This window comes from Manis javanica, chromosome X (assembly GCF_040802235.1).
Source record: "Manis javanica isolate MJ-LG chromosome X, MJ_LKY, whole genome shotgun sequence".
In the NCBI taxonomy this organism is placed as follows: domain Eukaryota; kingdom Metazoa; phylum Chordata; class Mammalia; order Pholidota; family Manidae; genus Manis; species Manis javanica.
In genome coordinates, this window is record NC_133174.1 from 44,644,891 (window position 1) to 44,789,069 (window position 144,179).

The window sequence follows — 144,179 nt, forward strand, 5'->3', positions numbered from 1 at the left end:
TCAACTGGAGAAACAGAACCACTCGTATAGATTGAGATTAACTGCAAGCAATCAGTTATTAAGCTGACTAGACAAGTCTGAACTCTGTAGGGCAGGTTGTCAGGAAAGGTGGAACTCCCAGGCATGAGCTAACACTGCTGTCCAGAGGTGGAATTTCTTTTTTTTTTTTTTTTTTTGGAAAGGGCACCTCTCATATTTATTGATCAAATGGTTGTTAACAACAATAAAATTCTGTATAGGGGACTCAATGCTCAATGTACAATCATTAATCCACCCCAAGCTTAATTCTCATCATTCTCCAAACATCTGAAGCATAACGAACAAGTTCTTACATGGTAAACAAGTTCTTACATAGTGAATAAGTTCTTACATGGTGAACAGTACAAGGGCAGTCATCACAGAAACTTTCAGTTTTGATTACACATTATGAACTATAAACAGTCAGGTCAAATATTAATATTCATTTGATTTTTATACTTGATTTATATATGATTCCCACATTTCTCCCTTATTATTATTATTATTATTATTTTTAATAAAATGCTGAAGTGATAGGTAGATGCAAGATAAAGGTAGAAAACATAGTTTAGTGCTGTAAGAGAGCAAATTTAGATGATCAGGTGTGTGCTTGTAGGCTAAGTGTTAATCCAAGCCAGACAAGGGCAATAAAACATCCACGGATGTAGAAGATTTCTCTCAAAACAGGGGGGGGGTGAGGTTCTAAGATTCACCTCTGTTGATCCCCAATTTCTTACCTGATGGCTCCCCTGCAACTATGCCTGTCTTAGGTTGTTCCTCCCTTGAGGAATCTTACTCGTCTCTGGCAAACCAGTCATCTTCTGGGGCCATACAGGGAAATGTAAAGTTGGTAAGTGAGAGAGAGGCAATATTGTTTGAAAAGGTTAGCTTTTTTCTTCTTTGAAGATGGATCTTGCTTTTTTATCCCTTGTGTAACTCTATGTCTTTTGATTGGTGCATTCAGTCTATTTACATATAGGGTGATTATCGATAGGTATGTACTTATTACATTGCGGGCTTTGGATTCGTGGATACCAAATGTTCAAGGTCAGCTTCTTCACTATCTAGCAGGCTACCTCAACTCACTTATTATGCGACTATAAATACAGTCTGATGATTCTTTTTTGTCTCCCTTCTTTATCTTCCTCCTCCCCTCCTTATATGTTAGGTGTCATATTCTGTATTCTTTGTGTATCCCTTGACTGACTTTGTGGGTAGCTGATGTAATTTTGCATTTGTTTAGTATTTAGTTGGTCTACTTCCTTAGCTGTGGTTTTGTTTTCTCTAGTGACTGCTGTTTAGCCTTAGGCATACTTCCATCTAGAGCAGTCCCTTTAAAATACAGTAGAGATTGTTTGTGGGAAGTAAATTTCCTCAAATTTTGCTTATCTGGAAATTGTTTAGGCCATCCTTCAAATTTAAATGATAATATTTCTGGATGGAGTATTCTTTGTTCTAGACCCTTCTGTTTCATTGCATTGACTCTATCATGCCATGCCCTTCTGGCCTGTAAGGTTTCTGCTGAGAAGTTTGATGATAACCTGATGGGTTTTCCTTTGTAGGTGATCTTTTCCTCTCTCTGGCTGCTTTTATTACTCTGTCCTTGTCCTTGATCTTTGCCATTTTTATTATTATATGTCTTGGTGCTGTCTTCCTTGGGTCCCTTGCTTTGGGAGATCTGTGGACTTCCATGGCCTGAGATATTATTTCTTTCCCAAGATGGGGAAGTTTTCAGCAATTATTTCTTCAAAGATACTCTCTCTTTTTCTCTCTTCTTCTTCTTCTGGTTCCACTGTAAGGTGAATATTGTTCCATTTGGATTGGTCTCACAGTTCTCTTAATATTCTTTCATTCTTAGGGATCCTTTTATCTCTCTCTGCCTCATCTCCTCTGTATTTCTGTTCTCTGATTTCTATTCCATTAACACTCAGGTCCACCTCATCTAGTCTGCTTTTGAATCGCTCCATTGTTTGTTTCATTTTTGTTATCTCCCTCTTGAATTCATCCCTTACCTCTTGAATATTTTTCTGTAACTCCATCAGCATGCTTATGACTTTTATTTTGAATTGTTTTTCAGGAAGATTGGTGATTTCAGTCTCACCGAGCCCACTTTCTGTTGTTTGAGGGATTTTGGATTGAACAAGGTTCTTCTGCATTTTCATAGTCCTGGAGTGATGGGCGTGGTTGCCAGTGAGTGCTGTGGGTGTCAGCTGGGTGGACAAATTCCCTTCCTGTTTGCTGGTTGCCATGCCTGTCTCTGCTGCCTGTGCCAGTTAACTGCACATAGGTATCACTCTCTGGGTTAATCCTGTAAACTGCTGTGGGTGGGGTGGTTCTCGGGATGGCTTTAGGGCACTGGCGGGGGACAAAGGTGAGCGGCGTGGGTTCTGCCATGAGAAGAAAGCACCTTCATGGCTTCCAGTCTCATCGCCCATCTCTGCTGTCCGTGCTAGTCAACCACGTGCCGGGTGCAGCCTCTGGGTCTGGGCCAGTTAGCCACGTGCAGGGAGAAGCCTCTGTGTTAAGCTGTGTAGTTGCTGTAGGGGGTGCTGCCCTCCGGCTGGTCTGCAGCAATGGCGGGGACAGCCACTTTGTGTACAGGTGCCAGTGTGGAGGAAGGAATGGCAGGCTGCTTATTGCAGTGAGGGCCCTCAGTGCTGCATTGCCAACCAGGGGGATAAGGTGTCTAAAGCTCCTGAAAGTTTCCAGCCTGCTGGGCTGAGTGTGCCAGGACGATTTTGTCCACCTTTTAAACCCTTGCCCCTTTAAGACTTTAAAATTTTGAAGCACCTGTTTTTCTTTTGTCCCAGGGGAGCTGGCTGTGGGAACTGGTTCACAGACTTAGTCTCAGACTTTGCTTTTCATCTCCTCTGATCTCCAGAGCACCATGCAATGTGGGTCTGTGCTCCTGGGGCAGATTACTAGGGATGAGTATTTAGCAGTCCTGTGCTTCCACTCCCTCCCTCTTCTGCTTCTTTCTTTTCATCCCGCTGGTGAGCTGGGGTAGGGGGAGTGCTCAGATCCTGCTGGGTCATGGCTTTGGACTTTACCCTTTTCCATGAGATATTGACTTCTCCCAGATGTAGAGTGGCTGGTGTACTCTTACTTCTGGTCACTCTTTTAGAAGTAGTTGTATTTGCTGTATTTTCATAATATATGTGGTTTTGGGAGGAGATTTCTGCCACACTACTCACACTGCCATCTTTCCCTCTTATCAAATCCACTTTTGAAGAAATTGTTACCTAAAGCCTTTCCAAATTTCTTTGAGTTCATTGTGTTAGATGTAAATGGGGAAAAAGGCAGGTTGGGTAGGAAAGGAAAGTGTGATCCTGGGAGATTCTGGTTTGATCAGAGGCTCGAAAGATATATAACCCCCAAATATTCATTCACTTCTCATTTAACAGATGCCCCCACCAATGTCTTCCTAGAAAAGAGAGCCTGGGAAAAAATATCCATTCCACTCAATCCTTCAACATCTCCACTGAGGCTCAAAAAAGCTAAGTAACTTGTTCAAGCTCACTTCGCCAGTAAATGGTCATTTTCATTGGCCAGAGAAATCTGAAGTGTCTTTCATCACACCATCGTCATCTCAATCACAAATCCTTTTCACAATGATCCTTTTTGGAAATGTTAATTTTTAAGAATTTTTTGAGGCATTCAACTGGAAATATAAGATAAGCAGTGGGAGGAATAAATCTGGAGTTCATAGAAGAGTTCTGGGGTGCAGATAAACTTTGGAAGCCATCAATATAAAAACGTTTCAATTCTATTCTTGAATTTGGTCATGTTTCATTGAGGATGCAAAGCAGAGAAGCAATGAAGAGAAACAGGCAGCTGACAAAGGAGGTTGCTATGCAACAGATAAAAAAACTGAACAAAGTTCCTTTGGTTCCATGGATCAAATGCTCTGATTTCAGCAAAGAGGTTCCCTAAGCAGAAAAAACGAGAAAGAGAAAGAGTGGAAAAAATTCGCAAAAGATCTACTGTTGATTTGAAAAAGTACAAGCTCATTGTTAAGTAGGAACACATCACAGTCATATATAATTCTGTGATTTAAGCACTTTTTTTAACAAACACATTTCTGTGTCATCCTGGACTACCTTACATAGTGCTGTGCAGTACCTTATATGGCCTTGGATAAGACTTCAGCGAATACGAAAAATAAATTATTCTTCCTATTTTATGGAAGTAACCTTGAGTGTAAAAGTAATAGGAATAATTTTAAGTTATGATACATGCTGCAAAATTGCCCTCTTAAAATATTTTATTGGCTTACGTTTGTAATAGTTGTGATAAAAACACTCATTTACCACCTCTTCACTAAACTGGATAATTATTCCTCTTTAAATGTTTCAATTTGATTCAATCCACTTTTATGGGAAGATGAATTAATAACCTTTTCCACTTTCCCAGCCACTCACCACCATGCACAGGAAAATGGTAGAATCTAAAAAATTAAGTGGGATTGGTGGACTACTTCAGTAATAAAAAAGCCACCATTAAACATTAATTCACCCTCTAGGTGGAGCTAGAAAGAAGCCAAACAATAATGGAGAACACTGAATTGCAACAAGCGAGATGTCAACACATCTTAATAACCAAGGATGAAATTTTTTTATGTTTCTTAATAGAGTGAATCATCTCAGAAGCAGCTTCTGTAGTTGTGCTTTCTAATTTTAACCAGTCCATATTTCACTTTTCAAAATGTCTGTCAACACAGAAAAATAAGTCATTTTCCTGACATTTCCATATGTACCGTATCTATGAGTTCTGAGTAGCAGTACCTCCTTTAGACTCAGGCAAGCAGATGTCTTATCCTGGCTTTCCTCTTGTTTTGCCCCTCACCATGGGATGGGGAATGTGAGGTAAAAGGGGAGTGCCTACCTAGAGCCCACACTCCCCTTCTAAACACATTTGAGGTGCTTGAAAGCCTGGAACTCCCTGCCAAAATTCCCCAAGCCAGCCTTCAGGGCCTTTATCCAAGCCTGTCCTCCTGAGGATAAATCAAGATGTAACTATGTATACCCCCCAGGCCTGAGGGATGGTCCAGAGTCAGGTTTTTATGTTAGCAGTAGTGAATGTGGATATATCTTGGACTTGGAGTACTAGGGTATCTATGGTGTAATATGCATGCACATGAGAACACTGGTGTTGAACAGAGCTTGAAATGGGAAGATAACCAGTGCAAGGCATGAGGCAAGGACCTCCAGTTTTCCTCTGGTCCTATACCGTACAAATATTAAAAGCAGACCTGTTGGCTTACATCAAAGTTCTCTTTAAACCTACACATAAGTAAAGCTAATTTCTACCTACACTCTAAGCAACTGCAATAAAAACACAAAATATGTATGTTTTCCACATTGTTCATCCTATAAGCTCAATATTTACAGCATTGGTTTTTACCAGTTATATTTACATTTGTAAATACTTCTTTCTATTCACAGCACAATTTCTGTTAGACATATTTGTCATTTCTAAAGGGCTTTCCTTTTTTTCATTTAATATATGAAGTAGATAAGGTAATTTGGCTTTCAACCTCCATTCCATCATGTTTCTAAAGATACTTTGGCATCTAGATTTCCCATTAAATGTAGTCACACAATATTTAAAAGGCAGAATTGGTTGAAGGCCATCGTATTGTAGCTGTTTGTTGTCATCTGCTCACAAGTAAGGTTGTGAACACGTTGATATCCAATCTCTGTCTTTGTCAGTGTCAAGAAATTAGTTTCAGTGCCAGAGGACAGATTCTGGGAGTAATTTCTGGAGTTTCATCGTAGAGTACACTCCTCCTGCTTTTCCAATCATTTCGGTAACTTCTAATTCTCGGTATCAAATTGCATTTTGCATAACTGGTTGGAAAAAATTGATGTCAGCTGGCTGCTTCTCGCTGTTTTTGGCAAAGTCCCATAGGAAAATGAATTCATAAGAAGTGGCTATGTTTATAAAGTGGCAGCCTTAGCAAAAGATAAGTCTGTGGTCACAAAGTTTTCTTGAGTAACACAGAGAAAGTCTTTCCTGTAAGACAATGGGCATCTACCCAGAGGAAATAACAGACAGGCTTCCCATCCAAGTCTATCATTTTCAGATAGCCTCACATTATCCTAAATATTAGAATATTTCAGCACTAAAAGCATGACTAGGAGAAGCATTCACAGAAGGGTAGAGTAAGGATCTCCAAAAACCTGCTCTTTCATCATCTGGGCCACGTCAGGGATAATTTCAATTGGTTACTTCTTTTTTAGTGTGCGGGCCATACTTTCCTGTTCTTTGCATGTCTCATAATGTGTTGTTGAAAACTGGACATTGTAGATAGTATGCTGTTGTATCTCTGCAATTTTGTTGTTGCTGCTACTGTTGTTACTGCTTATTTGTTTAGCAAATTTCCTTGGCTCATTATGTGGATTCTGAATCCCCTGAAGTGTGTGGTCATCAAAGTTTCTGCTCACATTTTGGGAAAAAATATTTTATTTTTAAGCTTGGCTTCCTGAGGTCACCTTTACTCAGTGTAGTTAAGTGTTCAGCCAATGATCAGTCACAATATTTTCTAAAATACCTTGAGGTAGCAGGTCTCTTATCCATTTGTCAAAGGGATCTGTGTGTGAAAGTACACCTTTAAACCTCAGGCAGTTTAGAAGCCAGTATTAGCTTTCAATTACTGCTTGTGCAGGGCCTCAAGGTCAGCCAGATGTGAGTTGCTGAGGCTTTCTCAGCCCTTACTTGGGCCTGCACACAGCTCTACACATATGTGCAGCCTCCTAGATTCTGGAAATATGTTGGAGCTTACCATGAACCCTATGGTTGTCTAGTTCTCCAGGTCTAACTTTTAAATTTTGGCTAGCCTCTTGTGTACCCTAACTGAAATCACACGTTTAGGCCCCCGTGGCTTACACAGTTCCAGATGATTGCTGTTTGTTTTCAATCACACCATGGGAATGGGAATTTTCCTGTAAAGCTGAACTCTGAGTAAGGCCAAATAGAAACACCACCATGGGGATGGAACTTTTCCAGAGAACTGAGAATCTCGTCAAAGTATTGACTGAGCTCTGAGGAAGGGACTTTTCACAGAACTCCAAAAGAAGTCACTCTATTTTATTGACTGCAAGGTTACCAGCTTTTCATGGCTACCACACCACTAAGTTGGGGATGGGGTGTGAGAAGCCCCAAGTTAAAACACCACAGATACTAATCTTCTTAGGCTGTTCAGTTTTTCTTGATTAAATGCTTTTCAGGTTAATCTGTGTCCTTCATTAATTTCCAGAGTCCTGAAATGCTTGGTTTTGATAGTTTTCCCAGACATTTACATTATTTTTGTGGAGGAGTAGGTTCACTGAGCTCTTCACTTCTCCATTCTAGAACCTGACTCTCAGCAACCTAAAGATGGAAAAGCCAATCAGACTGTAGCACCTTAGGTGCCCAACACTGTCAAGCTACTATACCAACCTTGATTTAATCTAAAGATCATTTGAAAGAGAAACTTCTTGTCTTACCAAATATATTTTTGCTTCTTCAATTAGACTAGCCCGCATCCCAACAAACAATATATAAGTAGTGCATGTGCTGCAGCATCGCTAAAAAGCAAACTATAGAAATTTGAGCCCTTTTTTTCAGTATAATGAATTTTTCATCATATATTTTTTCCAAAAAGTACATCACAGTTTTTCCTATGTTTGTTTCCCAACAGCATATTAGGTTGCATTATTTTGGCACACACACGTTTGTGTGCATTGTAAGGATGCAGGGAAATTCTTTACCTCCCCAAAATTACGATTCCAGAGCTGGGCTCTCATCTTTTACAAAGACATCGTGTGGCTGAGAGTTATGGAGCAGTACTACTATGTGCCAGGCTCTGTGCTGAGTCCTTTGTATGCACTGCAGCCTCATTCATGACAGAAATCTTATCGGGTAGGTTAGTATAATTATCCCCACTTAACAGCTCATGAAGCAAATGGGTACTTAGATCACTGCTAAAAATCTCTGTATAATATGAACCCTACGATGACTAAGGCACAGATTTCCCTTGAATTTCATTACCAGGAACACTTGGGCTTGCCCTGAGAAAATGGTTTGTTTTGACCTCATGGTGACTGTAGTTCATGCATGTGACCCCATAGAACTCTTTGCTTCGGCTGTTAGAAAATTGGTGTCAAATAAGTGGTAGAATTGTCAAGAAAAAAATATAGTGAAAGCAATTTAAATAGAGGTTACAGTCTTTATCTAGCTGATATGCATCACCTTAAGACAAGGACCGTCTCTAAAAGTAGAACTAGACTTTTTACAAGCAAAAGGAGAAGAGAAGTGATGACTGTGCACTCTGTTTTTTTTAACTGCTACAAACATGTGGTTGGGATGGTGGGAAATTGTTCCACTTTTTCATGTCTCTTGCTTATGTCCTTGGTGCAATCTCATTTCAGCAAGTATCAGAAGAGTTCTTTGAGCGCTGCTTTTGTATTTGTTGTCGAGTTTTGGAAGTCAGGAGAGGTAATACAAAAGATGGGATAGGTAAAAGGAGAGGAAAAAAAGGTAGAGGAAGCAAGAGTTGAAGCAATGAAAACTGGGGCGTATTGTAATTATTTTTCAGTTCTTCCTCTTATGCAAAAGAAACTGCTTCCATTACCCGCCAAATCTTTTCAGAGGAAAAAAACTAAATGACAGGGATATGTAAGAGTCAGGAATTGAATCTAGAAGGTCCCCATAGTGGGTTGGAAGAGCAGTTTGTTCTCAGTGTGCTAGGATCATCTGTTTTGACCAGAAAGTGATGCTGGATCTGATTAGATGTGTGCTGAATGTCTGTGAACTCCCCACCAAACCCATATGTTGAATCCTAATCCCCAGTGTGATAGTATTTGAAGGTGGGGCTTTTGGGAAGTAAGTAGGTCATTAGGATGGAGCCCTTGTGAATGGAATTAGTGCCTTTATAAAAGACCCCAAGAGCTCCCTAACCCCTTCCATCATGTGAGGACATATCAAGAAGATCGTATAAGAACCAGGAAGCCATCATCAACAGATGCTGAATCTGCTGGCACTTTGAACTTCCCAGCCTCTGAATATGTGAAAACTAATTGTTTGTTGTTTAAGACACCCAGTCTACGGTACTCTGTTATAGCAGCCCAAAGAAACTAAGACAACATGATTGGATACACTTTTGTTAAAGATTTTTGTGTCTATATTCATAACTGCTATTTGTATTTGCTTTTCTTTTCCTGTAATGTCTCTGTCTGGTTTGGGTAACAGGGTAATACTTGGTTGGCATCATAGAAAAAGTTTGGAAGTGTTCCCTCTTCTACTTTTGGAACAGTTTGTGAAGTTTTGTTACTATTCTTCCTTCAGTATTTGGTAGGTTTCACCAGTAAAATCATCATTTTATCAGATGCTGATGTGCTCAGCATCTCAGCACATAATATTCATCATGGGGAGTTTTAAAATTACTAATTCATTCTCTTATTATAGGTATATTCATATTTTCTATTTCTTCTTGAGTTAGTTTTCATATTTTGATTTTTTTCTAAAATCGGACAATTTGATCTAAGTTAGCTAACTTGATGCCATACATTGTTCATTATATTCATACAATTCTTTTTAATTTCTGCAAAGTCAGTAGTAATGACTCCTCTTTCATTCTGACTTCATGAGTTGTCTCACTTTTTGGTTGGTCAGTCTATCTTACAGCTTGTCAATTTGGTTGATTTTTTTCAAAGAAGAAACTTTTGGTTTCACTGATTCCCTCTATTCTTTGTTCTGTTCTCTGTTCCATTTATTTCCATTGGTTTCTTTATTATTTCATTCCATCTGTTTGCTTTAAATTTACTTTGCTCTTTTTTTCTAGTTCCTTAGGCAAAAATTTGTTTAATTATTTAATATCTTTTTCTTTTTTAATATAGGCATTTACAGCTATAAATTTCTTTCTGAAGACTGCTTTACCTGTATCCCTTAACTCTTGGAATGTTTGTTTTCATTTTCATTCATGTCAAGGTATTTTCTATTTTTCTTGTTATTTCTTCTTTGACCTCTTGGTTTTTTTCAGAGTATGCTGTTAGTTGCCACATATTTGTGAATTTCCCTATTTTCTTTCTGTTATTAATTTAGAATCTCATCCCATTGTGGTTGGAGGAAATATTTTTTATTTCAATCCTTTTAAATTTATTGAGGATGATTTGGGCCTAAAATATGGTCTATGTTGGAGAATGTCCGATGTGGACTTGAGAGAACTACTGCTACTGTTTGGTAGTGTTTTATACATGCCTGTTAGATTTAACTGGTTTATGGTGTTGCTCAAATGTTCTATGTTCTTGTTAATATTTTGCTTAGTTGTTCTATCTGTTATTTTAACTGAGGTATTGGAATCTCTTTCTATTGTTGGACTATCTATTTCTCCCTTCAATTCTGACAGTTTTTGCTCCAGGTATTTCGGGCTCTATTCTTAAATGCACATATATTTTACAATTCTTACGCCATTCCAATAGATTGTATATTTTATCATTACGACATATCTCTCTTTAACAACATTTTAAAAGTTAATTTTGCCTAATATTAGTATTGCCATTCCACTTGTTTTTGCTTGCTGTTTGCATTGCATGGGTCATTTTTTTACTGTTGTTGAAACTGGAAATTTTACATTAAGTCATATATTTATCTAAAATGTTTATCTAAATATTTAGATATTGTATTACTTCGACATATGGATCTCCTCCCACCCTGGGATTATTGCTGTTGATTTGTCATTTATTTATTTATTTTTAATGACTTTACTGAACGAATGCTGTGAAATCTATTTCCCTACAGTATTTGGCCTCCGATGTCCCTGCGTGTATTTTTTTTCTTGTTTTTCATCTTTTAACCTGACTATGTAGGGTTCATCCCTGGGCCAGCATAAGCCACTTACTGATTAAAGATGGTGTTTAAGTCCTCTTTCCCAGTTGGATTTTTACACTTTGCCATTAGACGTATGTTTGGCCTGGTGGCTGCTATCATTGTTCACAGAGCTTACATTTTTGCTTCACATTCAATTATTAGCACTATTAGCTTGGATTTAGTCTTTGCAGTCACTCCTAAGAGAACACAGTCTTGACCATGCAGTCTTTTAGCTGATAGAAATACTTGTAATTTTACTCTTAAGCCTTGCTCCCTTGTTGTTGCTCCTATATCAGAATAGATTATTCAGCCAGTGTTTGGTCAGTGAGATTTGCACTATTGGTTCATGGATCTGTGTGAGGTCTTGGAAATGCTTCCAAAGCTTCCTATATCTATTCTAATTGCTTCTAAGTGGGTAGAGCATAGTGCTTATGTACAGCCTTCCTGACTCCAGGCTTGGCTATGATCCCAGACAGGTCCTCTTGGCTTTCCTTTCTCTAATTCTCTCTGTTAAACTTATTGCTCTGCCGTTTCATTTGCTGCTACTAGTATGATGGAGCTATAAGCGCTCTCTTAGTTGCTCTACAACATGATCTCCACTGTTTTTAGCAACATCCTTAGCTACAGAATTCTCCATACTCTGTTCCAAATTAAGTTAGTCCCCTTAGGCATATCTACAGAGTTCTTCATACTTATGGCCTGCCTCTTTCCTGGCACAGAACTTCTTCTGCACAGGAGGTGGAGTGACAATGTCCAAGATTGACAGTTCTGTTCTACGAGTGGGCACTGAGGCAGTAGTAGCCTCCATTTTCTTGGCTTGCCCCTCTTGGCATGAAACCTCCACCCTACCTAAACTTTTGAGTGGAACTGACTGAACTGTACTCTCAGTCTGCTCCACCTGGAGTAGATATTCTACCGTACGAGTAGGTGGAGGAAGAGCACTCAGTCCTCTTGGCAAAGCCTATCAGGAACAGAGCTTCTGCAACACAGAGTTGGGAAAGATGATAAATGCCAATGGCTTGTCCATCCTGGGGTGAAAGCACAGGTCTAGTCTGGGAGCTTGGGTGAGAGGGAGCCCTCATCTTCTTGGCCACATCTACCAGGAATAGTATGCCTAGATTAGTTCCCACAATACATAGCTAGGAGGGAAGGAGGGAGCAGCCTGTGGCTCAAGTGTAGCCACAGACCGTCACTGTTCTTACTTAAATTTAGTGTATTTTCTTGAATGAATGTTTCTCCATTTGTTGTATCCTTAGGATAACTGCCAGAGATTTCTAATGATTGGAGATTTTTTTGTTTGTAATTTTCTCCAGTTAAGGTTGTTTTGGGGGGAGAGTCTACCATGTTCCTTGCTTTACCATTCTGGCAGCCAATTTCTAAATTGTTTTTTGGTGATAAGATAAGAGAAATATAAAGTGGCTGTAACTATGTCTGGTGATAGAAGAAATTATAATTCTTTGACATAGTAAGAAGAATTTACCTTCCTGTGGTAGATAACGAATTTGGACCTTAAAAAATAGTAATTTGTTTTCCGAATCTTTATGTCCTTTTATAGCCAAATTTTCCAAGAGGTAAAGAGAGTCCTCCTGATAAGAAGTTGAACCAGGTGAACATAAGAGCAAGTCATACACATATTGGATCAAGGTAAAAGAATGAGGAAATTGTGAAGCTTGGATATTATAGTGGAGAACTTTGGGTTAACATGAGAGGGTTTCGGTGAAGCCTTGAGGCATCACAGTTTAAGTGTATCGTTGTTTATTCTGCGTGAAAGCAAAAAGACAGTGTGACTCAGGATAAGAGAAAACTATAGAAGGTTGAACAGAGATCTACTGCTGTGTTGAATTTGGAGGTAGACAAGCCAGGATAACATTTGGGTTGGGAACCACAGGGGAACATACACATATTATATCATTTATATCCTTTATGTCTCGTAATAGTTACCCACATCCATTTGGACCTTTTACCTATAGGATAGGATAGGGGTGCTGCAGGGATGGTACAATGAATAAGCAAGCCTGCAGCTATAGAATGTACAACAATGGTCGCAGTCCCTTTAATGTTGGGGTTTTAGGGGGTACTGGGGCAATCTAGGCAGAGGAATAATTGTGACAATATTGACTTGCAAGGCTTCTACATTACTTATTTACCCTATGTCTGTAGATGATGTAGATCAAAGAATATGGGATACTAAAAATAATAAATCAGAACATTATGGTAATTCTGAGAGTAAGAGACTTGGAGACACAAGAGTGCAGGATAGTCAGCTTCTTCAAGAGACGCCAACATAGGATGGTGCACTGGGTCATCTGACTGTGAAATAAGAAAAAAATCTTTCAGGTGTGCACCTATTAGTGGCTCCTCATTGAGACAAGGGGCCCATCCCAGTAGATTAATACAGGTGGAAGGACTGGGGAGAAAGACATGTTGAGAAGTTAAGGGACTTAGATGGGTAGAGAGAGAATGCATTCAACTGGTAAATCCCACCACTATAATCTTTATTACTGCACGGGAAGTTGGAAAGAAACTGGTGAATTATTGGTGCAGACTGTGGCTCCAATGTCTACAAAAACTTACGTTGATGGCTCTGATGGTTAATTTTATGTGTCAACTTGTTTATGCCATGTAAACACTATTTTAGATGTTGTGAACGAATATTTTTAGATGACATTAACATTTAAATCATAATCTTTAAATAAAGCAGACTAGCCTCCATAATGTGGGTGGGCCCCACCCAATCACATGAAGTCCTTAAAAGAAAAAAGACAGGCATCTCCTGAAGAAAAGGAAACTGCCAACAGACTACCTTCAGACTCAACTTACAAGATCAACTCTTCTTTGGGTCTCTATCCTGCCAGACTAGTCACCAGGCTCCACAATCACGTTAGCCAATTTCTTGGGAGAAAAAAAGCACATATGCACACAACACATAATTTCTGTTTCTCCGGAGACCTCTACTACAATGATCATTTACTAATAGGATTATTTATCTTTGCTGAATGAAAGACACATGGGGACATTGAAAGGGGCCTTCCTTGGAAGGGAATCATTTGTTTCTGGTTGAGCAGCTTATTTGGCTGCCTGGCTCCTGCCCAAGCAGTACAATTCAGGCCCAGTGATTTTCCCCCCAATATATGCAAGTGTCATTGTCTTTGTGTTTGTCGAGGGGCTTTTGCTGTCCTCCATTTGTTTAAGTTGTAGTACCATCAATTTATCTGTGAAGTTTTCTCTTTGTTTATCAGACTATCTCCAAAATACCTCAGGGATGCCAAGGTCTTCCAGCCTATTTTCTGCTCCTGAACAACAGCTGATATTTCAGTCTTAAGGTCATTAACAAAAAAGGTGGAGATGGTGTTAGCATCATCTCTTCATGGTGTTTTAGCATTAATGCCCAAACCCAGCATTCCTAAAGGTGGTCTCTCATTAATCACTATAGCTAGAGACTTGTTCATCCTACACCTGTCAACAGGATTAAGCTGTCCCCCAAGAATTCTCAGGGGAGGGGTTGTAAACTTCAACAATACCATTTAAAGGAAATTCTCCTGGCTGGAGGGGGAAAAAGATGGTGGAGTAGGAAGGCAGGTAGAAACCTCCTCTCCCACACACACTAAGGAAGCAGCTACAGCAAATACAACTAACTCTGAAAATGACCTGAAGACTGCAGAACAGACCACTTAGACCTGGTGAAGAAGAGAAGGCCAAACAAAGAACAGCAGAGTGGCAAAGCCATGACTGAGTGGGACCCCAGCCCTCCTCCCATTCCAGCCCACAAAAGCGAGGAAGACAAATGGAGTGGAGAGGGAGTAAGTGCTCAGGAACTGTGCATACTGGGCCCTAGAGATCTGCTCTGGCAACACAAGTCCACATTGCATCAGGCTTTGGTGATTAACAGGGAAGCACACCGGGGAGAGCTGGAGCATTCTGGGAGCCTGAGACTCCAGCCTCTCCTCTTTTGGGGGGCAGGTATGCTCCCCTGGTCCTGCTGAGACCCAACACAGAGGGAGCAGTTTGAAATATTTACTAACAGTAGGAAGGGTAACAGAGGGGCAAGTGTTGGACGGAGCTCTCTTCACAGGAGAAAGAGCAGGTAGATGATGCTACCCCACCCCTCCCTCAGCCCAGCTGTCCAGGTACCCTTGGTAGCCCCAAACTCTCCATCCCCTTGCTATTAGCTCAGTCCTGAGCAACTTCCCTGCACACCCACCCAGCCTGTTCAGCACAGTAGCACCAGATTTTTCTCCCTTCTGTGACAGGGAGATGTTGCTGCCTGGCAAGCAGAAGAAGGCTTTCCCAGCTTTCTTGGCCCATTCTTAGTCACACTGGGAGGGCGCCTGCAGGAGCACCTCTGAACACTCCTTCCTCCACAAGCAGCCCAGCCCCCGTGCACCCCAGAACCAATGACCAGGTTAGCCCAGCATTGCAGCCATTGCTGCAGGGCAGGCAGGAGGCAGACCCACCACAATGATCACAGCAGAAGTGCCCCTCCTTGGTTCACAAAGGGCTGGCTGGAGCGAGCTGCCACCTGAGGCAGGCTGAGATAGGCCACTGCTGGCAGACAAACATAAAGGGCTCATTTCCCACCACCAACAACTAGAACTCCAGCAGAAAGGAGAATCAGACAGTGGTGAGTAAAGATTCTTGAGCTTCTGGGCACTCCAGGATGCCTTCTATATACAGCCATTACTCTCTAGACAAGGAAGTAAAGTGGATCTGTCTAACACCAACAAAGAAACACAGAAACCCTGATAAAATGAGAAGGTAGATGAATATGTTCCAAACAACATTAAAGGAGAAGATGTCAGAAAGAGGGCTAAATGAAATGGAGGTCACCAATATTCTTGATAAATATTTCAAAGTAACAGTTATAAATATGCTCACTGATCTGCAGAAAAGTGCTGGTGATCTCAGGGAGAATACAAGAGAAAGAGATACAAGAGCTGAAAAAGAGACACTCAGAACTGAAGAATACACTAGCTGAAATAAAATATACAGTGGAGGGAATGAATAATAGGCTGCTGCAAGTAGAGGAGACAATCAGTGAGATGGAAATTAGAGAAAAGGAAAACAATGATGCTTAGCAACAGAAAGAAAAAAATTTCTAGAAAAAGGAGGATGCTAAGAGGACTGTGTGAGAACTCCAAATGAAACCATATTTGTGTAATAGGGGTACCAGAAGGACAAGAGAGACACAAAGGGGTAGAAAGTCTCTGAAGAAATAATTCCTGAAAATTTCACTAATCTGGGGAAGGAAATAGGAAACAAGGTCCTGGAAGCAAGAAAGCCAGCAAAAAGAACCTCAGTAAGAAAACACCAATACTGAGTGGATTAAAGATGGCAGTGTGAGAGGAGAGACAGAGGCTTCCTCCTAAAACTGGATACAATTAGAAAATTTAATTGGCGCAACTAATCCTGAGAGAGCAACAGGAAAGAGGACGTGTCAGATTGCACACACCTGGAGAAAAGAGCAGACCTCAGCGAACGGGGTAACGTACCAGAGCTGTGGCTCCACGGGACACGAGCCTCTCTCCCACCCCACCTCACCGGCGGGAGGAAGAGAAACGGAGCAGGGAGGGAGTGGAAGGCTTGGAACTGCTGAATACCTAACTCCAGAGATCTGCTCTGGGAGCACAAACCTACATTTCATGGTGCTTCCATGAGACTCGCATGACTACCGGGTTGGAAAGTTAATACAGGCAGAGTTCCTGGGGAGACTGGGATGCGGGCTGCTTGTGGAAAGCAGGGATCCAAATCTCACTTCTCTGGGACAAAAACTTATACCTGTGTGCGTGGCCCACTGGCTCAGGCAGTGGAGACGGGCACAGCAGCCGGAAAGCGGGGAACAGTTCTTTCCTACCCCCGGTACCACTCCCCTGCAATGCCTGACATTGCTTCAGGGGCTCAGCAGCTCCAGAATAGAGCTTCTGGACACTAGAGGGCACCATATAGAAACATGAAATGCCAAAGGAACCTTGACCAGAGTAAAATTGTTAATACAACTCCCGAGAAAGATTAAAATGATATGGCCCTCGTGACTCTTCCTGAAAGGGAGTTCAAAATAAAAATCATCAACATTCTAATGGAGGTATGGAAAGACATCCAAGAACTCAGGAATGAATTCAGGTCAGAGATCCAATCATTAAAGAACACGATGGAGGGTATTAAAAGCAGGTTGGATACAGCAGAGGAGACAATTAATGAAATAGAAACTAGAGAAGAGGAATACAAAGAAGCTGAGGCACAGAGAGAAAAAAGGATCTCTAAAAATGAAAGAATATTGACAGAACTGTGTGACCAATCCAAACGGAACAATATGCGCATTATAGGGATACCAGAAGAAGAAGAGAGAGAAAAAGGGATAGAAAGTGTCTTTCAGGAGGTAGTTGCTGAAAACTTCCCCAATCTGGGAAAGGAGATAGTCTCTCAGGATATGGAGATCCACAGATCCCCCTACACAAGGGACCCAAGGAAGACAACACCAAGACACATAGTAATTAAAACCAGAAAGATCAAGGATAAGGACAGACTGTTAAAAGCAGCCAGAGGCAGAAATAAGATCACATACAAAGGAGAGCCCATCAGACCAACAACAGACTTCTCAGCAGAAACATTACAGGCCAGAAGGAAGTGGCGTGATATATTAAATGCCATGAAGCAGAAGGGCCTGGAACCAAGATTACTTTATCCGGCAGGATTATCATTTAAATTTGAAGGAGGGATTAAACAATTTCCAGATAATCAAAAGCTAAGAGAGTAGACCTCCTACAAACCATCTCTGCAGTCTATTTTGGAGGGACTCCTATAGATGGAAGTGTTCCTAGGGTTGGATAGCTGTCACCAGAGGTAGTAAAATCATGGTAGGGAGGGGGAGCAGATGATTGTGAGGCAAATGCAAAATTAAATTGACTATCCCCAAAGCCAATCAAGGGACAGAGAAAAAGTATAGAATCTGATGCCTAATATATAAAGAATGAAGAAGGAAGAAAAAGGAGGAGAAATATAAAAGAACCTTTGGATTGTGTTTGTAACAGCATAGTAAGTGAGTTAAGTTAGACACTTAGATAGTAAGGAAAGTAACCTGGAACCTTTGGTAACCACGAATCCAAAGCCTGAAATGGCAATAAGTGCATACCTATCGATAATCACCCTAAATGTAAATGGACAGAATGCACTAATCAAAAGACATAGAGTCACGGAATGGATAAAAAAACGCGACCCATCCATATTCTGCTTACAAGAGACTCACCTCAAACCCAAAGACATGTGCAGACTAAAAGTCAAGGGATGGAAAAAGATATTTCATGAAAACAATAGGGCAAAAAAAGCAGGAGTAGCAGTACTAGTATCAGACAAAATAGACTTCAAAACAAAGAAAATAACAAGAGATAAAGAAGGACATTACATAATGATAAAGGGCTCAGACCAACAAGAGGGTATCACCATTATAAATATATATGCACCCAACACACGAGCACCAGCATATGTGAAACCAATACTAACAGAACTAAAGGAGGAAATAGACTGCAATGCATTCATTTTAGGAGACTTCAACACACCATTCACTCCAAAGGACAGATCCACCAGACAAAAAATAAGTAAGGACACAGAGGCACTGAACAACACGCTAGAACTGATGGACCGAATAGACATCTATAGAACTCTACATCCAAAAGCAACAGGATACACATTCTTCTCAAGTGCACATGGAACATTCTCCAGAATAGACCATATACTAAGCCACAAAAAGAGCCTCAGTAAATTGAAAAAGATTGAAATCCTACCAACCAACTTTTCAGACCACAAAGGTGTAAAACTCGAAATAAATTGCACCAAAAAAGCAAAAAGGCTCACAAACACATGGAGGTTTAACAACACGCTTCTAAATAGTCAATCGATCAATGACCAAATTAAAATGGAGATCCAGCAATATATGGAAATAAATGACAACAACAACACAAAGCCCCAACTTCTGTGGGATGCAGCGAAAGCAGTCTTAAGAGGAAAGTATATAGCAGTCCAGGCATATTTAAAGAAGGAAGAACAAACCCAAATTAATAGTCTAATGTCACCGTTATCAAAATAAGAAAAAGAAGAACAAATGAGGCCTAAAGTCAGCAGAAGGAGGGACATAATAAAGATCAGAGAAGAAATAAACAAAATTGAGAAGAATAAAGCAACAGAAAAAAATCAATGAAACCAACAGCTGGTTCTTTGAGAAAATAAACAAAATAGATAAGCCTCTAGCCAGACTTATTAAGAGAAAAAGAGAATCAACACACATCAACAGAATCAGAAACAGGAAAGGAAAAATCATGACGGACCCAACAGAAATACAAAAAATTATTAGAGACTACTATGAAAATCTATATGCTAAGAAGCTGGAAAACTTAGAAGAAATGGACACTTTCCTAGAAAAATTAAACCTTCCAAGACTGACCAAGGAAGAAACACAAAATCTAAACAATCCAATTACCAGCAAAGAAATTGAAGCAGTAATCAAAAAACTACCCAAGAAAAAAACCCCTGGGCCAGATGGATTTAGCTCAGAATTTTATCAGACATACAGAGAAGATACAATACCCATTCTCCTTAAAGTTTTCCAAAAAGTAGAAGAGGAGGGAATACTCCCAAACTCATTCTATGAAGCCAACATCACCCTAATACCAACACCAGGCAAAGACCCCATGAAAAAAGAAAATTACAGACCAGTATACTTGATGAATGTAGATGCAAAAATATTCAATAAAATATTAGTAAACCGAATTCAAAAATATATCAAAAGGATCATACAACACGACCAAGTGGGATTCATCCCAGGGATGCAAGGATGGTACAACATTTGAAAAATCCATCAAGATCATCCACCACATCATCAAAAAGAAAGACAAAAGCCACATCATCATCTCCATAGACGCTGAAAAAGCATTCGACAAAATTCAACATTCATTCATGATAAAAACTCTCAGCAAAACGGTTATAGAGGGGAAGTACCTCAACATAATAAAGGCCATATACAAAAAACCCACAGCCAGCATCATACTGAAGAGCGAGAAGCTGAAAGCTTTTCCTCTGAAATCGGGAACCAGACAGGGATGCGCACTCTCCCCACTGTTATTTAACATAGTGCTGGAGGTCCTAGCCACGGCAATCAGACAAAACAAAGAAATACAAGGAATCAGATTGGTAAAGAAGAAGTTAAACTGTCACTATATGCAGGTGACATGATATTGTACATAAAAAACCCGAAAGACTCCACTCCAAAACTACTAGAACTGATATCGGAATACAGCAAAGTTGCAGGATACAAAATTAACACACAGAAATCTGTGGCTTTCTTATACACTAAAAATGAGCCAAAAGAAAGAGAAATCAGGAAGACAATTCCATTCACAATTGCATCAAAAAGAATAGAATAAACCTACCCAAAGAAGTGAAAGACCTATACCCTGAAAACTATAAGACACCCTTAAGAGTAGTTAAAGAGGACAGTAACAAATGGAAACTCATCCCATGCTCTTGACTACAAAGAATTCATATCTTCAAAACGGCCATGCTGCCCTAAGCAATATACAGATTTGATGCAATCCCTATCAAATTACCAGCAACATTCTTCATCAAACTGGAACAAATAGTTCAAAAATTCATATGGAATCACCAAAGATCCCAAATAGCCAAAGCAATCCTGAGAAAGAAGAATAAAGTAGGGGGGATCTCACTCCCCAACTTCAAGCTCTACTACAAAGCCATAGTAATCAAGACACTTTGGTAATGGCACAAGAACAGAGCCACAGAGCAGTGGAACAGATTAGAGGCTCCAGCCATTAACCCAAATATATATGGTTAATTAGTACTCAATAAAGGAGCCATGGACATATAATGGGGAAATGACAGTCTCTTCAACAGATGTTGCTGGCAAAACTGGAGAGCTACATGTAAGGAAATGAAACTGGATCACTGTCTAACCCCATTCCCAAAAGTATGTTCGAAATGGATCAAAGACCTGAGTGTAAGTCATGAAGCCATAAAACTCTTTGAAAAAAACATAGGCAAAAATCTCTTGGACAGTAAATATAGCGACTTCTTCATGAACTTATCTCCCCGGGCAGGGAAAACAAAAGCAAAAATGGACAAGTGGGATTATATCAAGCTGAAAAGCTTCTGTACAGCAAAGGACACCATCAATAGAACAAAAAGGTACCCTACAGTATGGGAGAATATTTTCGTAAACGACAGATCCGATAAAGGCTTGACATCCAAAATATATAAAGAGCTCATGCTCCTCAACAAATGAAAAGCTAATAATCCAGTTAAAAAATGCGCAGAGGAGCTGAACAGACAGTTCTCCAAAGAAGAAATTCAGATGGCCAACAGACACAAGAAAAGATGCTCCACATCGCTAGTTATAAGAGAAATGCAAATTAAAACCGCAATGAGATATCACCTCACACCAGTAAGGATGGCCACCATCCAAAAGACAAACAACAACAAATGTTGGCGAGGTTGTGGAGAAAGGGTAACCCTCCTACATTGCTGGTGGGAATGTAAATTAGTTCAACCATTGTGGAAAGCAACATGGAGGTTCCTCAAAATGTTCAAAATAGGCTTACCATTTGACCCAGGAATTCCACTTCAAAGAATTTACCCTAAGGATGCAGCACTCCAGTTTGAAAAAGACAGATGCACCCCTATGATTATCGCAGAACTATTTACAATAGCCAAGAAATGGAAGCAACCTAAGTGTCCATCCGTAGTTGAATGGATAAAGAAGAAGTGGTACATATACACAATGGAATATTATTCAGCCATAAGAAGAAAACAAATCCTACCATTTGCAACAACATGGATGGAGCTAGAGGTTATTATGCTCAGTGAAATAAGCCAAGCCAAGAAAAACAAATACCAAATGATTTCACTCATCTGTCGAGTATAAGAACAATACAAAAACTGAAGGAACAAAACAGCAGCAGAATCACAGAACCCAAGAATGGACTAACAGTTACCAAAGGGAAGGAGACTGGGGAGAATAGGAAGGTAGGGAAGTATAAGGGTGGGGAAGAAGAAAGGATGTATTATGATTAGCATGTATAATGTGAGGGGTGGGGGAAAGTTGAGGGCTTTGAAACACAGAGAAGACAAGTAGTGATTCTACAACATCTTACTATGCTGATGGACAGTGACTGTAGTGGGGTTTGTTGGGGGGATTTGTGGTAGGGGAGAGCCTAGTAAATATAATCTTCAAAAAAATAAAAATAAATTAATTAATTTAAAAAAAGGAAGATAGAAAACACCAGTACTTACAATAATAAAAATGACAAAGTTTAGGGATAGGTTGAAGATGAGAGGATGGGAAAAAGATGGTGGGGGTGAGAAGTGAGGGAGAAACCGCCTCCCAAAACCACATTTAAGACAAAAAATACAGCAAATACAGCTCATCTTGAAAAAGTGACTGGAAGACTGCAGAACACACTGCGTACATCTGGGGAAAAGATAGGACCTCACAGAAAAGGCTAAAGTAGCAAAGTTGTGATCTGGTGGAACCCAAGCCCTCCCCCCACTCAGTTCACAGGCAAGAGGAAGAGAAACAGACTGGGGGTGGAGTAGAAGCTCACGACTGCTAAATGCCCACCCCTGGAGACCTGCTCCAGGAGCACAAATCCACATTACATGGTAATCTGGAGATTAGTGGAGTTCAAAAGCAAAGACAGGCAGAATACTCAGAGAGACTGAGATTTCAGCCACTTGTGGAGAACAGGTACCCACAACCTGCTGCTGGGACAAAAGAAAGGTGAGCACATTGAAAGATGTCGCAACAGCGAGAGGGTTACTATAGGGGCAAGGATTACATAGAACTTGCTGCTCAGGTGAAAGGACAGGTGGGCAAAATAGTCTCGGCACACTAAACCCAGCAGGTTGGGAACATTCAGAAGCTTCTGACAATTCATTCCCCTGCTGGAAATGTAGCCCTGAGGCACCCCACTGTGATACACAGCCTGTCGCTCCTACCTCCTGGCAGCAAGCCAGAGGTTGGCCCCACCTATGGCAGCTAAAGGGGCATAACACAGAGGCTCCTCCCTGCATGCTTGGCCCACTGGACTGGGCAGTGGAGGCAGGCACTGCAGCCAGGAAGCAAGAAAGAGCTCTTTCCTCCCAGCAGGTTGCCAGCACCATGTGCCTCCAACCCCTACCATTGCTCCAGATGCTGGGCAGCTCCAGAGAATAGAGCTGCCAGGCACTAGAGGGCACCAGCTACAAAGTTATTATTCCACAGTAATCATTAGAATTATGAAACTGCAAAGGAATTTAATCCAAAAAAATTACAAAAGAAACCCCACCTGATCACTAGCAGGAGATTGGATTAAAGATGGTGGCATGAGGGGTGAGACAGAGACCTCCTCCCAAAAGCACATATAAAATGAAAATATACTTTAATACAACTAATCCTGAAAGAGCAACAGGAAAGAAGGCTGCACCAGACTGCATACACCTAGAGAAAAGAAAGAGCAGATGTCATGGAAGAGGGTAACATACCAAAGCTGTGACCTAGTGGAGCCCAAGCCCTTCTTCCACCCCAGCTCACTGGCAGGAGGAAGAGAAATAGAGCAGGGAGGGAGTGGAGACCTGGGACTGCTGAGCACCTAACCCTGGAGATCTGCTCTGGAAGCATGAACCTACATTGCATGGTGCTCTGGTGATTTAGTGTGGTTGGAAAGCTAAGAGAGGCAGAATACCTGGAGAGACGGAGATTCCAGCTGCTTGTGGAAACAGGGATTCATATCCGGCTGATCTGGGCAGGCAGTCTGAGACTTCCTAAAAGCGAGAGGGCTGCTAAAGGGGCAAGGACTGCACAGAGCTTATTGCTCAGGAGAAAGGACAGGTAGACAGAGGTGTCTAGGTGCACTCTGCCCAGCTGTTTGGGAGCTTAAATGACCTTCAGGTGCTCCATCCCCCTGACTGGCTACACAGCTTCAAGGTCCCCCACCGTGCTACGCTGCCTGCTGTGTCTTCCTCCCGGCTAGCCTACACCTGGTTCAGGCTCGCAAATCGGCAGCCCCTGCCATGGCATCAGGCCAGCCAGAGGGAAGCCTCACCTACAGCAGCCACAAACACAAAGCACAGAGGCTTACACCTGTGTGTTTGGTCCACTGGTTCTGGCAGTGGAGACAGGCATAGCAGCAGGGAAGCAGGAAACAGCTCTTTCCTCCCCCAAAGCACCAACACCACTCTCCTGCAACCCTCGACATTGCTCCAGGGGCTGTGCATCTCCAGAGTAGAGCATCTGGGCACTGGAGGGCACCACAGACAAATTATGAAGTGTCAAAGGAACCTGGTTCAAAGCAAAATTATGAATACACCTGAGAAAGTTTCAAATGAAATAAACCTCACGAATTTTCCTGAAAGAAATTTCAAAATAAAAAATATTAACATGCTCATGGAGGTACAGAAAAATATTCAGGAATTCAGGAATTAATTTAGGATGGAGATCCAACCATTGAAAAACAAAATGGAGGGTACTAAAAGCAGATTAGATATGGTGGAGGAGATGATAAATGAAATAGAAATTAGGAAAGAGGAATACAAAGAAGCTGAGGCACAGAGAAGAAAAAGGATCTCTAAGAATGAAAGAATACTGAGAGAACTGTGTGACCAACCCAAATGGAACAATATTCATATTATAGGGGTACCAGAAGAAGAATAGGGAAAAAAGAAAGTGTCTTTGAGGAAGTAATTGCTGAAAACTTCCCCAATCTGGGGAAGGAGATAGTCTCTGAGGCCATGGAGATGCACAGATCTCTCAACACAAGGGATCCAAGGAGGACAACACCAAGACATATAATAATTTAAATGGCAAGATCAAGGTCAAGGACAGACTATCACAAGCAGCCAGAGAGAGAAATAAGATCACATACAAAGGAAAACTCATCGGGATATCATCAGACTTCTCAGCAGAAACCTCACAGGCTAGAAGGGATTGGCATGATATATTTAATGCAATGAAGCAGAAGGGCCTCGAACCAAGAATACTTTATCTGGCAAGATTATCACTGAAATTTTGAAGGAGGGATTAAACAATTTCCAGATAAGCAAAAGCTGAGAGAATGGACCTCCCACAAACCATCTCTACAGTGTATTTTGGAGGGACTGATATAGATGGAAGTGTTCCTAAGGTTAAATAGCTGTCACCAGAGGTAATAAAAAGGCATACACAAAGAGTACAGAATATGATACCTAATATATAAAGAAGGGAGGAGGAAATAAAGGAGGGGGAAAAAAGAACCTTTACATTGTGTTTGTAATAGCATACAAAGTGGGTTAAGTTAGACAGATAGTAAGGAAGTTACCCTTGAGACTTTGGTAACCACGAATCTAAAGCCTGCAATGGCAATAAGTACATACTATCAATTATAACCCTAAATGTTAATGGTCTGAATGCACCAATCAAAAGACATAGAGTACCTGAATGGATAGAAAAACGAGACCCAACTATATGCTGCCTACAAGAGACTCACTTCAAATGCAAAGACACATACAGACTAAAAGTGAAGGGATTGAAAAAGATATTTGATGCAACTAATAGGGAGAAAAAAGCAAGTGTTGCAGTACTTGTATTGGACAAAATAGACTTCAAAAAACCAAGAAAGTCACAAGAGACAAAGAAGGACATTACATAATGATAAAGGGGTCAATCCAACAATAGGATATAACCATTATAAATATCTATGCACCCAACACAGGAGCACATACATATATGAAACAAATACTATCAGAATTAAAAAGGGGAAACAGAATGCAACGTATTCATTCTAGGAGACTTCAACACTCCACCCACTCCACAGGACAGATCAACCAGGCAGAAAATAAGTAAGGAGACAGAGGCACTGAACAACACATTAGAACACATGGACCTAACAGACATCTACAGAACTCTATACCCAAAAGCAGCAGAATACATATTCTTTTCAAGTACACAGGGAACATTTTCCAGAATAGACCACATAGTAGGCCACGAAAAGAGCCTCAGTTAATTCAAAAAGATTGAAATTGTACCAACCAACTTCTCAGATGATGAGGGTATAAAACTAGAAATAAATTGTACTAAGAAAACAAAACGGCTCACAAACACATGGAGGCTTAACAACATACTCCTAAATAATCAATGGATCAATGACCAAGTTAAAACAGAGATCAAGCAATATACGGAGACAAATGAAAACAATAGCACCATGCCCGAATTCTGTGGTATGCAGTGAAGGCAGATCAAAGAGGGAAGTATATAACAATCCAGGCCTATTTAAAGAAGGAAGAACAATCTCTAATGAATAGTCTAAATTCGCAATTATTGAAACTGGAAAAAGAAGAACAAATGAAGCCCAAAGTCAGCAGAAGGAGGGACATAATAAAGATTTGAGAAGAAATAAATGAAATTGAGAGGAATAAAATGATAGAAAAAATTAATGAAACCAAGATCTGGTTCCTTGAGAATATAAACAAAATAGATAAACCCCTAGCCATACTTATTAAGAAAGAAAGAGAATCTACACATATAAACAGAATCAGAAATGAGAAAGGAAAACTCAAGACCAATGCCACAGAAATACAATGAATTATTAGAAGATACTATGAAAATCTACAAGCTAACAAACTGAATAACCTAGAAGAAATGGACAACTTTCTAGAAAAATACAACCTTCCAAGACTGACCCAGGAAGAAAAAGAAAATCTAAACAGACCAATTACCAACAGTGAAATTGAATTGGTAATCAAAAAACTACGCAAAAACAAAACCCCCGACCAGATGGATTCACCACTGAGTTTTATCATTTAGAGAAGACATAATACCCATTCTCCCTACAGTTTTCCAAAAAATAGAAGAGGAGGGAATACTTCCAAACTCATTCTATGAAGCCAGCATCAGTCTAATACAAAAAGCAGGGATGACTGGACAAGATATGAAAATTACAGACCAATATCCCTGAAGAACATAGATGCAAAAATACTCAACAAAATATTAGCAAAACGAATTCAAAAATATATCAAGAGGATCATACACCATGACCAGGTGGGATTCATCCCAGGGATGCAAGGATGTTACAACATTCGAAAATCCATCAGCATCATCCACCACATCAACAAAAAGAAGGACAAAAACCACATGATCATCTCCATAGACACTGAAAAAGCATTCGACAAAATTCAGCATCTATTCACGATAAAAACTCTCAACAAAATGGGTAGAGAGGGCAAGTACCTCAACATAATAAAGGCCATATATGACAAACCCACAGCCAACATCATACTTAACAGTGAGAAGCTGAAAGCTTTTCACCTAAGATCGGGAACAAGACAGGGATGCCCACTCTCCCCGCTTTTATTCAATATAGTACTGGAAGTCTTAGTCATGGCAGTCAGACAAAACAAAGAAATACAAGGCATCTAGATTGGTAATGAAGAAGTAAAACTGTCACTGTTTGCAGATGACATGATATTGTACATAAAGACAGAAAAGAATCCACTCCCAAACTACTAGAACTAATATCTGAATTCAGCAAAGTTGCAGGAGCCAAAATTAATACACTGAAATCTGTTGCATTCCTATACACTAACAATGAACTAGCAGAAAGAGAAATCAGGAAAACAATTCCATTCACAACTGCATTGAAAAGAATAAAATACCTAGAACTAAACCTAATGAAGGAAGTGAAAGAGCTATATTCTGAAAACCAGAAGACACTCATGAGAGAAATTAAAGAAGATACAAATAAATGGAAATATATCCCACGCTCATGGATAGGAAGAATTAGTATCATCAGAATGGCCATCCTGACTAGAGCAATGTACAAATTCAATGCAACCCCTATCAAAATACAAACAGCATTCTTCAATGAACTAGAACAAATAGTTCTAAAATTCACATGGAACCACAAAAGACCCCAAGTAGCCAAAGCAATCCTGAGAAGGAAGGGTAAAGCTGGGGTGATTATGCTCCCCGACTTCAAGTTCTACTACAAAGCCACAGTAATCATGACAATTTGGTACTGGCAAAAGAACAGACCCATAGACCAGAGGAACAGAATAGAGAGCTCAGGTATAAACCCAAGCATATATGGTTAATTAATGTACGATAAAGGAGCCATGGACAAACAATGGAAATGACAGCCTCTTCAACAACTTGTGTTGGTAAAACTGTACAGCTACATGCAAGAGAAAGAAACTGGATTATTGTCTAACCCTATACACAAAAGTATAGATCAAAGACCTGAATGTAAGTCATGAAACCATAAAACTCTTAGAGTACAACACATGCAAAAATCTGAATATAAACATGAGCAACTCTTTCCTGAGCACATCTCGTTGGGCAAGGGAAACAAAAGCAAAAGTGAACACATGGGACTACATCAAACTTAAAATCTTCTGTATGGCAAAGGACACCATCAGCAGAACAAGAAGGCATCCTACAGTATGGGAGAATATATTTGTAAATGACATATCCGACAAGGGGTTAACATCCAAGAAATATAAAGAACTCACATGCCTCAACAACCAAAAAGAAAAACCCCTACTAAAACTGGGCAGAGGGTATGAACGGACACTTCTCCAAAGAAGAAATTCAGACGGCCAACAGGCACATGAAAAGATGCCCCACATCGCTAATTATCAGGGAAATGCAAATTAAAATCACAATGAGATATCACCTCACATCAGTTCAGATGTCCAGCATCGAAAAGACTAAGAACAACAAATGCTGGTGAGGATGTGGAGAAGGGGAACCCTCCTACACTGCTGGTGGGAATGTAATAAATTAGTTCGGTCATTGTGGAAAGTAGTATGGAGGTTCCTCAAAAAACTGAAAATAGAAATACCGTTTGACTCAGGAATTCCACTCCTAGAAATTAACCGTAAGAATGCAGGAGCCCAGTTTGAAAAAGACGTATGTGCCCATATGTTTATCACAGCATTATTTACAACAGCCAAGAAATGGAAGCAACCTAAGTGTCCTTCAGTAGATGAATGGATAAAGAAGATGTGGTACATACACACAATGGAATACTATTCAGCCGTAAGAAGAAAAGAAACACTACCATTTGGAACAACATGGATGGAGCTAGAGGGTGTTACGCTCAGTGAAGTAAGCCAGGTGGAGAAAGACAAGTACCAAATGATTTCACTCATCTGTGGAGTATAACAATAAAGCAAAAGCGGAAGGAACAAAACAGCAGGAGACTCACAGAATCCGAGAATGGACTACCAGTTACCAAAGGGAAAGGGACTGGTGCGGGTGGGTGGGAAGGGAGGCATAAGGGAATTAAGCGACATTATGATTAGCACACATAATGTAGGGGTGGGCTCGGGGAAGGCAGTATAGCACAGAGAAGACAAGTAGTGACTCTATAGCATCTTACTATGCTGCTGGACATTGACTGTAATGGGGTATGTGGCGGGGACTTGATAATGGGGGGAATGTAGTAATCACAATGTTGTTGCTCATGTGGTTGTATATTAGTGATGCCATAAAAAAAACCTTGAACAATTCATAGTCTCTACTCTGAATACATAGTCTCATTGTACTCTGAATAGCCAAAGACAATTTGACCTTCTTTATTTCAGCTTGAGATAATTATTTTTGTTTTAATTTTTCATTTTCTCTCACTGTGTATTTCAATTTTGCTAGCTTGAATAATAAAAAAGAAAGAGTTGGAAAAAAAATGGTGATTACATGAGACTCTATACCATGGGAGTGTTGTGAGAATTAAATAATACATAAGGTGCCTGTTACTGTGCCGGCACATGGTAATTAAGTTTCAATAAATGTTCATTATTATCAGTGTTATTATGAAAGGATCTCCAAGACATTGTGTTGGATGAAAAGGCCAAGTTGCAGGGAAAAAAATGTGGATCTGATAAGAGCCCCCCAAATATTTTTCATAGTTTGGTTTTTGAGGTAGTGCTGTTGCTGAAGGTGCTGTTCTTTCTCTCTCTGAGAAAAAAGTATAATTAGCCTTGAATGTAGCTGATCAAGTCCCTGAGTCCAGAGATTGAAACTTGGGAAGGAAGAGGCTTAACTGAGGCTTAAGCATTCTGGCAATCTCCAGAACTGAGTGATGGTAGAAGAGCTTACTGGGCTTCTAGGAGCACGGCTGATGGCTGAAGAATCATATGGCATATAAAATGGATGCCCAGGCTCTCTTATACCACAGGAATGCCCAATCTGGTTTTGCAATACAAGACCCAATGCTTAACATTATTCAAAAAAATAAAGAATACTGTAGATAGATATTAAAGAACTTTCACAAAGATGAACTAGAAATAGTCATTGCTCTGAGAAATTCAGTCTGGTGGGGTAAACAGGTCTCAGAGCAATAGCACAATACGTATGATAAAGGCATGGACAATATCTGATGAGAACATGGAGAAGGAAACAAACAACTTCCTGAGGGAGTCAGGAGAATTTGCTTTGTAAGCACCTACTTTGTAAGGATGAGTTGGAGTTTATCAGCTATCAAAGTTGTAGGAATGACATTCCAAGAAGAAGGAATAGAATTTGCAAAGACTCAGGAAAATTTATTTGACAAATATTTATTGAGAACTTTGTGTTCTCCAAGTAGTGTGCAAGGCTCTTTGGGCTATAGAGGAAAATAACATGACCCTGTCCAGGTTACTAGTGACCCTGGACTGGGAAGGAAAACTTTCATAACCACTTCTCACAATTTAAAAAGGCATGACTCTGAGAAGTGACTGGTGGTTACCATGGGAGAGGGGTTGGGGTGAATGGTTGAAGTAAGTGAAGGAGATAGAGGGGCACAAAATCTCAATCGTAATATAAATTAGTCACAGGGATGAAAGTAGTACACAGAGAGTATCATCAATAGTTCTGTAATATCTTTCTGTGTTGACAGATAGTAACTACATTTGTTGGGGTGAGCATTTAATAGTGTAGATAACTGTTGAATCACTACGTTACATGCTTGAAACCAATATAATATTGTATATCAACTATGCTTCAATAAAAAATTATAAATAAAAAGGTATGAGTCAAAGGCTGTATGAGGGAGGCCATCTTGTCACCCAGTTTGCTCCCCAGAAAGTCAATCCCTTGGTATAGACACCATTATTCCCAGCTCTGTAGGTCTAGAAATCAAACTCAGTCTGTAATTCCAGAAGGAATTGGGCTACAGAGGACTGCCTCAAATTAATAAAATTTACCAAAATTATACCCAACCCAGATGGGATATGAAATGAGAACAGTGGTACATTTGAATGAACTATTTAAAAATGTTAATATATACTTAATAAATTTTAAAATGATACATTTTGTATCATTTACATTTCTTTCTATGGTATCTTACCATTTATGATGAGTGATGAGTGATTTTCACTTACAGTAATGATATAAAGTTTCATTTAAAAATATATTGATGTACAATTATTTAATTCAAAGGAAAATATTGAGCCTTATATGTACAACAATGAGATTAATGAATTAAAATTCTTAGCAGAGACATAGTACATGGAAGTCAAATATTTATGTAGATTCATGTTATTTGGCATTATGATAGTATTTACTATAATAAAATGTGGCAAGAAGAGTAAAGGTGGTAAACAGATAATACCTGAAGTTTAGGAAATGCTGGCATAGCATTAGGAGTGAGGCAGACCTGTACCTAAATTCTAGGTGCCCTACTTTCTGGCCATGGGACCATAAGAGATTTGCTTTTTTAAAGCAAATTGTGAAAGTCTGCTAATAACCTAACTCACATGGTGGGCGGGAGAATTAAAGGAGAGAGTCCATGTAAATACCAAAATACCTGACCCATAGTAAGTGATGAATAAAGGTTAGCTGTTACCATTGTCATTGCTTATGGTACCAGTGACCCTCACTTCTCAGACCAGTGGTCCTTCCTTCATCATAGTAACTCAGGTCCCAGGAAGACCCTTACAGGAGGGGTTATTGTTCAGGTGAGGGCGCAGGAGTGTTACAGGGTGGTCAGGCTGGTCCAGTGATTTGCATGGTTCCCCTGCCATCTTTCCCTTCCATTTCTTGTAAGGACAGTTAGAGAGGGCATTAGCCTTACAAATTTCCTTTGCGGGATCATGGTTGCATATTGCATTCTTCACAGAGTTCCCCTGAATCAACATTAATTTTCAGGAGATGTTGCACTAGATATTTTGTAAAGATTCTTGTTTTTTTAAGCTTTATTTGTATGTCATTATAGGTACTGCCGAGTCACTGCCAGGTGTCAGGGAGAGCAGATTTTGCTGGGCATGAAAGCAATGTGTGCAAGATGAATGAGCTTGGTGTGGATCCTGTTCGTTTGTTTCTCACACTACAGCTGGCCAGCTTGTGTGGACCCATGTTGTCCCCTCTATATTTGGGTGCTGCTTCCACATAATGGAGACCTGTAAAACAGAGCACGTAAGTCCACACGTGGGGTGATGCATGGATCACAGCAACAACCTGTGCCAGGTCATGACAGCCATTTGTGGCCAGTATTGTTCATAGCAGAAAGCCTCAGCACCCCCTCACCAGGCAAGAATCTGAATTTGACATCTCCATTCCAGGCCCAATGGGACAAGAAGTAGAGGCAGAGGGACAAACAACACTGTGAGTGGGGAGGGGCCATAGAGCACATGTCCATTCTCTCTCTCTCTCTTTTCGAGGGAGTACATTAAAAATGAACTTCTAACACATTCGATGTAAAATACATTTCAGTCTATTATCATCTCATTTGATACCATGCAAAATGAGGTATGTGTTTTTAAAGCCCCTCAGAAGTTGTGTGCACATCAGAAGTGATCACTGATATCAGTTTAGTGGGAAGACTTGTGTGGGCTTGAGTCCTGGCTCTGCCACTGGCTGTGTGACCCTGAGCACATTTTAAAACAAAACCCAAATTCATGAGGTTCAGTGGGGTTAATTGTGGTGGTGAGGGCAGGAGAAGAGGAAAGATTTGGGCATGTTTTCCTTAAATGTTTCTGCTAGTTCCAACAGTTTACACATTTGAGGCCAGTTTTTATCCATTTTTGTTGTTGTTGTTGATTGTGCTTTACTCTTTCCTGCTTGTTGGTATATGTCTAGGAACTTGTGTGTGTGTGCAGAAAATGGCAAATGACACCCTGTTTGAAATTTGGAGACTGTGTCCTATTCCATAAAGGTTGTTACACTTTGTTCTAGCAGCTACTTAGGTTACTGTTGGGTCCCCTTGTGCCTGTAAGGCTTGCTTTTGTTCTCTGTGAGAGTGGGTATATACCTGTTTTGAACTTATTCTAGGGTAGATTATTTTAGTCCTAATGCCTGGCCTGTTATCTGAACTGAATGCCCACAATGTTAACCAGGGTCTCTGCACTCAGCCCCACAGCACCTGCTGTGTCATAAGCTTCTTGGCATCCTGCCTCCAGCCAAGGACAAGAACAGCTCCCTCCTCTCCAAATAAGACGTGCAAATTTCAAGTGCTCCAGCAGCTGCAAACCCCAGTCTCTTCAACTTGTCAGGGTGTCTGCTTTGTTTAGATTCTACTCCCTTGTGCCACCATTTGGAATGTGCCCTAGACAGCATGCTGTGGCACGCATAGATTTCATCTCATGCATTTCCTTCTCTGAAGGATCACAATCTTGCATTCCCTGTTTTTCAATGCCCTCAAACAATCTCCTAATGAATTTCATACAGTTTTATAGTTATTTATAAGGTAAGTGCAAGTCAGGGACTAGTTACTATGTCATAAATCAGCTAGTACCAATAGTTCCCCAAATCTCAGTCACCATTCTATTGAGAAGCAGGAATTGACAGTCGAACTTGACTTGAGATGTTTTTTGTTGCTTTTTTCAGAACATAGATTGATTTAGAAACAATATGAGATCTAAAATCTCTGTGTCATTCTCTCCCAGGAAAAGGGGCTATTTAATCTCTGGTATAGAGGAAGCAATATTCAAGCCCATAGAGTGGGACTGTATTAAGGGAGGGGCCATCCTGAGGCTTCATTGGCACATAGTCAACCTTGTAATGTGAGGGAGGGTGGGAATACCTAACTTTTCTGCTTTCCTCGAGGCAGTGAATGGCTGACTGAGAGATGGATTTTATAGTGCAAATGCAGAGGTATACAACAAAATATGGAATGAAAAGTCAGTTAATTTTGCACAATGCTGCCCTGATTAAGTTGTAAAGTTCCCTGTGGACCTTGCATAGTCCATAAACTGGCATGAAACACTCACCCCTCTGCCTGACCAGGGATGGCCTAGTAAGTGTTGACTACGGAAAAGTCAAACATTTCAAAGGGCCTATTGGATATTGATAAGAATCTGGTTGTACCAAAGGCCACTGATCTTGGCAACAACAAAGATGGGCTGCTCCTCCAGAGTGGGATGGGCTAGAGGCTATGTAGAAGTTTCAGCCATGACCTCATTACCAACTTGATTCAGGTTGTCCATATTCAGCCCACATGAACATTACAGAATTGTTATAGCCTCCCTTGGTTTATTTTGGGATTTGCGCTCATGTTACTTCAGAAACTAAATTAAATATGCCAAACATCTGTGCTCTGAAGACAGTGAAAGAGGAAAGAAAGAAAAGAAGGAAGGGAGGAAGGGAGGAAAATCAAGGCAGCAGCATTGCTTTGAGAGTGCTGTGAAAAATTTCTGGTCTAGCTCTCACTTGCTAAGTTAAAACCTCCTTGCTCCTGTTTAATGTTTACTGCCCCTGTACTGGGATTAGAAACCAAAGTGCTATATTTCCAGATGCAAAAGAATAGGCTACCCAAAACAAAGGTCTTTAGCAACTTTGAGCCAGCACTGGTTTCTCTGCTGTCATCACATTAGGAGATAAGAACATACCTTAGATTATCCAGGAGGCAGTGGGCATAGAGAAGGAAAGGGAGGGGGAAGTGTACTTACCCTCTAGCCATTGCACACATTATTCTGTAGGGAACTGCCATCAATGCCTGACATCTTGGTGTACTCTTTATGCACACCTTTAACAGAGGCTTGAGGCACCCCAATGTAAACGCAAAAGATTAGCAATGCAGCATCAGACCACGGGACCAGGGGAAATTCTCATTAGAGCAGGAGACTTTCAACTTGGGAAATTTCTGATAAACTCCTCCATTACTGGAGTGCATACAATTTTTGCAGGGTGGAATATTTAGAGGCTAGAAATATAATGTTTCTGTAAAGAGAGCCCAACAGGAAAGTAAAGTCTGTTGCTTAGTCCCCAACCCTGCCAAGAGCAGCAGCACTGAATTAAAGGGCTGTCTTTCCTTCCTGACCTAAGGACAGCATCATTTTTCCCAACAGGTTTCAGGGCAAACAACCAAGGAGCACTGACAAGTTAGGACAGGCAATTATCAAACTGTAATGGCTGCAAGGAAGATAGAGCAGAGTCACTAAAAATAAGACACAGCCCAGGACCTTTAGGGGAGACTGCATCAGTGACTTAGAAAAGGACTGAGTTCTCTGTTGCTGTGAGTGCCAGGAAAGGAGACCTGGGGAAGGACAGGGTGAAAGATGGGCCTGAAAACTTAGTTTGGTACAAACATAGGAAGTCTTTAAAAGCTACATGAGGCCAGCATGAGAAACCAGAAGGTTTCTAGTCCATCATGTAAGAACATTGGTACTCACCACTCGGTCCCAACAAGTAAAAAAACTATGTAAAATGAAAAATCAACAACTGTTCTTAGATTTGCTGGAGATGTAAGGTCACAGGCCAAACTGCTGCCCCCAAAATTGAAAAGACAGGTAGGAGAGTACAGAGAATCACAAATTCCCAGAACAGAAACCCATTAGTAATTGGCACTAACGCTGGGGCAGAGAAACCTGAACTCCAACTGACGAATTGCTGATGGCTCAGCGTAGAGAAGTCTGAGAAATAAAAACTCCTGGTTGACCCAGTTATTGGTGGGCCTCCCACTTTTGTGAGTGTTACCTCCTTATATTCTACCAGGTTCTTACAGAGAATATCAAAGAAAAATCCTCTCATATTTCCTCATGGCTGGTGTGAGGGCTTTTTGAAATACAACAGAGCATTTTGGTTCTTTTTAACAAGGTCTGCCCTCAGGAGAAATTGTTTTACTAGATCCTAACCTTCTGAGACTTTATCAGAGCCTCAGGGATTGGAAATAAGCCAACTCTGGTCAGCTCTAGTGCTCAATGTAGGGGAAGGGGAATATATAACTTCAGCCCCCCCTAGTCATCCTATTCTACATAAGGGAGGTAAAAACTGGGAAGCATTTGGTGAAGTTTACAGTGCAGAGGCACCAGCGTACTAATAGGCTAAGACTTAATCGTAAGATTATAGACTTCCTCCCTTCCCCACACCTTACCACCACGTTGCCAAAGGCTTTTACAGTAGTTTTTAACCTGGCACATTGTGGTTGGCTATGAAGAAAAAACTACAAGGCATGTAAAAGGCATGCTTTGAAAAGATAGAGCAAGCATCAAAAGCAGACCCAGATATGGTGGGGATGTTGGAATTATCAGACAGTGTTTAAAGAAACATGATTAATATGCTAAGGATGCTAATGGATAAAGCAGACATGAGGCAAGAATAGATGAGCAATGTAAGCAGAGAGATGGAACTTCTAAGAAAGAAACAGAAAAGTCACACTAGAGATCAAACAGACTGAAACAGAAATAAGAATGCCTTTAATGACTCATTAACAGTGTGGACATGGCTGAGCAAAGAATCTCTGAGCCTGAGCATATCTCAATAGAAACCTCGAAAACTGAAAAGCTGAAGAGGAAAAAAGATTGAAAGAAAAAAAATAGTACAGAGTGTATAAGAGCTCTAGGACAACTACAAAAGTTGCCACATACATTTAATAGGAATACCAGAAGGAGAAGACATAGAAAAGGGAAAATAATTATTTGAAACAATAAGACTGAGCATTTCTCCCAATTAGCGTTAGGCACCAAATCACAGATCTTGGAGACTCCGAGAACACCAAACAGGACAAATGCCCCAAGCAACCTACCCATAAGCATGCCAAATTATAGAAAATCAAAGATAAATAAAAAATCATGAAAGAAGCCAGAGGGGGAGAAAAACCACTTACACATAAAGATAAAGAATGCATTGTAACTTCTTACAATCAATGCAAACAGGAAGATAATGGAGTGAAGTATTTAAAGTGTTGTGAGAAAAACTATCCTAGAATTCTGTGCCATGCTAAATTCTCCTTCAAAACTAAAAGAGAAATAAATACTTTCTCAGACAAAATATTTGAGGGAATTCATTGCTAGTACACTTATCTTTCAAGAAATGTTAAAAGTGCTTTAGATAGAAGGGAGATTATATAGGCCAGAAACATGGGCCTACATATAGAAAGGAAGAGCATCAGAGAAGGAATAAGTAAAGGTAAAATAAAAAAATTTTCTTACTCTTAGTTGATATTATATAACAATTGATATTATAATATTTGAATTTGTTCAAAATAACAATAGCAGCAATATATTTGGTTATATAAGCTTATAATATATGTGGAATAAATGACAGCAAAATACAAGGGACTGGAAGGGGGAATTAGGATTATTTTGTTGTTATAAGTATTTGCAATTATATTTCCTGTAAAGCAGGATACACATTTTTCTCAGGTGTACATGGAGCATTTTCCAGAATAGATCACATACTAGGCCACAAAAAGAACCTCAATAAATACAAAAAGATTGAAATTGTATCAAGCAACTTCTCAGACCACAACGGTATGTATGAAACTAGAAAAAAAATTACACGAAAAAAACCAAAAAGCCCACAAACACGTGGATGCTAAATAACATACTTCTAAATAATCAGTGGATCAACAAACAAATCAAAATAGAAATCAAGCAGTACACAGAGAAAAATAAAAACAAAAATACAAGAGTCTAAAGTTTGTGGGATGTCCCAAAAGCTGTTCTAAGAGGGATGTACTTAGCAATACAGGGCTACCTCAAGAAATAAGAACAATCCTAAATAAACAGTCTAAACTCACAAAGAAACTAGAAAAAGAACAAATGAAATCCAAAGTTAGTAGAAGGAGGGCCATAAAAAGATCAGAGCAGAAGTGAATAACATAGATAATAAAATAATAGGAAAAACTGATGAAACCAAGAGCTGGTTCTTTGAGAAGATAAACAAAATAGACAAACCTCTAGCTTTATCAAGAAAAAAAGAGAGAGGAAACAAAATCAGAAATTAAAAAGGAATAGTCACAACTGACACCACAGAAATACAAAGAATTATTAGAGAATTCTATGAAAAATTATATGCCAATAAATTGGACAACCTAGAAGAAATGGACAAGTTCCTAGAAAAGTACAACCTTCCAAGATTAACCCAAGAAGAAACATAAACTCTAACAGATGAATTACCAGTAAAAAAAATTGAACTGGTAATCCAAAAACTCCCAACAAACAAAAGTCCTGGACCAGATGGCTTCACAGATTTCCACATTTAAAGAAGACCTAATACCCATCCTTAAATTACTCCAAGAAGTAGAAAAGGAGAGTCTGCTTTCCAACTCTTTTTATGAAGTCAGCATCACTCTAATACCAAACCAAAGATACTACAAAAATAGAAAATTATAGAACCAATATCCCTGATCAACACAGATGAAAATATCCTCAAAAACTATTAACAAACTGAATTTAAAAATACATCAAAAGGATCATCCATCATGACCAAGTGGGCTTTATTCCAGGGGTGCAAGGATGGTATGTTACAATATTCATAAATCAATCAATGTGATACAACCACACTTACAGAAAAAGGGATAAAAATCATGTGATCATCCCAGTAGATACTGAAAAAGCATTTGACAAAATTCAACATCCATTCATGATAAAAAGCACTCTCAACACATATAGAGGGTGTGTACATACCTCAACATAATAAAGGCCATGTATGACAAACCCACAGCTAACATTATACTCAACGGTGGAAAGCTGAAAGCTTTTCCTCTAAGATCAGGAACAAGACAAGGGATGCCCACTCTCATCACTTTTATTCAACATAGTACTGGAGGTTCTAGCCATGGAAATCAGACAAGATAAAGAGATAAAAGACATCCAAATTGGTAAGGAAGGTGTAAAACTGTCACTATTTGCAGAAGACATGATACTGTATACAGAAAACCCTAAAGACTCCAACAAAAAAAAAACTATTAGAATAAATGGATTCAGAAAAATTGCAGGATATGAAACTAATATGCAGAAATCTGTTGCATACCTACATAAATATAGTGAACCAGCAGAAAGAGAAATTAGTAAAACAATTCCATTTACAATTTCATCATAAAGAATAAAGTACCTAAGATTAAATCTAACCCATGAGATTAAAAACCTGTACTCTGAAAACTATGAGACACTCATGAGAGAAATTAAGGAAAACACAAATCAATGGAAATCTGTCCCGTTGCTAGTGGATAGAAAGAATTACAATTGTGAAAATGGCCATCCTGCCCAAAGCAATTTACAGATTCAATGCAATCCCTATCAAAACACCAATGGCATTTTTTTCAATGAACTAATGGAAATAATCCTAAAATTCATATGCAACCACAAAAAACCGTGAGTAGCTAGCGAAAGCAATCTTGAGAAAGAATACTTGGGGTATCAGGCTACCTGATTTCAAGGTACATGACAAAGGTACATTGATTAGAACAGTACAGTACTCGCATGAGAAGAGACCCATAGATCATTAGAACAGAATAGAGAGCTCAGAAATACACCACATATATATAGCCAATTAATATATGATAAAGGCATCATAAATATATAATATGGAAAAGATTGTCTCTTTAACAAATGGTGCTGGAAAACTGGACAACTACATGTAAGAGAGTGAAGCTGGATTGCTAACACCATACATAAAAGTAAAATCTAAACGGGATAAAGACCTAAATGTAAGACAGGAAACCATAAAACTCTTAGAAGAAAACAGGCAAGAATCTTATGAACATCAAAATGAGAAATTTCTTTCTTGGTATGTCTCCTTGGATAAGGTACACAAAAGGAAAAATGAACAAGTGGGACTACATTAAACAAAAAAGCTTCTGCACAGCAAAAGAAACAGTCCGCAAAACTAAAGGGTAACATACATGTGGGAGAATATATTTGCAAATGATATATCCAGTAAGGGGTTAATATCCAAAATATATAACTAACTCATACAAGTCAGCACTAAAAACCCCCACATAATCTGATTAACATATGGGCAGAGGACCTGAATAGACAATTTTCCAAAGAGGACATGCAAATGGCCAATGGACACATGAAAAGATGCTCTACATCACTAATCTTCAGTGAAATGCAAATCAGTATGACAATGAGGTATCACCTCGCACCAGTCAGAATAGGTTCTCTCCAAAAGGCAAGAAAAAAAGAGTGTGAGTGATGATGTGGAGAAAAAGAACCCTCCTACACTGTTGGTAGGGATGCACATTTGTCTAGCCATCATGGAAAACAATACAGAGGTCCCTCAAAAAACTAAAAATAGAAATACCATACAACCCAGCAATTCTACTTCTGGTAATTTACTTGAGGAAAACAAAATCATTAATTTGAAAAGATATATACATTCCTATGTTCATTGGAGTGTGACTTACAATATCAAAGATATGGTGTATCAATAGGTGAACGGATAAGGGTGATGTGGTACATGTATGTAATGGAACATTACAACGGTGCATAAAAATAAGGAAATCTTGCCGTTTGTGACAACATGGATGGATGTAGAGTTTATTAGGGTATATGAAATAATTCAGGTAGGGTAATACAAATACCATATGGTTTCACTTACATGTGGAGTCTAAAAGATGAAACAAATAAACAAAAAAGAATAGGCCCATAAATACTGACAACAGACTGTTGGTTACCATAGGGAGGGAGGTGGGGAGATGGGTGAAATAGGTGAAGGGGATAAAAAGGGTACAAACTGCACATTGTAAAATAAGCGAGTCATAGGAATGGAATTACAACATGGAGATTATAGGAAATAATATTGTAATATCTTGATATAGTAAAAGGGGGTAACTACACTTAGTGGCAATCATCTGGTAATGTACATGATTATTGAGTCACTATATTGGACATCCCAACCCAATGTAATATTGCATATCAACTTTATTCTGATTTTTAAGAAAAGCAAAAAGAGTCAAAAGAAGTATATCTGATATGCTAAGAAAGGAGACAAAATGGAGTTACATAAAATGCTCAATTAAAACCAGAAAATGCAGGAAAAGATAGGAAGACACAAAAAGCAACAAAGAACAAGAGCAACAAGTCAAAAACAGTAATAAAATGGTAGATATTAAATCAACTATATCAGTAATCACTTTGACCATCAATGGTCTAAATGAACCAACTAAAAGAGAAAGATTGTCAGAGTCTAAAAACAAAACCCAACTGATGTTGTCTACAAGAAACCTTGAAATATAAAGACACATATAGATTAAAAGTAAATGGATGGAGAACGATATACCATGCTAACAGTAATCAAAAGAATGTGAGACTAGCTGTGTTGATTTCAGGCAAAGCAGACTTCAGATAAGAAATATTACCAGAAATAAAGAGGGCCACTACATAATGATAAATGAGTCAATTCCCCAAGAAGGCATCAAAATCTTAAATGTGTATTTGCCCAACATAAGAATGTCTAAATATGTGAGGCGAAAACTGATAGAACACAAGAAGAAATACATGAATCGGCTCCTATAGTTAGAGACTTCAGTACCCCTTTATCAGAAATGGACAGATCCAATAGGCAGAAAATCAGTAAGAACATATTTGAACTCAACACTATCAATCACCTGGATGTAATCAACATCTACAGCTTATTTTACCCAACAACAGCAGAGTACACATCTTCTCAAATTAACCTGGAACATTCACAGCAATAAAGTAGTGTCTAGGTCAAAAAACACATCTTAACAAATTTAACAGAATCTAAATCACACAAGACAACAATGGAATTAAACCAGAAATCAGTAACAGATATCTGGAAAATCCCAAAATACTTGGAGATTAAACAGCATACTTCTAAGTAAAATATAAGTCAAATAAAAAATCTCAAGGGAAGCTAAACATTACCTTGAGCTAAATGAAAGTGAAAACACAATTTATCAAAATTCATGGGATGCAGCAAAAGCAGTATCTAGGAGGAAATTTATAGCATTGACTGCATTTATTAGAAAAGAAAAGAAATCTAAAATCAGTAATATCTGCTTTTACTCTAGGTACCTGGAAAAGAAGAGCAAATTAAATACAAAGTTAGCAGAAAAATAATAATAAAAATTAGAGTGAAGTCAATGAAATTGAATACAAGCAATCAGTAGTGAAAATCAATGAAACCAAAAGCTGGTTCTTTGTAAATATCATTTAAATCAATAAGCCTCCAGCCAAGCTAAGAAAAAAGAGTGAGAACACAAATCATTAATATTATAAATGAAAGTAAGGACATCACTACGGATCCCATAGAAATTAAAAGGATAATAAAAGGAATATTATGAACAACTCTATGCCTACAAATTTGGTAACCTAGACAAAATGGATCAATTCCTTGAAAGATACAATATGGTAAAACTCACACAAGAAATAGGTGATCTTAATAACCCTGTATCTGTTAAAGAAAGTGAATCAATATTAATAACCTTCCAAGACAGGAAGCACCAGACACAGATGGGTTCACTGGTGAATTCTACCAAGAATTTAAAGAAGAAATTATACCAATTCTCCATAATCTCTTTCAGAAGATAAAAGCAGAATGAATGCCTCTTAACTCACTTTTCTGCTTTTGAATGAGCAATGTTCCTTCTCACCTCTGCTTTGCAACATGGCATTGGAAGTCCTAGCTAATACAATAACACAAGAAAAGTAACTAAAAGTGTATAGATTAGGAAGGAAGAAATAAAACTGCCTTCGTTTGCAGATGACATGATTGATCATATGTCTAAAAAATCAGGAGGAATCAACAACAACAGCAAAAAACTCCTGGAACTAATACGCAATTATAAAAGGTTGTGGGCTACAGGTTAGTATATAAAAAGCCAATTGCTTTTCTATATACCAGCAATGAAGAAGTGCAATTTGAAATTAAAAACACAATACCATTTACAGTAACACACCCCAAAGTGGAATACTTAGATATAAATCTAACCAAAAATTTGCAAGATCTATATGACAAAAACCATAAGCTCTGATGAATGAAACTAAAGAAGAACTAAGTAAGTAGAGAAATATTCTGTGGATATTCATGGATAGGAATATTCAATATTGTCAAGATGTCAGTTCTTCCCAAATTGATCTGTAGATTCAATGCAATCCCAATAAAAATCCCGGCAAGTTGTTTTCTGGATATTGACAACTGATTCTAAAGTTTATATGGAGAGGCAAGAAATGCAGAACAGTCAACAGGATATTGAAGGAGAAGAACAAATCTGGAAGACTGATACTACCTGACTTCAAGACTTACTATAAAGGTACAGTAGTCAAGACAGTGTGGTATTAGTGAAATAATAGACAAATAGATCAGTGGAACAGAATAGAAAGCCCAGCAACTGACCTACATAAACACAGTCAACTGTTCTTTGACAAGAGTTTGCTCAATACAATGGAACAAATATAGTTTTTCAACAAATGGTGTTGGAATAACTGGACATCCACGTGCCTCCCCCGCCAAATCAAACATATACCTTATGCCCTTAACAAGAATTAACTCAAAGTTAATGACAGACCAATATTTAAAATGCAGAGATATAAAACTCCCAGAAGATAACATAGGAGAAAATCTAGATGGCCTTGGCCTTGGCTATGACTTTAGATATGATACCAAAGGCATGATCCATGAAAGACAGTGAGATGCTGTACTTCATCAAATAAAAATTTTCTGCTTTGTAAAAGACACTGTCAAGAGAATGAGAAGATAACCCACAGACTGGGAGAAAAAATTTGCAAATGACATATGTGATAAAGAACTGTTATCCAAAATATACGAAGAACTCTTAAAACTCATAAATAGGAAAATTACCCAATTAGAACGAGCTTAACAGACATTTCATCCAAGAAGATATACAGATGGCAAGTAAGCATGTGAAAAGATACTCATCATATATCATCAGGGAAATATAAATGAAACCATCAATTAGATAACCCTACACACTTTATTAGAATGGCCAACATGCAGACCATAAAATGTCACACCAAATGTTGATGAGGATGTGGAGCAACAAGAACTTTCATTCATCGCTGGCAGAATGCCCAATGGTGCAACCACTTTAGAAGATAGTTTGACAATTTCTTACAAAACTAAACCTACTCTGACCATATTACCCAGCAATCATGATGCTTGGTATTTACCCAAAGGAGTTGAAAACTTGTGTCCACACAAAAACCTGCACATGGATATTTACAGTAGCTTTATTCTTATTTACCCAAAATTGGGAATAATCAAATGTCCTTTGATGAATAGACTAAAAAGTACTTGGTACATCCAAACAATGGAATATTATTTTAGTGCGAAAAAGAAATGAGGTATTAAGCCATGGAAAGGCATGGATAAAACTTAAATGCATCTTTCTAAGTGAAAGAAGCCAATCTGAAAAGGCGATATACTGTATGATTCCAATTATATGACGTTGTGAAAAAGGCAATACTATGGAGAATTTATAATAAAAAGGTCAGTGGTTGACAGGAATTAGGCATGAGGGAGGGATGAACACATAGAGCACAGAGGATGTTTAAGGCAGTGAAACTACTCTGTATGGTACTATAATGATGGATATATGTCATTATACATTTTCTAAAACATATGGAATGTACAATGCCAAAAGTGAACCGTAGTTTGTCAGTGTACATACATTGAGTGTAACAAATGTATCACTGTGGTATGGGATGTTGATAATAGAGGAGGCTATGCAAGTTTGGGGGTAGGGGGTACATATGGAAATCTCTGTACTTTCCATTCACTATTGCTATGAAACCAAAACTCCTCTAAAATGTAAAGTCTCTTTTTTAAAAAAGTCAAGGACTTTTAACTTTATCATGTAGTTGATGGTTCAAAGAATTTTGACCAGAGTATGTTTATAGAAAATTCCTAATGGAAGGTCTATAGTGTACTGACAAGAGTTATAGAGGCATCCTCTCTCACATAGTGAATAGTATAAAATGGTGCATTTGTCATTGCTAAAAATTTCTCTTGGGAATTCTTCAAATATTTCATTATGAAGTATCCATGCCCCTTTCTGGGACACTGGGATGCTATCTAATGCTCTCTCTTACCAAAAGTACTCGTGCTGGTATTTTTAATTTCTTAGATAAAAATCTACTAAATTGGGAACTTACATTGAGGAGCCACCAAAAGTCCCCTGGCACAAATAAATATTGTTGACTATGGACATTTAACATCAAGATGAGTGCTAAAAACTAAGATGCAAATTTTGTCAATTTTTCCCAAGTTACGTGTTGTCAAAATTTACCGTGATCCAGGATTGTTAACGTTGTCTATTTCTGAGTCATTTACCTAAGATATTCAGTATTCAGATGAACTAAAACAAAAAATTGTCTCCCATCCTGAAACCACTTTAACACATCTATTTTAACTTTGCCATGACAAGTTTCATTCCCCTTTCCTGAGCATGTATTAGGGAATAATTCATGTAGGAACATTTTCATTGTGGTTCAATTCAAGTGATGGAACCATGTGATATGGGTGTGATCTCAGTAGTGAATTTATTTTGAGATGGCAAAAGAATGTGAGCATGATGAGAGCATATGAGAACAGAACATTGGGTTTCCAGTGTTGGAGAAGCTGTTGTGGAGCATCCAGCTTAAGCAGATTTACAGGGACTATAGAGCAGACTCCACCTACTCATATGAGGGCATATTTGGAAACTGATCACCTGGGAGGAACTTATCTCATTCCATTTTGATTCTATCCCCAGTTGTCATGGTAGATATGCTGCTGGAGAACATTTCTAAGAAAGAATAAATTTTCAAATATACAACTTAGTGATAGATGAAGTATATTTCATGGAAAAGCAGTAGTGATATGTGTGATCTGTTTCAAGATAATTGTAAAATGTGAGGTACATAAAGTAACTTTGTGTGCAAGGAAAGATGATGATTAGTTACGTATGTGAAGTTAGGTACTAAAGATGATCTGAAGTGGTCAGTTCTAACAGAAACATCAGAAGCCAGTGAGTGAACCAGAGGATGTGTTTGCTATTTGACAGTCTACATGTCAAGGCCAAACTTCTGATAACAGCGGCTTTAACTGGAACAATCTGCTTCCTGTGAGACCAATTTAAGAGAGAAGAACACTGGCTTCCCGGTACCTGATGTCAGCGCATGAGCCCCTGACGGAGAAGCAGGTGGGGAGGAACCACTGGAATTCCGGAGGCTTTAACAGTCCTCCTACCAACAGACCATTCGTCTTTCCATGAGTTGAGTCCACCAACCATGCCTGCAAACACCAAGTGATGCCCTGTGGGTCACAGCGTGGCAACACCTGAGGGCATGTCCATTTGAATGCACACTTGTGGCATTTCAGTGTGGGTTAGGACTTTTGGGTACACGTGTTCACCATCTGCAGTAGAGTGAGAGGCATGTGAACGGGTGGAGGTACTGGTGAGAATCTGACAGGAGGAACTAGTATTTGTTCAGAAGGCACAATGCCCTCCTCCCACCCTATGCTGCTGCTCTGCCCTCTCCCGGGGATTTCCCTGAAGGAGACATACCACACACACAGGGAACTGGATGTTTCACAAGCATGTCATTGTGGGTTTAATTTCCTAGTGCCTAATGATATCAAGAACCTTGTCATATAATATCTAGTCATTTGAAATCTTGTTTTGTGAAGTACCTATTCTACACTTTTTCCATTTTTAAAGTTCTTTTCAGCCTTTATTGTTTTTTTTATTGATATTCAGTATTCTTTACAAATCTTAAGTAAAATAACGTTTTTGCAGACACATATTGCAAACACGTATACCATTCTGTGGCTTGCTTTTTCAATCTCTGAATAGAAGTTCATGTTAATGGTAGAAGGTAACACTATCATTCATTTTTATCCTTTATCGCCTGAATATATACATATGTAAACTTTAAAAAATCCTTCTGCTCTCTGGACTTTGCTTAAAAATCTTTGTCATTAGGTTAAAAATAAAGCTCTATTTCATTCCTTAAAGTAGAAGCATTACAAACAATGCTACCTGATTAAAATGTAATAAGACTGCAAATTAATTATAAACTGTAAGAAAGCACCCAGGGCCTTTGGCCTGGATTTTTTTAAGTCTATTTAAAAAATTCTGTGGTAAAATGGGAAATACATAAATTATAGGATTTCTAAACAGATGATAACAAAAATGTTGCACGTGAGAATCTTTGGTGTACAGTTAAAACAGAGATCATAGACAAAATTTCATAGTCTTACAAATTTTCATCAAAGAATGAAAACAAATTAATTGAATATCCACCCAAAACCTGAAAAAGAGCAGCAAAATAAATGAAAAGAAAGCACAACAAAGGGAATAGTTAAGATAAAAAGATGAAGTAATGTGTTAGAGCAGAGATAAATGCTAGATCTAGCTAATAATGGTACAAACTTCCAATTGTAAGATAAATAAGCACAAGGGATATAATGTACAACACGACGACTATAGCTGACACTGCCGTATGATATATAGGAAAGTTGTTAAGAGAGTGAATCCTAAGAGCTCTCATCACAAGAAGAAAATACTTTCTTTTACCATTTTTTATTTTCTTTTTACTATATCTATATGAGAAGATGGATATTAGTTGAGCCTATTGCGGTAATCATTTAACAATATATGTAAATTGAACCATGATACTGCACTTTTTAAACTTACATAGGTATGTCAACTATTTCTCAATAAAACTAGAAAAATAGATTTTTGGAAAAGAAAAATAAAATACACAATACACTAGCTAACTTAATAAAAACATAGAAATTATAAATACATAATCTAAGATAGGACAAATGATAATAGCCATTGCAACTGGAGACCTTTAAAAAATAATAAAATATTTGTTACTCTGTGCATATAGGTTGAAACCTAGATGAAATGTATAATTTCTTAGGAAAATGTTATTTATGAAAGTGACCTTATTAGAAATAGAAAGTTTAAACAGACCAATTTCCATAGAAAGAAAAAAATATAAAGTTAGAACTATCCCCCTAAAAGTACCAGGCCTAGATGGTTTTGCAAAGGAAAATTCTCAATATTCAAAGACCGTATAGTCCCAGCACTCTATAAACTGTCCCAGAACATTGAAAATGAAGGCAAGCTTCTTATTTGTTTTAATGAAGTAACTAAAACATTGATATGCAAACTTGATAAGGCAGTAACAAAAAATAGTATGGATTGCTAACACATGACATGCACACCCACACAAACACAATCGCTATACTAAATCCATCATCTTTCTTAATGGTGAAACACTAAATGCATTTCAAATTAAGACATTAAAAGATCATGACAAAGGCACGGATGCACACTGATTCCACCACAATTCATCAATTCATCATTGCCCTAGAGGTATTAACCAATGCAATTAGACAAATCACTTGGAGGCATAACAATTCAGAAAGAAGGAGAACTACCTATTTGCAGATATGTTTATGTACCTGAAAAGCCCAACATAATCAATGATAAAGGTTACGTAAGAAGACAATTCGATATGATAAACAGGATAGTAAAGTGCAATATAGATCTTAATAGCCTTCGTATAATCAAATAATAATTAGATTATAATGATGTAGAATCCATCTAAAACAGAAAAGCTGATAATGGATGTAGGAATATATTTTGAATTTATTGAGAAAACTTTTTAATATTTGTGAAATGCACAAAGTAATCTTGAACAAATGGAAATATTTCACTTGTTCTTGGATACGATTATTCAACATCATGAAATTGTACAATTTTTCCTTAAATTTATTAATAAATTTAACTTGGTTTCTATAAAAAATGTCAATTAGCATTTGACACAGCCAGACATTTTGATCCTTAATTTCACAACGGAAATAAGCATGCAAGAATACCAAGAAAAAAAAGAAAAAGCTTCAAGGAGACACTACCCCTTTAAGAACTTTAAGACATTAAAGCACACTGTAGGGGGCGGAGCAAACATGGCGGCGTGAGTAGGACAGTGGGAATCTCCTCCCAAAAACATTTATATTTTTGAAAACACAATAAATACAACTAATCCTAAAAGAGAGACCAGAAGACACAGGACAACAGCCTGACTACATCGACACGTGCGAGAGCCCAGCGCCTGGTGAAAGGGGTAAGATACAAGCCCCGGCCGGCGGGACCCGAGCGCACCTCTCCCCAGCTCCCAGAGGGAGGGAGAGGGAGCCCAGGACTGCTAAACACCCAGCCCCAGCCCCCCGCACCAGAGTGCAGACACAGTACATGCGTGGAGGGCTGGAAACTAGGGAAATAGGGCAGCAAGACCTCTGAGCGGGTGCCAAAGCTGAAGCCCCTGTGACAAAGAAAAGCCAGTGCTCTTTGAAAGTCTTAAAGGGACAGGGATTTAAGAGCTAGACGGAAACAACACAGGTCACGGCCCAGTGGCTGGAAATTACAGGGAAAACTGGGCGTACTAACCCCCTGGGCAACAGCTCTGAGACCCCTCATGGAGGTAAACAGCCAAAAAGCCCCCTCCCCCAGTCCATTACCACTCCCTGCGCTGGGAAAGCAGAGAAACAGCCTAAGGCAAAACACGCCCACAGAAACGCAGAAAGGAAAATTCCTACACTTCGGCGGGGCAAGACACAAAGACCCAGCCTACACGCAATTACCCAACACAAGCCACTAGGGGTCGCAGTTGTCCCAGTAAAGAAAGGCCAGTAGCAAGTGAAAAGTTTGGCCCTCCCAGGTGACAGTCAATAGCACCTGTCAACATGAAAAGGCAAAAAAATATGATCCAGACAAGACTAACCCAGACAGCGTCGGCATCTGCTACATCTTCCCCTGAGAAGGAACCTGGGGAGATAGATTTAGCCAGTCTTCCTGAAAAGAATTCAAAACAAAAGTCATAACCATGCTGATGGACTTGCAGAGAAATATGCAAGAACTAAGGAAGGAGAATACAGAAATAAAACAAGCTCTGGAAGGATTTCAAAACAGAATGGATGAAATGCAAGAGACCATTAATGGTCTAGAAAACAGAGAACAGGAACGCAGAGAAGCTGATGCAGAGAGAGATAAAAGAATCTCCAGGAATGAAAGAATTCTAAGAGAGCTGAGTGACCAATCCAAAAGGAACAATATATGCATTATAGGAATACCAGAAGAAGAAGAGAAAGAAAAGGGATAGAAAGTGTCCTTGAAGAAATAATTGCTGAAAACTTCCCTAAACTAGGGGAAGAAATGGCCTCTCAGACCACAGAGGTACACAGAACTCCCATGACAAGGGATCCAAGGAGGGCAACACCAAGACACATAATAATTAAAATGGCAAAGATCAAAGACAAGGACAAAATATTAAAGGCAGCCAGAGAGAAAAAAAAGGTTACCTACAAAGGAAAATCCATCAGGCTATCATCAGACTTCTCAACAGAAACCCTACAGGCCAGAAGAGAATGGCATGATATACTTAATGCAATGAAACAGAAGGGCCTCGAACCAAGACTACTGTATCCAGCACGAATATCATTTAAATATGAAGGAGGGATTAAACAATTCCCAGACAAGCAAAAGTTGAGGGAATTTGCGTCCCACAAACCACCTCTTCAGGGCATCGTACAGGGACTGCTCTAGATGGGAGCACTCCTAAAAAGAGCACAGAACAAAACACCCAACATATGAAGAAGGGAGGAGGAGGAATAAGAAGGGAGAGAAATAAAGGATCATCAGACCGCATGTATAATAGCTCAACAAGTGAGTTAAGTTAGACAGTAAGATAGTAAAGAAGCGAACCCTGAACCTTTGGTAACCACAAACTTAAAGCCTGCAATGGCACTAAGTTCATACCTTTCAATAATCACCCTAAGTGTAAATGGACTGAATGCACCAATCAAAAGACACAGAGTAATAGAATGGATAAAAAAGCAAGATCCATCCATATACTGCTTACAAGAGACTCACCTCAAACCCAAAGACATGCACAGACTTAAAGTCAAGGGATAGAAAAAGGTATTTCACACAAACAACAAAGAGAAGAAAGCAGGTATCAGACATGGTTGCAATTCTGGTATCAGACAGGACAGACTTCAAAATAAAGAAAGTAACAAAAGACAAAGAAGGACATTTCATAATGATAAAGGGCTCAGTCCAACAAGAGGATATAACCATTATAAATATATATGCACCCAATACAGGAGCACCAACATACCTGAAACAAATATTAACAGAACCAAAGGAGGAAATAGAATGCAATGCATTCATTCTAGGAGACTTCAACACACCACTCACTAAAAAGGACAGATCCACCAGACAGAAAATAAGTAAGGACACAGAGGCACTGAACAGCACACTAGAACAGATGGACCTAATAGACATCTACAGAACTCTACATCCAAAAGCAACAGGATACACATTCTTCTCAAGTGCACATGGAACATTCTCCAGAATAGACCACATACTAGGCCACAAAAAGAGCCTCAGTAAATTCCAAAAGACTGAAATCCTACCAACCAACTTTTCAGACCGCAAAGGCATAAAACTAGAAATAAACTGTAGAAAGAAAGCAAAAAGGCTCACAAACACATGGAGGCTCAACAACACGCTCTTAAATAATCAATGGATCAATGACCAAATCAAAACGGAGATCCAGCATTATATGGAAACAAACGAAAACATCAACACTAAGCGCCCACTTCTGTGGGACACAGCAAAAGCAGTCTTAAAAGGAAAGTATATAGCAATCCAAGCATATTTAAAAAAGGAAGAACAATCCCAAATGAAAGGTCTAATGTCACAATTATTGAAATTGGAAAAAGAAGAACAAATGAGGCCTAAGGTCAGCAGAAGGAGAGACATAATAAAGATCAGAGAAGAAATAAATAAAATTGGGAAGAATAAAACAATAGCAAAAATCAATGAAACCAAGAGCTGGTTCTTCGAGAAAATAAACAAAATAGACAAGCCTCTAGCCAGACTTATTAAGAGGAAAAGAGAGTCAACACAAATCAACAGTATCAGAAACGAGAAAGGAAAAATCACGACGGACCCCACAGAAATACAAAGAATTATTAGAGAATACTATGAAAACCTATATGCTAACAAGCTGGGAGACCTAGGAGAAATGGACAACTTCCTAGGAAAGTACAACCTTCCAAGACTGACCCAGAAAGAAACAGAAAATCTAAACAGACCAATTACCAGCAACGAAATTGAAGCGGTAATCAAAAAACTACCAAAGAACAAAACCCCCGGGTCAGATGGATTTACCTCAGAATTTTATCAGACATACAGGGAAGACATAATCCCCATTCTCCTTAAAGTTTTCCAAAAAAAAGAAGAGGAGGGGATACTCCCAAACTCATTCTATGAAGCTAACATCACCCTAACACCAAAACCAGGCAAAGACCCCACCAAAAAATAAAACTACAGACCAATATCCCTGATGAACGTAAATGCAAAAATACTCAACAAAATATTAGCAAATCAAATTCAAAAATACTTCAAAAGGATCGTACACCATGACCAAGTGGGATTCATCCCAGGGATGCAAGGATGGCACAACATTCAAAAGTCCATCAACATCATCCATCACATCAACAAAAAGAAAGACAAAAACCACATGATCATCTCCATAGATGCTGAAAAAGCATTTGACTAAGTGCAACATCCATTCATGATAAAAATTCTCAGCAAAATGGGAATAGAGGGCTAGTACCTCAACATAATAAAGGCCATCTATGAAAAACCCACAGCCAACATTATATTGGACAGCGAGAAGCTGAAAGCTTTTCCTCTGAGATCGGGAGCTAGACAGGGATGCCCACTCTCCCCACTGTTATTTAACATAGTACCGGAGGTCCTAGCCACGGCAATCAGACAAAACAAAAAAATACAAGGAATCCAGATTGGTAAAGAAGAAGTTAAACTGTCACTGTTTGCAGATGACATGATACTGTACATAAAAAACCCTAAAGACTCCACCCCAAAACTACTAGAACTGATATCGGAACACAGCGAAGTTGCAGGATACAAGATCAACACACAGAAATCTGTGGCTTTCCTATACACTAACAATGAACCAACAGAAAGAGAAATCAGGAAACCAACTCCATTCAGGATTGCATCAAAAAAAAAAAAAATACCTAGGAATAAACCTAACCAAAGAAGTGAAAGACTTATACTCTGAAAACTACAAGTCACTCTTAAGAGAAATTTAAGGGGACACTAACAATGGAAACGCATCCCATGCTCGTGGCTAGGAAGAATTAATATCGTCAAAATGGCCGTCCTGCCCGAAGCAATATACAGATTTGATGCAATCCCTGTGAAACTACCAGCAACATTCTTCAATGAACTGGAACAAATAATTCAAAAATTCATATGGAACCACCAAAGACCCCGAAGAGCCAAAGCAGTCCTGAGAAAGAAGAATAAAGTAGGGGGGATCTCACTCCCCAACTTCAAGCTCTATTATAAAGCCATAGTAATCAAGACAATTTGGTGCTGGCACAAGAACAGAGCCACAGACCAATGGAACAGACTACAGAATCCAGACATTAACCCAGACATATATGGTCAATTAATATTTGATAAAGGAGCCATGGACATACAATGGCGAAATGACAGTCTCTTCAACAGATGGTGCTGGCAAAACTGGGCAGCTACATGTAGGAGAATGAAACTGGACCATTGTCTAACCCCATATACAAAAGTAAATTCAAAATGCATCAAAGACCTGAATGTAAGTCAGGAAACCATTAAACTCGTGGAAAAAAACATAGGCAAAAACCTCTTAGACATAAACATGAGTGACCTCTTCTTGAACATATCTCCCCGGGCAAGGAAAACAAGAGCAAAAATGAACAAGTGGGACTATATTAAGCAGAAAAGCTTCTGTACAGCAAAAGACACCATCAATAGAACAAAAAGGAACTCTACAGTATGGGAGAATATATTTGAAAATGACAGATCCGATAAAGGCTTGACGTCCAGAATATATAAAGAGCTCACATGCCTCAACAAACAAAAAACAAATAACCCCATTAAAAAATGGGCAGAGGAACTGAACAGATGGTTCTCCAAAAAAGACATACAGATGGCCAACAGACACATGAAAAGATGCTCCACATCGCTAATTATCGAGAAATGCAAATTAGAACTACAATGAGGTATCACCTCACACCAGTAAGGATGGCTGCCATCCAAAAGACAAACAACAACAAATGTTGGCGAGGCTGTAGAGAAAGGGGAACCCTCCTACACTGCTGGTGGGAATGTAAATTAGTTCAACCATTGTGGAAAGCAGTATGGAGGTACATCAAAATGCTCAAAATAGACTTACCATTTCACCCAGGAATTGCACTCCTAGGAATTTACCCTAAGAATGCAGCAATCAAGTATGAGAAAGACCAATGCACCCCTATGTTTATCACAGCACTATTTACAATAGCCAAGAATAGGAAGCAACCTAAATGTCCATCGATAGATGAATGGATAAAGAAGATGTGCTACATATACACAATGGAATACTACTCAGACATAAGAAAAGGGCAAATCCTACCATTTGCAGCAATATGGATGGAGCTGGAGGGTATTATGCTCAGTGAAACAAGCCAAGCAGAGAAAGAGAAATACCAAATGATTTCACTCATCTGTGGAGTATAAGAACAAAGGAAAAACTGAAGGAACAAAATAGCAGCAGAATCACAGAACTCAAGAATGGACTAACAGGTACCAAAGGGAAAGGGACTGGGGAGGATGGGTGGGTAAGGAGGGATAAGGGAGGGGGAGAAAAAGGGGGGTATTAAGATTAGCATGCATGGGGGGTGGGAGAAAGGGGAGGGCTGTACAACACAGAGAAGACAAGTAGTGATTCTACAACATTTTGCTACGCTGATGGACAGTGACTGTAAAGGGGTATATAGGGGTGACCTGGTATAGGGGAGAGCCTAGTAAACAAAATATGTAAGTGTATTCGTCATGTAAGTGTAGATCAATGATTAAAAAAAAAAGCAGTTCCTGTGTGGTGACCTCCAATGTGTTCTACACAATGATATAAAGGGCATATAAAAGTGTATGCAAAGGGTCTGTTTGTGTTTATACAGACGGTCAAAGCCTAATTTGGCTACCCCGAAAATGAACTAAGATACGATATGAAAAAGAACTTCCAACATCAGCACTCTTGGGAAGACTCATGCCAGAAGATGACCATCAAAAAACCCCAACAAAGATCCATGCACTGCTACAGGTGTAGATGCAGTCATCCCACCAGTTCCTGGACTTGCCATGGGAATGAAGAAGGAGATATCTAAGCTGGCCTGTGCATACAGCAAAACAACAAATTTGACTGGATCTAAACTGTTGGAACTCAACCGAGAATTAGGGGAAGTGCAAATTGTAGCACTCCAAAATCTTACAACTACAGACTATTTACTGTTAAAAGAACATATGGGATGTGAACAGTCCCCAGGAATGGGTTGTTTTAATTTGTCTGATTTCTCTCAGACTGTTCAAGTTCAGTTGGACAATATTCACCATATTATAGATAAGTTTTCACAAATGCCTAAGGTGCCTAACTGGTTTTCTTGGTTTCATTGGAGATGGCTGGTAATTACAGGTATGCTTTGGTTACGTAACTGTGCTCCTATTATGTTAATGCGTGTGTGCAATTTAATTAGTAGTTTAAAACCTATACATGCTGAAGTTACTCTACAAGAGGGTATATCAAAGAAATAATCAATCTTCCCAGGTTTTCTTCCACCTGTTACTTCTATAGCTTTTCTTCTTCCTTCCTAATTATAACCCTTAAGTAGAATTCGTGCCTCATATCGAATTTACCGAGTATCATAATTCTTCCAAGTGGTAAAGACACCTCAAGACAAATGCTGGGCATAGAAGCCACAGGGCATAAAATATGCAAAGAAGTAAAAAGCTAACCTTTTCAAACAATAAGGCTTCTCTCTCACTTACCAACTTAACATTGCCCTGTATGGCCCCGGAAGATGACTGGTTAGCCAGAGATGGGTAAGATTCCTCAAGGGAGGAACAACCTAAGACAGGCACAGTCACAGGGGGGCCATCACGTGAGAAAATGGGGATCAACAGAGGTTAGGCTTAGAACCTCCCCCCTCCTCTGTTCTCAGAGAAATATTCTGCATACATGGATGTTTTATTGCCCTTGTCTAGCTTGGATTAACACATAGTCTACAGGCACACACCTGATCATGTACATTTGCTCTCTTACAACACTAAACTATCTTTTCTACCTTTATATTGTATCTACCTACCACTTCAGCATTTTATTAAAAATAATAATAATAAAGAGAGAAATGTGGTATCCACATATAAATCAAGTATAAAAATCAAATGAATATTCATATTTGAACTGTTTATAGTTCATAATGCATGATCAAAACCAAAAGCCTCTGTGATGACTGCCCTTGTAATGTTCACCATGTAACTTATTCACTATGTAAGAATTTGTTCTCCATGTAAGAACTTGTTCGTTATGCTTCAGAAGATTGGAGACTGACGAAAATTAGGCTTGGGGTGGATTAATGATTGTGCATTGAGCATTGACCCCCCTATTCAGAATTTTATTGTGGTTAACAACCATTTGATCAATAAATATGAAAGATGCCCTCACAAAAAAAAAAAAGTACACACTTCCAATTGTAAAATAAATAAGTAACTGGAATGTAATGTATAGCATAAGGAATATAGTCAAAATATTGTAACAACTTGGTATGGTGATAGCTGGTACCTAGAATTATCATGTATATAAATGTTAAATCACTGTGTTGTACACCTGAAACTAATGTAATACTGTGTGTCAACTACCCTTCAATAAAAAAAAATAAAAAAATAAAGCACACTGTAAAAATTCTATTATTCAAACCGTATGTAGTGTGAATAAATAGACTAATAGAATTCCAGAAATAAATAAAAATACATGTGGAACTTCCAATTTCATCATTATGTGATGAAGTTGCCATTTCAAATGAATTGAGAAAAGAATAACTGTTAAATAAATTTTGCTGTGATGTCTGGTTTTGCCATTTAGAGAGAGAGAAAATTAGATCTATACCTGAAGGTACACACAAGAATAAATTCCAAATGGAACCTGGATCTACATGTAAAAAATGAAATCATACAAATAACACAAGAATGTGAGTAAATTCCTCCGTAATTTGTTTGTGAAGGGCTTTCCAATGAAGACTAAAAATCCAGAGGCCATAAAAATGGATTCATTTGAATTTATAAAATTCCACCTCTGCAGATTAGGTGATACTATGTAAATATTAGTTCTCTGATTTTGATAATTCAACTGTGATTACAAAAGAGAATTTCCTGTTTTTAAGCAAATACACAATACTTCATTGTGGTGAATGAACATTGTGTCTGCAACTCATTCTCAAAGACTTCAGAAAAGAATTATACAGATAGATGTATAGCAAATTAGAGAGCTAGAAGATACAGATGGTGATATCGTAATATTTGGGGGACCTGGAAGACATTCATAATAGGAATTCTTTGTGTTATTCTTGTGACTTTCCTGTAAGTTAAACTGTGTCAAACATTTAAATATAAATAAATGGAATTTTTAAAAAAATTGATGCTCCAAGTTAAGGAGATTTTCTTCTATGTTTGTCCTCTAAAACCTTTATTATTTTACTTTTCACATTTATATCTGAAATACTTAAGAAATTAATTATTTTGCACATTATGTAGTAGTAAAATTTTCTTTTTTCCATAGCAATATCAAACGGACAAAGCAGAATTAGAAAGGCGATCTTTTCCCCACTGCAATGTAATTGTACCTTGTTATAAATGAAGTGATTATATATGTGTACATATATTTCTGGACTACCCAGCCTGTTCATGTCATCTAGATTTTATTCTTGTACCAGTACACAATCTCTTTTTTATTTTATTTTATTTTATTATTTTATTTTATTTTATTTTGGTATCATTAATATAGAATCACCACAGTGCCTTAATTACTACAGTTTTCTAATAAGTTTTGTTATCTGGTAGGATAGTGTGAGTCTTCCAGCTTTGTTTTTCTTCTTTAATGTTGTCTTGGCTCTTCTTCTCCTTTTGTATTTCTAAGTCCATTTTTGAGTCATCTTTCCAATTTCCATCAAAAAAGAAAATGTAATTTTTACTGGAATTGTACAAAATCTATAGAGAGCATTTGGGGAATATTTGCATCTTTACAATATTGATTCTTCTAGTCTGAAAACATAGCATTTATGTGGAAATTCTTAAATTTCTCTGAATAATATTTTGTCATTTACAATGTAAGGACCTTGCACTTCTTTCATTAGATTGATTCCTTTGTATTTGGCTGTTTTTATGCTATTGTACATGATGTGGTCTTACTTTTTTCCAAAACATTTGCTGGTTGCAAATGTATAGAAAAATGACTCGTCTTTGTGTATTGACCCTGTATCTTGTGACTTTGCTAAATTCATTTATGTATTCTAAGAGCGTGCAGGTTCTTCTGAATTGTATATGCACATAATTATGTCAGTTATGAATAAAGACATTTTAATTCCTTCCTTTTTGATTTCATTAACTTTTTGGCTTTATTTCTGTAGCTAAGATTACCAGTATGCTGTGGAACAAAAGTGGGAGTAATGGCCATCCTTGTACAAAACCCACCATTCCAAGTCTCAAGAAGAATGCTTTCAGTAATTCACCATTAGTTATGATGTTTGCTGTAGAGTTTTTCATGTAATCTTGATCAGAATAAATAATTTTCTCCTAGTCCTTAGTTTCAAAGATTGTTTTTCTGCACTTACTGAGATTATTATATGATTTTTCTACTTTTGTGAATGTTAACAAATATGCTAATAGTCTTTTCCAATGCTAAACCATACCTACCTCCTGGAAAATGACCCTTTTAGTCATGATGTATTAACTTTTATATGTTACCAGATTCTATTTTCTAACATGTATTCTTGCTCCCATTTTAATCATGGGGTTAACCTGTAAGTTGCCTTTCTTGTAACGTTCTTATGACTTATGCCCTGCTTGGGGAAAATAAATTATGTAGAAACTTTTAGGAGTTGGTCATAAAAAGAAGAACATGCAGAAGAATTCGGCAATATGTAAAGGGAAGATAATCTGTTAGACTAGCTTCTGGAAATTAGTCCAATGGGAAAAAATAAGATTGATTAGAACTTTGTATGCAGCATGCCTATTACAACAGTGTGTGGAATAACAAAATATTACAAATTGTGTGTCCAAGATTGCCTAAATATTCTCATTCAACCAACTCTGGATAAAATGACAATCTTTGGCAGAAGCAAGAGGCAAAGAAGAGCAGTTAACACAGCAGACTGCCATAACGACTAAGCACTCTCTTCAAATCACTAGTCACCAAGAGAGGCATGCCGCCCTCTCCCAGGCTATGCTTTCTTCTAATAATAACAGAAATATGCAATTTGAGTTCATAAAGACTTAGTTATTTTACCTTGATCCTGCTTAGTTATTTCACCTTCAAGGTTTACACGAAACTTCGTTCCCTCTTGCTTCTCCTCCTCTGATTCTAACTATATCCTGAGCTCAGTTAAAATTTGTGGTCCTGGGACTTGAGAATGTTTATAGTGGTTTCTTCCTATCTCATCTGTACCTCCTTTCATTTTATTGACCAAAAATGTTTTTTCACTTAAATGCACTAATTTACTCCTTTCAAATTTTTCTAACATAAAATGTTATCTTCAAACATAGTAAAAAAACATTTGTGTACATATCTATTGATAATCACCCTAAATGTAAATGGACTGAATGCACCAATCAAAAGACACAGAGTTACAGAATGGATAGAAAAGCAAGACCCATCTATATGCTGCCTACAAGAGACTCACTTCAAACCCAAAGACATGCACAGACTGAAAGTGAAGGGATGGAAAAAGATATTTCGTGCAAACAATAGGGAGAAAAAAAGCAGGTGTTGCAGTACTTGTATCAGACAAAATAGACTTCAAAACCAAGAAAGTGACAAGAGACAAAGAAGGACATTACACAGTAATAAAGGGGTGAGTCCAACAAGAGGATATAACCATTATAAATACCTATGCACCCAAAATATGAGCACCTACATATGTGAAACAAATACTAACAGAATTAAAGGAGGAAATAGAATGCAATGAATTCATTTTAGGAGACTTCAACACTCCACTCGCTCCAAAGGAGAGATCAACCAGACAGAAAATAAGTAAGGAGACAGAGCCACTGAACAACACATTAGAACAGATGGACCTAAGAAACATCTATAGAACACTCCACCCAAAAGCAGTAGGATACACATTCTTCTCAGGGGCACCTGGAACATTTTCTAGAATAGACCACATATTAGGCCAAAAAAAGAGCCTCAGCAAATTCAAAAAGATTGAAATTGTACAAACCAACTTCTCAGATCACAAAGGTATCAAGCTAGAAATAATTGTACAAGGAAAAAAAAAAGGCTCACAAACACATGGAGGCTTAACAACATGCTCCTAAATAATCAATGGATCAATGACCAAATTAAAACAGAGATCAAGCAATATATGGAGAAAAATGAAATCAACAGAACAACGCCCCAACTTCTGTGGGATACAGCGAAGGCAGGTCTAAGAGGAAAGTATATAGCAATCCAGGAAATTTAAAAAATTAAAGAAGGAAGAACAACCCCAAATGAATAGTCTAAATTCACAATTATTGAAACTGGAAACAGAAGAACAAGTGAGGCCCAAAGTCAGTAGAAGGAGGGACATCATAAAGATCAGGTAAGAAATAAGTAAATTTGAGACAAATAAAACAACAGAAAAAATTAATGAAACCGAGAGCTGGTTCTTTGAGAAAAACAAAATAGATAAACCCCTAGCCAGAGTTATCAAGAAAAAAAGAATCTAAACACATAAACAGAATCAGAAATGAGAAAGGAAAAAATCACTATGGACACCACAGAAATACAAAGAATTACTATAGAATATAAAGAAAAATTACATGCTGACAAACTGGATAACCTAGAAGAAATGGACAACTTTGTAGAAAAGTACAGCCTTCCAAGACTGACCCAGGAAGAAACAGAAAATCTGAACAGACCGAACCGGTAATCAAAAACCTACCTAAGAACAAAATTCCTGGGCCAGATGGATTCACAGATGAATTTTATCAGACATTTGGAAAGGACATAATACCCATTCTCTTTACAATTTTCCAAAAATTAGAAGAGGAGGGAATACTTCCAAACGCATTCTATGAAGCCAGCATCCCTCCAATATCAAAACCAGGCAAAGACATGACAAAATAAGAAAATTGCAGGCCTATATCTCTGATGAACATAGATGCAACAATACTCAACAAAATATTAGCAAACAATTTGAAAATATATCAAAGAGATCATCCATGATGATCAAGTGGGATTCATCCCAGGGATGCAAGGATGGTACAACATTCAAAAATCCATCAACATCATCTGCTATATCAATAACAAGAAGGACAAAAACCACAGGATCATCTCCATAGATGCTGAAGGAGCATTCGACAAAATTCAATACCTATTCATGATAAAAACTCTCAACAAAATGGGTATAGATGGCAAGTACCTCAACATAATAAAGGCCATATATGACAAACCCACAGTCAACATCATACTTAACAGCGAGAAGCTGAAAGCTTTTCCTTTAAGGTTGGGAACAAGATGAGGATGCCCAGACTCCCCACTTTTATTCAACACAGTTCTGGAGATCCTAGCCATGGCAATCAGACAACACAAAGAAATAAAAGCCATCCAGACTGGTAAGGAAGAAGTTAAACTGTCCCTTTTTGCAGATGACATGATACTGTATGTAAAAAACCCTTAAGAATCCACTCCAAAACTACTAGATCTAGTATCTGAATTCAGCAAAGTTGCAGGATATAAAATATTAATACACAGAAATCTGTTGCATTCCTATACACTAACAATGAACCAGCCATAAGAGGAATGAAGAAAAGAATTCCATTCACAATTGCATCAAAAAGAGATGTGAAAGATCTATACCATGAAAACTGTAAGACACTCTTGAGAGAAATTAAAGAGGACACTAACAAATGGAAATTCATCCCATGCACTTGGGTAGGAAGAATTAATATAGTCAAAATGGCCATCCTGCCTAAAGCAATGTACAGATTCAATGCAATCCCTATGAAAATACTGACAGCATCCTTCAATGAACTAGAGCAAATAGTTCTAAAATTCATATGGAACCACAAAGGACCCCGAATAGCCAAGGCAATCCTGAGAAGGAAGAATAAAGCAGGGGCATTATGCTCCCCAACTTCAAACTCTACCTCAATGTCATAGTAATCAAGACAATTTGGTACTGGCATAAGAACAGACCCATAGACCAATGGAACAGAATAGAGTCCAGATATAAACCCAAGCATATATGGTCAATTAATATACTATAAAGGAGCCATGGATATACAATGGGGAAATGACAGCCTCTTTAACAACTGGTGTTGGCAAAACTGGACAGCTATATGTAAGAGAATGAAACTGGTTTGCTGTCTAACTCCATACACAAAAGTAAACTCGCAATGGATCAAAGACCTGAATGGAAGTCATGAAACCATAAAAGTCTTCGAAGAAAACACAGGCAAAACTCTTGAATATGAACATGAGCAACTTTTTCAAGAACATATCTCCGTTGTCAAGGGAAACAAAAGCAAAAATGAACAAGTGGGCCTATATCAAACTAAAAAGCTTCTGTGCAGCAAAGGACACCATCAGTAGAACAAAAAGGCATCCTACAGTATGGGAGAACATATTCATAAATGACATATCTGATAATGGGTTGACATCCAAAATATATAAACAGCTCCTGTGCCTCAACAACCAAAAAGCAAACAACCCGATTAAAAGATGGACAGAGAATATGAACAGACACTTCTCCAAAGAAGAAATTTGGATGGCCAACAGGCACATGAAAAGATGCTGCACACCTGTATTGATAATTAGTTTATCAATTGCTGTGCACAGGCTTAAATGCTAATTTGGGCTCGATACGCAAGACACACCACCACAAGTCACAGCTGTTTAGTATATTTTCACTTTATTAAAAGAGGAGGAGAGAGATAAGGGAAAAGAGAGAGACACAGAGAAGTTTCAGGAAAACAACAAAAAGGAAGAACAAGAAAGAAAGAAAGAATCAGTCCATCATACCACTAGGACCTCATCATCAGCACCGGAAAACAAATCATCACGGGCAAGTCTCAGGAGAGGACGACAAGTCAGCAGTACTCCAAGCACGATTGGGAGAAGGCTGCTCACGGTTTCTCTAAGCTGATATTTATGCTAGTTTAAACAAAAGAAGCTCAGTGCCAATAGGCACATGCATGAGTCACGTACCGACCCAGATCTGGCCAGGAGCCGTGGCCACGTTCATGACTCGCTGTTAATAGAAATGTCCTGGGTGCATTCCCCAAGGTAGTTAGTTATCCCGGGCACATAGCCCAAGGACAAGTGTCTCTGGCACGCAGCCCAGGGTTGTTGTTCCCTTCTCCCTGAGGAGTGGCCAGCTCCTCTGGGAAAGGAGTGCATACCTTGAGCCTGGTAAACTCATACGACCCCGAGCAGGCCTTAACATTTTATACTTTACTACAATTCGGTCCTAGGGCTGCTTGGGGAATATGCATAGTGTCTGTATGTGCACGTCTCAACACAAACATGGTATGTATCTTTCGCATACGGCGATACATCCAACAGTTATAGAAGCACAAAACAATGGGGGTTATAATTATTAATAGAAGAGGGGTAAATATAGCTGAGAAATATTTGTAGGCAGTGGAACTCCCAAACAAAGAGTCCCACCAGTGGTGATTAGAGTCCTGGGTTATAACATGAGAAAGGTCTTTTAATTGGTTAGATGTTATAGTGGTAATCAACTGATGCTCAGCTAGGGTTCTTTGATTATTAGCCAAAGGACGGGATAACAATTGGGAATTCTGTAAGATGGTTGCTAGAGTTAAATTCAGATATGCAGAAGGAGGTTGTACGTGAGGAGGAGTCCAGGAAAAAGCCTCATCCTCCTCCAGATCGGGAGCTAGGTAGAAAACACCACCGTTCCAGTGGAGCAACTCGAGACGCTGCAGACATCCTGAGAAGGGAGAGGAAAGTCCCATGCTGTGTAATTCCCTCAGGTTAGAGCTAGCAAAACAGACATGTTTGGGTTCTATCTCCTATAAAACAGAAAAATTGCTTATTGGGAATGCAGTGACAATACACAAGTTAGTTGAATGAGAAAGCAAACAGGGTTCCATTATACGAAGAAGGCCGTTACAAACTGGCCCTTGGTCAGTAGATATACAATCAGTTAGTTTGTAAGTAATATTACTATTGTCTATATGAGTGCCTTCTGTCTGTGGTTGTAGAAAATAGTTATCCTTAATAATAGGCAAAGTATGAAAAGAACATAAGGTTTTAACAACTTTAGGAAGGTAACAAATAACAGTGCCTAAGCACCATAAAGCAGTGCAATTAACAACAGGAGCATTCATGGCTATCCAAAAATTATTGGTAATAGAGTCGGGAGAACTTTGCGTAAGGAGACGTTGTGCATTTTATTTTTGTGTTAAAGTGTACAATAATTGTAAGGAACATTTAGTCCAACTGAATAAAGCAGTAGTTTTAGTCTCAATCCAATATTGCTGAATACTAGAGTCAGTAAAGATATGTAACATCTGTTTCTGATAAGCTAACGTTTGCTCATGGGGAATAGTAGTAGTGGGTAACCATTTAGCATTTAAGGTCACAGCTTTGGATACATCTGATCCAGTATTTTTAAGGCGATGGGCTAAAGCTTCTAAATCAATAGAATTAGCTACACCTAATCTAGAGCCAAGGCCACCTAAACGAGTGTCATACCAAGCACGGCATTTATGGCTGCATTTAGGTAAGGTGGGAAAAGAAATGTTAAAATGTATTACTCTCTGGGGTGCAGCAACAGAGATATTGGTACAGGTCCTAGGGATATGCACTATCTGAGGGGTGGCACTCTTCAGGGGTTGTTTTACTGAGACCCATATATAATCTACCCAAGATGTCTTATTTATGATTGGAGTGGTGTTAGTACAAAGAATAAACTGAGAACTGCTAACAGTTCAATTCAGATTATGTTTTGAATTATTACAGTATTGCACAGTCTGTAAAATGCTAGCTACAAAACTAGTATAAGTATTTGAATGAATGGAAATATTCACACTACAACAAGTAACATTAACTTTGGTTTTAAAAATAAAATTAATAGGTGGGGAGCTAGAAACTACCATGTGGTATTGGCTTTCCTTATTTCCTTTCCATACAGTCATATTGCTGTTTGCTGATACTGTTACATTTGCAATAGAACAGGGTTGGTTAGCACGACGCTGGAAAGAATCTTGGGAGCGTGGTAGAGTGACGTTCTTCCATGCATACTGCCACTCAGCTCTGGTAATGTTGTAGTGGGTTGGCAGTCCTAGTTGAGTTCCAGGTGTCCATGCATTACTCATTGCAGGTGTCCACAGCAGAGGAGTCTATAATATAATCTAGTTCCGTAAAAACAATTGGTTAATAGGATACATTTCAGGTTGTTCTTGTTGAGGGAACATGACTACAACTACATTGTTGTCTCCTTGAGCTATAACTTTCCAGCCCGTGGAGGGTCTGTAGCATGTCTTTCTACCCATACTTTGGTTCCAGCAATGTAATCAGTAGAACTAAAGCCACCATATCTCATGGTGGGGTTAGGAGGAGTATCTATCTTTTCCCAGTGATCAGTAGTAGCCTAAGGGATTATTAGTATTTGTGCTATTCCGGTGCCAGGCAAGAAGTGTAGAGTCTCTTTAGAAACATCATGTAGTAGAATTTTAATTTCTCCTACGTAGTCTGAATCAATGATGTCAGCCACTATCTGGATCTCTTTTTGAGCTAAACTGGACCGGGGAGCTATCTGACCATAATATCCCTTGGGTATTTGGATGCCTAATCCAGTAGCTACAGTTTCAGTAATGGCGGGATCTAGCCATACTCCTTGTATATTATGCAGGTCATAGCCTGCGGAAGCAGTAACGCTAGCATAAGGGGCTTGAGCATTGGGATGGAAGCCCCTTAAAATGAGACCCATTATCACTTTGAATTTGCAAAGGGATGACATAATATAGAGCAATGATGTCTAGAGTCTTGATGGTATAGTTCTGAGTGGCTCGCTTATATGCACAGGCTACTAGGACCCCCGAATACATGTCCACACATGTACAGATATATTTGCATCTCTTAGATAGAGGTAGGGGTCCAATATAATCTATTTGCCAAATTTGAGCGGGTGCTTTGCCTTGCAAGAGTTCTCCAGTTATAATCTTGGGCAAAGGCCGGTGTTCATCTAGTTGGCAAGTTGTGCATTGTTCTTTAACTGTTTTTAGGTCAGATAAAGGGACACCTATTTCGCGGTCCGGTGCCCACCTGTGCATAGCAGCGGAGCCTGCATGTCCTGTCTTGTGATGAATCCATCGTGCAAGTGTTAATGTTTCGTCACTAATGGGAGTAGAACATTCCACTTCAGCTATAGCTGCTAAGCAATCCACATCAGCGTTATACTCACGTTCAACTGAAGTCTTCTTAGCGTGAGCGCCTACATGGAACGCAGACAGGTTAGTGGTTTTAGCAATTTCCCAAATATCTTTCCAAATATTGGCTCCCCAAAGATCTTTGTCATAAAATTTCCATTGATCTTTTTCCCATTCAGGCATCCAAGTGCCTAATCCTTGGGCTACTGCCCAAGAGTCAGTAAAAATATAACATAACATTCCTTATCTCTCTCAAAGTTCATTGCCTGGTAGGCTGCTTGTAATTCAACAAATTGGCCACTTTTTCCTTCACCACTGGTCTCTAAGACCATCTTAGTCACTGGATTATAAGCTACTGCATTCTAATATCTAGTATGGCCAATATATTTAGCCGAAGTGTCAGTAAACCAGGCATGATTTTTCTGCTCAGTTGAGAGGGAATTATAGCCATAGTTATATACAACAGGGGAATTAACCCGTTCTATTGCTATTGGTTGAAAGTCATCTATGTTGGGAGCGTCGATTATCTGTTCATGTAGATCTGATATTCCAGATGGCCCAACTTTAGCTCTATTTTGAATATGCCATTTCCACTTAATAGTGCTGGATTCTTGAGCATGCCTAATTTTATGGGAAGCTGGATCACTCATAATCCACTGCATGATTGGTATTCTGGGTCTCAGGGCTACTTCATGGTTAAGGGTTAATTGTTCAGTTTCAGTTAATGCCCAATATGCTGCCAGTAGTTGTTGTTCAAAAGGAGTATAATGGTGTCCTGCTTCAGGTAATTTTCGGGCCCAAAATCCTAGGGGAACCCGTTTAGAGTCTTGTTTTTGCCATAAGCTCCAGTTAGCATAATTTGAGTAACCATAAGCTCTAAGGGTCCCTCTCGTACAGGCCACAAGTCACAGGCAGCCTGAATTGTAGCCTTTGCTGCCTCAAATGCTTGGATTTGTTCGGGCCCCCAGTCAAACTCATATTTCTTCCTAGTGATCTTATAGGAGGGTTGTAAAATCTGTCCCAAGTGGGGAATATGGTTCCTCTAATATCTAAAAAGACTGATAACCTTGTGAGCTTCCTTTTTATTCCTAGGAGGGGCAAAATCTAGAATTTTCTGTCGGGCTTTTGGTAATATGGCCCTGTGCTCGAAATTCCAACGAATTCCCAAAAATGTCACTTCTTGTGCTGGTCTTTGTATTTTGTCTGGATTGATTTCCCAACCTTTCTGTTTCAGAGGAGTCACCATTTGGTCTAAATAACACTGCACTAAATGCTCATCAGGACCTTGGATTAAAATATCATCTATATAATGAGTAATTAATAAATCAGGGTGAATTGGACATTCATCTAAATGTTCAGCAACCAGGCGGTGACAAATAGTTGGGCTATGCTTATAGCCTGTGGCAGGTGGGTGAAGGCATATTGACATCTTTGCCACATGAATGCAAAATATTCCCATTGCTTGGAGTCAATGGGAATAGTAAAAAAAGGCATTGGCTACGTCTATGACTGCATACCAGGTACCAGGATGAGATTGGATATGTTCAATTAAAGTTATTGTATCAGGTACTGCAGCAATTAGGGGAGGAGTGACTTTGTTCAATTCTCTATAGTCTACAGTCATCCTCCAAGAACCATCAGTTTTCTTTACTATCCAAACTGTGACTCACCTCTACCGGAACGGTCTTAAGGACCTCAGCCAGCTGGGGCACATCTGCATTATACAGTTTTCCACCCCAGTGCTCACTGAGACCAGTTCCCAAAGCCCATTCTTTGACAAGGGAGGAAAACTGAGGGTCCTCCCAGCCAGGAATATCACAAATCACACATAAATCCCCACTCTTTTTCTTAAAAGGCAGCATTGCTTCGGTGGTCTTGCGTATCCTGTCCGTGACGCCAATTTGTATTGATAATCAGTTTATCAATTGCTGTGCACAGGCTTAAATGCTAATTTGGGCTCGATACGCAAGACACACCACCATAAGCCACAGCCGTTTAGTATACTTTCACTTTATTAAAAGAGGAGGAGAGAGATTAGGGAAAAGAGAGAGACACAGAGAAGTTTCAGGAAAACAACAAAGAGGAAGAACAAGAAAGAAAGAAAGAATCAGTCCGTCATACCACTAGAACCCCATCATCAGTACCGGAAAACAAATCATCACGGGCAAGTTTCAGGGGAGGATGACAAGGCAGCAGTACTCCAAGCATGATCAGGGGAAGGCTGCTCGCGGTTTCTCTAAGCTGATATTTATGCTAGTTTAAACAAAAGAGCCTCAGTGCCAGTAGGTGCATGCATGATTCACATACAGACATGGATCTGGCCAGGAGCCAGGGCCGCGTTCACGACTTACTGTTAATAGGAACGTCCCGGGCACGTTTCCCAAGGTAGTTATCCCGGGCACATAGCCCAAGGACAAGTGTCTCTGGAACGCAGCCCAGGATTGTTGCTCCCTTCTCCCTGAGGAGGGGCCAGCTCCTCCGGGAAAGGGGTGCATACCTTGAGCCTGGTGAACTCGTGTGACCCCGAGCAGGCCTTAACATTTTCTACTTTACTACAACATCGCTAATCATCAAAGAAATGCAAATTAAAACCACAGTGAGATATCACCTCGCACCAGTTAGGATGGCCAACATCCATAAGACAAACAGCAACAAATGCTGGCGAGGATGTGGAGAAAGGGGAACCCTCCTTCTCGGCTGGTGGGAATGTAAATTGGTTCAACCATTGTGGAAAGCAGTATGGAGGTTCCTCTCAAAACTCAAAATAGAAATACCGTTTGACCCAGGAATTCCACTCCTAGGAATTTACCCTAAGAATATAGCAGCCCAGTCTGAAAAAGACATATGCACCCATATGTTTATTGCAGCACTATTTACAATAGCCAAGAAATGGAAGCAACCTAAGTGTTCATCAGTAGATGAATGGATAAAGAAGAAGATGTGGTACATATACACAATGGAATATTATTTAGCCATAAGAAGAAAACAAATCCTACCATTTGCAACAACATGGATGGAGCTCGGGGGCATCACGCTCAGTGAAATAAGCCAGGTGGAGAAAGACAAGTATCAAATGATTTCACTCATCTGTGGAGTATAACAGCAAAGCAAAAACTGAAGGAACAAAACAGCAGCAGACTCACAGAACCCAAGAATGTACTAACAGTTGCCAAAGGGAAAGGGACTGGGGAGTGTGGGTGGGAAGGGAGGCATAAGGGGATTAAGGGGCATTACGATTAGCACACATAATGTAGGGCGGGATCACGGGGAAGGCGATATCGCACAGAGAGGACAAGTAGTGACTGTACAGCATCTTACTATGCTGATGGACAGTGACTGTAATGGGGTATGTGGTGGGGATTTGAAAAAGGGGGGAATCTAGTTATCAGAATGTTGCTCATGTGATTGTATATCAATGATACCTTAATAAAAAGAAAGCATGTCAATACCTTTAAAAACTATCTATATCTCATGGACTTACTTAAACCTGTAGATTTCCCTACTTATTACCAGGATAAAATGTAAATGGCCACCAGTAAGGGGTTGTTTAAATGAATCATGGTACATCCGTAGCCTATATTGTATTCAGGCACTAATAAATATATGTTTAAAGATTGTCTAAAATATCCAAATGTGCCTGCAATATATGGGATATGAAATTTACAAAACGCTTGTGGAATATTATTTCAATTTTACTTTAGAAAAATAAACATGAGGACGTCTAGTTAGAAATGGTTTGTGGCAGTCAGCCCTCAGTTGACCTTCCTGAACATTCTATTTAAATAAGTAGTAATAGGTATGACATTTCTGTTTAAAAGGTAGAAAATCATGACAAAGTTGTGACAATTATACCAACTGAGACAAAAACTTGTTAAGTTAAAAAACACAAAAGCACACATTTTTAAGGACACCAAAGAACTGTGTGTATGAAGAGGTTTATAGAAATTAATTTTATAGCAGAACATGTCTGCTTGGTGAACAGAGGTCGGTTGCCACTAGAGTTATGTGCTGAGTCTTTGTAGATTAAGGAGCAGACCAACAATAGGCAAAGGGACTCCGCTGGAGTAAAAAAAGAAAGCTAGTAGAATTTTTAGAAACACATAGGATGGTTTGACAGATGGTGTCTTCAGGAGGCCCAAACAATAGACAATGATAAGTAAGGATGTATATGAAGTTTGGTAGGGGTCAGGGATCAAATTTCCTTTCACATGAATGTTCATCTGATCCAGCATCATCTGTCAAAAAGATTTTCCTGAGTACTTCTGGTTTGAACTCAGAAATGCCCAGAGCTGAAAGGAGCATCCTTCCTACCCATAAAATAAGAAGTGGGAATACTGCAAACTAATGACTCACTTTGGAACCCTTCGGAGAACTGAGGTCTCACGGAAAACATCACACACAAAATTTAGTGAAAGATAGGTACTTGTGGGTAGAAAGAGGATCTAAGTAAGCATTTGCTTACTTGGGACACACACTACCTGAATGCTATATAAGCCATTAACAAGACTAAATTAGAGAATTTCAAGAAATTTCTAAAGGCTGAGTGGGGGCTACCAGTGAAGTATGAAGTCTGGGAGGAGTTTCACACCATCCTGTGAGCTTTTCCTCCAGGATCTCCACTAGATGCCCACAGAAAAGATCTGTGAGGATCCTTAGAAAGATCACTCTTGCTGCTTGCTGGGAGAGAAAATTTAGCAACCCCTGCCAAAATCCCAGCAGACACATCTTCCCTATATTCCTTATGGCTTAATCTACAGGGGAGAAGGCATCAATGTTCTCTGTATCTCTTTGCACCTTTCCTGAAAATCTAAAGTTATTCGCCCCAAAGGATTATTTACATATATTTTTAAAAAGCTTTCCTTGAGAAAGATAAAATGTGTACTTCCTGACATCCAGAAGCTGGTCAGGCCCTCACAGCTAGGCCATGCTATTCTCCTAACACACAAACATTTTCACAGAATACCAATCTTGACCAAGGTTATTCTGAGAGCGTGATAAAATGACACCAAGTATGGCTTCTCCACAATTATGTCTCAGCGCAGACAAAAACAAGGTCCCTGTGCCACACATCAAATACCACATACCCTCTTTCTTGGCGAAAATGAGTGACTGCTACTTCTTTGCCAATTATATATTTATCTTCCTTCTAGTCCCCCCTCCCTATAGAGAAACTGTATTGAGATACCCAGTCACAAAATTGCCCATACCTTCTTAAAGCACTTGATCTAGATTGAAACTTCCTTTCCTTAGACTCTCCGCAAGTCATTCAACCCAAGCTCAAATCCTTTAGTAGGTTCTTTTAAACACCATCTTATCAACATCCCCCGACAAAAAGTGATTCTCCATGGCGCATGTTCTCCCTTGTTGCAACTTGTTTCATTGCAGGTATCTTTCTAGACGTCGTTGGCTGAAGAACATTGACATCTTAACGTTTGAGTTTGCTTGATGCCTTAGGACGAAGATCACCTGACTGAACATGTAGGTCTATTTCTGCTGTCTATTATTTTCCATTTATCTATTTGGCTACTCTTATATCAGTCTCATATTGTCTTGATTGCTGTAAATTTATAAGCAAGTCCTGAAGTAGGGCAATGTAACTGGACTTTTTCAAGAAAATTTTGAGTATGCTAGCTATTTCGTGTGTTTACATTATTTTTGAATCAGTTCACCAATTTCTTCAAAAAATCTGTTGCAGTTTTGATAGGGAATCTATAAATAAGTTTGGGGAGAAATGACATAAAATGATGAGTTTTTAAGTCTTGCTGCATTTATTTAGGTCTTAAAATTTCTCTTAGTGATAGTTGATAGTTTTTGGTGTAGGAATTTTGTACACTTTTGCTAGATTTATTCTTAGATATTTAGAGTTATCTGATACTATTTTAAATGACATTATTATTATTATTTTTAAACATTTCTTTAAAATTTTGGTATCATTAATCTACAATTACATGAGGAACATTATGTTTACTAGACTCCCCCCTTCACCAAGTGCCCCCCACATACCCCATTAGTCACTCTCCATCAGCATAGTGAGATGTTATAAAATCACTACTTGTCTTCTCTGTGTTGCCCAGCCCTCCCTGTGCCCCACCCCTCACATTATACATGCTAATCGTAAGGCCCCCTTTCTTCTTCCCTCCCCCTTCTCCCTCCCTGCCCACCCATCCTCCCCAGTCCCTTTCCCTTTGGTAACTGTTAGTCCTTTCTTGGGTTCTGTGAGTTTCCTGCTGTTTTGTTCCTTCAGTTTTTGCTTTGTTGTTATACTCCACAGATGAGTGAAATCATTTGGTACTTATCTTTCTCCGCCTGGCTTATTTCACTGAGCATAATACCCTCTAGCTCCATCCATGTTGTTGCAAATGGTAGGATTTGTTTTCTTCTTATGGCTGAATAATATTCCATTGTGTATATGTACCACATCTTCTTTATCCATTAATCTACTGATGGACACTTAGGTTGCTTCCATTTCTTGACTATTGTAAATAGTGCTGCAATAGACATACGGGTGCATCTGTCTTTTTCAAAGTGGGCTGCTGCATTTTTAGGGTAAATTCCTAGGAGTGGGATTCCTGGGTCAAATGGTATTTCTATTTTGAGCTTTTTGAGGAACCTCCATACTGCTTTCCACAATGGTTGAACTAATGTACATTCCCACCAGCAGTGTAGGAGGGTTCCCCTTTCTCCACATCCTCGCCAGCATTTGTTGCTGTTTGTCTTTTGGATGGTGGCGATCCTTACTGGTGTGAGGGGATATCTCATTGTGGTTTTGATTTGCATTTCTCTGACGACTAGCGATGTGGAGCATCTTTTCACGTGTCTGTTGGCCATGTGAATTTCTTCTTTGGAGAACTGTCCGTTCAGGTCCCCTCCACAATTTTAATTGGATTGTTTGCTTTTTGCTTGTCGAGGTGCGTGAGCTCTTTATATATTTTGGATGTCAACCCTTTATCGGATCTGTCATTTATGAATATATTCTCCCATACTGTTGGATGCCTTTTTGTTCTACTGATGGTGTCCTTTGCTGTACAGAAGCTTTTCAGCTTGATATAGTCCGACTTGTTCATTTTTGCTTTTGTTTCCCTTGCCCGAGGAGATATACTCATGAAGAAGTCGCTCATGTTTATTTTTTAAATTGCATTTTCCAGTCATTCATTAATAGTGTATGGACATGGTTGATCTATTTTATTGGCTTTGTATCCTTTGACCTTGTTAAACATGCTTCTTAATTTCAGCCATATTTTATAGATTGAATATGCTTTTATTAACAAAATCATGTATTCTGTGGTAATTACAGTTTAAATTCTTCCTTGCCAATCCTTATGATCTTCATTTTATTTCCTTGCCTTATAGAACTGATGAGGTCCTCTAGTGCAATATTAAGTAAGAGACAGTCTCCCCGTGTTATGGAGCAACCACTTAGCCTTTCGTCATTGAGTATAAATGTTACATGCAGGTTTTTCATGGATACACTTTATTAGGTTGAGGATATCCTTTGATAAATATTGAGACACATCTTACCGCCCAGAAATCAGTTTAGTTTGGTAGATGGTCCACATGCTCTCACAAAGAATGTGTATTCTGAAGTTGGTAGATGTTAGGATTCATAAATATCAGTTAGGTGAAGTTGGTTGGTAGTGTTCAACATAATATCCTTTGTCATTTTTTTTGGCTAGTTTTGTGAATTTTTGGCAGAAAGATGTTGAACGTACACAATTATGATTGTGGGTATGTCTATTTATCCCTTTATCATTGTCAATAATTCTTTCATATATTTCAAAGCTCTGACGTTAGTTGATTTCAAATTTGGATTGCTATGTATTTTTAATGAACTTATATAGGTTTTCTTTTTGAAAGATAAAAATACTGTTTAAAAAGTTTTTAATTTTTTATATTGAGACCATCTTCAATAAATAATGTAAAAACTGGGCAGCTGCATGAAAAACAATGAAACTGGGTCTCTGTCTTATACCATAAACAAAAATAAACTCAAAATGGATTAAAGACCTAAAATAATATATGAACCAATGAAACTCCTAGAACAAAAGTCTTGAACATCAATCATCATTAGCAATTTTTTTCTGTATATGTCTCTCCAGGCAAGGAGAACAAAAGCAAAAATAAACAAGTGGGACTACATCAAACTAAAACCCTTCTGCACATCGAAGGAAATCATCTGCAAAATGAAAAGGCAACCTACTGTATGGGAGAAAGATAAAAATGCTCTTAAATTATATAGTGTTGTTAGTTGCCCAGCTCTGTGTATATAAAAAACACAGTCTTGTACACTGTAAAGGTTGAGTTTTATGGTATTTGAGTTATATCTTAATAAGGCTGTTTTTTAGAAAGAATATATAAAGTAACCTAAAATGTTCATAAATATATTGCTAGGTTTACATACATATATGTATGTGTGTGTATGTGTACATATACATAATATATGTCAGTATAAAAATTACAGAATTATCTTTGAATTATATACACAACAAAAAATATAAAGGAAATGATATGTGACAGATATCCCCAATGCAACCTCTTTGCCAGAGTAACAATGTTGCAAACAAAAATATCAAAACTAAGCTATTTCTCAGGCAGAACCTTCATGATGGTTCTAACGTAGATCCTGTTTGCTTTCCAACCCTGGTTTTCCATCTCTCTTATTGATGACATGTACAACCTGATATCCTTGGATAAGATTTATTTTTGATTCAATGATCCTGAGCGTTCTGTTGTTCATAACCACACACCCTGATCAATGCAGAGGTTGGCAGATGTAAGTGCTATTTACAGTCATAGAGGGAAAAGAAACATTTTATTTCTAAAACCACTTTATTGAGGTGTGATTGATGTACAAATACCTGTACATGTTTAATATATACAAATTGATTTAAATAAATTTCTAAGAAAGAAAATGTACAAGGAAGAAAAGGGAGCCCAACGCCTCAACATAGAACATGTCAGCTTGAAGAGGAGCTTAGAGGAAGAGGAGCCAAAAAATGAGCCAAAGAATGGAATTCACACGGGAAGGAAGAAAACCAGAGGAGGGTGGTTTCTTGAAATCCAGAAGATTCAAGGGAAAGGAAGTAGGCAGCACATTCCATGCTACTAAGTAGTGAAACAGGGGCAGAGGAATGATGTTTGATTTAACATCAGAAAGTTGTTTGAGAACAAGAAAGAAACAATGTAGAGGACAGAAGGGGATGCAAGAATTGTTGGAGGGGGAGATGAGGAAGCAGGGACAACCCATTTAGAAAACATATCATGAAAGTTTGGCTGTGAAGAACAGCAGATATGTAAACAGTAAATAGTAGGGAAGTATCATCAAAGGAAGGAATTTGTTTAAGACAGAGAATAGTGGAGCATGATGGTATAATGATGGGAATGACCACTAGAGCAGGAGAATATAAAGATGCAAGAGCCACAGTGGTTATCTGTAGGGATAACATATTTTAAAGGGAGAAAGTGAAGGTGAGATGCACTGGAAATGCTGGATTTGTTAAAATTATGACCCACCTGCCCCATGCTTCATACTCTTACTTGAAGACAAGCTGGCACCTACGTCCCCATGGATGGCCAAATTGAGAATGAAGGGTTAACAAACCAGTAATGGCCAGAAGATGAAGGAATGGGATTTGAAGTCCATGAACTCAAGACTGAGTAATAGAGTTTAATGTGGAATGACACATTTTAAATTTGAGAAATGTATTGGTTGGGGGTTATTATGTGCCACTTGTAGTTTTTTGGCATGTATGTGAATGTTTGTGTGTTGTATATTTAGAGTTGGGGAAGGGTGGAGCTGTGGAAAGATCATGTTGTTAAGTAAAAAGATATCCCTACAATGAAGCAAATTAGTAGAGGGGACTTTCTCCTTTACAGGGGGAGAAAAGGGCAGTCCTCAAGACAGAGAAGAAAAACTAGGAACAAGGATCAGCCCAGAATGGAATCTGGAGATGGGTGATTTTATTCCTGGACTTTAAGGATCATTGATACTTAGCCATCATATCCTAGTAGTTTTGTTCCATATTATAATTCCCTCTAGTTCCTCTAGTTATATTTACCCTGTCATTAAAATCTGCTGCTCCTGTAATATCTAGAGAGGTATTTGGGGATATTTAAGAAGTAGGGCTGTGGGGAGGTGGAGGTGATGCCTGAAGCAGCATGGGAGGCTCTATGAGATTGGGAAATCCTTAAGGAAATAGGATGCCGAAGTGGTGGCAGGGGCCATGTGTAAGCTATTTCTCACAGTATGAAGAAAGGCCATAGGAGAAGGATGCACTCCTCTGAGAAGCATGAGAAGAGGCAGCATGAGAATGCCAGCTGTGAGGTGCAGTGGAGGGGGTGAAAGATTCCATGAAGATTCAGAAAGCATTGCTGCAAAGCACTGTGGAGAAGGTAAAGGATGTAGTGGTGACTGAGATCGAAGCACTTTATGGGGCAGCTGTGGGATTAATGGGATTAATACATAAATCAAGTAATATATAAGTCAAATGTACAAATACATATGACTTGATTGTTTTTCCTACAACTCCTGATGCACGATCAAAAACAGAATGATTAGAACCAAAACAGTTCCCACAACTCGTGACCGGCCTCACATGGTTTCGGTATCCTTGAGGAGCGTCATGCCCTAGGGCTAGACTCAGGGTCAGATAACGATTGTGTGTTGTGTTGAACCCCTTACTCAGAATTCTTTAGATGTTTAAGTTCATTTGCTCAATAAATATGAGGAGTGCCTTTTCGGCATTACTCTTGTGCTGTGACATCTTGAGTCCCCTGGCTGGCCTTTCAGGTCTCCAGCATTCCGTCGCGTTCCCTCCAAATCTGCAGGTCAGAGGCAGAGGGGAGCCGACAAGTGGCACCCAAACAGGGACCTCAGAGTGGGAGAGCTCCTGAAGATCGTTGATCCGGTAAGACTCCCGGGAAAGCATACATAGAGACAGGATCGAGACGTCAGGGGCACTATAATGGGCCAACATGAAACTAAAGCAGATAATCCAGAGGATTACACAAGCCCGTGGAATTCCCCTGTATTTGTTATAAAGAAGAAGTCAGGAAAATGGAGACTCTTACATGACTTAAGACAAATTAATGTAGTCCTTAAACCTATGGGACCTTTACAACAAGGCCTCCCTTCTCCGGCTATGAATCCGAAAGACTGGGACATGGCTATCATTGATCTTAAAGATTGTTTTCTTACTATTCCTTTAGCTTTGGCAGGGAAAAGTTTGCTTTTACTGTATGTACCCTCCTTAAATTTACAAGCTCCTTCAGAAAGATTCCAATGGAAAGTACTTCCTCAAGGAATCTTAAATAGCCCTACAATTTGTCAAAATTATGTGCACAGAGCTCTCTTGTCCCCTCCTGGCGTAAGCCAGGAGCTCTGTCTGTCCTTTCACTTTATCTCTAAATAAAAGCCTCTCCCTGGCTCTCCTACCTTGGGTGTTTGCTAAGTTCATTCTTTGACTCTGCAAACAAGAACCCCGGCATCATTTTGGTGGGCTCATCTGGGATAACTAAGGAGGTGAGTATCAGCATCCGAGCCTGCCTTTTCTTTCACTGTCCCTATAGAAGGAAGCCGTCTATGGCACACAACATAGGGTGCTCGTCAGCCACTTAAATGGGACTAGCCCGGCTGCCAATCTCAAAGTCTCAAGCGACAGGTTCCCCTGCATCTCCCTCAGTGGATCCCCCATCTCCCTTGGGAGCCAGGAAAGTCTCCTGAGTGGAGGCCAGGATTCCCTTTCAGAGGCATCTCCTTGGATGCGAGGGACTGAGGAAAGCTGTGGGCAACTGCGAGAGTCTAGGCTGAGGCTACACTTCAGCGGCTTCTCAAAGGTCCGCGTGTCTGGAGTCAGACCCCAACAGCCCGACTGGGTATCCCTGAGGAGTGACTCTCTATCTCTGACCTCCAGTCTGCTTCTTCTGGCTGCCCTGGCCTCTGAGTGGGGTAGGGTGCGTTCCTAACTCTCTTCTGACTTCATCAGTTTCACGGAACCTGATGGCCACCACCGCAAGGTAGGAGATGCACGCTTTGCTCTCATTCCTGACTAAATGCTGTACTCTTTATCTCATAAAATGTGCCTGGGCACCTGTTAGCCACTTAAAAGACGATTAGCATTGGCTACCAGTCTTAAGTCTCCGGTGAAAGGTTTCCCGCTCCTTGATCCCCTGCCTCCGGACGGGAATGTCAGGGAGTGGCTGAGCCGATTTCCTACGCTTTATCTTCTGCACACAAGCCTGGCCTCAATACAAACTCTCTAATGGAGAGGCTAGACTGACCCCTGAGAGAAGTATACAATATTATAAGGTTATGCAGCTAAATTTATTTTAATGCAAGGAAAGAAAACAGTGTAAAGTCCCATGAACTACTACAATATGGAACTAGTCTTCTAAATTATTTGGTGGAAATCCATTCATTATCCTCAAAAATTGGGAGGTTTTCAAAACTAGACTCCCTGAAACAGAAGAATTTTATCTTCTGCAATATAGCCTGGCTTTCAATAACTAGTGCTAGAACTGTACTTACATTTCATTTCCAGCCTCCTAGACACACATAGTCTCTATCAGTACAGAGCCTTCATCGGCCCTGTTCATCTGGGGCCATCTAAAACTTAACCCAGTTATGTGAACTGCTCGCCCTTAGAGTGTATTCTTGAAAACTGAGACACTTTTAATCAAATAAGCTAAAAAGAAAGAAGGCAATTGAATATTAGTAACTCAAATCTTTGCATCAGTTTATCTGTCTGTGTATACGTTCTTTTATGAAAAGGGTTGCTAACTGTAGTCATTGCTTCTCAATCTGTTTGTGTGTCTAAGTGAGTAAATGAACAATATTTTTCTACCTCTGGATGGTATTAATAAAAATTGATTTAAAAACAAGTGCTTGTAAAAATTGGGCATTCTAAAACTTCTGGAAAATTTTGATAGAAGATATTAAGCAGTAATGCTAATTTAAGTTGAACTGAAATGGACATGTCCTTATGGTTATCAGCTGCCTAAGTTTACCTAAAGTCATTGAAGTTGATGTTATCTGTTAAATCTTTCAAGAAAAAAAAATGCTTGACTTTGTCTAATGTTTGGTAAAAGTTTTGTGAGCATGGTTGTTAGGAATGAGTAAACTCAATAAATGTAGCAAGTAAACATCTTAATAATTGTGTCTTACAGTGTGTTACAGTGTGTATACCTACAAACAGCCTGAGAATCTTTGTGGTAACCTAAAATCTTAAAGTTTTGCTAAGTTAAGTAGACATGTTTTGTGCTTAGTGAGAGGTTGTGCTGTAAAGCACACAGTTCTAGAAATTCTGAAATGTGTTCATAAATTTGTCAATCTAAAGAATGCTAGTGTAAGTTTACAATAGCCTCCTTCTCAGTGTTAACTGAAAATTAAAGTTCCGAATGGTTTTAAGTTCTAATTAAAGCTATGTAAAATAATAAGGAAAACCTTTCTTTCTGCATGCTAAAGAATGTGTCTTTTGATAAAAGAAAGTAACTTAGTTCTAAAGCACAGCTGTTTATTTAAAGAGGAAGAACTCTAAATGAAAAAAATTGTAGAAACTTTGTGGAAGAATTGATATGGTCATGCTATGTGAAATTAAAGCAAATTCATCTCGATATCAAGTACACAGCAAATTAGAATTTTGTTTTCAGTTAAAAGGACAAAGTTTTCTTAAACTGTTAGTCTGCTCTTAATGTTGAAAAATTGCAAAAGTTTTCTAATTGTTTTATGAAAGCAGCTTCTCATGCTTAAAGTCTCAATGAGTTGTCTGAGTATTTAAGAAAATGAGATCTTAATATTAAAAGGACTAAAAGTTAAACTTTGCTAACAACTGTGTAACCTTCTGTATTTGCCTTTGAGGTATTTTGTTGTCATTCTGGTTAAATAGATAAGCATTGCTTCATGGCAACCTATAATCTTATTTAAGCAAGTGCCAAAGAAACTTTCTTCTGACAACTTCCCAAAATCAAATCCAAAAAGGTGCTTTTATCTCTAGTTAACTCTGATATTTTCCAGAGGGTCCCTGGAACATGACAGAGGACTTTTTTCTCATTGGGGAAAGTATTTGGCTAACTTGGTTTATTCATCTGACATATAATTACCTGCTTAATTACCTGGAAAACACTGTCAAAGGGAATGATGCTAAATTTTGTTACTAAATATTTTGTGTTACAGAAACATCCAAATTTTCTTATGTCAACTGTCTTTACAGTAAGCTCTCATCAGATCTTTAGCCATTGTCATTTGTAAGTCTTTTGTCATTTATAGTCACTGTTTTATTAATCCTAAGCTAGAAAAGAACTAGATTTCGGCAGAACAAGCATTGGTTACATAGAATTAAGTAAACTAAGGCAGGTCACTTCCTGGCAGGTGCAGGAACCTCAGGATGTCTTGGGGACCTCAAGAAGAAAGAAATTCATCCAAATCTACAGGTATTGCAGGCAAAACCTGATGGCAAGTCTGATTTGGGGCCTTTAAAAGTCCAATCTGAAATTCCTTATAAAAAGTACCAGCAAAGCACATTTAAAAGAGCCTACATAATCAAGCCAAGTGATAATTATTGTCTTAATATGGTTACTTCTAATAAAAATGAAAGTGATTTTAGAGAAAAGTATTGTTTCAATAATGCAGCATTGTCTATACTGAATCCTAATACTAGTCATTGGGACATAGATCATATCCAGAATTCTAGTTTCCCCAAAATATCTGACTATGAATTCTCCAGATGTTTCAGTTTTCTCTTATCATTTCAATTAAAGGTTTACTATTTCTAGTTCTCATATTCAGTCATGCATTCTTAATCTTGTCACATTCATCCAAAATGGAAAATCCAACTTCAGATGTTGCTACTTAACGTAATAACACGACTTTGTTCTATCTTGCCTGGAAGCCATAAAACTGCAAATAGTAATAGAAATGGAACCCAAGATGGAAGTGCCCACCTCCCGAGGCCTCTTGACCCACCAGTGATGGAGACCTAACTGCACCCTTTACTGTGTCCCCTCTCAGGATGAAACAGCCAGAGCAGTCGTCACCCCCTTTCCCTAGCAGCAGCTAGGGTCTCCATCTGTAGAGGGAGGAATGAGACAGGGACCGTGGGTGTAGTCAGAATACGGTGAGGGCCTCCAGATAAAGCAAGGCAGGATATTTACAGTCAGAGCAATGTAACAATGGGCAAAGAAGTCCCTATTGAAACTCTATGTTAAGCATTATGCAAAGTCAAGGTCACACTAATTCTCTCAGCTAAAGATACCCGACTAGGAATATAGATATCTTCAGTGAGATCAGTTAAAGCTCAGAAGGCCAGGAGCAACTTGGCCTGGAATGTTTGAGTGTTCTGCAAATAAAGAAGGGTATCTCTGCATAACCTGTGACTTCACTGTAAACAGCCCTATCAAACAGACAATAACCCAGACCACCTTAGGGGCAGGGCCGGTGGTACAAGTCCACACCCTAAGTCCTCTCTTCACATTATCAAGGTATATGTGGCATGGGACACACCCTTCCTGCTCTAATAGATTATCCCGGAAATACTCATAAAAGATTTCTCCGAGCTCTGCCGTCTGATTGTAAGGCAACTTGAAGCTTTTAGATCCCACCTCTGCTGCGGTTGCAGCTGCATTCATCCTGCTGGTTCCTGGACTTGTCAGTGGAATGCAAAAGGAAATATCTAAGCTGGCCTGTGCATATAACGAGACAATGAATTTGACTCCTTCCATATTATCTGAACTCAGTCAAGAGCTAGGAGAAGTGCGAATTGCAGTACTTCAAAATCGTGCTACTATAGACTGTCTGCTGTTGAAAGAACTTAGGGGATGTGTTGCTTTAATTTGTCTGACTTCTCTGAAACCATTCAAAATCAACTAGACAATATTCATAATGTTATTAATAAGTTTTCACAAATGCCTGAGTTACTTAACTGGCTTCATTGGATATGGCCCTTAATTGTAGGTCTGCTTTTGTTAAGTATCTGTATTCCTGTTCTGTTAATGTGTGTTCATAAGTTAATTAATAGTCTGTTAAAACCTATGCAGGCTTATGCTACTCTACAAGAAGTTATGTCATAGAAATAATCAGTCTTATCACATTTTTCTTCCGTTTGCTACTTCTGGAACTTCTCTTCTCCCTTCCTGAATACAACCTTTTTGTTCTAGAATTTGTGTCTCATACATAGAATTGTAGTGCATCAGAGCCTTTCCAGCTAATGAGGATACCTCAAGACAAGTGCTGGGCATAGTAGCCATGAAGCACAAATTTTCAAAAAGGCAGAAAGCTAACCTCTTCAAAAAATACTACTTCTCTTTCACTCACCAACTTTAAATCTCCCTATATAGCCCCAGAAGATGGCTGGTTAGCCAGAGATGGGTAAGATTCCTCAAGGGAGGAACAACCTAAGACAGGCACAGTCACAGAGGGGCCATCAGATGAGAAATTGGGCACCAAAAGAGGTGAGGCTTAGAACCTCAGCCCCCCCCCCCCCAGTTTTGTGAGAAAACTTCTGTACCCATGGCTGTTTTATTGCCTTTGCCCAGCTGAGATCAAAACTCAGTCTATAGGCATAGACCTGATCACCAGCAATTACCTTCTAATTGCACTAAATCTATTTTCTATATTTATTTTACATCATGTAAATTCAAGAAGCAGATTTTTCTTTTATACTGCAGAATTTGAAGAGGTAAGCTATGTTTAAAAACCTTCTGTAGAAACTGTCTACTTGATATATTCTTAATTATATCTATCTACTACTTAAAAGAAAAAGGAGAAATGTGGGATTAATGGGATTAATACACAAATCAAGTAATATAGAAATCAAATGTGCAAATACATATTGAAAGGGTATCTCGCTGCGACCCTCCTTACCCCAGAACGACTCAAGAGACATGGGCCCACAAAAGAGATTTTATTATCTGAAAGAGAAAATGGCTGCCCCTAGAGAGAGGGAGCAGCAGCGCGCGGGTGAAGGAAGTGCGTTTTTAAGGAGTAGGGGTAGCGTGTGTTCTGTGTTGGTGATTGGATCTTAAGGGGTGGGTGACCATCTGGTCAGTGGTGATTTGATCTTAAGGGGTGGGGGTCTTAGCACGCCAGACTTTGCCTTCATTCCCATCTTTTTCTTTTCTTAATTGGGCCTCTGGGGAACTGGGGGTAGAATCTCATTCTCTAGCTACTTCCTGCTGGAAGGGGGCTCAGATTCTGGGTTTAGCGAGGCCATTGCTGTAGAGTTGGGGAAGGGCGGGCATCTTGAGATGATTCGTGATGTCATCTAGCTGGTTTCGTTTTTCTTCGTGAGAAGGCCTTGATAGCCCTGGAGGAGTAACTGGTTGACAGTATGGTTAGAAATTTTCAACATTCGGTTTTGAATGAGTTTTTGGAATAGGTTAATGAAGCAGGGAAGGAAAAGGAGAAGAAGAAGAATAATGGTACTAGGGTCTAGGAGGGGCAGGAGCCAACTGAAGGGGTAAGGGAACGGATTGTTAGGGAAGTTTTCTACAAGTTTGGAGGCTTTTTCGCGGAGGTGTTTTGTGCCATCCCGGACGAGACGGGATTTGTTGGTGTAGAAGCAGTGTTGTTCTTGGAGTAGGGCACATATGCCGCCTTATGCAGCTGTGAGGAGGTCCTCTTTGGATTGTACAGTAGATTACTGGAGGATTTGTAGTCTGTGGAGTTGAGGGTGTAAGTGGTCCCACTGGGATGGAGGAGAATCATGAAGAATGCATTTTTGAGGTCAAGGATGGAGAAGTAAGCAGAAGAGGTGGGGATAGTGGATAATAAAGTATAGGGGTTAGGGACTGCTGGATGGATTGGAATAACAGCTGCACTGATAACTCTTAAATCTTGAACTATCCTGTATGAGCCATTAGGTTTTTTGATAGCCAATATCAGGATGTTGTAAGGGGAATTGGCTGGTCATAGTAGCTGTTTGTATAAAAGTTCCTGGATAATTGGTTGCAGGCCCGGAAAACTCTTGATGGGCAGTGGGTACTGAGGTTGAGAGGGAAAAAAGGTGGGGTCTTTAAGTCTGATAATTACTGGGGGGCAGGTGGTGACAGAGGGGGTGAGGGTGTCCCAGACTACAGGGATGACCAGATGGGTTGACACAGGAAAAGGAGAGGGAGGTGGGTTTGCAGTGGGTTGGAGGGTGAGTAAAAGTGGGATTGAAGGCGAATCAGGGTTGAGGCGTGGTCCGGGAGTGAAAGTAATGGAAGCTCCAAACATTGTGTAATAGGTCTCTTCCCATAAGGGAAACGGGACAATGGGCAATCACCAAAAAGGAGTGAGAGAGGGCAATGCCTCTAAAGATGCAGTGACACATGGGGAGTTTGTAAAGGTTGATAAGCTGTGCCCTCTACCCCGACTATAGAGGACTGTGAGAGGGAGGTAGGTCCCCAAAACTCCTTCAGGACTGAGTAGGTGGTCCCGGTGTCCAAAAGGAAAGAGATGGGTCTACCTGCTACCACAATGGTTACCCTGGGCTCCTGTACAGTGATGGTAGTGGTCGGGTGGAGGAGTCCCGGGCCCCCTCAATCATCAGTTGCCAGACCCAGAAGGTCTATGTGTGGAGTGTTAGAGCTGGATGGCCTGGCACCTCTTGGTGTGCAAGGACAGTCAACAGCCCAGTGTCCCTCCTGATGGCACTAAGAGTATGGCCTGGGGGGCTTCTGGGAATTTGGGCAGGCTCTAGCCCAATGACCCATTTGACCACATTTGAAGCATGGACGAGGAGGTCCTCCTGGCTGCTGCTTAGGAAGTGAGGATACCCGAGCCCCAGTGGTTGGGATAGGTTGAAAGGCCTTAGCCAGCATTTGATATTTTTGTTTATAGGCCTTTTCATCTCTTCCATTATGTACTTTGAAGACCACTGCCAGGACTTCTGCCTGAGGAGTTAAGCGTCCCTTCTCTAGACATTTAAGTTTGGCCTTAATGTTGGGGAAACTCTGGATGAAGAAGTAGTTTATTAATAATTGTCTCCCATGTTGGGGTCTCAGGGTCTAGGTTTGTATATTGTAAAAGAGCTTTGGTGAGGTGGTCTAGGAACATAGAGGGATTCTCATTTTTATCCTGAATGACCTCTTGGAGTTTTTCATAGTTAATGGCTTTATTGGCTGACTTCCTGAGACCTGACACAAGGCGGGTGATGAATTGATCTCGACTGGTGACTCCCCCTGCCGTATTATAGTCCCAGTTAGGGTCTCGGTCAGGAACCGCCTCAGCACCAATTGGATGAGCTGGAGTAGTTTGGTGAACCTCATCGGCATGAGTTCTAGCCTGTTCCCAGACTCACCTACACTCCTTGGGCAAAAGTGTGTTGGATAGGATCATGTGAATATCATGAAAGGTAAGATCATATGACTGAGTTAGGTACTGGAACTCTTTTACGTAAGGAGCTGGGTTGGAGGTGAAAGAGCCTAATCTTTTCTCAATTTGAGATGGGTCGGAGAGAGAGAAAGGGACATGGACCTGGACGATGCCCTCTGCACCGGCTACTTCCTGTAGTGGGGCTAGGATCTGGGTTCAAGAGCGACTGACTAGAGGGCTTGGCACGGGACTGGGTGAGGGAAGGGGAACTGGTTGTGGAGGAGGAGGAGGTGCTGTGGCTCCTGCAATGGCACTAGGGAAGCTGGGAGGGTTGGGATTTTGATCTTGCAGAGAGGGAGGTTGGGGCAGGAGAGGAACTGGTGGTTGAGGGGGAGCTGTAGGGGTTTGAGATAGGTAGGGAGAAGGTTCATCAGTAGGGTCAAAGTCAGAGGACATGGTGGGAATTGGTGGGTGGTGGGGTGAAGTTTTTTAGAGCAAGGAGAAAATGTTTAGGATTGCAAGGGAGACAGAGAGCGGGCTTGGTTCGGAGGTAGTAGAAAGCCTGGATATATGGGATCTCTTTACATTTGCTCATGCGCTCAAAGAAGTTGTATAAGTTGCAGAGAATTTTAGGATCTAAAGAGCCATTGGGAGGCCATCTAGACTGACTGTCCAAGGAATATTGTGGCCAGATCTCATTACAGTAGTGAATGAACTTAAAAGGTTTGAGGTCTGGAGTGAGGTGGAGGGGTTTTAGATTATTGAGTAAGCACCCTAGCGGTGAATCTGCAGGAATGGAGGGGCCAGATCCCATGTTGAGAGTGAGACTGTTCACAAGTCGCTGAGGCATCCCAGAGCTATTGAGAAGGTCGCGGAGAAGACCAGACACAGTTAGGGGGTCGTCACCACCTGTAACTGAGTGGTCGAGGTGAAAATGCCAAGGAGGTTTGATGCCTGGTACCAGGATTTTGTTAGATGAGAAGGATATCAAACCCTGAGGGGTAGAGATTCTCACCATGAAAAAAGGCAGAAGGCGAGGAAAGGTCGACTATGGGGATCAACTGTGGCTCTGAAAGTCATGGTTGGGGGTGCCCCTGTCCCAGAGGAGTCCTTGGGGGTGCCGGACACTCAACAGTCACTTCCCAGGTTCTAAAGGGACATTTAAGTCGACCGTGAAAGGGAGACTCACCAAATTGAAGGCCGGTATTGGGCGAGAAGACAAGCGACCAAGGAAATGGACGGTGAGCCCATGGAGGAAGATCGGGCAGTGAGGATTCCCAGAGCAGCTCAGGTTCCCGGAGGAAGAACAAAGTGAACGGGAGAGTCTCATTCGAAGTCACAGCGCCAATTAAAGGGTGTCTCGCTGCAACCCTCCTTACCCCAGAATGACACAGGAGACAGGGGCCCACGCAAGAGATTTTGTTATCTGAAAGAGAAAGTGGCTGCCCCCAGAGAGAGGGAGCAGCAGCTTCTGGATGAGGAAGCGCGTTTTTAAGGAGTAGGGGTAGGGTGTGTTCTGCGTTGGTGATTGGATCTTAAGGGGTGGGGGTCTTAGCGCGGCAGAATTTGCCTTCACATATGACTTGATTGTTTTTCCTACAACTCTTGATGCATGATCAAAAACACAATGATTAGGGCCAAAACAGTTTCTACAACAACTGACCACTCTCACACTGTTTCCGTATCCTTGAGGAGCGTCACGTCCTAGGGCTAAACTCAGGGTCAGATAACAGTTGTGTGTTGACCATGTGTTGAATCCCCTACTCAGAATTCTTTAGATGTTTAAGTTCATTTGCTCAATAAATACGAGGAGTGCCTTTTCAGCATTACTCTTGTGCTGTGATGCCTTGAGTCCCCTGGCTGGCCTTTCAGATCTTCAGCATTCCGTCGCGTTCCCTCCAAATCTGCGGGTCAGAGGCAGAGGGGAGCCGCCAGCAGCGAGAGATTTGTCATCAGGTCCAGAAATGGTGGGGGATAAGCCAGGGTACAACAGGGGCACTTTTCCTTTAGGTTCAAATTTGCTCAAGGTTCTCCTATATTAAAGGAATGTCCCATAATCCTTCTTCAAGCTCCTGTCCAATATATGTACTTTTCTTCTCTTCCAAATAAATGCCATCAGCTCCTTACATTTTACCCCAACCCTACCTCCTCCCGCTGGACTCCTGACACCTCTAGTTCCCCAGGATGTTTCCTGGACTCTGAAAGGCAGAATTCAAAGACAAAGTGAAGGAAGCATGAAATTTATAGGCCACTGTGATGCAGCCCTGACGTGCCAGGGCCAACTCCCTCATGGCACAGCTCAGAAACCACAGAGCTCAGCTCCAGGGCCCCCCTAATTGTGAGGTGTGACACTACCAGTCCCTAACTTTTCTAGCTTCCTGGTTCCAGAGAGTCTATGGTCACAGCACCACCTCATCCTCAACCCAGGCTGCTGATAGCTTGATTACCAAAACGTCCCTTGGTGGATTGTGCCCAACTCACAGAGACTGGAGAGGAGATTAACCTTAAGGACAATAAAACACATGTTTTAATGACACCAACATAGGCAAATCTTGCCCATCATGTAGGATGCATGGAAAGAGTTGTCCTGTGATAGGAACGTGGCAGGAAGGGGATCCCATCCAGGCCTAGTATACTAAACATTTACCCCTCTCCTTGTGGGAATTACTGAGGGGTCTATGTATATACTGGAGGTGCATGCACTGTTCATGAAGATAAAACAAAACTCCAGCTAAGATGCTTTTACTTCCTGGCCATTTAGGGTACACTACTGTAATCTTTGGGGGCCACTTTGCCATTACTCCAGGAATACATAGGAAGCCAGCCTCCAGGCCGTGTCCCCAAGGTGCCAGGAGGGCCAGCCATTGCCTTCCTTGCATTACTGCTCCTCTATAGTCCTACTCCAAGGGAATCATGTCCTGGACATCCAGGAGGGACCAATACCCAAGCAGATCAGGGATCCCCTGAAGGGTGTATGGGGAATAGAGAAGGGCATGGCAGGTGGATGCTGGCAGGGGATACGAGGCAAATTCCCTTTCCAAAAGGAGACTGGACATCTGAAAAAGATCCTCAGGCCAGGATGATAAGCCAGGCTTTGGGTTATGTCCAGTGTGGGTTGTTCAGTTGGAGGGGAGATAAAATTCTTTAGAATTTTTGGACTGAGGCATTCACTGCATGGGAAATGGTGGACAGCTGGGACCCAGGAAAAGAGACTGAAGCTGGACAAGTAGACTTCCAAGACATCTATAACACTGCAAGTAAAGGGAGATAAAGAGGGGGACATACCCCAACATCTGTGCTGCCTTTCCTCACAAGTTGGTGCCCTGCAAGGTCTCATGTACTGCCTGACATCATGTTTGTCCAGCCACAGAAATGGGGGGCAAATGCGAAGAAGAGGTTGGCTGCTCAGGGACAGGAAGAGGTGCTTAGTTCTGTTTTCCACAATCAGGAGACTGGCAGAGACCTCCCTCCTCTGAGTCTCCCCAAGGCCCTGGTAGAACAGGGGTGGGTGAGGAAGTGGGAGCCCTATCAACTGGTCCCATGGTCTGGGTAGAGGTGCCCCAAGCCAAAGAAGAGTGGAGGAAGTTGTCTGCCCCAAGTGACTCCCCCAGTGGAATCCTGGAACACTTCTGGGAGCAGTACTTCCTAAATCCGTCTGGAACTGAGGTTTGTGCCAGAACGCTGGGGCTACTGGAAACCTCCATGACCTGACAGAGGTCACGGGGGTGGGAACAGGAGAAGTGGGCTGGGTAGCAGGAATCTGGATTCCATGGGCATGGTTTGGAGGGAAAGCACATTGTTGGTAAGAGGTGGCGTGGCTAAGGGACAAGGAAGCCAGCCTAGGTCTCCCAGCCACACAGGTGCATTATGGAGAGGTAGAAATGCTACGTTGGTGATGAGCATCTCTACAATTTCTATCCTCCTCCACGAGGCAGTGGGCGCAGGGCAAGGTGAAACTGAATAGAACGTGCTTTCTAATGCCCGAATAGGAGCTTGTGCACCTCAGAAGAAGACGGAGTGCATACATTTCTGTCTTTCTCTTTGTCTCATTTTCAGTCCCTGGACAGCTCAGGAAACAGATACCTTGGTTACCATGGGAACTAGAGCAGAGTGATGCATTGGGCTGTGGGAGGAAAGCAGAGGTGGCCCTGACATAAGGGCCCTTGGGAGAAGAGATTTGAGCAAAGTGCTCACATTGAAAGATTTCACAATTTCCCCAAGTACGTCAGTCCCTGCAATTATTATTACTCAGGAAACACGCAGGTGCACGCCTGCGCGGACACCGCCCCCACACACGCCATTCTCTGCATCATGCTGGCTGGCGCGTAAGATTCCTGTGGGTAACACTGGGCTATGGCCACTTCAACATGCATTATCACCCTGTCATCTTCCTCCTTCCGTCCTCTGGCTCTCCTGCCTGCATTGTCTTTCAGCTCCTCCTCGCTCTGTCTAACCTTACCCCTCTCCTCTTCTCTCCCTCCTGAGTTTCTCATTCAGGCCCCCCATTGTTCGGCCCTCTTTTTCCCTCCTCCTTCTCTCTATACCTTGCTCTTCCTCGCCCCCTCCTCCCCTGCCCCTGCCCAGCGCCTTATGGAGTCACTAAGAATCAGACCACTCAATTCTGATGGGCCTAGTGTGGGCCGCTATGTTGTCCTTCAGCCTCGTAGGTCACTGCATCAGAAAATCAATTGCAGGCGTCTTTGTTCCACTGCAAATTATGATAAGTATGTGGAATTAAGTGGCAGGCAGCTAGGAGTGTGAGCAATAGGGGACTAATTTCCATGGTGGGCTCGGTGAAGGACATGTCATTAGCCTTTGGCCTTCCGCTGCCCAGCATCCCCTTGTGCCTCTGGAAGTAACTGCCTTCCCTTTCACATCAGGAGCAATGCCCCTGTTGCATCGTTTGCAGCATGATGGGACTCTCTGATGGAACCTCCGGTGTCCTGCCGTCTGCTAGCCAAGGTGTGAACACAAAGTCCAACCAGATGCCCACTCCTTGCAATCTGACTAACACACACATCGAAGCTGCTGAGGAGCTGTCTCATCTTGTCAGGGGGCCCTTGTTCCCACTCCCAGCTCCCCAGAGGCACTTAGTCCATGTCCTTCATCCATTCTCTTTCTCATTGTTTCTTCTACCTTCTCTCCGTCCTCCCTCTCTCCTGGTTAGATCCTTTTTGTTAGAGGCGTAAGCCCACAAGGACAAAAGGGATGAGTGAGGAGACAACAATAATGAAATATCCGAAGGTGGGAAGCAGACGGATGAGTGATATCTGACAGCTGATTTAAGAGCTCTTAATCCTAACCCAGCAGTGAGAAGAGGCTGAAAGCAAAGGTCCTTAACCCCCTCTCCAGACCTTCAGACAGTCTGTGAGGCTGACAGTGGCATGTTCCCCTGCAAGCTAGGGGTAATGGTGGGGGTTGTAAATTGCATGGCTGCTCCAAAGTACAGTTAAGAAACGTTTAGACACCCAGAACCCCTCTCAACTCCCAGGAGCAAAGCAAATTGCTTTCCCCAAACCCTTGGGAGTTTGAGGAGAGACTTAGTCTCCAGAGGGGATTTACCAGCAGTTTTATAGGCTTTGGAACCTTGGGCACCCAAGTGCAATGTAGGGATTTAAGTGAAAAAACTACATAAGTGTCCAATCTATAACCTCACTCCCCCCAGTCTGGTGTGCAAATTGCTGGCGTCTTGTCTTTTCCCAGAGAGGCAGGAGATTCTTCCCTGGGTAATGCAGCCACCACAAGAGGAGAGATACCTAGTAATTTCAGCAGGCAAAGCTCTCCCAAGTTTTCAATGTTAGTCACTTCAAAATATTTTGTAATTTCAATGTGGTTTCTTCTTAGAGCCATGGGTTCATTTAGGTGGTAGAGGCGATATGTCTCCACTTGGAAACATGAGGGATTTTGTAACGACTTTGTCGTTAGTCTATAGTTTAATGGCACTGTGGTCAGAGAACATACAAATCAGGGAAGAATCAGTTCTTTAGGTATACTCCTGGGATTCTACTTATTTAAATGTCTTTATGTAACTTTTCCGTGGAATGCGACACAAATGGAATTGCACAAAAACATAAACGTCCCACTCAGTAAATTGTTACATCTCAAATGAGTAACTACAATCCAGGTCAAGAGATTCAGCACTGCCAGCACCCAGAAGCGTCCTCCTGCCCTTACTCGGTCACCACTATCTGCCACCTCAGCAAATCTAATCAGTATTTTGACTTTTAACACTTTAATTTAATTTTGCCTTGTTTGCCAACTTCATTACACGTAACAAATAGAATCGTTACGGAATATATTCTTGTAATCTAACTTTCTTTCGGCAATGTTATATATTTATTTATTGCCATTCATTTCTGCTGTAGTGTGTTAGCTGTAGCTCATTGAGTTTTATTACTGGATAGCAATCAAATCAGTATGAATACAGCACAGTTCATTTATACATTCCATTTCTCTTGGACATTTCAGTAGTTTCTAGTCCTGCAGCATTAAAAATGTTACTGTGGGAAACATTCATAAAAATGTCTTCAGATTCACTCCTGTATGCATTTAAGGCTGTACTTGCTAGATCACTTTCAGGACTTTCTTCCCTTATGGCATTGTCTGGGGTGACAATGGGTATCCTAGTCTATTTCATGACCTCAGAGGGAAGGCTTTCAACATTTGACCATCAGTGCCATGGATTTTCTAGGCTTTTAAAAGATATTCTGATTGGGTTAGTCTCCATTTATTCCTAGTTTGCTAAGAGGTTTTATCATAAATGGGTGCTTATTTTTGTATTTAATTTTGAAAAATTTTACCAGCTTTATTTGATATATAGTTGACGTATAACAGTGGTACAGGGGTACCACTTTCAGGGGTACAGAATGATGATTCGATACACGTATATATTGCAAAGTGACTACCACAACAAGGGGAGTTAACACCTCCATCATGTCACATAATTACAGTTTTGGGCTTGTAGTGCGAACACTTAAGATTTACTCTCTGAGCAACTTTCAAGTATAAAACACGGTATTGTTAACTATGGTCACCATGCTGAATATTAGATCCCTAGACATTTTCATTTTAACTGGAAGTCTGCACCTTTTGACCAACATGTCTCCATTTTCCTCACCCCCCAACTCCTGGTAAGTACCATTCTACTCATTTTGTCGGCTTTTTTTTTTTCTTGAAGATTCCACATACAAGTGAGATCATACAGCATTTGTCTTTCTCTACCTCAGTTCCCTCATTAGCATAATGCCACCAAGGTCCATCCATATTGTCACAAATGGCAGGATTTCCCTTTCTCTTAAGGACAGAATAACATTCCAGTATGATGTGTGTGTGTGTGTGTGTGTGTGTGTGTGTGTGTGAGACAGCCTCACTTTTCTTCTTCCATTCATCTGTTGTTGGAGACTTAGGTTGTTTCCAAGTCTTGGCTATTGTACATAATGCACGAATGAACATGGAGCACAGGTGTCTCTCTCATGGCGATAATGATTTCATTTCCTTCGAATATATACTCAGAGGTAGGATTGTGGGTCATGTGGTAGTTCTATTTACATTTTTTGAGGAACAGCCATACTGTTTTCCAAAGTGGCTGCACCAATTTACATTCACACCAAGGGTGCACTAGGGTACCCCTTCTCCACATATTCAGACATTTATTTATTTTTCTATATTGAATTAATTTTTGTTGGAATGTGACTGACACACAATATTACATTGGTTTCAGATGTACAACGTAGCGATTTGATAATAATATGCATTACTATATGCGCTCACCACGGTAAGTATACTTGCTCCCCGGTACTACACCAAGATGTTACAATATTATTGGCTATACTCTCTATGCTGTACTTCTGTTCCTGTGACTACTGTTTTATAATTTGAAGTTTGTACCTCTCTATTGGATGTTTATATATTTTTTAATTTTTTTATTGTATTTTATTTTTTTGAGAGGGCATCTCTCATATTTAATTATCAGATGATTGTTAACAACAATAAAATTCTGTATAGGGGACTCAATGCACAATCATTAATCAACCCCAAGCCTAATTCTCAATAGTCTCCAATCTTCTGAAGCATAACGAATAAGTTCTTACATGGTGAACAAGTTCTTACATAGTGAATAAGTTCTTACATGGTGAACAGTGCAAGGGCAGTCATATCGCAGAAACTTTCAGTTTTGATCACGCATCGTGAACTATAAACAATCAAGTCAGATATGATTATTCGTTTGATTTTTATACTTGATTTATATGTGAATCCCACATTTCTCCCTTATTATTATTATTATTATTTTAATAAAATGCTGAAGTGGTAGGTAGATGCAAAATAAAGGTAGAAAACATAATTTAGTGCTGTAAGAGGGCAAATGTAGATGATCAAGTCTGTGCCTATAGACTAAGTATTAATCCAAGCTAGACAAGGGCAGCAAAACATCCACGGATGCAGAAGATTTCTCTCAAAACAGGGGGTTGAGGTTCTAAGCCTCACCTCAGTTGATCCCCAATTTCTCACCTGATGGCCCCCCCTGCAACTATGCCTGTCTTAGGTTGTTCCTCCCTTGAGGAATCTTACCCATCTCTGGCTAACCAGCCATCTTCCGGGGCCATACAGGAAATGTAAAGTTGGTAAGTGAGAGAGAAGCAATATTGTTGGAAAAGATTAGCTTTTTACTTCTTTGCAGATTTATGCCCTGTGGCTTCTATGCCCAGCATTCGTCTTGAGGTATCTTTACCACTTGGAAGAATTATGATACTTGGTAATTTTCTATATGAGGCACGAATTCTACTAAAGGGCTCTAATTAGGAAGGAAGAAGAAAAGCTATAGAAGTAGCAGACGGAAGAAAACATGGGAAGATTGATTATTTCTTTGACATAACTTCTTGTAGAGTAACATAAGCATGTATAGGTTTCAACAAACTACTAATTAAATTGCGCACACACATTAACATAATAGGAATACAGCTACATAACCAAAGCAGACCTACAATTACCAGCCATATCTAGTGAAACCAAGAAAACCAGTTAGGTACCCTAGGCATTTGTGAAAACTTATCAATGATATGATGGATATTGTCTAACTGAATTCGAATAGTCTGAGAAAAATCAGACAAATTAAAACAACACATTCCTGGGAACTGTTCACATCCCATATGTTCTTTTAACAGTAGATAGTCTACAGTCGCACGATTTTGGAGCACTGCAACTTGCACTTCTCCTAATTCTTGGTTGAGTTCTGATAGTATAGATCCAGTCAAATTTGCTGTTTTACTGTATGCACAGGCCAGCTTAGATATCTCCTTCTTCATTCCAGTGGCAAGTCCAGGAACCGGTGGGATGAATGCAGCTACAACTGCAACAGCGCCAGGATCTTTGTTGAAGTTTTGTGATGATCATCTTCTGGAATGACTCTTCAGAGGTTGTTGATGTTGGAAGTTCTTCTTCATATCGTATCTTAATTCGTTTTCTGGGTAGCCAAATTAGTCTTTGATCCTCTGTATAAACACAAACAAATCCTTTGCCCACACTTTGATATGACCTTTATACCATTGTGAAGAACCTATTGGAGATCACCACACAGGAACTGCTTTTTTTTTTAAGAGAAAGGAATATTATCAGAAAAATGTTCCTTCATAGCTGATCATCTGATACCCTTTAAAAGATCAAAATTAAGGCTATGTAAAGCATGCATTAATTGTGGATTTGCAGTTAGTTTTATCCTATCAGGGAGTAATTCCCCTTTTGTTTCTCTTTTTCTTTTGTTATCATTAATCTACAATTACATGAAGAATATTATGTTTTCTAGGCTCTCCCCTACACCAAGTCTCCCCCACAAACCCTATTACAGTCACTGTCCATCAGCTAGGCAACATGTTGTAGAATCACTACTTGTGTTCTGTGTGTGGCACAGCCCTCCCCTTTCTCCCACACCCCACATTATGCATGTTAATCATAATACCCCCTTTCTTCTTCCCCCCGCCCTTATCCCTCCCCACCCACCCATCCTACCCAGTCCATTTCCCTTTGGTACCTGTTAGTCCATTCTTGGGTTCTGTGATTCTGCTGCTGTTTTGTTCCTTCAGTTTTTCCTTTGTTCTTATACTCCACAAATGAGTGAAATCATTTGGTATTTGTCTTTCTCTGCTTGGCTTATTTCACTGAGCATAATACCCTCTAGCTCCATCCATGTTGTTGTAAATGGTAGGATTTGTTTTCTTCTTATGGCTGAATAATATTCCATTGTGTATATGTACCACATCTTCTATATCCATTCATCTACTTATGGACACTTAGGTTGCTTCCCATTCTTGGCTACTGTAAATAGTGCTGCAATAATCATAGGGGTGCATCTGTCTTTTACAAACTGGAGTGCTGCATTCTTAGGGTAAATTCCTAGGAAATGGAATTCCTGGGTCAAATGATAAGTCAATTTTGAGCATTTTGTGGAACCTCCATACCGCTTTCCACAATGGTTGAACTAATTTACATTCCCACCAGCAGTGTAGGAGGGTTCCCCTTCCTCCACAACCTCCCCAACATTTGTTGTTGTTTGTCTTTTGGACGGTAGCCATCCTTACTGGTGTGAGGTGATACCTCATTGTGCTTTTAGTTTGCATTTCTCTGATAACTAGCGATGTGGAGCATCTTTTCACGTGTCTGTTGGCCATCTGTATTTCTTTTTTGGAGAACTGTCTGTTCAGTTCCTCTGCCCAATTTTTAATTGGATTATTTGTTTTTTGTTTGTTGAGGTGGGTGAGCTCTGTATATATTTTGGATGTCAAGCCTTTATCGGATCTGTCATTTACAAATATATTCTCCCATACTGAAGGGTACCTTTTTGTTCTATTGAGGGTGTCTTTTGCTGTACAGAAGCTTTTAAGCTTAATATAGTCCCACTTGTTCATTTTTCCTTTTGTTTTCCATGCCCAGGGAGATATGCTCAAGAAGAGTTCACTCATGTTTATGTCTAAGAGATTTTTGCCTATGTTTCTTTCTGAGAGTTTTATGGTTTCATGACTTACATTCAGGTCATTGGTCCATTTCGAATTTACTTTTGTGTATGGGGTTAGACAATGGTCCATTTTCATTCTCTTACATGTAGCTGTCCAGTTCGGACAGCACCATCTGTTGAAGAGACTGTCATTTTCCCATTGTATGTCCATGGCTCCTTTATCAAATATTAATTGACCATATATGTTTGGGTTAATATCTGGAGTCTCTAATCTGTTCCACTGGTCTGTGGCTCTGTTCTTGTACCAGTACCAAATTGTCTTGATTACTGTGGCTTTATATTAGAGCTTGAAGTTGGGGAGTGAGATCCCCGCCACTTTATTCTTCTTCCTCAGGATTGCTTTGGCTTATTCGGGCTCTTTGGTATTTCCATATGAATTTTTGAACTATTTGTCCCAGTTCGTTGAAGAATGTTGCTGGTAATTTGAGAGGGATTGCATCAAATCTGTAGATTGCTTTGGGCAGGATGGCCATTTTGACGATATTAATTCTTCCTAGCCAAGAGCATGGGATGAGTTTCCATTTGTTAGTGTCCCGTTTAATTTCTCTTAAGAGTGTCTTGTAGTTTTCAGGGTATAGGTCTTTCACTTGTTTGGTTAGGTTTAATCCTAGGTATTTTATTTTTTTTGATGCAATCCTGAATGGAGTTGTTTTCCTGATTTCTCTTTCTATTGGTTCATTGTTAGCGTGTAGGAAAGCTACAGATTTCTATGTGTTAATTTTGTATCCTGCAACTGTGCTATATTCCGATATCAGTTCTAGCAGTTGTGGAGTGGAGTCTTTAGGGTTTTGTATGTACAATAACATGTCATCTGAAAATAGTGACAGTTTAACTTCTTCTTTACCAATCTGAATTCCTTGTATTTCTTTGTTTTGTCTAATTGCGGTGGCTTGGTCCTCCAGTACTATGCTAAATAACAGTGGGGAGAGTGGGCATCCCTGTCTTGTTCCCGATCTCAGAGGGAAAGCTTTCAGCTTCTCACTGTTCAGTACGATGTTGGCTGTGTGTTTATCATATATGGCTTTTATTATGTTGAGGTACTCGCCCTCTGTAGCCATTTTGCTGAGAGTTTTTATCATGAATGGATGTTGAATTTTGTCAAATGCTTTTTCAGCATCTATGGAGATTATCATGTGGGTTTTGTCCTTCTTTTTGTTGATGTGGTGGATGATGCTGATAGATTTTCGAATGTTGTACCGTCCTTGCATCTTTGGGATGAATCTTACTTGGTCATGGTGTATGATCCTTTTGATATATTTTTGAATTCAGTTTACTGATATTTTACTGAATATTTTTGCATCTACATTCATCAGGGTTATTGGTCTATAATTTATTTTTTTTTTTTTGGTGTGGTCTTTGCCTGGTTTTGCTACTAGGGTGATGTTGGCTTCATAGAATGTATGGGAGTACTCCCTCCACTTCTATTTTTTTGGAAAAATTCAAGGGGAATGGGTATTATGTCTTCCCTGTGTATCTGATAAATTTCCAAGGTAAATCCATCTGGCCCGGGGGTTTTGTTCTTCGGTAGTTTTTTGCTTACCATTTCAATTTCTTCGCTCATAATTGGTTTGTTTAACTTTTGTGTTTCTTCCTTGGTCAGTCTTGGAAGGTTGCATTTTTCTAGGAAGTTGTCCATTTCTTCTAGGTTTTCCAGCTTCTTAGCATGTAGGTTTTCATAGTAGTCTTTAATAATTCTTTGTATTTCTGTGGAGTCTGTCGTGACTTTTCCATTCTCATTTCTGATTCTGTTGATTTGTGTTGATTCTCTTTTTCTCTTAATAAGTTTGGCTAGAGGCTTATCTATTTTGTTTATTTTCTCGATGAACCAGCTCTTGGTTTCATTGACGTTTTCTATTGTTTTATTCTTCTCAATTTTGTTTATTTCTTCTCTGATCTTTATTATGTCCTTCCTTCTGCTGACTTTAGTCCTCATTTGTTCTTCTTTTGTCACTTTCGATAATTGTGATGTTAGGCTATTCATTTGGGGTTGTTCTTCCTTCATTAAGTGTGCCTGGATGGCTATATACTTTCCTCTTAAGATTGCTTTCCCTGCGTTCCACAGAAGTTGGGGTTTTGTGTTGTTCTTGTCATTTGTTTCCATGTATTCCTTGATCTCTATTTTAATTTGTTCATTGATCCATTGATTATTTAGGAGCACGTTGTTAAGCTTCCATGTGTTTGTGAGCCTTTTTGTTTTCTTTGTAGAATTTATTTCTAGTTTTATGCCTTTGTGGTCTGAAAAGTTGGTTGGTAGAATTTCAATATTTTGGAATTTGCTGAGGCTCTTTTTGTGAGCTAGTATGTGGTCTATTCTGGAGAATGTTCCACGTGCACTTGAGTAGAATGTATATCCTGTTGCTTTTGGATGTAGAGTTCTATAGATGTCTATTAGATCCATCTGTTGTACTGTGTTGTTCGGTGCCTCCATGTCCTTACTTATTTTCTGCCCAGAGGATCTATCCTTTGGGGTGAGTGGCGTGTTGAAGTCTCCTAAAATGAATACATTGCATTCTATTTCCCCCTTTAGTTCTGTTAGTATTTGTTTCACGTATGCTGGTGCTCCTGTGTTGGGTGCATATATATTTAGAATGGTTATATCCTCTTGTTGGACGGAGCCCTTTATCCTTATGTAATGTCCTTCTTTATCTCTTGTTACTTTCTTTGGTTTGAAGTCTATTTTGTCTGATATTAGTGCTGCATCCCCTGCTATCTTCTCTCTGTTGTTTGCCTGAAATATGTTTTTCCACCCCTTGACTTTTAGTCTGTGCATGTTTTTGGGTTTGAGGTGAGTTTCTTGTTATCAGCACATAGATGGGTCTTGCTTTTTTATCCATTCTATTACTCTGTGTCTTTTGATTGGTGCATTCAGTCCATTTACATTTAGGGTGACTATTGAAAGATATGTACTTACTGCCATTGCAGGCTTTAGATTCGTGGTTACCAAAGGTTCAAGGTTAGCCTCTTTAGTATCTTACTGCCCAACTTAGCTCGCTTATTGAGCTGTTACATGCACTGTCTGGAGATTCTTTTCTTATCTCTCTTCTTATTCCTCCTCCTCCATTCTTTATATGTTGGTCGTTTTATTCTGTGCTCTTTCGCGTTCCCTTTAACTGCTTTTAGTGGGTAGTTGATTTTATTTCTTTTCCCTTTAGTTAGTATTTGGTTGATCTGCTTTCTTTGCTGTGATTTTATTTTCTCTTTTGACATCTGCTTAGTTTTAGTTAGTTAGTTAGTGCTCCCGTCTAGAACAGTTCCTCTAAAATACCCTGTAGAGGTGGTTTGTGGGAGGCAAATTCCCTCAACTTTTGCTTCTCTGGGAATTGTTTAATCCCTTCTTCATATTTAAATGATAATCGTGCTGGATACAGTATCCTTGGTTCAAGGCCCTTCTGTTTCATTGCATTAAATATGCCATGCCATTCTCTTCTGGTCTGTAAAGTTTCTGTTGAGAAGTCTGATGATAGCCCGATGGGTTTTCCTTTATAGGTGACCTTTTTCTCTCTAGCTGCCTTTTAAACTCTGTCCTTGTCCTTGATCTTTGCCATTTATTTATTATGTGTCTTGGTGTTGTTATCCTTGGGTCTTTTCTGTTGGGAGTTCTGTGTATTTCCATGGTCTGTTCGGTTATTTCCTCCCCCAGTTTGTGGAATTTTTCAGCAATTATTTCTTCAAAGACACGTTCTCTCCCCTTTTCTCTCTCTTCTTCTTCTGGTACCCCTATTATATGGATATTGTTCCTTTCGGATTGGTCACACAGTTCTCTTAATATTGTTTCATTACTGGAGATCCTTTTATCTTTCTCTTTGTCAGCTTCTATGCATTCCTGTTCTCTGGTTTCTATTCCATCCACAGCCTCTTGCATCTTATCCATTCTGCTTATAAATCCTTCCAGAGTTTGTTTCACTTCTGTAATCTCTTTCTGGTCGTCTGTAATCTCCCTCCAGACTTCATTCCTTAGCTCTTGTATATTTCTGTGCATCTCCATCAGTGTGTTTATGATTTTTATTTTGAATTCTTTCTCAGGAAGACTGGTTAGGTCTGTCTCCTTTTCAGGTGTTGTCTCTGTAATCTTTGTCTGCCTCAAATTTTGCCTTTTCATGGAGATAGTTATAGTTTGCAGAACTGGCACGAGTGACGGCTGGAAGTACTTTCCTTCTTGTTGGTTTGTGGCCTTCTTCTCCTGGGGGAACAGCAACCTCTAGTGGCTTTTACTGGGCACCTGCATGCTGATGGGGCTTCTGATTCTTGCCCGGTGGCTGTGGAGTTTATCTCTGCTGTGGCTGTGGGCATGGCCTGCCTCGGGCTGCCACTCCGTTATGGTGGAGCCACGTTGGAGGGGGAATGCCCGGAAGGCTGTTTTTCTCCATTAGGGGCCTCTGAGCTGCCCTGCTATCCAGGGGTATAGGGTGCCCAGAGTTCCCTTTTGCTGGTCTGAGTGTCCCAGGACGCTTCCCTTCAGCCGTGGTTCCCTGTCCCTTTAAGACTTCCAAAAAGCACTCGCTTTTCTTCGTCCCTGGGGTGCTGGCTGCAGGGACCCGCTCACAGGTCTTACTATCCTCTTTCCCTAGTATCCAGCACTCCACACTCTCACTGTGTCTGCGCTTTGGTGCGGATGGCTAGGGTTGGGTGTTCAGCAGTTCTGGATTCCCTCTCCCTCCCCGCTCCGACTCCTCTCCTCCTGCCCAGAGCTGGGGTGTGGGGTGCTTGGGTCCTTCCATGCCTTGGCTTGTATCTCACCCCCTTCATGAGGCGCTGGGTTTTTGCAGGTGTGGATGTGGTCTGGATGTTGTCCTGTGTATTCTGGTCTCTCTATTAGGAAGAGTTGTCTTCGTTGTATTTTCAAAAATATATGTGGTTTTGGGAGGAGATTTCCGCTGCTCTACTCACTCCACCATCTTGGCTCTGCTCCTGAATGTTTATTTTTAAAATGTCAAGTGCATGAACCTTTTTCTGCATCTAAGGGGAATATGAATTTTTTTCTTCTTAATAGGGTAATTCTGAGAAATACATTAATTTTTCAAGTGCTCGAACCACTTCATTTCTAGAATAGTCTTGACTTGCTTGTGGTAAACTAGCCTATATATACAAACTGGCTTTGAGTTGCTAATATTTTATTTATGATGTTTGCCTCTGTTCTTATGTGAGAGCTTATAATGTTCATTTCTTATAATGTTCTTAAAATGTTTAGGCCTCTTAGAATGAGATGGGAAGTGTTTTTTCTTTTTTATGTTTTCTGGCAGGCATGAAGGATTGCCATTCTTTCTCTCTTAAATGTCATGTAGAATTCACTGGTGTGGTCCTCACAATATGGAGGCTGTTTTTCATGTTCCTGTTGTTTTCCTCAGGCTCCATTCATTTAGTATTCATGGGACAATTGAGATTTGTTTGTTTTTGTGTCATTTCTTGTGTTTTTGAAATGTGTACAATATGTCTCCATCTTCATATTTGTTTGCGTGATGTTGTTGATGACTTGAGTAATGATCTTCTGATATATTTATCATCCATAGCCATGTCTCCTCATTCATTCCAAACACTGGTTTTTAAATAATTTCTCTCTCCCTTCAGGCCTACACAAGGTCATTATCAACTGTATTGTTTACAAAGAACCAATTTTTATCTATTTTGTTTCATCGTTAACCAATTTATTATCTTATCCCTATTTCACTTCTTCTGCTTTCTTTGAGTTTAATCTGCTCTTCTATTAAGTTTTGGGGTTAGCTGCACGGGCATTGGTATTTTGTGTGCTTGCGTTTTTGTTTTTGCTTTTATTTCTTTGTAATATACATACTTCAGCTGTATCCCCCAAATCTTCACTGTTATTTAGTTCAAAATACTTTGTCATCTCATTGATGATCTCATCTTAGAGCTCTGGGGTTTTTTGGTAGGATAGTTCTTAATTTAAAAACTTTGGTGGACTTTCTAGCTCTCATTGGTTATTAGTTTATAGTGTAACGGCTTTGTGGTCAGGGAATCGGCATCTTATTATTTCATTGTCTCCAAATTTGCCGAGAATTGCTTTGTGGTCACCATGTGGGTTTTTTCTGGTAAACGTCAATAGCACTTGAAAAGTCTGTGCACGCTGCAGTTGAGTGCACTGATACAAGAGTATACATACATATTGCCAAGTTTGTTCGTTGCACTTTTCAGGTCTTTCGTATCTTTGCAATATTTGCATCTGTGTGTGATCTATTGGTTACAGAGGGAAGCGTTTTAAAATCTCCCGCTGTGACTATGGATTCGTGTATATGCCCTTGCAGTTATGTCAAGGTTTACATTATATTTGGAGGCCATGTCATTCAATGCAAAGAGGCACATAACTATTCTATTTTTCTGGTGAGTTGGACCTGTCACTGTAAGCAGTGCATGGTTGGTTTCAGTCTCCTTTTTCTTCTCCTCACCACTCCTCCATCCCTGCTTCCTCCTCCTCTTTCTCCTCCTCCTCCTTCACCCAGTCTGCTACTTTCTGTCTTTTGATTGAGCTATTTACTTTTCAAGTGATTATTAATATGCGGATTTTATCTACCATATCTACCCTCCTACTATTCTCTGTTTCTCTCACTTGCTTTAGCTCATTTATCTCTTATCTTTTGCTTTCTTTTTGATTAATTTTTAAATTTTTCCTATTTTCCACTCATATGTACATCTATTTCTGGGACATTGTGTTCATTTTCCATTTATTTATATGTCTATCCTTATGCCAGTACCACACTATCGAGATGACGAACTTTATAATAACTGACAAGGTAGACAGGGTAATAATTCCAAATATGTGCTTCTCTTTCTGAATTTTGGCTATTCCAATTGTCCTTGGCATGTCAGTGAAAGTTGTAGAATGACCTTAATCGCTTTCTAGTCATTTGAAATTCTGAGAATCATCAGATCAATGTGGGGAGAATTCACATCTTAGCAATATTGTGTTTTAAAATCTATGCACATCATCTGTCTCTCTGCTCATTTACATCATTGTGAATTTATCTGGGCAATGCCTGTTGTGTTTCATTTTGCAGCTTCACGTATACTTTGTTAAATTCACCCCTAATAAGTTCATGTTTTGCATGTATGGCCAGTGATATTTTTATTCCAAATTCCATTAATTCCAATAACTGATTTTTGTTTACTGTCCTCCTATCCGGCAACCCTGATTATCTCAGTAGCAGTAGCTCTAGTAACCTTTTTAAAAAGCATCTTTAGGGTTTGCTATGCAGCTGTATATATCATCTCTGAATAAAGATGACTTTATTCCTTTCCACTTTATATGCTTTAAATTTTTTAAAAAATTCCTGCCTTAATGCTCTGGGTAGGACAGCCAGTCCAGTGCTGATTAGGAGTGGTGTGACATCTTAGGGGGAAAGCTTTCAGTTTTTGACAATGTGGTATATTTTAAATGAGCCTTATCAGACTGAGGACACCTCTCTTATTGCTGGTTTACAGACCATTTTGTATCTGAACGAGTGTTCAATGCTGTTAAATGCTTTTTGTGAATTATATTAGTATTCTATTGCTACTGTAACAAATTACGACATACACGAGTGGCTTCAAACAATGTAAGTCTGTTTATCTTACAGTTCTCCAGGTGAGAAGTCCGAAATGGGTCTTCGGACCAAAATCAATGTGTTTCCAGAGCTAGGTTCCTCTGAGGCCACTGTTCCTTGCCTTTCCTACTTCTAGAGGCCACCTCTATTCCTTGGCTCCTGGCCCTTTCTCCGTGTTCAAAGCCAGCAGCATCGCGTCTTCCAATCTCTCTCCTCTCTGACCTCTGCTTCTGTCATCACATCTCCTTTCCTTTGCTCTCATTTTCCTGCCTCCCCCTGAAAAGGACCGTTGTGATTGCATTGGTCCACCAGGTCATCCAGGATAATCTCCACATCTCAAGATCCTCAACTTAATCACATTGCAAAGGACACTCTGCCCTGTAAGGTGACATATTCACAGGTCCCAGGGATGCACTAGGTAGGACTGCCAGATCTGGATACATATGGATGCCACGGTTCTGCCTGTGACACTCATCTATTGAGAGGCTGGGCTGGGCTGGTTCTCTTTTATAGTCTATTGATATGGTAAATTTCATGTATCGGTTTTCAAATGTTCGAGAGAACTTGCCTTTTGAGAGAAACCATACTTGGTCATAAAGTATTTCTTTTATATATTGTTTGTTTCGATCCGTTAACATTTTGATAAGAATTTTTGTGTTTATGCCCTTGAGGGATATAGGCTTGCAGTTATATTTGCTTGTAATGCCTTTGGTTTCGGTATGGGGATAATTCCTGCTTCACAGGATGCATTGAGAAGAATCCCTGCCTCTTTACTTTCCTGGCAGAATTGCATAAATTTGGTGCTATTTCTTCCTGAAAGATTTTGTAGAACACACCAGTGAGGCCAGCTGTGCCAGGAGTTGCTTTTGTGAGAAGGATTTTAGCCACAAGTTCTATATCTTCCCTAGATATAAGGCTACGCAGGTATTCCGTATTTTCTTGAGAGAGCTCTGATAGACTGCCTTTCACAGAATTTCTTCCTTTTTCTTTCTTGTCAAATCTTTTGTAATAAAGTTGTTCACGGTATTCCCTTAGTATCATTTTAGCATTCATGCACTTAAAATCACATCCCCTCTGTTATTCCTGATACTGCTCATTTGTGTCTTACCTGCTTTTTCATGATTAGTCTCTGTAGAGTTTTATCAATTTTAATTAATCTTTTGAATGAACCAGCTGTTGGCCTGATTGCATTTTCTCTATTGTTTGTGTGTTTTCTGTTTCATTGATACCTTATCTGTTTCCTTCTTTCCACTTTCTCTCAGTTTAGTTTTTAGTTCTTTTGGTAGCATCTTAGTTGTGCAGTTTACCGATGTTAGACCTTTCTTCTTTCTTAATATAAACATGTAAACCTACAAATTGCTCTCTCAGCAGTGCTTTAGCTGAATCACACACAGGTTGATATGTCGTGCCTACATTTTCCTTTAGTTCAAAATACTTTCTAATGTCCCCATTGTCTCCTCCTAGACTGTGTGCTATTTTGAAATTCACTGTTTGATTTCAAAGTTTTGTGGATTCTCTAGAAATCTTGTCATGTATTTCTTGTTTAATTCCGTGGTGCCCAGAGACCATCCTGTACATGAATTCGATCCTTCTTCATTGATGGAGTATTGATTTGTAACCCAGGGTAGGATCTTTCTTCTTGCATGTCTCATGTGCCTTAGAAGAGAATGTGTATTCTATGGCTATTGGGTGGAATGCACATGAATTAGGTGAAACTGGTTGGTCGTGTTGTTCAAGTCTCCTTTATAATTATTGACCTTCTATCTCTTTGCTATATCAGCATCTCAGAGAGAACTTCTTTTTGAAATTTACAAATATTCAATAGATTTCTGCATTTCTCTTTTAAGTTCTGTCAGTTTTCGGTTTATGCAATTTAACGTTCCACCATCCAGGTACTGAGGATTGTTATGCTTTCCTGATTCTTGGCCTTTCATCAGTATTTACAGACCCTGATTATCACTAGTAATACTCCTGGACCTAAAATCTACCTTATCCATTGTTGGAACTTCCCTGCTTCCTTTGAGTTCATGTTCGCATGTTACATCTTTTTCGATCCTTTACAGTTAACCTACCTCTGTCCCTGTATTAGAGTGAGTTTCTACTTAGCAGCATATTGTCATGTCTTGCAGCTGTCCTCTGCTTTTTATTTGGAGATTTTCCAATAGTTTCACTTAGCTTAAGTAAAATTCGATTGGCTGTGAACCTGTCATATTATTTTGCATAGACTTATACCCCTTTTTCTTCCTTCCTTCCTTTCCTTCGTTCTTTCCTTGATTCCTTCGTTTGTTTTTTTTTCTTTCTTTCACCCAGTGCCCCTGCCTTCTTATGCACTACTGAAGCACTTTTCAGAATTCCGGTTTTAATCTACATATTGGTTTATTGAGTGTGAGGAAGTTGGGTTTCCTATGGCCAGGATCCTCACTGAACTTAACCCACCTGAGGATGTAACTGGCCTGTTGCTAGGCTACCGCTTCCACACCTTTAGGCAATAAGCTATTATTGCGCTATAGAGAGCTTGGCCCAGTGCTCTGGGCAGACGCAGAGACGCTAGTGCTCAACCTGCCGCTGGGAGAACAAGCCGGGTAATATACCCTTTCACGTCAAAGAAGGTTTTGCTGTCAATTTCTTTGGTCACATTGAAGCCTTAGCGAATTTGCCCGGGTCTGAAACCCATTGGCAAGACATTGAGTTACTCCTTTTGTTTTATATTGAAGGGCTTCCTGTAGAGATTATACTATAATATGTAAAGTTAGGAAATTCGCCTTCAAATAAGATCCTACTTTGTGAACAAGGTAAAAACCTTTGCATAGTATGCCTTTATTTTGACACTCCCATCCGTTTGCTTTTGTTTCCACGCATTTTATTTATACATGTATTATAACCCCCACAGTGCATTATCGGTTTTGAAAGCATTCAGCTAACCTTTTCTTTTCTTTGATGTCGTTAATGTACAATTACTTGAACAACATTATGGTTACTAGACTCTCCCTATTGTCAACTCCCCCCAACATACCCCATTACAGTCACTGTCCATCACCATAGTAAGATGCTATAGAATCATTACTTGTCTTCTCTGTATATACTGCCTTTCCCGTGTCCACCCCCCACCCCGCTACATTATGTGTGCTAATCGTAATGCCCCCTTTTCCCCATTATCCCTCCCTTCCCACCCATCCTCCCCAGTCCCTTTTCCTTTGGTCACTGTTACTCCATTCTTGGGTTCTGTGAGTCTCCTGCTGTTTTGTTCCTTCAGTTTTGGCTTTGTTCTTATACTCCACAGATGAGTGAAATCATTTGGTACTTGTCTTTCTCCGCCTGGCTTATTTCCCTGAGCATAATCCCCTCTAGCTCCGTCCATGTTATTGCGAATGGTAGGATCTGTTTTTTTCTTATGGCTGAGTAATATTCCATTGTGTATATGTACCACATCTTCTTTATCCATTCACCTACTGATGGACACTTAGGTTGCTTCCATTTCTTGGCTATTGTAAATAGTGCTGCGATAAACATAGGAGTGCATGTGTCTTTTTCAAACTGGGCTCCTGCATTCTTAGGGTAAATTCCTAGGAGTGGAATTCCTGGGTCAAATGGTAAGTGTATTTTGAGCATTTTGAGGAACCTCCATACTGCTTTCCACAAGGGTTGAACTAGTTTACATTCCCACCAGCAGCGTAGGAGGGTTCCCCTTTCTCAACATCCTCAACAACATTTGTTGTTATTTGTCTTTTTTGATGTTGGCCATCCTTACTGGTGTGAGGTGACATCTCATTGTGGTTTTAATTTGCATTTGTCTGATGATTAGCGATGTGGAGCATCTTTTCATGTGCCTATTGGCCACCTGAATTTCTTCTTTGGAGATCAGTCTGTTCAGCTCCTCTGCCCATGTTTTAAGTGGATTATTTGCTTTTTGTTTGTTGAGGTGTATGTGCTCTTTATATAATTTGGATGTCATTATGTGTTCTTATCAGATATGTCATTTGTGAATGTATTCTCCCATGTTGTAGGATGTCTTTTTGTTCTACTGACGGTGTCCTTTGCTGTACAGTAGCTTTTTAGTTTTATATAGACCCACTTGTTCATTATTGCTTTTGTTTCCCTTGCCCGGGGAGATATGTTCATGAAGAAGTTGCTCATGTTTGTGTCCAAGAGTTTTTTGCCTGTGTTTTTTTTCTAAGAGTTTTATGGTTTCATGACTTAAATTCACATCTTTGATCCATTTTGAGTTTACTTTTGTGCGTGGGATTAGACAATGATCCATTTTCATTCTCGTACATGTAGCTGTCCAGGTTTGCCAACACCAGCTCTTGAAAAGGCTGTCATTTCCCCATTGTATATCCATGGCTTTTTTATCGTATGTGAATTGCCTATATATGCTTCGGTTTATATCTGGGCTCTCTATTCAGTTCCACTGGTCTTTGGGTCTGGTCTTGTGCCAGTACCAAATTGTCTTGATTACGGTGACTTTGTAGTAGGGCTTGAAGTCAGGGAGTGTAATTCCCCCCCTGCTTTATTCTTCCTTCTCAGGATTACTTTGGCTATTCCGGGTCTTTTGTCGTTCCATATGAATTTTAGAACTATTTGCTCTAGTTCATTGAAGAATGCTGTAGGTATTTTGATAGGGGTTGCATTGAATCTGTAGATTGCTTTAGGCAGGACGGCCATTTTGACAATATCAATTCTTCCTAGCCAAGAGCATGGGATTAATTTCCATTTATTAGTGTCCTCTTTAATTTCTTTTGTCGTTTTCAGGGTATAGGTCTTTCACTTCCTTGGTTAGGTTTATGCCTAGGTATTTTATTCTTTCTGATGCAGTTGTGAATGGAATTGTTTTCCTGATTTCTCTTTCTGCTAGTTCATCATTAGTGTATAGGAATGCAACAGATTTTTGTGTATTAATTTTGTATCCCGCAACTTTGCTCAGTTCAGATATTAGATCTAGTAGTTTTGGGCATTCAGCTAATGTTTTAAGAGCTTTTAAAATGTAATTTGAAAAAATTTCCCCCTCACATATTTCCCATTTCTATAGCTATTCACACCTTTGTGTTGGTCTGGGTTTATATATGGTATGGTTTTCTTTAATCCTAAAGAAATACATTCAGTTGTGCAGGCCAGTGGTGTACAACCCTCATACTTATTTTGTTTGAAGAAAATTATTTCACCATTACTTTTAAAATTTTATTTTGAAAGTAATATTCAGGGACCTTTTGGACACCCTGTTATAGGCATTTTACCACATGTATAGATTCTTGTAATCACCACCACAATTCATAAAATAGTTCCATGACTCCCAAGAAGTCTCCAGTGCTACCCCCTCTCTCCACAGCTAAGCACGGCACCGCTGCTCTGTTCTCAGTCAAGATAGGTTTGTCTTTTCAAGAAGAGCATATAAATGGAACCATTTTAAATGTAACCTTCTGAGACTGGCTTCTATCACTGAGCATAACACTTTTGAGTTTCATCCAAGTTGTTGACTGTATCAACAGTTCATCCCTTTCTACCACTGACTAGAACTGTGTATCATAATATAATAAAATAACGTATTATTTCCAACTATGTGGAAATAATGCATTATGTTGAAGGACATATGGGTTGTTTCAAGGTTTTGGTGGTTACAAACAGAGCTGTCATAATATTCATGTACAGGGGTTTGTGGGAACTCACATCTTCACTTCTCTAGGGGAAATACTTTGGGGTGAGATTGCTGGCCCTGGCTCATATGGCTTGGTGTATGTTTACCTTTGTGAGAAACAGTACAACCCTTTTCCAGAGTGGCTGTACCACTTCACGATCCCTGCCACAGCATGTGATAAATGGATTTGCTGTCCATCGTCAACACCATTTGGTGCTGTCAGGTGATTTTTCATTTGTTTGCTTCTTTCTTTGCCTTGTGAGCTTCGTTTTTTTTTGTTTTTGTTTCTTAGTTTTAGCGATTTTAATACAGCAATCCCGAGAACTTGCCTTAGTTTTAATTAACATTACCTGACAGTTGGTGAGGGTGAACATCTCTTCACATGCTCAGTTGCCACCTATGTATCCTTTGTGTTGAAGCATCTGTTCAAATAATTTTTTTCATTTTTTATTGAACTAATGTGGATCAGCAATATTACAACAATGGTTTCAGACTTACAACATAGTAATTCAACAGGTATATACATTACTAAATGCTCACCACAGTAAGTGTACTTACCATGTGTCACCATAAAGAGATGTGACAATATTATCTACTATATTCTTCATGCTGCACGTCCCTCTGTGTGACTAGTTTAACTTATAATTGGGGGTTTGCTCCTCTTTGTCCCCTTCACCTATTTCACCCATCCCCCTACCCTTGTCCCCTATGGCCAACACCAGTCTGCTCTCTGTAATCATGAGTCTATTTTGGGCTTGTTTGTTTGTCTTGTTTGTGAGATCCCACATATAAGTGAAATCACATGGTATATGTCTTTCTCTGCCTGACTTATTTCACTCAGCATAATACCCTCTAGGTCCATCCATGCTGTCACAAATGGCAAGAGCTCATTACTTTTCATGGCTATGTAATATTCCATCGTGTATCTGTACCACTTCTTCTTTATGCATTCATCCATTGATGGACAGTTAGGTTGCTTCCATATCTTGGCTATTGTAACTAATGCTGCAATAAACATAGGAGTGCCTATATCTTTTTGAATTAGTGATGTTGTTTTCCTCAGGTAAATTCCCAGAAGTGGAATTACTGGGTCATATGGTATTTCTATATTTTGTTTTTTGAGAAACTTTCATATTGGTTTCCATAGTGGCTGCACCAATTTACATTCCCACCAACAGGGCATGAAGGTTCCCTTTTCTCCACATCCTCGCCAACACTTGTTACTTCTTAATTTTTTGGATACTAGCCACTCTGACTGGTGTGAGGTGATGTCACATTGTGGTTTTGATTTGCATTTCCCTGATGAATAGTGATGTTGAGCATCTTTCGTTGCTTTCTTACTGTTGAGTTTTGACAGTATTTATACTTTTCAGACACAAGACTTCTGTTGGGTATGTAAGTGGCTGTGGATAAAGTGAAGGTTCATGTGGCCAGGATTCTCACCTGGCCCTGGTTGGCTAGCTCACTACACACATGTGGGCAATACATTGTTATTGAGTCTATATAAAGACCTCCACCCATATAGCTCTGGGCTAGATGGCGGCATGGCCACACGGCTGGCTGCAGGAGAGCAGAGGCTGGATTGGTGGCAGCGCTGAGGATGGAGACTGAGATGCCTGCGGGGGTAGAGAGACACCGAGGCAGAGACCGGCTTGCTGCATGCAGACTCAATTTGAGTGGGTGGGATTCTAGTGATTGACCTGCCACCATGGGAATAAAGTTGGGTTTAAACCCTTTCACCCCAAGGACACTCAACTGTCATTTCTTTGGTCTCATTGAATCCATACTGAACTTGCCCAGGGCTGAAACCCATTGGCAAGTGTGGGGAAGTTAGGTTTCCTATGGCCAGGATCCTCACTGAACTTAAACCACCTGATGATTTAACTGGCCTGTTGCTAGGCTACCGCTTCCATACCTATAGGCAATAAGCTATTACAGCACCACATAGAGAGCTTGGCCCAGTGCTCTGGGCAGAGGCAGAGATGCTAGTGCTCGACCTACTGCCGGGAGAACAAGCTGGGTAATAAACCATTAAAAAAAAGAAAAAAAGAACGTTTTGCTATCAATTTCTTTGGTCACAGTGAATCCATAGCGAACTTGCCCATGGCTGAAACCCATTCGCAATACGATTGGTGAAAGTTGGCAGGGTTCATTGTTGACCAAGGAAAAAGACGGGCTGCCCTTACGGGAGGGGTGCTTCAGCGGACTGCCCCTGTGAATGGGGAGACAGTGGATTGGCCCCCAATGGGTATGTGGTCTGAGGTGGTTTGCCTCCTAGAGGACTGGGCACCACCCCAGGACTGGAGGCAAGTGGAGGTGACGCCTGAGGCTGTAGGGGTGGCCCTTGGTATAGTAAGTAGGTCTTTTGAGAGACAGAGTGCCCGTGAGGCAGCGGGGACTGTGGGTTGGCTGCTTCTCACAGTATTAAAAAGGTCTACAGAAGAGACCCAAGAAATGGTGGAGTGAGAATGCGAGCTGCAAACTTCTGTGGATTCCCTGAAGAAGGAAATGGCATAAATGCAAGAGGAGGCAGCACAAGAACGCTGGCAGCAAGGTGCCATTGAAGAGGTAAAAACCTTCCTTACAGAACGAGATGGCAGTGCTGCCAGGTGTTCTGAAGGCAGAAGAGGCCATCAAGGAAAAAGATGAACTCCTGAGGGAAGCACAGGCGGAGGTGGCATGAGAATGTCAGCTGCGAAGATTGAGGTGAAGGTAAGAGAGCTTCTGAGGACTGAGGTAGCATTGGTGCGAGGCACAGTAGAAAAGGTAAAGGTTGTAGCAGAGGAGACACTCTGGAGAGGGGAGAGAAAGGTGCCATCAGCCCCAGAAATGGAGGAGCTGGGGAAGGATGAAGGGGTGGTGTCAGAGGCACTGGCCCCTCCTGTATTGAAAGCATGCCCAGTGGTTGTAAATAAAATAAAGAACCAGAAGCTGAAAGTTCCCCAAGTAGGGGAGCGGCCCCCTCCCCAGATTGTGGAGCACTCTATGCTCTGCCCCTATACTCTCAGGCTGAGCTGGTGGATTTGGCCTCCCAGTTTAGGCAGAAGCCCTCAGAGTCAATATCAGCTTTGGCTCCTGCGTCTGTGGGACTTAGGGGTGGATGGAATTGTTCTGTCAGGATCAGAGATGGGAAAACTGTCTTCCCTGACAGTGCAGCCCGCCTTGAGGCAGTGATTACAAAATGCACATCACACCCCAGGGAGTCACTCCCTCCTCGATTGGCTTATGGCTACACTTTGTGTTGCATGGCCCAATCCGGGTGATCTGCCATCCTCTCCTGTTAGATGGCAGACATATGCTGAGCTCCAACAGGTGCTATGAGAGCTAGGCATAAGAAATGCCATCTGTAGTCCAGAGAATTATGGCCCAGATGAAGAGGTTTTCACTACTGGGATGAGAAATATTGTACTGCAAATGGCTCCTACATTCCTCTTTGGGTCCCTAGTGGCCATTCTTTCCCCTCACTTAGGGCACCCCATAAGCGAGGTGACACATGCAGTAGCAGACTTAGCAGAGGCTGAAGCAATGAGAAACTCAGAAAGAAATAAGATCTGCTATGCACAAGAAGAATTTAAAGGGCCCCATGAAGGTTACGAGGACCCAGATGTGGGTTGGTTTAATATGGGCAGGAGCAGATGGAAGGAAATCAGATGGGAAGTCAAATAGGATCTTACTGGAGCTATGGCAACAACTGAAACCAGAGCAGCAGTTACAGCCATTAAGAACAAAGAGGCAGAGGTCAGAGACAGAGCCACGAGTCCGGCTGTGTGTTTGCAAGACTTCCTGCTGGAGAGCAAGCCAACCTCACTTGGGCCCACACAGGAAGGTGACTGAGGAATGCGGTTTGACTGAGGGGAAGGTCAAGGTATCTTCCCTGAGGGACCAGGGGATCCCGGAGGCCACATGTTGAAATAGCTATCCATTGGTCCCCAGTGAACATACAACATGTCCTGGCTCTGGTGGACACAGGGGCTGAATGATCACTGAATCATGGTAACCCTTAATGGTTCCCTGGGACCCCCACTCTCATAGATGGATATGGGGGTAAGGCTATCAGAGTGAGAAAAGCCCAAATCCCTTTGGGAATAGGGCACGCACCTCCAAAAGAGTATACTGTGTATATATCTCCTATCCTTTAGTATATTTGGGGGATTGATATCCTGCAGGGTCTATGGTTGCAGACCACTGCAGGTGAGTTCAGACTGAGAGTACGTGTGTGTGGTGAAGGCAGTTCTGAGGGGACGTGCTAGGCACCCACCTGTAGCTTTGCCTGTGCCTCGGCGGGTGACTGATACCAAACAGTGCAAACGGCCTGGTGGGAATAAAGAGACTGGAGAAACTCTCCAGGATCTGGGAAAGGTGGATATTATAAAGCCCACCCATAGTCCTTTCAATTCCCCAGTGTGGCCAGTAAAATCGCCAGATGGCACCTGGCGTGTGACTGTGGATTACAGAGAACTGAATAAAGACATACCCCCTATGCATACTGCTGACTCCTCTATTTCAGGCTTGATGGATACCCTCAGCCATGAACTAGGAACATACCATTATGTGGTAGATCTTGCTAATGCCTTCTTTTCCATTGACATTTAGCAGGAAAGTCAGGAATGGTTTGCCTTCACGTGGGAAGGACGGTAATGGACTTTCACCATCCTTCCACAGGGATACCTCCACAGCCCCACCATCTGACATGGACTTGTAGCCCAGGACTTGGCTACATGGGAGAAACCACCCCGGCGTGGCTGTACCATTATATTGATGATGTCATGCTCACATCCGATTCTCTTTCAGATCTAGAAGGTGCAGCACCTAAACTGCTGCAACATCTACAGGAGAAAGGATGGGCTGTGAACAGTACCAAGGCTCAGGGACCTGGTGTGTCTGTCAAATTCTTGGGGGTTGTCTGGTTGGGTAAGACCAAAGTTATACCAGCAGCAGTTATAGATAAAGTCCAGGCCTTTCCTACCCCTACAACTGTAGCATTGCTACAGGAGTTTCTGGGTCTTCTAGGCTACTGGAGAATGTTTATCCCTCACTTGGCACAAATTCTGAAGCCCTTATACAGGTTGGTACGAAAGGGCATCAGGTGGGACTGGGATGAGACATGGGCATCTGCCTTTACTACAGCAAAACGGGCAGTCAAGGCCATGTCGGCCTTGAGTGTGATAGACCCATCAGGGCCCTGGGAGCTGGATGTTCATGTGACTGAAGACGGTTATGGCTGGGGTCTCTGGCAGCAGCTTGAACGAACTCGCCAACCCGTTGGATTCTGGTCACAACTCTGGAAAGGGGCAGAGGTATGATACACTTTGACAGAAAAACAACTGGCTGCCATGTATCACGTCTTGCTGGCTACAGAACCCATCACTGGAATGGCCCCGATAAAGGAAATAACCACCTATCCCGTCCTGGGGTGGGTATGAGAATGGACCCAAAAGCCAAGGAGTAGTGTGGCACAAACGCCCACACTGGCAAGTGGGGTGCTTACCTACAGCAGTGTAGTGCCCTCTCTAGTAGCCCCTTGAGTGAAGAACTCCAGCGTTTGTTGGGGCCGGTGACATACACTAGTGAAAAGCAGGAAGAACTTGCTTTTGAACCATCAGTAACAGAGAGTCCCTATCGGGAGGGAAGAGCCCCTATACCCGAAGATGCATGGTACACAGATGGCTCCAGCCATGGGCAGCTCCCAGAATGGATGGCCATAGCTTTCCATCCTAAGACTGAGACAATATGTATGGAAGATGGTGAGGGGAAGAGCAGCCAATGGGCAGAGTTGCGGGCCGTGTGGCTTGTGATCAGCCAGGAGCCCTCCCCTATAGTTGTCTTCACTGACAGCTGGGCTGTCTATTGGGGCTTGAGTCTGTGGCTACTAACCTGGTACCATGCCAACTGGCTGGTTGGTCACTGACCCCTTTGGGGACAAGAATTGTGGCAAGACTTATGGGCCTGTGGGCAGACTAAAATACTTCAGTATACCATGTGACAGGTCATTTGCCACCAGCATCTCCAGGAAATGATGAAGCAGATAAATTGGCCCAGAAATGTTGGTTAGAAGGAAAGCCTGCCTCTGATGTAGCCCAATGGTTACATCAGCGTTTGTTGTGTGGGGGGAAAAAGACAATGTGGGCTGTCGCCCGGCAGTGGGGCTTGCCTTTGACCTTTGAAGAAGTTAGTAAAGCCCAGCAGGAGTGTGTCGTGTGCTCCAAAAGGGACTTACACCGAGTTCCACAGCAACATGGGACAATAGCTGAGGGGACTTTACCCCTCGTCAGGTGGCAGATAGACTATATTGGGCCTCTCTCTACCTGTGTCAGAAGGATATCGGTATGCGAAGACTTGTGTGGACACAGCTACTGGACATCTGGTTGCTTTTCCTACCCGTTCGGCAGACCAGCAGACGACCAAAAGAGGCCTGGAGTGTCTCTTGGCTGCCTATGGCCGACCACATGTAATTGAGAGTGATCAGGGCACTCATTTTACTGCACATACACTGCAAGAATGGGTGTGACAGCTGGGAATCAAATGGAAGTTTCATGTGCCATACAATCCTACCGCAGGAGGCATGATAGAGAGGCACAATGGCTTGTTAATATGTGGACTAAAGTCAGATACCAATAGTCTACAGGGATGGTCAGTCTGCTTATGGACCGTGCTATGGCATTTGAACAAGGGACCCCAAAATGGAGCCCTGAACCCCACAGACATGTTAACACATATGGCTGCCTCCCCTATTCAACTGCAAGTACAAACCAAAGAAGAATCACTGAAGCCGAGGTTTGGCCACCAGAATAACATCTTGCTGCCAGCAACAACTGCACTGAACCCCGGAGACTCCATTGAGTGGATGTGGCCTTGGACCTTTCGACACATGGACTGATGATGGCTGGCTCTCCTGGCACCTTGGGGACAAGGCCTGGAAGCTGGCCTCCTGTGTATTCCTGGAATAGCGGCAGAGTGACTCCCAAAGGCCACAGTAGTATATCCTGAAAGGCCAGAAGGTAGGAGCATCTTACCGGGGAGTTTTGTTTTATCATAATGGCCAGTGCGTGCACCTCCAGTAGCACTATATATAGACCCTTCATTAACCCCCATGGGGAAAGGAGTAAAAGTATGATATACTAGACCTGGAAGGGACCCCCCTCCCTGCTACAGTCCAATCACAGGACCACTCTCTTGCATGCATCCTACCTGATGGACAAGATTTCCCTATGTTGGTGTCATTAAAACATGTGTCTTATTGCCCCTAAAGTCTCTGAGGATTGGGAACTTCCTCTGGCGTGGGGATTATTATAATTTTTTTTATTAGGGTCCTCCTCTGGCTTGAGGATTACTATAATTTTTGTTACCTGTATCAAAATCTTGCTGTATCTTAATTTCTATTATGTCTAAATTGTTGTTATCCTCTGTTGCTATTGTGGAATCTGGTTGCAGTGCTCCAGCTTTTTCGCACAGGAACCATTGCAGAAGATTGAAAGCGTGTAGATTGTAAGGCGAGAATCCTGGAGGGGTGGAGTGTGGGGAAGTTGGGGTTCCTATGGCCAGGATCCTCACTGAACTTAAACCACCTGATGATGTAACTGGCCTGTTGCTAGGCTACTGCTTCCACATCTTTAGGCAATAAGCTATTTTTGCGCTATATAGAGAGCTCTGCCCAGTGCTCTGGGCGGAGACAGAGACGCTAGTGCTCGACCTACCACTGGGAGAACAAGCCGGGTATAAACCCTTTCACCCCAAAGAACGTTTTGCTGTCAATTTCTTTGGTCACATTGAATCCATAGCGAACTTTCCCGGGGCTGAAACCCTTTGGCAAGACACACACACACACACACACACACACACACACAACACACACACACACGCACTTTAATAACAATGGGATAAACTATATACTAGCTTGTTTTCAATTAAAAAAATTAAGGAAATATTTCCATGCCACTGAATACTAATGGAGACCACCACTCTTAACATCTGCATAGTATTCTATGAAATGTACAGACTATAATTTACTTAACCCTCTCTAATATCCTTTATGCTGTTTTCCTTTCTTATCTCTTTCCAGCCTGAAATGCTCTTTTGTTCGCTAGCAGATATTCACATGGCTTGAACCCTGAGTCGCTTCAGCTATCTGTTCAAATATAGAAAAGCTTCCCTTGAGCAGCCTCTGCAATATACAATGTGTCCTTTCCCTGTTTTGTTTTCCTTCAAAGCACAGACCAGAAGGACATAAGGGTTTCAAGCCACATGACTTTGTTTCTTTTAATTGAAATGTAGTTGGTATACAATATTATATTGGTTTCAGGTGTACAAATAGTGATTCGACAGCTATCTACATACATTACTAAATGCTCACCATAGTGAATGTAGTTGCCATCCATCACCATACAAAGATGTTATAATATTATTGAGTATATTCCCCATGCTGTACTTTCCTCCCCGTGACTAGTTTATTTTATAAATGGAGTGTGTACCTCTTCATCCCCTTCACCTATCACCCTTCCCCCAACCCCACTCCCTATGGCAACCACCAATCTATTCTCTGCGTTTGTGAGTCTATTTCAGTTTTGTTTGAGATTCATTTGTTTTGTTTCTGAGAGTTCGCATATAAGTAAAATCACATGGTATTTGTCTTTCTCCATCTGTCTTATTTCACTTAGCATAATACCCTCTAGGTCCATCCATGTTGTCCACAAATGGCAAGATTTCCTTCTATTTTAGTGGCTGAGTAATATTCCACTTTATTTATGTACCACTTCTGCTTTATCCATTCATCTATCGATGGGCACTTAGGTTACTTCGGTATCTTGGCTATTGTAAATGATGCAATAAACACAGGGGTGCATGTATCTTTTTGAATTAGTGATTTTCTTCTTCGGGTAAGTTCCCAGAAGCGGAATTACTGAGCCATATGGCATTTCTATTCTTGGTTTTTTGAGAAATCTCCGTTCTGCTTTCCATAGTGGCTGCACCAATTTACATTTGCACCAGCAGTGTACCAGGGTATCCTCTTCTCCACATCCTCAGCAACATTTGTTATTTCTTGTCTTGTTGCTATTAGCCACTGTGACCAGTATGAGGTGATGTCTCAGTGTGGCTTTGATTTGCATTTCCCTCAATGATTAGTGATGCTGGGAATCTTTTTCAGGTGTATGTTGTCCATCTGTACGGCTTCTTGGGGAAAAAAACTGCGTATTTAAGTTCTCTGCCCATTTCTTACTCAGATTATTTGTTTGATTTTATGGTGTTGAGTTGTATGAGTTCTTTATGTGGTTTGGTTATTAGCCCTTTATTGGATATATCACTTGCAAACATATTCTCCCATTCAAAGGTGGAATCGCAAACTAAGGCAGGTGGCTTGGCAGGGACTGCTGTGTCACCTCAGGTGTGAGAGTCCATTTTTGACATACATGCTGAAGCGCGAGCATGTCTGGGATACCGTCAGGGTGTGTAGGGACAGTGCAGCGTCATATTTGAAGTGTGCAGTGGTCCTGCAGATTTGCATCATTTTTATGATGCTGGTTCCCAAGTAAAGGGCACTTGTAGTATGGAACCATACAGAATTGGAACCCAGGGAACTTGAGAGCAGGACTTTGGATGAGTCCCTTCTTCTGCCTGGTCCTCACTCTCCTCACTGGAAAAACATGAGGGGGGGTTGGAGCAGGGGTCCTGGTGCTGCTACATTCCCGATACCATCCAATCTCTACTGCTCGGTGCTGTCATTGAGGCTGTGAGGTGGGCACTGTAACCCTGACTGTGAAGATGAGGAAATGGAGGTTCTGAGGTGAAGTGACTTGCCCAAGGTCAAGGGACTCAGAGGAGCAGGGAGAGGCGTCAATCTCAGGTACGTTCCAGAGCCCCGTTCCCCCACCTCAGACATGTGTGGAGTTGTGGGGGGCACGTGTGCCTCCTGTTTGCAGGCTGCTTTACCTACCAGCTTTCATGCTCAGGCCACGGCAGCTGTGAGCAGCTGCCCTGGCATCTGGGCCGGGCAGGGCTGCACACCTGCTCCTACCCCTCTTACTCAGGTGAGGGCACTGAGCCCCAGAGAATTGATGGGACTAAGAAAGCAGACCCACAAGACCTCAGAGCCAGGGCGCCCTCAGAGTGCATCTAGTCCAAGCCTCTGCTGTGAGAGGTGGGAACATGGAGGGCCAGAGAGAGATAAAGTTGGTCCAAGGTCCCTTGTGGAGGTGGTGGCAGAGCTGGGTCAGAGACCTCAGGCAAGTTGTTTCCCTTCTCTGAGCCTGTTTCGTCCTGAGTGCCATGGAAACAGTAAGCCCCAGAGAGTGAGATGGAGTGAGATAGTGCACCAAACACACCAGGCCAGGGGCCTGAGGAGGATGACAAGGACGACAGGGAGGAGGAGGAGGAGTAGTAGGAGGAGGAGGAGGAGGAGAAGGAGGAGGAAGAGGAGGAGGAGGAGGAGGAGGAGTATGGATGGATGCCTAGGAAATCGCCAACCTGATGTCTCAGGAGGCTGGGAGGGCAGCGGCAGGCCTTAAAAGCCTAGGATGAACCACAGGAGCAGGGAAGCCATGAGTGGTAGCCTTCTGGCTTAAAGAAGGGAGACGGAGGGCTGCAAGGGCAGCCGGGGTGGGCGAGAGAGGGGGGATCATCAGAGAGCAGTGAGAGGTTGATGTTTCACCACCACGACACTGTCAGCACCTCGAAGGCAGTGGCAGCCGACCTCAGTGAGCACAGCACACATTTGGCCCTAGAGGGTCGTGGGCTTTAGGCCCAGCTGGGGACCTACCTTGCAGTCACATTTGTCCTGTGAGTGAGGATGTGGCTGCCTCGCAGTTGACCAGCTTGACCTCCTGGAGAACCCAGTGTGTGTGCATTGCCCGAGCCCTCCCTCCTTCCTCCCTGCTCCTGAGACTCCCTGCTCTCTTCCTCCCAGCCCACCCTGCTCTCAGCACTTCCCCCTGCAGAGTGGGGGGGGGGAGGAGCGGGCCCCTGATGAGGCTGACTGGGAGAAGGCCACTGGGTGGAAGGGGGAGAGTGCTGCACGCCAGGAGGACTGGGCAAGTGGCACCCTCTTTGGCACTGCCTTTTCTGAGGGCTGCTTTCTCCCCCTTTCCAGATAAGCTGCCATAGCTTAGGTGCCCTCTGCACACAGTGCTCAAGCTCACACCCGTGGCTTGTGGTGAGAGCCCCCACCCTCATCCGTGAAAAGGCCTGTGCCTACTGTGTGCACAACAGGGTCCCAGGAGGATCCCGGGGAGAGAGCACCAGAAACATCATATATCCTTCATCCTTCCCCCACCCCAGACCATGCACCTGGAATCCTAAAGGGAAGGGCACTTAATTTTTGTCAGAATCACAGTGTCCACGTGGCTGAGCACAGACCCAGCAGCAAGGGAGACAGGAATCACAGCCCTGGCCAACAGGTGGAAGGCCACCTGAAGCCTTTCATTAGGGGGTCTGTACAGAGTCAACTTCTTGGGGGCGCAGTGTATGCAGTCCCACAGGACCCTGCACTTAGAGGCCTCCCCAGCTGTTCAAGGCTCTGCTGTCGCTCTCCTGGAATTCTTAATTTTTCAGCAAGTTACCCACATTTTCATTTTCCAGTAGGCCTAGCAAGGAATATAGCTGGGTCTGGGTCAGGATCGAGGTCTGGCTGAGAAAGGGGAATCCCTTTTTGGGGAGAAGTGGCCAGGGAGCGCAAGGGCTCTTACACTACTCTCCCCGTCCTCGTAACCTGAGACCTTGTCCTCCCAAGCTGTGGGCATCTCCAGGGGACCCGAGAAAGCTCTAGACACTGCCCTTGCCTGCTACCATGCCCTTCCCATGGGTGCCAAGTGTCTCTCGCTCTCTGTCGTCCACGTGAGGAAGTGTGGGCCTAGCTTCATCCCTGCAGAAGTCACCAGCCCTGGAGCCTCCCAATAGTCCTTGGGGCCTGGTCACAGGCAATGGGTTGTGGAGGTCTGCGTGCTACCTTGCTTTCATTAAATGTAGTCTCTTGGCAAGAAGCTCCTCCTTCTACCAGCTGGAGGGGTGAGCATGTCTCTGTGAGGCCTACCTCACTGTCCTCAGGACTCCGACTCAGAGATGAGGGCCACAAGTTGTGCGTGGATCATGAGGGAAGGGTTTCAGAATGGTGCCTTCAAGATGGGGCGGAGGAAGTGGGTCCTGGTGGGTGCTGGTGGACCCTGTCCCTTGCTGGGGGGGGGCATGGTTGGCACGAACCCACAACCCTCCACCCCATCCTGTCTCCCGCCACCCCCCATTGGTGTCTAACTGGGGCTGCATCGTGTAGGAAGTCACCTAAGTATTCGGACTCCTTTGGAAACTCATGGTCTCCGCTCAGCTGGCACCTCCACATCCCCCAGACCCCCAGGCACACCAGCCTGCCCTTGAGGCAGAGGTGGGCCCCCTTGTCCCAGAGTGCCCGACCACCTGCCACTCAGAGTAGCACGTGTGCACGTGAAGGAGGAAACGTCTCAACTAATTTTGCAACTTTAATGTTAACACTGATAACCCAAAACGTGAGCACGACAGAAGAACACAATGAAAGCAGGGAGGGCAGAGAGCTTCGTCTTGCATGCCATCTCCGATGGGCAGGTAGGAGCTGCCTCGAGTGCTACGTCAAGAAGGACTCTGAGGAGGCACTCTGGCTGTGTGACTGCTGCAGTTCATCAGCGCTGTCTGTAATCACAAGACACAGAGGCAACCAGAAAATAAATAGACGTGACACAGTGCGGGACATGAAGAACAGAACCGCGTCTTTCCAATCTCATGCTCCCACCCCAGCCCCGGCCTTCCCTTGACCGCTCACAGCCCCTCCCCAGCCCTTCCCTCAGAGTCACATCTGTGAAAACCTCACTGGATCCAAGAGAAGAAGTTGGCGCTCGTCCTGGCGGCATTTCTGGTGCGGATGGTGGAGCTGGTGCTGGGGCCATCTAGGGTGCTGGTGCTGGCCCCACCATTGGTGCCACTGCTGAGGCCAGCTCTCCAGGTGGTTCCCCTATTGGCACGGTTGCTGTTCAGAATGTACTGATGGTATCTGGCCCAGAAAGCAAAGGGGATCCTGGCCCAGGCGTCGCCAAAATCTCCATCCTCGTCCCAGGTCAGCAGCTCCACCTGGATGTCGTCCCAGCTCCACCGTCCAATCAGAGCTTCGTCCCCGATGTTCATCTGTGCCCTCATCTGGGCCCTGACATGTTCCTCAGCCATATCCACATCCATCATCTTGAAAGCATCATCCACAGCCTCCAAGAAATGAGTCTTCCAATCCCGGGGGTCCCGGTTCTGATACTGCGATGGAAAACAGCACCCATCCCAACAGCTACCCCACATTCACCCTGGCACCAGCTTCCTGCCACATGCCCTCCCGCACGCCTTGCCTGATCACGATAACAGCAAAGAGCACGGGAATCAGGCTCCTATTATCTGACCCAGACATGGATTTCTCCCCATCCCGCACCCCGACTACATCGGTGAACTTGTGTGGGTTACTTACGAAGCTTTCTGAGCCTCAAGATCCTCATAGGACAAATGGCAGGAGGAGGTCGTGACCAAGAAACAAGGAAGGTTGGGAAGTGCCAACCCCAGTGCCCGGCCCCAAACAGAGGCTCTCCATTACCTGGGCGATGAATCTCAGCACCCTCATCTTGCTGGTCTCGTGGTGGGCTCGCAGGCCCCAGACGAATTCATACTCAGGTGGGCTGCTATTGGGGACCTTCTTGTATTCCAGGTACCTCAATGCAAGAGGATAGCAAGCTTCTGCTTCCAGCCAGGCTGACCTGTTGTTGTGCTAACGGCTCCAAGGTGGCACCTTCCCAGCCCCGAAGCTGCAGCTTGGCCCTGGCCCTGCAGCCGGTGCCCACTCCCACGCTCACTCACTCCCAAGGGGCTCTGCCTCCTACATGGAGGCCTTCAAAGCCTTAGGCCCTTGGTCCTGCCCAGAAGCCACGTGGAGGTGCAGGGGACACTGCCTGTAGGGTATTTGTTCATAGGAAGGCCACAAGGTTTGCACCCCTTGTTACAAAAAACCCAGGTTCCTGTTGGGTATGTTGTAAACAGAGGAGCCATTTCTTCAGGCCCCCTGCTCTGAGCACAACCCCCAGCCCCACCCCTGCAGGGTTTTGCCAGTGGCTGAGACCTGGGACAGTCTACCATAGAAAACCACTATAAAGGGGAGAAACAGCCAACCAAGAGCAGTGTACTATGTGCACGCCCGCGATTGTGTGTGTGTGTGTGGGGGGGGGGGGTGGCAAGAGTGTGTGCTAGTGCACCCATGTGAGTGCACACCATATTCTCCAAGGTCCAAGCACACAGGGTGGGCCCTGGCCAGAAAGTCAGGAGGGCTAGGCCCCTGGCCCGAATGGGCCTCTGGGGAGCCATGCTCAGACTTCCACTCGCTGAGCCCAGGTTCCTGAGATGTAAAGCAGGGGAAATTCTCATACAGCCTATGGACAGGTGCCGAGTGAGATGGTGGTTGTGACCCACCTGACACCGTGTTCTCAGTCACCTTGTGCTCCTCTCCCCCAAGCCTGCCCAGGAATTCTACTCTCCCCAACAGTCACATAACCCCCAACCCCACTCACACCAGAGGCACCCATCCCCCATCTGCTAAGGTACAGGACGGGGAATGGCTTCCTCAGCAGACCAGCACACGAGGAACACACGACTGTGAGCCAAAGTTAACTGGGTCAGTACTTACTTTTGCTTCACAAAGTCTTCTGTAATGAGCTTCCTCAGATCGCCAAGGAATGGGTGCCTCACCCTGCGAGCAAGGAAAGGAATCCATGACTAGAGACGTGGCAGTGCCCAGATGAGGGCAGGGGCACTCCCCAGCAAGATGGAACACTCCCCAGTCTGTGGGGCAGCCCGATGGAGGCCTGGACATGCAGCAGAGGCCAGAAGGCCACTTGTCAGAGATAGCCCCAGGTAGGGGTTTCCTGGAGCCCCTAACTCTGATGCTTCCTCTTAGATCTCTCATTTGGGGACAGAGAGGGGACATGGAGCAGAGGGGCTGAGAGTTCAGGACCATTTCCCCATGCACCCCGGTGAGACCCTTTGCACTCTACCTCGTCCAGGATGCCCGCTCCCCTACACCAGACCCCAGGTTATTGCAATCCTGGGGCCTCTTGTGCCCAAGGATCACACTGAGGGGCGGGAGCAGAGAGAGCCCAATCATACCCAGGGCGCAGTCCCATCTTGCGTAGGGCCTCCCAGAGGACAGCTGGGAGAGGAGATGAGGTATAAAATTTTAGCACACCAAGGTGACACTGTGGGTGCCCCCCACCCCTCCCCCTAGCCGCGGGTCCAGCCACTCACCCTCGCTGGCACAGTTGCCATTCATAAAGATGACTCCCAGAATCACCAAGAGGAGACTCAGCCTGGGAGTGTCCTTGGTCCTAGAGGCGTAGAAAGAGGGATGCTGTCCAGCAGCCATTTGCCCAAGGGACTGCAGCCGGCTCACCCGACCAGCCTCTCCCAGATTGCTTGGCCACGGGGCAGTTCTTCCCACTCTGCACATGGCTTGCTACCTGATCCGGACAAGTCATTCCTCCATCTTGAGACTGAATCACTTCATCCATCAAATGTGGATGCTAACGCCCCCTCCCAGGGTTCTGCCCAGGACGGGGTGAGGCAGGGTGCAAATGTTTGGCAACGTGCGTCCAGAGGCACATAGAGACCTGCCCTGCCCTGCCCTTCGCACCTCAGAAGTTACACTTGGTGTGAAGCTTGCCTCAGGACCACTCTGCCAAGCCAGGGCCAGGTACTTAGGAGGAAGAGACAAGTAACAAGAAGCCCGCTTTCCTAAGAAGGTTGGGGGTTGGCCGACAGGGCAGGGGTGAACCCCTGACAGCAGCAAGGCCTCCCCCCAACCCCCCTTCCCCCTGCTACTACCCCTTTCATCCAGTAATCACTGGGCACCGCAGTAACTGTGGGCAGTTCTGAGCTAGGCACTAAAGGCCTGTTTTCCTGTTTCTCTTCAGGAAGGCCACAACCCGCCTGCCCTTTCTCACTTTCCCAGGAGGCGAGCTGAAGAATCCCGCGTGCAGACAAGAATGTACAGGTGCTGTTCCTTGTCAATTTCCTTCAGGTGGATCCCAAACTTCTACATGGGGGAGAAAACGGAACCGTGAGATCCAAAATCCTTGCTGGGCGTTCTGCAGGCAGTCACGCAATTCCCTGCAGGAACTTTTCCTCAGTGGAGAACCCAAAGTCCTGGGGGAGAACTGGAGGAGAGAGGAAGCGAAGGACCTGTCCCGTTGGGAGCTGTGGCCCTGGCCGAGGCCCCAGGGACCCACTTCACCAGACAGACCACAGATGCTCAGGCAGCACGAGGGCAGGAAGTATGCAGTGCGTGGTCCCGGGAGGACAGGCTAAGGAAGGCTTCCAGAGCAGGCAGTACCGAAATCAGGCCTGGAGGGGCTGCAGGGTGCAAGGCTTCTCAGCCGCTCGTCCCACAGGGCTGCCTTCCCCCATCCCCACGCCCACCTTTTCCAGAGTGTACGTTGCTCGCTCGATGATCTCAGGGAAATGTTCATCATATTCTCGGATCACGTCCTTCAGCATGTCTGCAAGAAGGGAGATGGGGGAGAGCCCCTGGGCTGAGCAGGGGCCACAGAGGTGCAGCCCCTGGGGCGGCCCTGCTGAGGGGAGCACAGTCAGGACCCAGTCCTATGCAAATGGAGCGATGAGCCGAGGCCTGGTGGGTGGGGTTGGTGATGGGAGGTGCCCAGGGTAGGGCTGTGGGGGGAGGGCAGAGCTCAGGGAGGGGGCACAGGTTGCCCACCTGAGCGCTTGATGGGGATCTTCTTGTAGTCCTTAATCATCAGATATTTCACCAACTTATTTGCCTGGAGAGGAGGAGCACATGGGGAGAACAAGGCATGGACGGGTACCTCGATGAACTGGCCTGAAAACAAGGAGGGAGGTGGAGCAAGGGTAGACCTACCCTCTCTTGTAGAAGGGCCACGTTGCGCGGCGGCAAGCACAATACATGCCTTGAGGGCACCTGGGACTTCAGGGCCACCGGGGGCCGAGGGGCCATCTGAGCCCGCACTGCCAGTGGGGGCTGTGATGCTCTCCAGGGCGGTGGGACCACAGGAGGCTCTCTCTCCTCCTCGCTGCTCTCATATTCATCATCCAGGTGCTTGGACTGAAGCATTAGAGAGAGGAGACCCGGGGCTACCAGGCTCACCATGCCAAAGCGCCCACACACATCTTACCCAGAGCAGGTATTGGAAATAATAGTAGTACAGATAGTGGATGACATGTGCTGAGTGCTTACTAGGTGTCAGGCACTGAGCCAACCTCTTCGCTCTCCAGGCCTGAGCGTAGGGACCTTGTGCAGTAAAAGCATGCTAGCAAACTTGTGTTGGAGAACCCTGAGGAGAGGGGAGGGCAGAGAAAGGAGGGGAGCAAGGGGGGCTGGAGAGAGAGGGGAGGTCTCACCTTCTTGGTCCTCTTGCCTCCCATCCTGGCCCAGGGCTCTGTGCTGCACTGAGCAGGGGCAGCTGCACCTTCAGGCTCAGGGATGCTCGTGGCCACCTTGGCCTTGGCAGCAGCGGCTGTCACAACATTCTGAGCCTCTACCCACCGAGTCTTGGCGAGAGCCTTCCCAGACTTGGTTGTCTTGGGCCGGGTGGCGGCCCCCTCCGTGGCAGATGCTGCCTGGGCCCCCCCCGAGGAGGCAGCACTGGGGCCCTCGGTGGCAGCCTCTTGGGCTGGGGCGGGTCTCTTGGGGCGTGGGAAGGCCATGCCACTGACACCTGCTGGCTGGGTGAAATTAAAGATATCGTTCTGACCCAGGAAGGCTGTCTTGGGCCGCAGGGCATCCCTCTCACTGGCACATGGAGCCGGAGAGAAAGCACAGGCAGTACTCGGGCCCCCACTAGCAGCCTTCTGGGCCTGCGAGGCTGTCTGGGGCAGGGTGGAGGTGGCTGTGGGCCCAGGGGCGGCCATCTCTCTCTTGACTAGCATCTGGGAGATGCGTGGAGAAGCAAGGGGTGCCTCAGGGGTGGCTGCCTGAGCCTCGGCCGTGGATGTCATGGGCTGGGCACTTTCTCCTGGAGCCTGTTCTTCAGCCACAGGGTGGTTGGCGACCACCTGATTGTAGGTGGCACGGGCAGCGGCGGCAGCAGCTCGAGCGGTATGGTTGGAGGCAGCGGCGCGGGCTACGTTGGCAGCCCGGGTGGCCGCCTCACTGTCAAGTGCTTCTGGGTCCAGCTGAAATGCCTCCATCAGAGTCCTGGCCAGCACAGGGTTTTCCAGTTCCCAGGGCTCATTCTGCAAGGGCAGAGAGAAGGCTAGGGGAAGGCAGGCCACTCTACACTAGCATCCTGCTCTCCCCGCGCTGGCCAGCCTCCTCCTGGCTACCCACGAGGCCCGGTCCCAGCCCCAGCCCTCTTTCTCCCAACAGCACAGGGGTGGCTGGGGGGAGCTGGGCAGTCCCTTCCTGCCCAAGCCCTTCCCCTTCATCTCCCCCTCTTCTCGTCCCCTGGCTGATTCAGAGAGCGGGCTGGGGGAGAGCCAGGGTCAGCAGGTGGCCGACAAGGGGCCTCACCGATAGGATGCGAAGGCCTGGACCCAGGCTCCCAAAGGCTCTGAGGATACGGACGTCGAAGCTGGTGAGGGTGCCGTAGCCTCCAAAGGCACCAAATTCCTCATAGTCGTTTCCTTCCATCTCTTCTTCCCCGACTTCATCGCTACCCTCCTCCATGTCTTCAACGTTGTAGCTTTCGGGTTCCATGTGGTAGCTTCCCTCAGCCATGCTGGGGGAATGGGGGTCCCAAGGAGAAGAGAGCCCAGCCTGAGGGCGAGGCTGAGGCCTCCTCCGGAACAAGGGGTGGCATCTCTCAGGAGGTGGGGGTAGCAATCACCAGGTTACCAGGCAGTGTGGAGCATAGGGTGCAGGGGGTGGGGTGGCGCAGGTAGACTCTGTGAGAGGCAGAGCCCTAGGGGAGGGATGGAGGAGCTGAGGGCCCCACACTGAAAGGGGGGGTTAAGGTGGACAGGCTCGCCACCCCAGCGGCTAGATTTGAATATGGAGTGGACTGGTGGTCTTGCTTCTGAAGAGTCCCAAGGAGGGTGTATTGAGAGAGGGAGAAACAAAGGGCTTCAATCTAAAGGGCTGGAGCACGCGAGCAGGATGAAGGGGCAGCAGATGAGATGAGAGGGCTCAAACAACGGGGACCGCGGGAAGCTCTGGGAAACTGTGTCCCAGGGACCCCTTGGCTGGGTCCGGGTGGGGATTCAGCTGATCCGGATCTAGGTTGGGCTCATACAAGAGCGCTAAGCGGGGAGGCGGGCTGGCACTGAGTGACGCTCGAACTGGAGCGCTGGCAGTCTCAAATCCCAGGATTGCGACGCCAGGAATGGGGCAAAGCGGTCAGCTCGGTTGGAGTGATCTAGGAGTGGTTGGGGTGACCTAGGAGTGGTTGGGGTGGGGAGGTGGGGCCTCCATTTTAAGGAAGCTCAGCACCCACCGAACACGCGGGTCGGCTACAGGGATTCGGATGAGGGCTCCGGTGTCAGGAGGGCTCGGATCCGGGAGGCTGGGTCTGGTGGCGCGACCGGGGCTCCTACCTGGACCGTGGGTCTAATGGGGCTCGGCTTCTGAGTGCTTGGGCTTTGTTCAGGTCCGGGTGTGGGGGTGGGGTGGGGAGGCCGCAGCGTGCGGGTCCCACTCGCTCTCTCCCGGTCCCATCTGGGGCTGGATCCCTACCTTCCCTGGGGCTCCAATGGCGTCCGTCCTCAGCACCAGGAACCCCGCAGCCGCGCCCTCGCCTACTGCTGCCAGCACAGCAGCTCCGACCACCCCGCCCCTTTTCTCTGCGCACCCCCACCTCCCGCAGCTGGGTAGTCTGCGCATGCGCGGACCCCTCCCCGCCCCCAACTCCGGCCCGCTTGCCTGCCTGCCCGCCCGCTTTCCCAACAAAAGCCCTTTCCACCGGGTCCCCAGAGCGCATGCGATTCCGCGTGTGGGTGGGCGGGGCGGTGTGTGGGGGGGGTTCTCCTTCCCGCCAGACTCCCCTCACCCGCCGGGGATCGCAGGCGCGCGCGCGCTCACACCCTGTGGCGCACTTCAACCCACCCAATCGTCTACCCCCGGTGCCCCCACTTTTGCACAGTGCTTCTCATCCCTGCCCTCTCCCCTTGCCCCTGAGCTCCTCCAGCGTGGTCTGGCAGGCCAGAGGATGCCAGTTCCCTTTGTGTTCCCCCCTCACCACCCTTCTGTCTGGCCCCCAGCCACACGGGGAACATCTGCTTCCCGGCTACTCTTCATGTAGCTGGTCCATCACAACCCCATGTGTGCTGGGGCTTGTCTGCCTCTCACAGCAGCCCTGGGAGGTGGATGCCAGCATCCCCATGTTACAGATCGGAAGCTGAGGCACAGACACATTGCATGAACTAGACATGGCCACGCAGCCAGGAAACCGAAAATGCAAAATGTGGGCCTGAGTCTTCCTCACTCCCAAACCCATGTTCCACTCGAGCTGCCCTGGGGCCTGAGGCACCCTCCCCTCTTCACTTTGAGTGGCTGATCCACCCACCGCCACCACCCCTACCCTGTCAACATCTGTCTTCAACAAGCAAGGTTTGTGTTCTGTGAGACCTAACCTCATGCTCTGCACCTGGGCAGACACAAGTAGAGGCCCCCCCAGCCCCACCCTCTGCCTACTCCCCACGGCTCCATTCCGGTGTGGGAACTGCTCCTTGAGGTCCACTCCCTGCCCCGACTGTCAGGCTCTTTGCCATGAGTGGCACAACACGCTGACCCTGAGATCATCCCGGTGCCCTCTGGAGCGGTCAGGACAATCAGGCACTTGTGTGTCTGAGCCACGGCAAGGCCTGATGCAGAGTAAACATTTGCCTGGGTTCCTTCTAGGGCTGGTCCAGGGACAGCTGTGGTCTTGTGGAAAAAGAGCCTGGGCTCAGCTTCAGCGTTCCAGGGACGGGGTGCGGGACCAGTCAGCCACTAGCTGTGTGAACCCACTAGCGTCGCTGGACATCTCTGAGCCTGTTCCTCAATTAAAAAAAAAAAGAAAAAAAAAAGCGAGAAGCACAGGGAGCACTTTACTGGGGTCCTACCCAACACATGTTGCTCTGCTTCCAGCACGACTAGAGAGACCGCCTTTGGAGGCAGAAACTGCTATGTTCCCACCTCAAATGGAACCTGTACTTTTTACAAAAACCATAGTGCATTTTTACATTCGTTTTTATGTCAGTCTCTCCAGGACTCCTGTATATGAATGGGAGCTATGCTAGGACCACAGCTTTTACTCTCCAATGGCCAATATCAATCCCACCTGGCTGGATGGCTTTCCTCAGCTGCTGTGTTGCGTAGCAACTCCCCTGTCAGCTGCCTGCTTCTCTTCAGCCCTTCCCTTAGAACACGTTTCTGTGGAAGGTGACCAGACCCCAGAAGTGAAAGCCCTGGCAAACCATGTATACGCTATATAACTGTATGTGTTAATATGCTATTAACACCCAAACCTACCACCCCAGTCTGAACTTTGCCCTTGAGATCCAAATCCATGTACTCCCTCACGGACATGAAATCTCCAGTTGGAGGCGTCAAGGGCTCCTCATAGCGAGTCTGTCTAGATCTGATCACTTGGTATACCCACCCACCCCCACCAGAATTCGCCTGCCCCCCGTCTCTCTTGTTTTTAAACCTCCTGTCTTCACAATATTAGTAAATGGGGTCATCATCCACACAACTACTCATTCCAGAAAATGGAAGTCAGCCCCCACCACTCCCCCTGTCTCATTTACTGCACCAGATGGGAAACTTGTGCGGCTCTCTCCCCTACATTAGCCCCAGCAAATTCTAGTCCCATTGGCCTCTTGGCATTCTCAGCTCTTTCTCCTTGACTCGGGCTGTCCCCCGGGGACCTGTTTGTGTTTAGTCTCTCTGTGCTGCAGCCTGTAAACTCTCTCCAGGCAAGAAGTTGGGGGAATTGGGCAATTTGAGGGCTCCTTCTCCCAGGGATCACTGTCCTGTGTGGTCCCATGGTGCCTGCACGCAAAGCTTTATAGCCTTTTTGGCTTCTTGTAGGGCCCTATAAGGTGGGAGAGTAAACCAGGTTACTGTTAATGCATCGTGGCTGGAAGCATGATGATACTTACAGATTTTTTTTTAATCAACTTTTTTTTTCACTGAGCCTTGTGCTTTTAAGATGCATCCAAGTTATTACAAACACCTAATCCATGATCTCCATATATGACGTTTTTCCAATTTGCTACCCCACGGATTTTTCCTTACTCCTAAGCAAGTATAAAGCCAGAAAAACAGAATCATTTAGAGGACTGAATGATTGTTAAAGATAACAGTTACAGTGCATGTCTCATCAAAAACAATCTAAGTCATATGAAAGTGGCATAGCACCTTTAAACTAGTGAAATAATAATTGTCAAGGCAGAATTTATACTCAGTGAGTATCTGAGTGAATGAAGAAACTTTTCTCATATATACCAGCATTGAAATAGTTTACTGTCCGTAGATAAGTACCATAGGAATGTTGAAGGATATCCTTCAGGCACACGAAGAATGTCAGTAAATAGAAATATGACCTACACAAATGAGTAAACAATACTCGAAATGGTACACATGAGCATAGATATAAAATATTTATTTCCTTATTTTTAAAAGTTTCTTTATAAGTTAATTGTCAGAGTGAAGCAAAAATCCTTAAAAGTTCATTGCAGTTGTAAGTTACGTGGAATTAATTCTTGGACTACAATAGCACAAGGATTGGAGGGAATATAAGTATACCATTGTAAAATTCTAAATCTACATGTGAAGTGGTAAAATATTACTTGTAGGTATACTATAATAAGTTAAAGAAGCACTGAATATAAACCTTAATGTACCTGTCTAAATAATTATGGCTAATAAGCATACATGGGAGATAAATGGAATCACGACATGCTCACTTAATTTAGCATAAGTCCTAAAATGAATTAAAAAAAGGACAACAGACAGACAAGCAAAGAGAAAACAATACAATAGTTTTAAATCCATCCATATAAATTACCACATTAAGTAGAAATTGCCTAATGCACCAATGACAAGGTAGAGATTGACAAATTGGAATCCTTTTTCTTTTAAATAGACTTTAGCTTTTAGAACAGTTTTAGGTTCATAGCAAAATTGTGCAGGAAGTACAGATCCATCCCATATACCTCCTATCTCTACACAGACACAGCCGCTGCTACTATCAACATCCTCCCCCAGAGTGTTATACTTCTTAATATCAGTATTACTACATCAAATACATCAGCACATCATGGTCACCCAAAGTCCACAGCTTACATTAGGGTTCACTACTAATGTTGTCCATTCTATAGATTTGGAAAAATATATAATGTCATGTAAGATACAGAATATTTTCACTAGCCCCAAAAACCTCTGTGGTCCACATACTCATCCTTTCCTTTCTCCTAAGCACCGGCAAATACTGATTTTTTTTATTTTTTATTTTTTTTAATTTTGGTATCATTAATCTACAATTACATGAAGAACATTATGTTTACTAGGCTTCCCCCTTCACCAAGTCCCCCCCACATACCCCTTAACAGTCACTGTCCATCTGCGTAGTAAGATGCTGTAAAATCACTACTTGTCTTCTCTGTGTTGCACAGCCCTCCCCATGCCCCCCACGCACTGTACATGCTAATCGTATTGCCTGCTTTCTTTTACCCCACCCTTATCCCTCCCTTCCCACCCATCCTCCCCAGTCCCTTTCCCTTTGGTAACTGTTAGTTCATTCTTGGATTCTGTGATTCTGCTGCAGTTTTGTTTCTTCAGTTTTCCTTTGTTCTTATACTCCACACATGAGTGAAATCATTTGGTACTTGTCTTTCTCCGCCTGGCTTATTTCCCTGAGCATAATCCCCTCTAGCTCCGTCCATGTTGTTGCGAATGGTAGGATCTGTTTTTTTCTTATGGCTGAGTAATATTCCGTTGTGTATATGTACCACATCTTCTTTATCCATTCATCTACTGATGGACATTTAGGTTGCTTCCATATCTTGGCTATTGTAAATAGTGCTGCGATAAACATAGGAGTGCATGTGTCTTTTTCAAACTGGGCTCCTGCATTCTTAGGGTAAATTCCTAGGAGTGGAATTCCTGGGTCAAATGGTAAGTGTATTTTGAGCATTTTGAGGAACCTCCATTCTGCTTACCACAACGGTTGAACTAGTTTACATTCCCACCAGCAGTGTAGGAGGGTTCCCCTTTCTCCACATCCTCGACAACATTTGTTGTTGTTTGTCTTTTCGATGATGGTGATCCTTACTGGTGTGAGGTGATATCTCGCTGTGGTTTTAATTTGCATATCTCTGATGATTAGCGATGTGGAGCGTCTTTTCATGTGCCTGTTGGCCATGTGGATTTCTTCTTTAGAGAACTGTCTATTCAGCTCTTCTGCCCATTTTTAATTGGATTATTTGCTTTTTGTTTGTTGAGGTGTGTGAGCTCTTTATATATTTTGGATGTGAATCCTTTATTGGATCTGTCATTTATGAATATATTCTCCCATACTGTAGGATTCCACTTTGTTCTATTGACGGTGTCCTTTGCTGTACAGAAGATTTTTAGCTTGATATAGTCCCACTTGTTCATTTTTGCCTTTGTTTCCCTTGCCTGGGGAGATATGTTCATGAAGAAGTCACTCATGTTTATGTCCATGAGATTTTTGCCTATGTTTTCTTCTAAGAGTTTTATGGTTTCATGACTTACATTCAGGTCTTTGATCCATTTTGAATGTACTTTTGTGTGTGGGGTTAGACAGAGATCCAGTTCCATTCTCTTACGTGTAGCTGTCCAGTTTTGCCAGCACCATCTGCTGAAGAGACTGTCATTTCCCCATTGTATGTCCATGGCTCCTTTATCACATATTAATTGGCCATATATGTTTGGGTTAATGTCTGGAGTCTCTATTCTGTTCCACTGGTCTGTCGCTCTGTTCTTGTGCCAGTACCAAATTGTCTTGATTACTGTGGCTTTGTAGTAGAGCTTGAAGTTGGGGAGTGAGATTCCCCCCCCCCCCACTTTATTCTTCCTTCTCAGGATTGCTTTGGCTATTCGGGTCTTTGGTGGTTCCATATGAATTTTTGAACTATTTGTTCCAGTTCATTGAAGAATGCTGCTGGTAATTTGATAGGGATTGCATCGAATCTGTATATTGCTTTGGGCAGGATGGCCATTTTGACGATTTTAATTCTTCCTAGCCACGAGCATGGGATGAGTTTCCATTTCTTAGTGACCTCTTTAATTTCTCTTAAGAGTGTCGTGTAGTTTTCAGGGTATAGGTTTTTCACTTCTTTGGTTAGGTTTATTCCTAGGCATTTTATTCTTTTTGATGCAATTGTGAATGGAATTGTTTTCCTGATTTCTCTTTCTATTAGTTCATTTTTAGTGCATTGGAAAGCTACAGATTTCTGTGTGTTAATTTTGTATCCTGCAAGTTTGCTGAATTCCGATATCAGTTCTAGTAGTTTTGCAGTGGATTCTTTAGGGTGTTTTATGTACAATATCATGTCATCTCCAAATAGTGACAGTTTGACTTCTTCTTTACCAGTCTGGATTCCTTGTATTTCCTTGGTTTGTCTGATTGCCATGGCTAGGACCTCCAGTACTATGTTGAATAACAGTGGGGAGAGTGGGCATCCCTGTCTTGTTCCCAATCTCAGAGGAAAAGCTTTCAGCCTCTCGCTGCTCAGTATGATGTTAGCTGTGGGTTTATCATATATGGGCTTTATTATGTTGAGGTACTTGCCCTCTATGCCCATTTTGTTGAGAGTTTTTTTCATGAATGGATGTTGAATTTTGTCGAATGCTTTTTCAGCATCTATGGAGATGATCATGTGGTTTTTGTCCTTCTTTTTTGATGTGGTGGATGATGTTGATGGATTTTCCAATGTTGTACCATCCTTGCATCCCTGGGATGAATCCCACTTGGTCATGGTGTATGATCCTCTTGATGTATTTTTGAATTCGGTTTGCTAATGTTTTGTTGATTATTTTTGCATCTACTCAATATCATCAGGGATATTGGTCTGTAGTTTCCTTTTGTTGTGGGGTCTTTGCCTGGTTTTGGTATTAGGGTGATGTTGGCTTCATAGAATGAGTTTGGGAGTGTTCCGTCCTATTCAATTTTTTGGAAAGCTTTAAGGAGAATGGGTATTATGTCTTCTCTGTATGTCTGATAAAATTGCGGGGTAAATCCATCTTGCCCGGGGAATTTGTTCTTGGGTAGTTTTTTGATTACTGATTCAAGTTCGTTGCTGGTAATGGGTCTGTTTAGATTTTCTGTTTCTTCCTGGGTCAGTCTTGGAAGGTTGTATTTTTCTAGGAAGTTGTCCATTTCTCCTAGGTTTTCCAGCTTGTTAGCATATAGGTTATTGATTTGTTTTTTACTGTCTCCATAGTTTTGCCTTTTCCAGAATGTCATTGAGTTGGGATCACACAGTATGTAGCCTTTACAGATTGGTTTCTTTTACCAGGTAATATGCATGTAAGGTTCCTATGTATCTTTTCAGGGCCTGGTATCTAATTTATTTTTAATGCCATTGTCTGGATGTGTCATAATTCATTTATCCATCCACCTACTGAAGTACATCTCGGTTGCTTCCAAGTTTTGGCAATTATGAATAAAACTGCCACAAACCTCCATGTGAAGGTTTTCTGCCTACATAAATTTCAACTCATTTGGGTAAATCAAAAGAACGTGATTTTTGAATTGCATGGTTAGCGTAGGTATAGTTTTGCAAGAAACTGACTGTCTTCCAAAGTGGTTGTATGATTTTGTATTCTCACCAGCAATGAATTAGAGTTCCTGTTGCTCCACATCCCGGCAAGCATTTGGTGTTGCCAATATGTTGGATTTTGGCCATTGTAATAGTGTGTATAGTGGCATCTCATTGCTTTAATTTACATTTCTCTAATGACATATGAAGTGGAGCAAGACGAATTGGATTTTAAAAACTAAGATCCAGTTATATGTTGTGTACATGAATCTCACTTAAAAAATAAAGGTCATATAGGTTAAAAGTAAAAGGATGGGAAATATATCATACTAGCAATAATCAAAATGAGGCTATAAGGGATATATTAATATCAGACAAAGCAGATTTTAGAACCAAATATATTACCAGGGATAAAAAGGATCATGTATAAGATCATTTATATTTATAATTGGCTAAAGAGGCCCATTCATCAAGAGGACATTAAAATTCTAAGTGTTTATACACCTGAAAACAGTTTAGAAGTACATAGAAGAAAGAAAAACCCACAATTAGAGTCAGAAATTTTAAGTCTCTTCTCTTAACAGTTGAACAAGTTGACAAAAAAAATCAGTAAGTGTATAGAATGTTTGAAAAAAACTATCACCCAAATTAATCTAACTAACTTTTTAGAACACTCTCCCTGACAACTAAAGAACACACATTCTTTTCATATGTACATGAAAACTTGCCATGATAGACAATATTCTAGGCCATAAATAAACCCTACTAAATTTGAAAGAATTAGCATCACCCAGAGGACTTTCCTAGAAGACAGTGGGATTAAATTAAAAGTAGATAACAGAAATGTATCTGCAAATCCACCAAGTAATTGGGAACTATGTAACACATTTTTCAATAACATGTGGGTGAAGAAAATTTAAAAAGATATTTAGAAAATAATTTAAACTGAATAAAAGTAAAGTACAACTTACTAAAATTTGTAGGATTAATCTAAAACAGTCCTTAGAAACAAATGTACAGCACCAAAATGATTATATTTAAATATAAGAATCCAAGTCAATGACCTACACTTCAGTATTCAGAAACAAGAATGCAGAGACAATTAAGACCAAAGTAGAAGAAGAAAGGAAATAATAAGGGAAAGTGAAGAAATAGCTGAAGTAGAAACAGGAAACAATAGAGGAAATACTCATCTTAAAGAATCTCAATATAATTGATAAGCCTCTCTCTAGAATGATTAGGGAGATAAAAGAGAGAAGACATGAATTACTAATAACAGAATTGCTGTCATTAATGATCTCTTACATTAAACATTTATAAGTGAATATTATCAGTAACTTTGTTCCAATCAATGGAATTTTGCACAGCAGAAATAACCAAGAAAACGAAATTTAAAATACCATGTGCAATAGCAAAAATACCATTTACAATAGCATAAAATGTGAATTATTTAGGGATATATCTGACAAAAGATGTGCGACCCTTTACCCAAAAACGTTAAAGCATTGCTGATAACAACTAAATAAGACCTAAATAAATGCAGAGATATACTATGTTCATGAAATCAAAGAACAAATATTGTTAAAGAGTTAATTCTCTGCGCTTCAACAGTAGACTCATCACAATCTGAATAATAATCCCATCAGGGTTTTTGTAGGAATCCATGAACTGATTCGAAAATCCATAAGGAAGTTAAAAGTACCTAGAATAGACCAAACAATCATGGGGAAAAAACACCAGTGTGGAAGATTTATACTACTGGATTTCAATACTTATTATAAAGTACAGTAATCAAGAGGGTTTGCTGTTGGAATAAAGATAAATAGAGCAATTTAGCATAATAGGGCCTCCAGATATAAATACACAGAAATATTTATTCAATTGCCTTTTGAAAACAATGCCAAGGAAATTCAATGGGGAAAGAGTAATCCTCTCAAAAATTGGTGCTGGATATATAGGATAGCTGTATGCAAAAAAAGAGACCTCTATCCTTATTTCATACCATAGACAAGAACTAACTGGAAATGGATAAAAATACTCTAAAATTTCTAGAAGGAAACATAGAAAATTAACAGCTTCCATAGTGCGCTGCTTTGGGTTCAATTTTTCAAAATAGGAGGCCCAAAGCACAAACTATAAAAGAAAATAAATTAATAAATTTGACTTGAACAAAATTAAAAATATTTTGGTCTTCAAAAGTCACTATTTTGAAAATGAAAGGGAAAGCCATAGACTGGGGAAAAGTACTTAGAAAACATATATCTAACACAAGATGCTTCTTTCTTTCATTATTTATTGAAATATAGTTGATATTCAATATTATATGATTTCACACATAGAACATAGTAATTCAACAATTGTATACATCATGAAATGCTCATCACAGTAAGTGTAATTACCATCTGTCCACCAACAAAGAAATTATGATGTTATTGGCTATATTCCCCATGCTATACTTCCATTCCTGTGACTAATTTATCATTGGAAGTTTATATCTCTTTATCCCCTTTACCTATTTCACTCATTCCCCCACCCCCGCCATGGTAGCTACCAGTCTGTTCTCTGTCTTTATGAGTCTATTTCTGTTGTTTGTTTATACATTTGTTTTCTCTTTCTGATTCCACATAACAGTGAAATCATATGGTGTTTGACTTTCTCTGACTTATTTCACTTAGCATAATACCCTGTAGGTTCATGTTGTTGCACATGGCAAGATCTCATTCTTTTTATGAGTGAGTAATATTTCATTGCATATATATCCTTTCATCTATTGATGGATACCTAGGTTGTTTCAATATCTTGGCTATTGTAAATAATGCTACTGCTGCAATAAACATAGGGGCACATGTATATTTTTGAATTAGCAACAGAGGACACTTGTTAACTACATAAAAAACTCTTACAACTCAACCATTAGAAGACAAATATCCAACTAAAAACAGACAAAATACTTCAACAGACTACTTCAAGAAAGAAGTTATACAGATGGTAAATAAACACATGAAAAGATGCTTACCACCATTTATCATTAAATAAATGCAGGTTAGGGGTGGAGCCAAGATGGCGGCGTGAGTAGAGCAGCAGAAATCTCCTCCCAAAACCATATATATTTTTGAAAATACAACAAATACAAGTATTCCTAAAAGAGAGACCAGAGACACAGGACAACAGCCAGACAACATCTACACCTGCGAGAAGGAGCGGGGAGGGAGAGGGAGCCCAGGACTGCTACAGAGCCAGCCCTAGCCATCCGCACCGGAGCGCAGACACACAGTGCATGGTGTGCTGGATACGAGGGAAACAGGACAGTAAAACCTGCATGTGGGTCCTCACAGCCGGCGCTCCTGGGACAAAGAAAAGCGAGTGCTTTTTGAAAGTCTTAAAGGGACAGGGACCTCACAGCTGGATGGAAGTGTCCCAGGACACTTAGCTCAGCAGTTGGGAATCCCAGGGAACTCCAGGCACCCTAACCCCCTGGGCGGCAGAGATGCTCGGAGGCCCCTCACGGTGATAAACATCCTGCTGCCCGTTTCCCCTCTGATGAGGCTCCACCATATTAGAGTAGCAGCCTGAGGCCAGCCACACCCACAGCAACCGCGGGGCTCTGCAGTGGCTGGGCAAGAATCAGAGACCCTATCTGCATGCAGCTGCCCAGCACAAACTGCTGGGGTTCGCTGTTATCCCAGGAGAGGAAGGCCACAAACAAGCAAGAAGGGATGTTCTCCCAGCCAACACATGTGCCAGGACCCCACAACTACCTCTGTCACCATGAAAAAGCAGAGGAATTTGATACAAACCAGACTAACCCAGACATCCTCCCCTGAGAAGGAATCTGGGGAGATAGACCTAACCAATCTCTCTGAAAAACAATTCAAAATAAAGGTCATAACCATGCTGATGGATCTTCAGAGAAATATGCAAGAGCTAAGGGATGAAGTCTGGAGGGACACTACAGAAATGAAACAATGTCTGGAAGGACTTAAGAGGAGACAGGGTGAGGTGCAAGAGGCCATTAATGGAATAGAAATCAGAGAACAGGAACACAGAGAAGCTGATGCAGAGAGAGATAAAAGGATCACCAGGAATGAAACAATATTAAGAGAACTGTGTGACCAATCCAAAAGGAACAATATCTGCATTATAGGGATACCAGAAGAAGAAGAGATAGAAAAAGGCATAGAAAGTGCCTTTGAAGAAATAATTGCTGAAAACTTCCCCAAACTGGGGGAGGAAATAATCAATCAGACCACGGAAGTACACAGAACTCCCCACAGAAGGGACCCAAAGAGGACAACACCAAGACACATAATAATTCAAATGGCAAAGATCAAAGACAAGGACAGAGTTTTAAAGGCAGCTAGAGAGAGGAAAAAGGTCACCTACAAAGGAAAACCCATCAGGCTATCATCAGACTTCTCAACAGAAACCTTACAGGCCAGAAGAGAATGGCATGATATATTTAATGCAATGAAACTAAAGGGCCTTGAACCAAGAATACTGTATCCAGCACGATTATCATTTAAATATGAAGGAGGGATTAAACAATTCCCAGAAAAGCAAAACTTGAGGGAATTTGCCTCCCACAAACCACTTCTACAGGGTATTTTAGAGGGACTGCTCCAGATGGGAGCACTCCTAAGACTAAATAGATGTCACCAGAGAAAATGAAATCACAGCAAATAAAGCAGACCAACAAAATACTAACTAAAGGCAAAAAATAAAATCAAACACCCACAAAAGCAGTTTAAGGAAACACAAACGAGTAGAGAACAAAACAACCAACATATAAAGAATGGATGAGGAGGAATAAGAAGGGAGAGAAATAAACACCAGACAGTGTTTATAATTGCTCAATAAGCGAATTAAGTTGGAGAGTAAGATACTAAAGAAGCTAACATTGAACGTTTGGTAACCACGAACCTAAAGCCCGAAATGGCAAAAACTGCATATCTTTCAATAATCACCCTAAATATAAATGGAGTGAATGGATCAATCAAAAGACACAGAGCAATGGAATGGATAAAAAAGCAAGACCCATCTAAATGCTGTTTACAAGAGACTCACCTCAAACCCAAAGACATGCATAGACTAAAAGTCAAGGGATGGACAAAGATATTTCATGCAAACGACAGGGAAAAAAAAGAAGGTATTGCAGTACTAGTATCAGACAAAATAGACTTCAAAACAAAGAAAGTAACAAGAGATAAAGAAGGACATTACATAATGATAAAGGGCTCAGTAGAACAAGAGGATATAACCATTATAAATATATATGTGCCCAATAGAGGAGCACCAACATATGTGAAACAAATACTGACAGAATTAAAGGAGGAAATAGAATGCACTGCATTCATTGTGGAAGACATCAACACACCACTCACTCCAAAGGACAGATCCACCAGACAGAAAATAAGTAAGGACATGGAGGCACTGAACAACACACTAGGACAGGTGGACCTAATAGACATCTATGGAACTCTACATCCAAAAGCAACAGGATACACATTCTTCTCAAGTGCACATGGAACATTATCCAGAATAGACCACATACTAGGACACAGAAAGAGCCTCAGTAAATTCCAAAAGACTGAAATTCTACCAACCAACTTTTCAGACCACAAATGGATAAAACTAGAAATAAATTGTACAAAGAAAACAAGAAGGCTCACAAACACATGGAGGCTTAATAACATGCTCCTAAATAGTCAATCGATCAACAACTAAATTAAAATAGAGATCAAGGGATATACAGACACAAATGACAACAACATAAAGCCCCAACATCTGTGGGACACAGCGAAAGCAGTTTTAAGAAGAAAGTACATAGCAATCAAGGCATACTTACAGAAGGAAGAACAATCCCAAATGAGCAATCTAATATCACAATTATCAAAATTGGAAAAAGAAGAATAAATGAGGCCTAAGGTCAGCAGAAGGAGGGACATAATAAAGATCAGAGAAGAAATAAATAAAATTGAGAAGAATAAAACAATAGCAAAAATCAATGAAACAAAGAGCTTGTTCTTTGAGAAAATAAACAAAAGAGACAAGCCTCTGGCCAGACTTGTAATGAGAAAAAGAGACCCAACACACATCAACAGAATCAGAAACAAGAATGGAAAAATCATGACAGACCCCACAGAAATACAAAGAATTATTAAAGACTACTATGAAAACACACATGCTAAAAAGCTGGAAAACCTAGAAGAAATGGACAACTTCTTAGAAAAATACAACCTTCCAAGACTGACCAAGGAGGAAACACAAAATCTAAACAAACCAATTGCCAGCAAAGAAATTGGAGTGGTAATCTAAAAACTACCTAGGAACAAAACCCTGGGGCCAGATGGATATACCTCGGAATTTTATCAGGCACACAGAGAAGACATAATACCCATTCGCCTTAAAGTTTTCCAAAAAACGGAAGAGTAGGGAATACTCCCAAACTCATTCTATAAAGCCAACATCACCCTAATGCCAAACCAGGCAAAGACCCCACCGAAAAAGAAAATTACAGACCAATATCCCTGATGAACATAGATGCAAAAATACTCAACAAAATATTAGCAAACCAATTTCAAAGATACATCAAGAGGATCATACACCATGACCAAGTGGGATTCATCCCAGGGATGCAAGATTGGTACACCATTCGAAAATCCAACAACATCATCAACCACATAAAAAAAAAAGAAGGACGAAAACCACATGATCGTCTCCGTAAATGCTGAAAAAGCGTTCGACAAAATTCAGCATCCATTCATGATAAAAACTCTCAACGACATGGGTATAGAGGGCAAGTACCTCAACATAATAAAGGCCATATATGATAAACCCACAGCCAACATCAGACTGAACAGCGAGAAGCTGAAAGCTTTTCCCCTCAGATTGGAAACAAGACAGGGATGCCCACTCTCCCCACTGTTATTTAACATAGTACTGGAGGTCCTAGCCTTTGCAATCAGACAAAACAAAGAAATACAAGGAATCCAGATTGGTAAAGAAGAAGTTAAACTGTCACTATTTGCAGATGATATGACATTGTACATAAAAAACCCTGAAGACTCCACTCCAAAACTACTAGAACTGATATCGGAATACAGCAATGTTGCAGGATACAAAATTAACACACAGAAATCTGTGGCTTTCTGATACACTAACAATGAACCACTAGAAAGAGAAATCAGGGAAACAGTTCTGTTCAGAATTGTATCAAAAAGAATAAAATACCTAGGTATAAACCTAACCAAGGAATTGAGGGGCCTATACCCTGAAAACTACAAGACACTCTTAAGAGAAATTAAAGAGGACACTAACGAATGGAAATGCAGCCCATGCTCCTGGCTAGGAAGAATTAATATAATGAAAATGGCGATCCTGCCCAAAGAAATATACAGATTTGATGCAATCGCTATCAAATTACCACCAGCATTCTTCAACGAACTGGAACAAATAGTTGAAAAATTCATAC

At 41.5% G+C, this 144,179-nt stretch overlaps 1 protein-coding gene, 2 long non-coding RNA genes and 1 other non-coding gene across 10 annotated transcripts; 1 reads left to right on the forward strand and 3 right to left on the reverse strand.

The window, feature by feature from the left end:
• Positions 1-9,892: 9,892 nt before the first annotated feature.
• Positions 9,893-81,758, forward strand: LOC140847312 (uncharacterized). Of its 3 annotated transcripts, XR_012127262.1 has the most exons (5): positions 9,893-12,510; positions 32,070-32,269; positions 66,399-66,626; positions 71,928-72,020; positions 74,639-81,758. It is a non-coding gene; the product is annotated as an uncharacterized lncRNA (long non-coding RNA). The 3 variants fall into 3 exon arrangements; XR_012127263.1 differs by lacking the exon at positions 32,070-32,269; XR_012127264.1 differs by lacking the exons at positions 32,070-32,269; positions 66,399-66,626.
• LOC108389653 (uncharacterized) lies at positions 64,544-69,937 on the reverse strand. The gene is made up of 3 exons (XR_001851310.3): positions 68,664-69,937; positions 66,439-66,607; positions 64,544-65,525 (listed from the first exon to the last, which is right to left on the reverse strand). It is a non-coding gene; the product is annotated as an uncharacterized lncRNA (long non-coding RNA).
• A 40,680-nt stretch (positions 81,759-122,438) lies between the features above and the next one.
• On the reverse strand, positions 122,439-129,831 carry LOC108405378 (melanoma-associated antigen D4-like). 5 transcript variants are annotated; one of them, XM_017673518.3, is made up of 13 exons: positions 129,675-129,831; positions 128,514-128,721; positions 127,403-128,236; positions 126,903-127,106; positions 126,741-126,804; positions 126,443-126,522; positions 125,968-126,059; positions 125,273-125,352; positions 125,135-125,177; positions 124,656-124,718; positions 123,576-123,690; positions 122,817-123,247; positions 122,439-122,638 (listed from the first exon to the last, which is right to left on the reverse strand). In XM_017673518.3, exons 2-13 carry the CDS (start codon positions 128,718-128,720, stop codon positions 122,629-122,631), a joined length of 2,223 nt encoding a protein of 740 aa, XP_017529007.1. In that variant the 5' UTR covers position 128,721; positions 129,675-129,831; the 3' UTR covers positions 122,439-122,628. The 5 variants fall into 5 exon arrangements, with proteins under 5 accessions (XP_017529007.1, XP_017529011.1, XP_073083531.1 ...); XM_017673522.3 differs by having other exon boundaries at positions 129,536-129,787; XM_073227430.1 differs by having other exon boundaries at positions 128,514-129,377; positions 129,536-129,787.
• LOC118969394 (small nucleolar RNA SNORA11) lies at positions 123,926-124,055 on the reverse strand. The gene has a single exon (XR_005057333.1). It is a non-coding gene; the product is annotated as a small nucleolar RNA SNORA11 (small nucleolar RNA).
• Positions 129,832-144,179: the final 14,348 nt, after the last annotated feature.

Bases quoted from the DNA above. Each gene is read 5' to 3' on its own strand.
- LOC108405378 (XM_017673518.3), bottom strand. From the start codon at position 128,720: ATGGCTGAGGGAAGCTACCACATGGAACCCGAAAGCTACAACGTTGAA. The intron at 123,691-124,655 runs GTAAGTACTGAC...TCTTGCATTGAG, and splicing joins GAAGACTTTGTGAAGCAAAA to GTACCTGGAATACAAGAAGG. The intron at 123,248-123,575 runs GTAATGGAGAGC...TTTCCATCGCAG, and splicing joins TGCTGAGATTCATCGCCCAG to TATCAGAACCGGGACCCCCG.